The following is a 122,317-nucleotide window of genomic DNA, read 5'->3' as shown; positions in this document are numbered from 1 at the left end:
ATTGAGTATTTGTGAAAATAAAATAATATAATATTTTATTTTAGTGGAAGCATTATCTAAGCTGTGCTGGACCTGCTTTACTAAAAAAGCTCAAGTGGCTCAAGTGTCAAAACTGCTGCATCTATTACTTTCCTAGTTTCTTGGTGGCGCAGATTGGACCAGAACATGCAGATCCACAACTGAAGGTCTGAACAGACTTGGGCTGTAGCTCTGCCGCTAGATGATACTGGCTTGAAACTGGCAATTAGATTAAGCCTAGTAGGCTACTTGCAGTCCATTTTTGTCCTGCTGACAAGAAATACTGTAAACTTTCTGAAAACCACTGCATGTCTTTAACCCTCTGTTTGTGTGTTGCCCAGCAAGCACATATGTGTCCAAGCTGTGTGTCTCTCCCTCTCTTTCTCTCTATTTTTTCCTCATCCTCTCTTTTCACTCAGACTTCTCTGTGCTGGACCATCAGCCATCCTGGGACCTCTCTCTTCCTGGCTGTCAGTGGCTCATTCCAGATGTTTTGGATCTGAATTGTCATCTTTCAGGAGATTCAGCATCTCCTCTTGTCTCTCTCTCACTTGGACTACATAATGGCAAGAGACACTGACACAGGACATATTTTTTACAAACAAGGTTTTTACACACACACACACACACTAAGATTTTAGAACCATAAAAACTATTTCTTATAGACCATGAAAGGGGAAGTTGCCTTGGCAAGATCAGATCTTCTCACTGTATCAATTTGGAAACATATTTAAGGAAAAGGTCTGTATGTGTGACCGGTATCCTTGGGCTTAGCCTGTTGTGTGTTTGTGTAGTCTGTTTTCTTTCCAGGTCTCCAAGGTGGAGGTGTGTGGCTCAGATCCCATCGGTTTGTCTACACCTGGGAGTTGCTTGACTTCCCCTCAGATCCATCGTCAACCGCTTATCCTGCGTACAGGGTCACGGGGGGGCTGGAGCCAATCCCAGCTGACATCGGGTACAGCCTGGACAGGTCGCCAGTCCATCGCAGGGCCACACATAGACAAACAACCACTCATGCTAAGGACTCTTTAGGGTCACCAATCAACCTAGTCCGCATGTCTTCGGATGGAGGAAGCCAGAGCACCCAGAGAGCACCACGGGGAGAACATGCAAACTCCACACAGAAAGGCCGGGGCAACTGGGGTTTGAACCCACGACCTTCTTGCTGTGAGATCCATATTCTTTAAATATGGTTACAATTAATCTGTGTGTCCTCATCAAGGTCATTTGTTGCAATGCAAGAAAGTATGGAGAAAAGACTCATCAGATATTTTTCATCATGTTACTGCTATTGTAGCTTTAGTGAAGGGAATCCTGCTTACAGTATGCACTCTAATACCTTAATCCTCGAGATCTGAGAGAGCATAAGTCACTACATCTAAATCTAAATGAACATAGAAGGAACACATAACGCTGGTTAAACTAAAGCCTATATCTGCCTCTGGAGCACCTTTTTTTATTGTTTTCACCTGGTAATGGCTAAAACAGAACTCATAAGTTGACACTCCTCTGTAATTTCACAGTATCACTCTTCCTCCATCTCACGCCTCTTAAAGGTATTGATTTGAAGACAATCAACAGGAGGTAACAAGAGAGTGGAGACTCTAAATATTAGTCTAATTTATTTGCAATCACATTTGGAGTAAATCGGAAAGACTGCCTTTGTGCAACATAATTGCATGCTGTCCAACCTCAGCACCCCTTTTTCTCATACCATAAAACAGAGCATCTGTCGACATCCCTGAGGCCTGGCCATAATATACTTCAACAATGAAGGGTGCAAAATTCAACGTCAGGCCAACTCAGATCATCAGACGAGACATGGCCAGTAATGCAACCCCTTTTATAACCCAAGAGGAGGCAAATCAAATCACAGCCAATTTGTATGAAAGGAGTCATGTGCAGCAGAGGGCGTGAGCACAGAGTCTGCTCATAAGTGTCAGATATGACCAGACTAATTAGAGCCAAAGCAACATCTTTACATCATGGAGAGTCTTGATTATATACATATATATGTATTTGTATTGTTATCTTTCAAATAAATACTGCAAACAATGGGGGAATTCTCTCTGGTAAATAGCAACACCCATGTGACACACAGTGGATTACTGTAAACGGTATGTAATCATCTAATGTGTTTTGTCAGAGGGCGGGACAGTCAGTAGAAGTTAAGGGTCTTATTCAAGCATGCTGGTGTTTCTACATGGATATTTTGACAGACCTTGGTGGTGATATGTGGCTTAATCTGCAGCCAAAACACAGCCTCTTTAATCGCATTTAGTTCTATGATTGAGAATGACTTACAGACATGTGAGAACTGTTGGAGCTCAGCTACTACTTAAGGATGGGCAGAACAGTGAGAGGGAGAAGTGAATGAAGTCAGTGAAGGTGTGATGTGACAAAAGTGAAAAGGTATGAAAGAATGGAATGCTTGCTGGTAGACTGAGACAATAATTGTCCAGGAGGAGACGATGGCTGGAGAGAATCCATGCCCCACTCTTTTCCTCACTCACTCTCACTACCCTCCCTCCTTTCCCTCACGATCTCTCGGGGTAATGTATTATGCATTCTCAGAAATAATTTAGCAAAAGTTCTGCTTTTAAAAGCCTCCCTGCCTGTCCCTGCTGTCTTTCTTTAATGTGAGAAAGGCCTCTGACGACCAGTCTCCAAACATCAGCTGATTTGATTGATTTAAAATGAAGGTGCATCAGAGTAGTTCACATGAATCCATAAGCTGTTAAAGGGCCCTGTCATTGATCCACCCACAAATACTGTATGTTCAGTGTGCTATAAAGCACTACATTATTCAGTGAAGACATCAGGGCCTCAGATCAGGAATGATGGAATGAGCAAAACATACTTTTTGTTCATCTGAGGGTAAAGAACTAAAATAAAACTGCAAGTGAGAGAGAACGTGAAATACACAGTAGGCTGTATCAGCACTTTTAAACACCGAAATGGCAGTGCTGTTCTAAAACAACACCCATGTTGTTTTCCATTGAGGTTTGCTATAGTTTCCTGTGGCAGGATGTCAGCCATGGGTATGTGCAGTAAGGCACGGCTCCCTCCTGCTGCAGTAGCTGTCAGGTTCCGACCAATGGATCTCCATTGCCATACCCGGAGGCCTCTAACGGTTCCCTCCTCCCTCTGGGGCCCATAAACAGAGGCAAGGTCATCGTTTTGATACAGCTTGCCATTGATCAAGTTTCCTAATCCCGCCTGGCTGTATAGCGGAAAAGAAGAGAGGGTCACCCAGTCAAACGTTCAGGATTTATTATCACACAAGACTTTTGCAGAAAGCCATTTTTTCTTAGTGATTTGTCGCCTTACACCTTCATTTCTCATTTGCAGTTTCTACAGCATCTGTTATAGTAATAATAACTTCAAAGAAAGATACTGAGACAAAAATTAAACCACAATAACAAGAATTTATTCACAGATTCATGTGTGTGAATTGTACATTTGAATGATGATATCTAAACAGGAAGTTCCTGCTGCTCACAGCCGGGGAGCAGAGGGCGTATCTTCCTGAGCTTTGCCACCGCACTTCCTGTCCCAACCCATGTGATCATCAGTCCGACAGGAACAGAAACCATGTATATAATCCTTCCCACAATGGTTTTTAACGTGTTTTTTTTTAGTTTAATTCTGCATGTGTAGTTGCACTTTAAAGGCTAAACTGAAATGAAAACACAAGATTAGAATGTGCTATCAAAATTGTCTGACAAGTCTTTTACATAATACAGTAACTAGCACTTGGCACAAAGACACAAAATGTAGATCTCACACATATAATTCAAACATGTCTATTATACATGTGACAAGACCCTAATTTACATAAAAACAGTAATTGATTGATCCTTTAACTCCACTTACTGTAAGCTTGTTTAACTGAAGCGTTTAATTTCTTGTTGATTTGATGGGTTATCTACTCACCACAACACTACTTAATTAGAGTGTAGCAGGTCAAAGGTCAAGCATGTAGATTTCAGGTGGAGAAGTTACAATGACATGTGGCATATACAGTAGGACCTGGAAAGCCATGTTCTGTTGCTGCCTCCTGTTAAAAAATGGTTACACCTGTCGGTTGTCTATTTTATGAATGTCAAGGAATGTCAACGTTTTGATGCTTTTTTTTTTAATTAAAAAGTCACATCTAGAGGTTTAAATGAACTATTAAAACATACATACAAACTGTTGTTTACAAATATACAAAAATATATTTTGATTTAACAAGCAGGATACCATTCTCCTCTGCCTTCTTTGCTATAGTTTGAGAGTGACAACATGCTGTACGTTGAGAATCAAAGTAGTGACCAAGTTAAAAGTTAAAAGACCAACTATCACATTATATTTAAACCTTAAAACTACATGCTGTACATTTAAATTTGTTTGAGCTTTTTGCTCTCAATCAATTACATACCACTTTTTGTGAAATCCTCACTGTGATTTCTCCCCCAAATCTGTCCAGTCAGTAGGCTACATGGCTCTCTGTGCGATCCACTGGACTTTACTGACACCTGGTGGTGACATGGCTTGGATGAACTAGAATAAAGAACCAAATACTTGCTAGGGAGATTCAGCCAGTTACTTTCAGTTCTCAAACTGTACTGTCTCAAAATTTTGTGATTAGTGCAATACATATATTATATATTGGGCTGGCCATATCTTCGTGTGTGGTAGAATTATTCTACGGCTTGGTGGAAGATGTCCACGACTCCCAAACAGATTGTCAAAGCCTTCATTTGACCAGAAAATAGTAATTATTAATGTCATTATTTAGATTATATTCAGTGAGTAAGGCTGTTAGATGTTTGTATTTAAAGGACTACATACCATGAGATACAATTCAGGCCCTAAAACCAAGGAGAACTGGTGAGCCTTATTCTATCTTGAATAAAATATGAAATTCAGCGACATGACCAAAAATGTATTATTCTTATTCTTAGTGATGGATATTCCCCAGATATCCAAAGTAAAGAGACTGGAAGTCCTCTCATCCAACTGATCATGAGATTCTTCGCCTAAATTATACAGTCTTAGCACAGCTTTCAGATAAAGTGGATCAACCAAATGATATATATTTGTGATTAACTGGGCACTATGAGCATCCAGAAACTGAGACATATACAGAAAAGACCTGTAGACCTAAGCCTAGACTCGTCAACACAGACAAGAGCAACACTTTTGCCAACACTGCAATCTGTATAAAGATATGTGTATAAATCTATTTAACAAAATAAAACTCAAACACCTAGAATTTAACATCTTAAAAGCAAAAGAAATCCTGTATTTAAAAGATAAAGAGCTTGTCACAGCCTTAGGGAACAACACAAACTGTGCTGAGCTCATGCCAGAAGTGTCTCTTTCATTTTCATTTAATATCTATTCTTAACTTTTTCTCACAATTATAATTACACATTGTGAAAATACATCTATATATCTTATATTCTTTCTATAATTTGTTATCAAGTATTTAATGTGGTTTTATTCATTATAGTATTCTATATATTTGCTTTATGTGCAAACAATCTGTCATCCTTTAATCTAAATGATTATATTTACATTTTAAACCCTGGCTTGTACAACCTGCTTTTGGTTTACAATAGTAATACTAATATGTCAAATTTTAATATGAAATGATGTTGTCATTTTAATATAAACATACACTGATTAATTCAGTCTATAGAGTACATTAATTTTAGGCCCACTGCTGCAGGGACACCTTCCTGAGTCTCTTATCACTTCAGATGCAAACCCTGCTCGTGCTATACCTCCTGTTTTAAAGCACTTTTAAAGAATGCAGGTTTAGTATCCAAGCAACACTGACCTCCAGGAGCCATTTCCACTAGATTACAATCTCTGACATGTGTTTGATGTAACAACCTGTAGATAATGTATAACATTAGGTACATTGGAAACGACTAGCATGAAGCACATCCCAATCAACCATAATGACTCGTTTTTATTTTAAGGAAGAAGCAGCTATGGAATCTTAAGGTAACGTGATAATGAAAACTATTTTACAATAATTGGTCACATTTGAATGAATTCCATGCAATTTAAATTGTCTAATTCTACCTTTCCCTGCAGTAACTGGCTAAAGCTCAAAAACAAACAAGCAACATGTTCTTATATCCACCAGATGGCAACAATGAGCTTCAGAATTCAGAACATTTGCGATCAAGACATAAATGCTACTATTGTGGGTCGTCAGAAACTATTGCTGCCAAAGGGCAGTGCAGACAATGTGGTAAAAATAAAAAAAGGGGTATGCACATACACAAATTATTATAATGTATTATTAATTTTCAGCTTGGCTTCCCGTATTTATCTTCTTCTATGCTCAGATTTTAGAGCTGCCACATTTGACAATCACATTTTTCATGTTAAACTCATACATACCAAGTTTAATATTGCCAACATTTGCCAAATATACCATGCTATTTTTGATTTATTTTTACATCCTTTGTTAGCACCATCCTGGCACAACAATTACTTTACATTCAGTTTAGTGCAATTTGAAAATCAAATTGAATCCTCCATGTCCCAGTTTGTGAATGTTACATTGGCTTTGTGTGTTAATACAGCAGAGAGCATAGACTGTTTACATTCAAAAGCTTTACAGAGAGGGATGGTGCATTCATGCACTCTTGTATAGATGCAAACAAACCTCCCAAATGAATGTGAAGTCTCAAATGTCAGGTTTCCAGCTGCATTTGAAAACATAATACCCAGAAATAATCAAGTACCTTTGGCTAAGACATAACTTTATATAATATTAATTTAGTAGGATCTATCACTTACAGCACCTATTCCATATTGTGAACTGCTGTCTGCAAGTTGATATTTGTTGTACAAAAATGGTAGGAAAGAAGTGACTGACTGCACTTAAAAGGTCTGATGGTATGTTCCTTTAAGGTAAACCTTTTAAAATATTAATTTCCTGTCAAATATCATTTGGGAATGTCTTCAGGGGATGGGATAAAGGGGTTCTCTGCAAAATGAGTGACTTTCTCTCTAAATTCTCTAAAAGATATTTCCTTCAAACCAAAAGCCATAGGTTTTCATCATACTGAAAGTCTAGTGGAGTATATTGATCTTGAATATACTGTGGTGCAAGTTTGTAACATGTTAACATAATGTATAACATAAAACCCTTGAAAAAATCTGTCAAGGCTTTTCCTTGACTGCAGAGGAACTCATTTCATATGTTGCAGTGTATTAATAATGCAGCAGTGTGCAGATCTTTCACAGTTGTACTAAAAATATGTATGACTAATTGTCATGTTTCCCTCATAATCACTATATGATGTAGTTCCACACAACTCTTTTACTCTGCACATTCCTGCTGAATCCAGGTGACCTTCTGGAGTGCTGCTTCTCTGGCCTTGCTGCTTGGGGATTAAATTGATGGTGTTGACTGCACACATAAAAAAATAGCATTTATTTTGTAGTGACATCAAAATCTTTCATACATCTACAGGTTGAGTTAAAATTAATTATAAAACTTTATTTTCTTCTTTTCAACTCAACAGCTGTTTCTCTTGGAAAACCTCCAAGTGATAAACCCAAACCACAAACATGGTACATACATCGAACAGCACACAGCGTCATCTACATCATCATCAAAAAAAAAAAGAAAAAAAAGAACAGAAATACACATTCTACACTGGAACAAAGCTTAAAAATTATGAGTATAATGGTAATTAAGGAGTATATCACAAGACTGCCCATGTACCATGAAATGTCAAAAACAGGAAAGAAAGTGAGATACAAAAAAAAATGTTTGATGAAGAAATTAAAAGATAGACGTGGGAATATTTTTAATACTGTAATATCCATCAGACAAACACAAAAGTACATTATAAATTCTTCTCTGACTTCCAGTTGCTCTGTGTCCTTTTTCAACTGGTACTTCTGGTGACATGAGACTTGAAACTTCTGCTCAGACTGATGAGCTCTTTGTACGTGAATCCTCAACAGGGTCATGCAAAGGGGTTACATTCAATAGGGGAGTGCCAGAGAAACAATAATAAAATAGAATTATGATAGAGAAAATAAATTCATTTATTCTGTATACATAGTATTTTTTATTTGGCTTATACATCAGCTAAGCAAAGCATTTCATTCCTGAGGTGCAAGGCTGTTGTCAACTAAATTTTTTCTATTCAGCGTTGCATGTATGTGTGTGTGTGAGTGTCAGTGGAGGGAGTAGGGTAATAGTCTCAACCTTTTCTATTAGGCTAATGTTTCTGTTATAATTTATGTGTAGCAAATAGGGGAGGCACAAGGAAAACTAATCTTGAACAAAAACAAAAGCCACAAAATGCTTGAGCTCAAATATGTGACCGAGCATCTGGTGAGCCTGTGCAAGAATTCAAAAGCCTGCACCTATCCTTCTATGCCTTGCAACTTCAGCTGCTGATGCGGTCATAGTCACACAGAGACTTGCACTCGCTGGTTTTGCCACAGTGTCATGACACAGCTACAGGGATGAATGGACGGATAAGAAGAAAAGTCAGAAGGGAGCAGCACAGCAGAATGTTCAGGCATACCGACCAGACATGTGACAATTCATGCCTCTAGACTTCATCAGATGAGTGGTTTCAAGCATAAAACAGCCAACAGAGATGGCCGCCAGGCAGCAAAGGATCTTCTTCACACATGTTAACACAAATTACAAAAACAAAACCCATGGAGCGTACCTACTGGTGAGAATATGGTGCAGCAACAACAACATACCAATAGCAACAACAACTGTCAGTAGAGTAATGCGAGGTAGCATTGATGAGGGGAACAGAGGGACCTGAGAGGACAAGCAGGCAGCGCTGGGTAAATGCTTAGATTTGCATTTCTGTGTACAAAGAGAAGACAAATAGCCCTGTGAGAGTGAGGGAGGTACATAAACCCCCTCTACTGGGTTTCAGCTGGTGAACAAATCAGAACAAATACATCTTACACTTGTGCATGTGTACCGTGTGCTGATGTGTGTGCTGTCAGTTGCAGAGAGCAAAGAGAGTCACTCTGCCTTTATGTTAGTGTATATGGATTTGAAACTGATCGTAACTGCAGAGCAATGAATCAGATAATGTTGTTAAGAGCAGAAGCAAACCTCTTCATTAAAGTTTCTTTTTTTTGTCAAAGGGCAAGTTCAACATCACTATCAAAATACTGATAACCCATTTACAAAGAAGAAAATATAACAAAGTAAAAACATTCAGCTGTTAAAATGACTTCATACAGTAGCATATTTTTTAAGATCTCTTCAAAATCAATTGGAAATGCATGCACAATGTGAATGAACATTACCTTTTCTTTTCTTTTTCACAATACTGTAACATTGTAGGTTTTGCATTATACCTAGTCTGTTTTACAAACACTTAATGGACACAAATAAAACTAAGATAAGTCACTGACATGCATGCTGTCATGCTGAAAAGAAAAAAAACAATCACAATCCATTATTAACATTTCACATTAAAGCTATCTGACAAAAAAGAAAAATGAATGGAATTAAACCATGAGAAAAGTCAATGCGAGTGGGGCAAGTTGGGAGGCAGGGTTTGTTTGGTGTTGTCACGCGTTAAAAGGTCAAGGGTCAGGACTGTTGGCCGCCCCACTGGCTCTCAACAGGCCGCCGGAGGAGCTCCTCTACATGCCTCGCCACGTCCATGGTGTCGTCCAGGTCGAAGTCTCCGTCCGCATCCAACATAGAGTCACTCCTGCCACAGGACACAGAGTGGAGCCAAACCACACTCAGACAAGCTGGCAGCACATCACCAAAAAAACCAGCAGGAGCAACAAGACACTCTTTACTCACAAACTACGTGCACTCACACAGAGCAGCTCATATGTTCAAAGGACTTGTTGACTCACATAGGTGGGTATATGCTGTAGGTGTGAGGGTGATTGACAGGTGCTGGGGAGGCGCCGTGATCCATATAGGTTGGGTTCCCACTTGCTGGGTCTGGATTGGCTGTAGCAAACCTGTACACACACACACATAAACCTGAGATAAAAGCCTATGAATATATGTTCGGCAGTTGCCTAAGCAACTACCTCAGCATGTTCTCCAGGCCTCGCTGCATCATTACGGCCATTCTCTGTACTGAAGGTGAGCCAACAGTGGAGACAGGCAGGGAGGAGGGCTTGCTAACTAACAAGCCTAACTCTAATGATGAGTGGAAGACAAGCTCGCTCAGGAACCCTGGCCATCCTTAATTGGCCTCCTCCAACTGTAACAGCTAACTAATAGCTGATCTGAATTCAGGGTCCAATATTTAGTGATTAACTCTAAATGTTGCCACAGAGGGACAACTGGTGGGTGGATGGCAGGGAAGACAGAAAGGAGAGACAGAGCAGGAATGGAAGAACAGGAGAAAAGGTGGACAGGAAGCTTGATACTTACTCGGGCACCACTTGTTTGATTTGCGGTTTCACGTAGCCATCCACTGCTTTGGCTTTAAAACAAGCACAGGGAGAGAGAATGAAATCAATCAAGTGTTCTGTCCAATAAGGCTTTACAGCTGTGATATTAAAATTTGAATGTCACAGCAGCATGTGCAAGCAGAGGGTTGCTTACAGAGTGGTGGGGTATAATATTTGGAGAAAACTTCATCCTTGGGTCTGTCGGGGTAGAGGAACAGGAGGTGATTGAGATCGCTGATGCGGTCAGCCAGAGAGCGAATTGAGAAGTCTTTGGTTGTGTAGGGCATGAGGTTCCATACCATCCTCTCACCTTGAAACACATGACCCACAACACTATATCAGCACAGCAATAATAGTTATATAATCAGATTCTCACCTTGCCATCCCATATAATGTTGTCCCTTACACACTAAGCTACTGTAGTTGACAGATAGTAGTAGTTGCAATTATATTATGAAAGTGCCTAACTAACTAATCTGAAGCTTCAACTAGTTGCTTTAAACGTGCACTAATGCATGTTATTGGACTCTTACAGGAAGTGGCAAGGAGAAGTGAACACAATATTTACATGTCAACTGCTGTAACAGAACACAACACTATGAAAGGTGAGAGTGAACCAAAACAGTAAAGTTGCAGGACGAACAGCTAAACAAGGAGCTCTGCAGATTTTGTTTTACAATGACAACTTGTCATTTGATACATTGTTAATTTTCTGTAATAATCTGTTACAGCTACGGTTGAGTCTAGCAGCTTACAAGTATGGCTGGCAAAATAACATCTAGCAAGCCAATTTATATTTTTTTCACACCTAAAGCAGCGTTTAAGTTGAGCAATTATTACAGTTATATTTATTAGGTGCACAACAGTTGAATGGGATGCGCATTTTGCTCTGTGTCCTCTATGTCTGGGTAAATTTGCTAACATAATGACAGCTTACATCAACATCTGCTGCTGCAGTAGTCTTTAATAGCTTTAATTTAGCAAAAAGATAACAGGAGTCTTAAAATGTATCTGTTTTTTTGTTTTTTTTTAGAAATTATGCAAATATGGGGATGGTCACTGGTTATTATTTGTCATTTTTGATTGGTTGACTATCTTCAAGAAGGCAGGTATTGCTTGTCTGAAGGCAGACGCCTGGGAGAGAAGAGTAGAGATATTGACGCATAAAAATGGCTCGCTGCAGATAAATGCATAGAGCAAAGTATTTTGGTTTAGTTTCAATCTACATCTATTTGTTAACCTCAGTATACTGAAACCAACACCAAGCTCAGTGCGTGGTTACTAAGACATGGACGGCGGGACCCAGTTTGATTAGAGATATTGCGGGGGAAATGAGTGAAGTGACCAGGGAAAATAATTAATCATACAGGCATTCATGCATTCTTGATGTTGGCAATCAAGGCATTCAGCATATGTAGTGGCTGGTTAGTATCTGTTACACCATGTGGCTTAGCATTAATGAAATCTCCCAAACCTAATAACAAAACTTCTTATTGGTAATATCTGTGTCGTGAAGGTAGCACACATTTACATGTCATACCTGCTTTGTTAGGATTTTCTGCCACCCAGGCAATTGTAATTCCTCCAATCTCAGAGTCACTAAAGCGCAGAAGAAAAGTACCGTTGGGTTTGGACATCAGCATGTCCTGAGCCTGCTGCTTGTTCACAAAGCCCAATATGGCTCTAAAAAAGAGGGTGAGAGATATATAGAAAAAGAAAAACATTAAAATAGTCATGTGCATTCCCACAACACCTCTCTCCTTCACTTTGATCCTAGTTTATTGGCGAGAGCAGATATAGCTTCCCAGGTTGCCTTGGAAAACAGTTCAAGTTAACCATTGCCTGAGTTGTCAAGACTGACAAAATATGCTAGCCCAGCTTTCAAGTTGAAAATTTGCTTTTATTTTTATGTTCTGCCACATTTTTCAGCCAAAGGTTGAAATTGACAAAAACGTCTGCTTACCCGTCATTCCAGTGTGGTTTGAGATGCTTTTTTGTGAGTTCCATCACACCATCAAACCATTGCCAAAATGTGAAGTTCCTGCCTGGCAAGCTTTCCTGCAAACAAAAGATTTTTAAAAAGCACACATGATTCAAACAGACATGTACATCTTTTAAAAAGGTTTTCAGATTCCCTCATGTCCACCAAGTCCATAAATACAGAGAACAACATGTCCTCATTCCTGCTGTGTTTATGATTTAACCAAGTGTGTAGCTGTATGTGTATATGTTGTGCATGTGAGAAACAGGAAAAATAGAGAGGGTGAAAGTGTGTGTATGTGTATAGCTTATACATCAGTCTGTGAAGTGGCTGAAACTTCATGTTCCTGTGATCTAATGAGACTGATGGTGTGCAGTGAATGTGAGTGCGTTTTCTGCCATCACCAGCTGCTCTGAGCCAGAAAATGAGGCCTCCAGCCTTTCACTGTGTGGACAAACAGGACCATTAAGATAAAGACCTGGCTACCAATGAAGCGTTCTCACTCAAGTCGACTACAGAATAGGGCTGGAGGGACACTGCAAATGGAGCACGAAATATTTCTATGTATGAATAACCAATAGTAAATCACTCCATGGAGAACGAACAAGTATTCTAAATTGCTTACTGAAACTGGCCTGCGGGCATTTTAAAAATGCAAGGAGGAGAAAACCCGCTCCAAGTATGATAGAAATCCAAACATTAACACTGATGATAACAGATAATCAGTAAGCTCTTTATATAAGCTGTGTGTTTATCTTCATAGAGAAAGGGAGGGAGAAAATCAAAAGGAAAGAGACTGGCGCTGACCCTGTTAAACTGTGACCAAGTCATAGTCATGTTGCGGTAGTCGTCAGGGTTGTTGCTTGAGCTACTGAAGGCCTTTTGAGCCAGGAAGACTAGGTTCTCCTCAGATAGGCCTCGGTTACTCTGCACCTCAGCCTTGTACTTCATGTTGATGGCGTCACACAGCTGAGGCCAAAGCACCTTGTCTGGCACGAGGAAAGGCACCCGTCCCTGCAGATGCAGAGGAGACAGCAGGATTTACATGAGCTTTATCGATGCGAGCAAGGAGGCAGCAGAATGCAAAACACAGTCATAGACCAAATGCGCAAACATGAACACATGAACAAGTGCACAAAAAGAAATTTCCAGCAGTATTTATATATTTCATCTTTTTTCCTCAAGCATTAAGGATATTTTTCTTGGATTGATCCACAAAAGGAAATAAACCAAATGGAGAGACAAAACATATGGTATGCCGAAATGAATCTACTTGTTGATTTCATCTTTTTATTCTACTAAATGAATAAAGGTTATTCATATGCATTGATATTCATATGAAGGGCAGCAACTATTGACAATTTTTACTAGCGTTTAATCTAGTTTTTTTGATTGATTAATGATTCTATAAAATGTCAGAAAAAAAGAGGCTATGTCCATCGAAGGGTCCCTAGACACCATGTTGCCTTTATCCAATTTCTTATATTGTCAAAATGTATCCAACAGAAAAAATCGGCAGACCTGAACAATGGAAAAATATGAACCTATAAATGTTTGTGATTCTTTTTAAAATAATTTACAGTAAGTGCTTTGTCAATTTGCCTCCTTTATTCACAGTTAGGGCTATGCTACAGAAGCTGTGTTTTGGATGTGTCTTTGACTGAAAATGTGATGAACAGAAGGTATATTTGATAAAGAAAACTGCAAAGTTTAGGTAATTTTCTGTAACATTTCAAGACACAGGCCAATTTGAAAGTTTAATCATCTCTAAATAACATTTTGTTCAAACCGACAATCACTCACACACACACACACACACACACACACACACACACACACAAACATTTACTCACCGGCTCTGCAAAAGCGTTGTCCCATAACACAGTTGCTGTGGCATTATTGTCTTGGCTACCGTGAACTATCACTACTACAGGAAGTGATAATGTCTGTTAAGAGAAAGAAGGGCGCTTTTCAGTAAAAGAATGCTGTAACAATAAATGCTCCACATTCTGCAAAACATGACCTTCATTGTATTTCTATGGTTTTAAGAGTAAAGAAGAGAATTTTAAAAGGGAAGAATGATTCCTCATCTATGTGTGTGACTTAGGTTTAAGAATCACCACTATTGTAGGAGTAAGAATGGACAGTCTCTTTGTGTTTCAAGGTTAATGTCATCTTTTCTTACACCTTGTCAGTATGCACCCTCTTACCTTCACTTGAAAAACAAGCTCATTGCCACCAACGCTAAACTGGGACTCGAACAGAATGGTGAACTTCTCTTCTGTGACAGATTCTGCTCCTCGCCTGTCAGATCGCTTGATCCTCTTCAAAGACTACATGAAAGATGACGTGTAAGAATGGGGAATGCTAGATATACGGTATATCTTGCCTACGCATGAGGCTGGAAATGCACAGATCATACATACAGTACATGCATGCATAATTCACTAAGGACTACAGGGCCGACATGTAAATAATACATGGAGGTATCTTGCTTGGATGTTTCCAAGAAAATGCATGATGTAGACCAAACCGAAGCTGTGCTAAAGCTGTAGACCGACCCTCTAAGCATGGATTTGTATACTGTCAATTTATTCTAGGAAACCCCACAGTATTGGAACTAGATTAGTTACAAGTGAAGCTACTGTATTACACCCAAAGGGAACATATTTACCGTTATTATAGGAATTTTATTTATTTTATAGAAATATTATGTCAAGCATAGCTATGACCTTTCAACAAAAAGCAACTTTTGCCATGGATTTCCACACTACTGATGGATATGGTGATCAAACAAATTAGTAATTGCTTCACTTAAGAGCTACATTGCTGGACGAGGACATATTTAACTCAGTGTAGTTACTTCACTTCAGGAACACTCACCATGTTCCTGAAGTGGGCGCTGAGAGTTCCTGTAGTCTGGTGGTACTCCATCACACAGTTATTGTTGAGAATTTCCCCACTGCTGTCGCTGAAGAAGAGAGACAATCAAGGAGTGAATACATTAGCTGCGATGTCTGCTGTTACACACTTAAGTGCTGGGAATTATAGTCTTCCCAGAACGAATTAAAACAAAATGATTCTTGTTTGGTCTGCAGGAGCTGAGTGATAAGCATACAGGATGTAAGAATGATGTTTTTGGTTTAACTACCACCATCTCCATCTTCTCTACATGTGAAAACACCAAGCAGATGTCTGTGGGCTACAGATTGGGTGCCATTATACCAACAAATTTAGATAAGAAACAGCAAAATGATGGCTGAGCTGCTGGACTGCTCAGCCATTCTACGGCCTACACTCTTGGAAGGTTTCTATTAGTCAGGAGGAATGTGGAATGAGGCTGTGGAACAGGCTAAATGTGGATTCTGCATCCACACCATAGATTCCTCTGAGCCACTGTTCAAGTTCCAGCCATGTCTCTGTGGTGAGGTCTGGAAACACACTAGGCCAGGGATCCATCCAAGATCCAGTAATCCCTGTAGAAAACCAAGACTCTTTATCTTAATGGCGCCATGGGAGCTAATTGCAGTGTCTCCACTAGACGGGATACTAAAAATGTGTCTACAAAGAAGAGGAAAGCGCAGGATGGCGTGTTGTTGCTACAATGTCACATAAAAGTGCAGTTATCACCAAATAGGATAAGTCTAAACCAGAACAAACCCAAATGTATTTGTTTTTGTATTTGTTTTTAGTGTTTTCTGTTTTAAATCCACGCTGACATGAATGGGGCTCTGGACGTACTTCCTTGTGTTTTCGTTCTTCAGCAGGGCCTTGGCTTGCTGTTCACTAATGATGGTGGCTTTGACCTGCGGAGGGTTCATGTGCACGTTCAATTTCCCACCCACTAAGAGGCGCACTGTAGCGGCAAACTTGGTTTGGGTTTTTAGGACCTGTGGAGGCTGTTTCTCAATGATGAAGGTGCTGTGGAGACAAAAAGAGAGTTAAACTGAATGACAGAACAAATCCCTGCTGATCAATTGGCTCAGTTACTTAAAGTACACATCACGTACATCAGTAGTGGCAACAGGCTAGGTCAAACCAAGCCCTATACTTTTTTCTGCACACAGTCTCCTCCTATATGTAAAATACAATGTTTTCAATAAACAACTAGATTGAAGGTGACCAGACGTGGATCTTCAGAGCAAAGTTTTGTGTGTATGTATTAAAACACCAGAAAGTTCCTTTAAACTCTAGAACCTGCAGCCTTTGAAAACGACCTTAATTGTAACCAAGCGCACTAATGGAAGGTCATGAAAGTAATCACTGTTCAGTCAACCAACAAGTTCAACTGTTACTTTCTTCTGACAATGTTGGTCTCATTTTCTGTCTATCTGGCTTCAGGGGAATATAGAGAGGATGTTGATGAGGAAACATAACCTGTGTTTGTATTGTGCATGATAGCAGTGCATTACTGTCTGAGCGCAGACTTGTCTGTGGCCGATCAGAAATCGCTGTGACAGAGACATGGCTTCTCTATGTCTTAGTGGTCCCTGCAGGGACAATCTTCTAGGAAAGTAGGAGAGGCTGCTGTCAAAAACTTTAGATTACTTCCTGTTCAGAGATACTGCAGGGCTAAAGGACCCTGGCAGATGTGCCTTTGGGCCAGAAATAATGTACTAAAACAAGTTGCATGTGCCCTTGCTTTTCTTTAATCTCTTACACACTGCATGCTCTTTGTCTCTGAAGATCTCTTTAGGTGCATTCAACTTCTATCTTTTGCCTCTGCGTACATTTGAATTCAGTCCTGACTCTCTCTCTGTCATCTCCATCTTCTCCTTCCTCTTGTGAACACAGTCTTCTTCTAACACATCAGGGCTTCTTCTCTCCTCCTGTCCATGTCACATTCTGTACTGATGGGGTTAGATGATGTAATGTGGTAAATGTGATCTCTAGTTGACCTGAACCATCAAAAGGACTTATGCTTTGGCTCAGCATATTTCTCAGACTTTTAACACATGCAAACAGGACATACATTTTAACTTTATATTTTTGAATACATTAATTTCCTAACCATGTAGCCTGTCACCACTACTTAAATCTCTCCTAGACTTGGATAACTCCAAACCCTGAATTTAATCTAACTTTAATTTTCTAATCCTTAAGATGTTCATAAAATCAAACCCCATTTTTGATACTATTTATGATCTGCATTTTATTAAGCCCTTCAATGTTTTTTAAAGTCAGTAATTAACTTTCTATATAGTAGTTTTCATTGTCAGTGCAGGGAATGCCATTCCCGTATGGGATAAAAATTGCCTTCACACGGAATGATGCATGTAATTCAGGGTAATTTTATCTGTTCACTCTTTTTACACTGTATCAGAGCTTTATTAAGTTACTGCTAATGCAAACCTAATATTTCGATCTGCTGCTGCTTCACATTAAAAGCCTTCAACTGGCAAAACACGGGGTCCCACAGGAAAGGCAATGAATTTGCAAGTGATGTTTTGATAGTGCATCAGTTAAAAATATTGCAGGGATTGCAGGGTTATGTATTTTTTTGCATTTGGTTCAATGGTTCAAAAAGTGTGTTATCTGGCCTAATGTGGCAATTACGTCTTAATTTTTAAAAGACGTAATCTAAAGTGAGATGTCCTCAATTTAGCAGATGTTCCTTGCTCATAACGTACTAAAACAAGAGATTACAAACAAACATGCCCACAAATGCACAAACACACATACAGTAGCTTCACTCATGTGGATGAAATAATTAGGTAGGCAAATGGAATGCCTGAGTAATTTAATTTTAGTAATAGAACTCTTTTAGTAATAGAACTCTGTTGACCACGAAAGCAACTACGGTTATGTAAGAAGTACTTGCTTGCATAAAGGCCAACACTGAGTGCAGGAAAGGGCAGTGCCTCAATGTACATAACACACCCACCCACTAGCACACATGCTGGGACTGATATACTTTCATTAACGCTATACTGACCTACATTTACATGCTTTTTTTAAGTCAAGCTTTGGAAGTCAGCCTTTAGAAGTATGAATAAACCTTTTACACGAACACACACACACACACACACACACACACCTGGTGACCAATGCTGAGATGATATCTGTGATAGTACTGTTGAGTTCATTTAGGAGCTCTTCAATGGGTCCGGGGATGGGCAGCTGTTGTCTGAGGTGCTCTGCCCTCCGAATCTGCTGCCTGTTTTGCCAGATAGTTTCTGCCAGCTTTTCACACCTGACACACACACACACACACACACACACACACACAAGTAAGAATTAGACCTAAGCATGTGGTACTAGTGATATGTTTCTACATAATGCTTATAGAAATGTGTACTCCAGAAGGCTTTACAATATCAATATCAATTAAAACCAGATAAATCATAACAACTATTAAGTCTCTAAATGAATAGCTGAGGCTTTTGTCCCTCCAAAAAAGGCATAGAGAAACCAACCAGAAAAATTAATATGTCTCTGTTATTAGCAGCCCATAAACTATGGAAATAAACCCAGCAGTAGTCAATTGAAAGCCTGTAAACCGGTGACCCTTTGCCTTGTGAGGGAGTTTCATGGCTGTGATCTTGGTGGGAGGTGGAAGAGAAATCACCAGGACTGCAGGATGTCCAGGCCTCCCTCCGGCGGGCCCCCGTTGCCTGCCAGCTGTTGCCGTCTCTTCCACTGGATCAGCTCGTCATCCAGAATGATAGTCTGCTGCTTCCTCAACAGCTGCAGTGTTTTTTGGTGCTTCTCTGCCAGGTCCTGTATGTTTACAGAAAAGTCGAGGCTGACTTGCAATCATATTGTGTATGAACAAGATATTGGTTTTTTTCTTTTACATGATCGCATCATACCAGTCTATATTTCTGTAGTGTGTTGGCCTCTCTGGTCAGCCATGCCTCCACAGTGGCTCTCTTGCTGAGAAGGGCAGGCTCCCGTAGCTGTCGGTCAGCAGGGGGAAGCGTGGCCAGGCTGGTGAGCTGAGCTGAGGAAGGGTGAGGTTGTTGCCAAAGGGGTGGGGACGAGTTCGAAAAAAGGGGAGGAAAAGCGAGAGGAGGTATAAATCTCTGACCTGTGCACGTAGAGTGTACATAATCCCCCAAGAGCAATAACAATTTACTCAGGAGAACCTCCTCTAGCATAACGCAGACGTCATTAGAGCTAGGTGTTGTTTTCTGAATGATGCAACATATTTGCAAAGGTTGCTTAGGTTATGGAAGCTCCCGGTGTTTGTTTTCCATTTCTGATCTACAGGATCCAACATGGGTGGTGGTGGCGCATAGATAAGATGCTTGCCTTTGGTGTGGGAGACCTGGGTTCGATTCCCACTGTGAGACATCCACCATTGTGTCCCTGAGCAAGACACTTAACCCCTAGTTGCTCCAGAGGTGTGTGACCTCTGACATGTATAGCAATTGAAAGTTGCTTTGGATAAAAGTGTCAGCTAAATGAATAAATGTAAATATTTCAGACAGCTGTGATATGTATGTAGAGTGATCTTTATAACACACTTTCCTTGATATTTCAAAGCTATGATATTAACTAATCGTGAATTAATTAATCATTGATTTTACAAAATGTCAGAATAATAGTAAAATAGTGAATAGGTTTTGTCCAACTTACAGTGCAAACTTTAAATGTATTCTGTTTGGAATGAAATTAAACAGAAAAACAATACATTGTTCAGCAGGCATGATGAATGACACTGTTGAATAACTGATTATCAAAAATGTTGACAATTTCGTCATGCATTACTTTAGAGCAGCAGTAATGAGATGCAAGTCCTCTGGTCTCACCCTGGATGCGGAGGCTCTCCTGGTACTGGATGATGAAGTACTCCTGGTTGTGCTGGAGCTTGCGCAGGTCATTCTCAGTGTCCTGGGTGAGCAGGCGAAGCTCCTCAAAAGCCTGGTTAATCTGCTGGTATTTCTGAGACATGCTGTCCATCATCCCGCCCACCGGCGAGCTCGACTGTCAATTACAAAGTAAGATTGAGAGACAGGCACAGAGAGACAGTTATCGGTAAGGCTGGTTTTCCATTGGATGATGCATGGCCTGTATATTGTCTGTCATTGGATTGTTTATGATAGTTGTTAAGGGAAATGACTGGACACTGGTGAGTTGAGAGCTGAGCTACCGGGAATATCCGTGGGGGATGGAGCAGAGTTACAAAACCAAGCTGGACTTGATGCATTGACCGAAGTTTGTGGCAGTGGGGCTATTTGACTATAAAATTCCCAGTGACCACAACCCTGATGGAACACTGCAAATAGAGAAGTAAGAAATGCATTTACTTATCATACTCAGACTGTGTGGCCAGTTAAAGGTCTAAACAAGAGCACTATGGTGCCTAAAGGTTCAGACTAAACAGGGTGAAATTCAATCAGTCCAAATATGCATTCCACTAATAGAAAAGTCATGTTGTGACTGGAAATCAATTCACCGCAGGAGTTGCTGAGAGTCACATGTTTTACGCACGGCTGGCTTTATGGTTTTATAACTCAGTCCTTGTTATAAACCGTACAATATTTGACTTCCATTTTTGAGTTCCCTCCATATTGCAGTGTTGCAGTGGAGAAATACAAAAGGCCATATTAGAGCATGAATGCTATGAAGCCACAGGTGTTTGTTCATGCAAGTGTATATGTTAGTGGGGATCTCTGTGTGTAGACAAATGCGCAGAAGCGTGCAGGTGTCAGGCTGCGTATGCACTTTACAGTACACTCAAGCACCCTACTCACATTGGTGGCCTCTCTGACGAGCCTCTGCTCTGTGTAGAGGATGTGTTTGATGCATCGGACCAACTCCAGAGGACAGCGGTCATACGTGCTCTGAAAGACAAGGAGCACATGTGCTGTGTTAAGGCTTGTTAGCCCCTGACGAGCGGAATGGCCGCTGCACACAGGACTCACCAATTTAGTCGTATCAAGGAAGCTCGCTAGGTTCTGGAGCCAATGCCGCAGACACACTAAAACCCATTAGACGAGCCTAATGAGACCCATCTCTGAAGCACGGCACACTTCATATAGAGATATGACTCATTAGTATACATGCACATTGTCACGCACCCACCATTGTGGAGTGGTTTATGTGTTACAGTAACATTTTAGTAACCATTTTTCCACTGATGAGTAGTGTAACAAATTGCAGTTACACTTTCAGTTTTACACTTTTAGTTGGAAGTCAGTTGATAATATTCTTGTTGTTTACTGCTTTCAGTGAGAGAATGAAGTTTCATTAAAAGTTGAATTATTTTAATCTAGCTGAGTATACGAGCAAACACACCACTTTAAGATAAGAAAAATATTTCAGATTGATTCACCTCACTTATTCTGACTTTAAAGAAAAGTAATATACAGTAAGTCACACAGGACACTTTTCACATATCACACTCAACCACATCAGTATATGTACGCTCATAATCTCTTTAGGAAAAAAACTGAGTGGTAGGAATTCAAGATTGCAGTTTGACTTTGCACAGCCAGCCCCTTCCGCCTGTTTCTCTGCCTGGTTTCAGGGAGAAGACAAATAAAAGAACAGTCTTGTGAGCAGAGAGCTCGATCATAAATAGCAGCGCTGGCTGGCTACCAAGGCCCTCACTTGGTCTGTCCACTTGTTTTCCTCATGGTGGATACAACCTGTTCTTAAAACATTTTGTTCTCTGTATGCTCTCTTGTATGGATGGGGGAAGGGAGGAGTTTGAGTTGAACATTTGTACCTTCCAACCACCTGCTTATGATCTTCTCACATTGTAAATAGTTTAATGTAAGTGCTTGCTGAAAACATGGCTACTGTCTGAGCAGTGGAATTCAGAATTTTATGATCGTGTTTCAATTTTCTTATTTGATTGCATGAACAGTAGCCACTTTATGCTAGAGATTTTTTGTTCTTCAGAACTTGTAACTACAGATAAAGCATCAAAAACAATTTGCGGTCCCTTTTACTGACATATCTGACAAATAAATGAAAGACACAGTTATATATATATATATATATGCATAAAAGTATGTAAAGTCTTTGGAATTATCTGGCTTTCTGCATAAATTGGTCATAAAATCTTCATCTAAGTCACAACAATAGACAAACAGTCTGCTTAAACTAATACCAAACAATTATGTTTTCATGTTTTTATTGAACACACTATGTAACCATTCACAGTGCAGGGTGGAAAAAGCATGTGAACCCTTGGATTTAATAACTGGTTGACCCTCCTTGGTAGCGATAACCTCAACCAAATGTTTTCTGTAGTTGCAGATCAGACATGAACAATGGTCAGGAGGAATTTTTGACCATTCCTATTAACAAAACTGTTTCAGTTCAACAATATCCGTAGGATGTCTGGTGTTAATTGCTCTCTTAAGGTCATGCCACATTATCTCAATCGGGTTGAGGTCAGGACTCTGACTGGGCCACTCCAGGAGGTGGGTTTTTCTTCTGCTGATGCCCATCTTCTGCTGAGCTTCAACTGGTGGACAGATGGCCTTACATTCTCCTGCAAAACTTCTTGATAAACATCGGAATTAATTTTTTCCGTCAATGATAGTAACCCTCCCAGGCCTTGAGGCAGTGATAGATAGAGTTTTTCCTTCCACACATAGGGTTGTGTTTTTCTTCCATACAACTCAACTTTGGTTTAATCTATTCACAGAATATTCTGCCAGTAGTGCTGTGGAACATCCAGGTGCTCTTTTGCAAACATCAGACACCATGAACTCTTGTTAAGTGTTTTACATTTCGTAGAGTTGTCAACAGAGATGTTAGCATGTTCCAGAGATTTCTGTAAATCTTCAGCTGACCTTCTAGGATCCTTCTTCACCTCATTGAGCATTCTGCTCATGCTCGTGCAGTCATCTTTGCAGGACATCCACTACTAGGGAGAGTCGCAACAGTGCTGAACTTTTTCCATTTATAGACAGTTTGTCTCACCGTGGACATTCTAGTCAACAATTCTTAATTTTATGTCTTCTGAGAGCTCTTTTGTTCGAGGCATGGTTCACATCAGGCAATGCTTCATGGAAGTAGGAAAATTGAAATTGGTGTGTTTTTATAAGGTAGGGAAGCTCTAACCAACACCTCCAATCTCGTCTCATTGATTGGACTGTAGGTTGGCTGACTCCTGACTCCAATTAGCTTTTGAAGTCATTAGCCTAAGGGGTCACATACTTTTTCCACCATGCACTGTGAATGTTTACACAGTGTATATAATAAAAACATAATTATTTGTGTGTAATCATTTTAATAAGACCGTGTTTGTCCGCTGTTGTGACTTATAAAACAGTCAAATCACATTTTATAACTAATTCATGCAGAAATCCAAGTAATTCCAAATGGTTCACATACTTTTTCCTGCGACTGTACATACTGTACATACTACCTTTGGTCATACTTTGACCCACATGCAATTCCGCATGCAATTTCTTTCTCTCTGCAAACAAAAGCCAAAAAGAGTTACCTTGAGCTGGCTGGCGTAGTGTCCCAGTTTGATTTTGAGTAGAAAGCCATCCTCTCCCACCTGGTGCTCTGCCTTGTTCTGCAGCTCCTGGATCAGACTGTCCAGCAGGCGTTTGGCCTTGAACTCCTCCTGTGGGTTCTCCAGGTCTATGGCATCCCTAACAACGCACACACACACACACACACACACACACACACACACGTATGCAAGAAACATACAAAACACATAGACACATGCATAATTAAACACACTTGGTTAATAAGAAAAAAAGAACTGTCCAAATGTGCTCTGGTGGACAAACATGCAACATTTCTGTTTGTGCTGGGGTGCAACTCACCAGATCTGGCCCTCTATCCACTGGGACAGATAATGTCGCACCTCAATTGGGAAGTGCTGACCATACAGAGACTGCATTTGGTGCAGAGCATCTCCCTGGAGCTGCTGGGCCTGGATCCACACTGCCATCTTCAACACCCTGAAGTTGAAAAGGGGGCTGGTTATTAATTAGAGAGTAGGGAACACAACTTAAAAAAACAGTAAGGTGATGCATTTTCAACTAACTAGATTCTTACCTACAGTATTCCCAAGTTCAAGGAGCTCGGAATTAACTAACTACATTAGTTTGTCAGGTAATGGGTTATGTTTACCACAAGAACGTGCTGCCAGTCCTGGATGCAGAGTTTACGTTAGAAGTTATGTCCTGATCTCTGGAGTTGGGGTAAGTTTATACTCCAGCAACCCACGCCAACGTTTTCAGGTATAAAGTTGCGCTACCTTACACACACCTTACAAACACACTGACGTCCTTACTAGAGTACTATGAGATAATTGCAGATAAATCTGTGTCACAGCCAATAAATGACAATTCAATAAAGAAAAAGAGAGACAGATCCTTCTATCATGTTATGAGTGTTGTTGTTTCATAGTTCATCCACAAGAGGGCACTCTGCAACTGCTGGCAACAAAACCACAAATCCAGGAGAAAACACAGCAATCAGCTGACATAGTCAGCTTTTGTGCAAAGTATTATAAATAACAATATAAAAAGTAAATTTTTAAGCTGCATTATGTCATTATGTTGTTATCTTGGTGAGGTCTCATAATTACACAGAGCAAATGTTAGGGATAATCTTCGTTTACGTTATGTGTTTCTCAAAAGATGGAGAAAAAAAGCATATTGGCTGATATATCAAAATATCAGATTTAAAAATCCTCAAATATCAAAATTGGTATCAGTCTTAAAAATCCCATATTGGTTGGGCTCCCCCGCCCCTCTTCTCTTGTAAAGTTAAAAGTGAACATGCAACCTAACAGAAAAAAGCCTGATCTTGCATTTTTATTTATAGTTTTATAGTAAGACTAACTGGCTCTGCCTGGGACCGGTATAGTCTCAAGTGACACATTTGCCACCAATACCGTTGTGAACAACAGTGCAGTGCAAGAACAGAGAGCTAAACAGTGGAGGGAGCTTAGCAAACAGTCAATTGTATGGCTTTAAGACATGTTCTTTTTTTATGAAAATCCACAGGGTGAATTGACTAAATCCAATCGATTGAACATATTACTACCAGCTCACAGAGTATAGATTTCATTAAATGAAACCTGCAGTATACAGATGTTTCTGATTTCCCTCCATGGCTGCAGCTCCAAGCCATAGTGGTTGAGCCGGTTATGTTGAGGGCTTAAACAGGATCCTCTGTGGAGACAACAGCTCCACACTGAGTGTTAAAGTGTCTTGGCTGAGAGGACTTTGTGTTGGGTCACTGATACTTGTTTCCAGTCAACACACCCACTCACCCTTCTCAAAAGTGGCACAGTCACTGTCAGTAAAAGACTGAGCGATATGAGTACGCGGGAAGTTTGTGGTGTGTGTGTGTGTGTGTGTGTGTGTGTATGTGTGCATGTATGTATGTATTTGTAGGAGCTTGTGGTGTCAGTGGTTCTACTTGACAGTGCGTGCATCTTTTGAATTTCAATGTAATTAAATGGACATTTGACAGCATCTTAACATGCAGAGCAAAAAAGCAAAAGAGAAAGCTGATCTACTATATCTGTCTTTCAATTTCTTGTTTACTTTATCTCTCTATGGCTCATTTCCTCATCATACCTGTAGAGAGAGTTTCCCCTTATTTTTCATACATATTCGACTTTTTTGTCCTCTGTCAGGACAGAAGCTAGTCAGTAACTGAAGTTCCACTGGTTTGGGACTGTGCACATTGTCATGGTTATTGCATAAAAAACAGGAAGCCGTTTCCGTTCACAAAAAGAAAGTGCTTCAAATTTGAGAGGATCCCATGACTTGCAAAACTGACCTTCAGTCATCTGTCTTAATGAGGCCACGAGTCAATTGAATAATAATTAAATTTAAGGAAAAAACTCTAATGCCCTGTCACAAACATCTCCTGTCTTCTGATCACCAGGCAAAGTGTTTGCATGTGTGTATGTTATGGCATAAATCACCCCTCACAGCTGCGCCCATATGCATGCATGTTCACCTACTATATACTTTATGTGTCTAGGTGAGATGAGTTCAGAAAGATAATTCCACTCCTTATGGTATTTGTGTCTAATCCTGGCATCTGCGACAAATCCTTCAGCTTATGTAAATGCTCCTGCACTTATAAAACTCTGAATATGGCAGATGATTTTAAGCGACTTGTAACTGTCACGATTAAAGGTAATTTGTACAAAAAAAAGAACACAAAGAACCAAATTTGTCAGTCAGACCAATCATAAATATTATTTAATTATTTATTAATTTATAATTTCATAAAAAATGCTTAATAACTTCAGAACTTTTAGTTTTAAAGCTGAAATTTAATTAAATTTATTTATTTAAATAAAATTTGGTTATCATATTACATATTTCATATATTTATTATAGTCTGTATAGGTGATCAGGTGTACTGAAGTAAAATAAAACAAGTAAAGTCTAATTTAAACAGTTAATATGTTCCCTATAGTTGCTAGTTAATGACACTTTTGTTACCTAAAAAAATGACATGAAATTTCACAAAAACAACACTAAATGCTCCATAATCTTTGCTGTAGTGCATGCAGATTGTTTTCAGATTGTGTGTATGAAGGCAAATTAAACGCATATTCAGCATATTTTCAAAAGACAAATTTTGCTTTTGAAACGAGTAACGTGCACATGTTTTATCAGTGAGGGCATCAGCAGTAAGCATCAGCGCTCGTATTATCAGCTGATTGGAAGAGGAACCCAACAGGAAGAGCACAAAACCTTTTCTACCACCTCTTTCTGTGACACCTATTGTGAGTGCAGGACTGTCTTTCTGTACCATCCTATATTACACAGACACACAAATAGGCACACGGGGCATGCTGGGAGCTAAGGCTTTAAACTACGTTTGTCGTGCTGCCAAAAGTGGGACAAACTCATGTTTACTAGTCTGTCTGTCTCTTTAAGAGCTCTTTAAGGTGGAGGCTGCAGGTGCTGTGTGCCCACCATTATCACCTCCATTCTCACCTCCAACAGGAGAATGAGATGCTTCTCAGCAGCTGTTTCACTCTGACAAACCGCAACATCCAAATGCCCTTGCATGACCCTGAGGTATACTGTGAAAACAAAGGAGTCTCTCTCTTGTCACTTTCCTCTATTTTTAACAAACTCTAAATGTTGTAACATGCTACACGTTTTACCACCAATTCACTGCAGATTAAAAAAAACAAACAAAATCCACTTTACCTCTTGCCTTCAGCTCTGTGATACCATGTAACAGCAGGAAACTCTAAAGAGGAGCACCACAAACCTGAGACAGACAGACAGAGAGAGAGTGAGACAGAATCAGAGAGAAAGAGAGAGAGAAAGCAAAAGGAGGAAGTGAGTCAACCATGGGTGCTTCTGAGGAAGCTATCTTTTTTCACAAGGACTGGAGCACAAAAAGCATGATAGGTTGAGAGAGAGCTGAAATGGTGAAAGGGAAAGTCCACTGAACAGATTTCACTTAATTCCAGTTGTCCTGGACACGTCAACATAACGTAATATCTTAAACTTGTCAAGCCGAGAAGTACAAGCTCTCTTAGTGATGGTATGTAGTGATCTTTAACTGCTACAGTTTTTTTTTTTGCAAGTTTTTCGAGACAGAACCAATTAAAAAGATATTTGTGGAAAAATGACAGCACAAACATAGACTTTATAAATCAGAAAGCTATTTTAAATGTAATTGCATGAACAGATATTCTTTCTTCAGTCTATATTAGTAATAACAATTAAAGAAAAAAACTACTGTTCACTACAACTTTGGTTTCATTCACCCATATGCTTCATTCCCTCGGCTCTATTGGTTATGATAACATAGTACTCACCAAAGTATTTCTTTAAATCTCAAAACATGGTTTTTCTAAAAAAAAAAAATAGGTCCAATGGGTCAAGAAACATGAGCAGTCAGACAATCAGGTTGACCATCACACAGCCGACAGTATGGCCAGATTAGATACTGCTTTATTTGAAGGTAAAGTTGAAATTGTGGCTTAAAAGCCCACACTCTGAGTGTGCACAACTACAGCAAATACAGTGGGTTCAAAGAGCTTAACAGATGTCTGTAGCCCGCTCCTCATCTTTACTTTAGGCTTTAGGCTTGAGGACAGATTAGCCGCTACAAGCAATGAACTGAGTGCAGTGTTGTCTCAACCCAGAGAACCAAAGGTCATAATATGTAAGTCTCCTTTAAGTCTTGTCTGTTGAAGACAAGCTAAAGCCTTGATTTTGTGTCTTTCTCAGAATTATGGAGCAATAGGAATATCCAGTTAAAAACAGAGATGACTTTATAATCAGGAATAACTCTTATTTTTAGGAGACAGAGATCATTAGGCCTGATCCAGAGAGTGGAAATAGTAATGTTAGCTGCATTAAGCTTTGATCTGCAGCCTGACAGAAGGGCATGGCATCCTGAAGCGCACAGAGCCAGAGATTATGAAGTTGGGGTTAATATTATTGATTCAGCTCATTCCTGGCTGAACCCTATTGAGGCAGAACAGCCGGAACCCACATGCTGTCAAAAGTCTCCAGACAAATATGTATCTTTATTTTACTGCCTGTATCTATCTTCCTTGGCTCAATCCTTCGTAGCTTCTCTGTCATCCTGCTTCTTTGTTCAATTTAACTCGCTCACTACCTAAAACAATCATCTAGTTGAGACTGATCCATCTAAAGTTGTGTCTTGAATTTGTCACGTCCTGCGTGAGTCTCATTGCACAGAAGAAAGGTAGCCCACGTGTCATGTGACTGGTCCTATGACCTCATTAGTAGGTCTACATGCTCTGCTCACAGTGCACACCGATCTACCTGGTAGAAGTCCAGTCTTCTATTTTATGCAAATGGCAAGTGCAAACAACTATATTTGAATATATTTCCAGAACTAATACAATCCATCCAACCATCCATCTTCATCCGCTTATCCGGGATCGGGTCGCGGGACTAATACAATCACAAATGTAAAAAAAAAAAAAAAATGCCTCATCATCTCAGCTCACAACTGACTATCTCGGAATGTTAACGCTGTATCTACTGGCCTTGTGATTTGGATCCACTCCAAAATTGAATGGGTCCTTCCTTGGCTCATGTTACACTCTTCCACCATGTTTCAGTGGTTTTTGCGCAATTGTGCTATCAGACAAACAAAAAAACTGAAAACATAACTCCTTGGTGAAGGTAAATATATAGAATGGACTCATTATAGAAACAAGACTAAGTATATGGCTGGACCATGTATGTGCTCCTGAGGACTTAATTGAAGATTGTAATTGTGTCACTGTAAAGCTTTGTTAATGCTCGATACAGAGTCCCAGGCACCAAAAGTGAAGTCATCATGCCACTTGCGTCGAGCGCAAAGGCTCTGCAAGTCCCTGTTTTTGAGACTAGTGAACACAGAGCTTTTCATTTCAAGACAGACGACTTGAATACCAGTTTAAACAAGCTTCTATTAGCTCATTACAATATGACGGAAAACACGACAAATACAAATACTGACAAAAGCGAATAACTTAGAGGTAAAGTAATTATTGATTTTTTTTTATTTTAAATATTAATATTTTAAAAAGATTTTTTAAAGGCCAATTTGTTTTTAAATGCTTGAAAAACAGGAGAAATCTACATTTGAGTAGGCTAAATAATATTTTGCCAGTAGACTCAAATTGTTTACAGCATATTGAACCGTTATTTAGAATATATTTGATGTTCCAAATACTTGACCTCTTTCTTTACAGGGATTGCATAACGGCAATGAAGTATGTCCATGAATAGATATGAGCTAACTTCATGGCTCAGTCAGGGCCAGACTTTCGCATTTATAGTGCTGGCCCCACAAAAATGGCCACTGAACACTAGGACAAATCCCAATTTGATAGCCTTCCTTGATCAGTGATTGGTAAGCCATGTGTGTTAATACCAACAGTGGCAGTAAATAAATTACCTGAAGCCATGATGAATGCCACTGAACAGCCAAAGAGCCAGAAGTGCAGTTTCATACTCACTGGAGAGGTTTACTGAGGAAATTATCACAGAGGGTTATCAAAGTTCAAAATGGGCCTCATATTAATGCTCTTGATATGTTTCTCTTCCCATAACAGAAATTATGAAGTGCTGTTGGCTCCGTTTTCTGGAAACATAGTAATGCTATTTGAGAAGCCTTCTGACTCCACATAAGAGATTATTATCTCAGCTAGACAACTCACACATCTTCACATTGTCAATACAAGGATGGGCACATTAACAGCACACTACAGTGCAATCAAATACAATAGCCCTGCAATAAACACTGCATTTGTGAAGTGTATAATGTTCAGTGCTTTCTGTCAGAGAGCTGTTGAGTCAACCCTGTAGTCATTTTTAGACCATAGTTTGGGGTTTTATAGTTAGATTGCAACACATTGTAAGGTGTTCCTTGTATTTTGTCCACTCCCTGTATTTATGAGCACACACACACACACACACACACACTAGACTTTTACCTTGACTCATCCTTCAGGATCATCAGTTATCGTTCTCTTTTATCTTTATTGCCATTACTTTCCAACAGAGGGAGAGACTCCATGGCTCTACCTCTAAAGTTGTTCTCAAACTCACACATACTTTTTGTTGTCCAATTTGACTTGATTGGCAAGAGATTTTTTGGTCTCTCTCTTTCTTTCTTTCTCTCTCAGACACACACAAACGCCAAACCAAATCCACACCATGGTAACACCAGACACTCATTTTGGTCAACTGATGAATTGTCGGTTAAATTAATGAATCCACGTTGGCTTCCAGTGTTTTACTCTCTCAGAAACCAAACAACACACAGTTCTACATCAACTTAGAGCAAAATCAGTCTTCTACCTCAGTACCTTCACATAACATTGGCAAGTCCGCAAGGAAGAACTACACAGGTTTTCTTTTTCACCCACTGTGCAGAATTGTGGCATATTTATGAGTTGAGAATGGCTGGATGAGAAATAAGAGGAATTGGTTCCAACTAGCATTATGCAACTGCTAAAAACAAACAAATCAAAAAAGCTGTCCTAACCCAGCTGTACAGGACACTCCATACCAGCCCAGAGAGGGTGAATGTAAAAGTACATTATCTATCTATTCCTTAGTGTGCAGGTTAAAAGTTTACAATACTGGTCAAAGCTATGCTCAGAGGAGTTAAGATGAAGGTGCTTGCTATTTTATTCATTCAACTCTTATATTTTGCCAATTTCAGACACATCCAGTTCACACCAAACTATAAACTCAATACCCTTAATAGCATTACATACAGCCTCAAAAGCATATGTATAACATTTTACAATTTTGCGCAGGTGGGAAGTGATGCAATGAAAGCTCTCGCATTGAAAGTGGAAGCCACAATAAGCGACTCAATTTCCACCTCAAGTGGTAAACTTGCTGTTGTTGTTCTTGAAAACCGCAAAAATTCATATTTCACAATTTTAGAGGGGACTCTAAATCACCATTCGACGCGTGTTCCCTCAAAGACGAGTTATTCTGCAAAGTGTGATTCTATCCTGGACACGTATTTAAAGACGGAGACACAGATTTATAGCAGCTGTCAAAACAGTACATATATCATATGGCGATGCCAATCACAGCATCTGGTAATACTCATAAGTTCCTGCGGAAAATGGAATACAAAAAAGATGAAAACTCCAATCTTTCTCTATGAGTCAGCTCTGAATGGAAAAGAAATAAAAATCCCTCTTACTCTACATAAGGAGAAGTCAACAAAAACAATATTTTTTTTAACCAAGCCATCACTGGTTTGTTCTGCCAAACACACATAGTATTCAATTCACCATGCGCTTCTAAATAGGGAGAGGGTATGGTTGAGTGTGCTTGTTTAAGGAGATCAAACTGATATATTCCAATGATATACACTTGTGAGCCAGTGTGCATTACAACTTCAGCCATCTAGGCAACAAGAACAATACTACAATCCCTCTTGTACTGGCCCTGAATCTTCATCAACATCTTTGTTGTTCTTATTTAGTTTGCAACAATCACACAGCGCAGAATTAGCAGCAGTGTGTTTTAGAGCCCAGTCAAGAGTTTTTTAATTCCCCAGGGTTCAGGATATAGTAGCATGTTCATTTAGCTGACTCTGGCATGAACAGAGTGAAATTAAACATGAACTTGTGTCACCCACTCTTTCCTCTGAGGAGAAACTGCCATTCATCAACGTAAGCACTTCCTGTTAGAAAACTGAAATGCCACCCACCATTCAAAGCAATCTTACCGCTCTCCTTTACACCAAAGCCCTGTAAACGCCAGAATTGAAAGGGCACACACAAATAACATGCCATATGATGCTGCAGCTAGTTTCTAGTTTTCAAGGACAAGACTGATATTTTTGCTTTACATTAGTGATGACTATTTGCACACCATAGACCTTTGGATTGATGGATGTGGGTTTTCTTGTATCTCCAAGCAGTTAATGTTTTCAGTTCATGTCAAAACAGTACGAAAATGTAATTGTAATGATCCAATTAGATTATTCTGAAGTACTGTGGATACCAAATTCACATTATCCTTTTTATACGGTCTCTTTTTTTACTTTAGTTTTACTTGTTAGGGGTTTAATTTTACATTTACACGTTTCATACAGTAGCTTGGGAATAAGAAGGTGTTCGGAAACTGGCCCTCAGATCTTAGCCGTTGGAACTTCCCACCAGCATATGGGTGAACCATCTGGAAGAATCAGTGCTTTTAACTCCACTTCATATGACAAACATGACTCTGAAGTCTGTGCAAGCTGATTTTCATATTGTAGTGACATGAAGTGAAACCAATAGCTGCTTGGAAGACATAATATGAAAACATCCACATTTTACTTAAAGGGTGCAGACTATACTACAACTGTTTGGCTGGTTTTCAATTATTTAGTAGTTAAATCAAGTTATTAGTTTTTGCTGAGACACTACAACTGATTGACCTAGTGGAATGAGTTTATTCTAGTCTGGGCCAGCTGCTGTTGACAGTCAAGAGATAAACTTACACAGTGCGTGTGGTGTTTCACAATTTATCTACTGATTCAGTTGCCTCCTGTCGTTCTCACTAAAATTGTATGACTAGAAATGGGACTATCAACCTCAGCAGTAAGAATCCCTGTCTAAAAACACCAATCAGATGAGAAAATTGTTCAAAAGTTCATTTAACTACAGCTCTGTTTTGCTGTTCAAGCATGTTGGCTGATATAAATTGATGTGTGTGGGGTGTCAAGTCTTCATAGGTGTCAGTTTAGTGATATACTTTGGAAAATGGTCATTAAAAATGTTGAGAATAAATGACATGATAAAATTGGCAATAATATGCTAAACATGGTATGGTCGTATTGTCTCTGGTGACTTATAAATTAAAATAACACAGCGGACATAGTTTGTTTTTTATTTTTAAATAAGGCACGGTTGTAGTTGCAGCTGCATCATCTGATTGGTCCAACAAAAAAAAAAAAATCTATTAACTCTGTACAACTTAATTATGTTGCTGACGGTTGTTTGTTTATCTGGCAGCCAAATAAACCTTGGTGCCTCAAGCTTGAAAGCATTCTGATCCACAATGTTAATGATCAGGTCCTCAGCGGATGAATTTATTCTGAAAAGTAGTTGGAAGGAACACATATTTCACTCTTGATGCTGCCCTCTGAGGAGAGCTAGACAGCAGCAGGGAAAACACATTTAACTAATAATCAGCTAACTTTATTTGTCTATGTATATAAAGGAGGTCTAAATAAACAACTCCCCTCTGCTCGACTTCCCTGCTCCTCTATTCTCCTACCTTCATCTCTCCCACAGTCCAACTGCTCTGTGACAGAGGCTATGTATTACCACACCCACCCTGAGCTACAAGCATTTATAAATAACATCTCAGAGTAAAACTGCCAAGTGCAAAATTAAGCCCATAACTTACTTCCGGTGTTATGTCAAGCACCCATGGTTGCATCTATTTCTACAGAAACTGTGGCCCATTCAGGGACATTTTTAAAAAGAGAAACAAAGCACCTTTAAAGGCTGGTCAAACATGTCATCTGCAGGTACAAAATACACTAACCTTCATGGTAGCAAGGACACGAACAGGACAATGTTTGTGAATAGTTTAAACAAGGGTAAACAGGGATTTATTTATGAAAAGATGGCGGAGGGTGGCGGGGTCAAGGGGCAGGGAAGAAACATGGGTTTTGCAAACAACCAAACCTTGAAATGCACTGGAGTGCAGAGCAGCAATCAGGACGCAACACATTAGCCCAATCAGGTCAAACATCCTCATTACATCACCAGCACAGATCTAGCTGACTGCTCTCCTCCATGCAAACACTACAGGCTGGCCAAAGTACATCTTGTCAACTCTCACCTTTTTCAGAAGACAGCTGGCACAAACACAAATGTTGTCGTGAATTATCTCCAGAATTCCACCTTTCATAGTTAACTTTCACAGAGTTTTAATATTTAAGGAGTTCGCAGCAGATTCTACTTTAATTCCAAATTAGCAGCTGCACCAGCTCAGTGAAAAATGACTACCCTTCAGTCTGACGGTGTCTGCACATCAAGGTTGGGGCCTTTATTGTCTTTCACTTCAGCCTAACCTGTCGACATGGATAACACGCTGGTGCGGACCAGAGGGTGAAGCAAATGTATCAAACTTACGTAAAACTGGCAACGATCATTAAGTGAGGGTCAAACAAATGTGACTGTTGATTCATGTTGAACACACAAAATCAAAGAATGAAAGAAGAAATAGACATGGGAGACTTGTTGTCACAGAGGAGCACATGACGCGTGAATGTGCTAGGAGCTCAAAGGGAGGGACAGACGACTACAAGAAGGTCTTTGTGCAGTCCAACCTGCCTTGAGGTCCTGTTGCTATGCTCCAACCGTCATCCCATCACACTGTCAACATGAGGAAAATCACTCATTAGCTTAGTAATGTGCTTGTGTGTGTGTGTGTGTGTGTGTGTGTGTGTGCATACATGCACATGTGAAGGTGTTGACACATGTATTGTCTTACATTTGAATGTGAAAAAACATAAATATTATGTATAATAGACTAACTGAACTCTAAAAAAGGAACATTTGATGGGCAAATCACATTGCGAGATGAACATCTCTGGCCTGCAGGCCTTTCCTATCAGCCCCAGTGTCAGCTCCTGTTGTTATATTTCCATGCAAACAGGCTAAACAAGGACCAGAGCGAAATATGGCTGTCACAATCACATTCACACATTAGCAAGATGAGCTCATTTTTGAGCTGCTACTGACACGAATACCAAAATGGACCAAGGCTGTGCTGACAACCACCTATACTCAAAATGAGCACCAATCAGAAGCAGTTAGAGGCAAATTGTGCGTTTCCGTGTGTCTGTTTGTGGCCATATTACTTACAGCTTGCAAGCTAATGGAGTTACAGCGCTCTTGATTTTCACATGACAAATGTGACGCAGTTTAAGACCAAGACTGAGCGATTGTTTGAAAAGAAAATCCCCCCATAACACATGAACATTGTTATAAAACAGATATTGGCTCATGAAATACTCTCCAGGGGTTCTTATTTTTAAATGTGAGGATCATAACTGTTATGTGTTACTATACACATTTGTAAAATTAAATCACATTATTTAAAACAAGAAATATACTATCAACTTAGGGTACAGCTGAAAGTAATTATGAGAAATTGAGGAAATCTCTAACTGAAGTAGAGCTTTACAAATCAGATGGAGGGGAAGCTGGTCTAAAAGTAAATTAGAACACATGCATAATCAAGTCCATTTACCATTACAGATTTATAAACGTGAGATGACCTGAGAGTAGATTTTCACTTAAGACCAAAACCGAATGCTCGAGGACAGCTAGAAAAATACACACGCACACATAACAATTCAATTGGAAAACGACCAAGCGGAATAAAGGGCACTGCCAGTGGCGTGGATAAATTAAAATTAACTCCATACAAAGGTACATTTCAAGCAACAGAACATTTGCCTGCAGCAACAGTATAATTTGTTAGAGCGTATTGTCTTATTCTTAATGATGCCTGAATACCAAACAGACAGATGTGTGAAAAATTCATACACGGTACAGAGACTGACGGGGATAGAGGCACATTGACAGAGAGCGTTGTTATGTCAGGACATAAATGGAAAAAACAGAAACAAAAATTGGTGGCAGTCCAACTTGTAAGCAACTGGAATAAACATATATTCAAAATTGCGTTGATTGTGTTCAACACATCATCAATAATTGTTAATAATTTGTTGATGTTTGGAAAATGTTGATCTTTTTTTATAAACAACACAACAATTGAGTAAAAAATAATCACTGATGGATCCATGGATCAGACTGAACAACATACGTCAGTCAGTTTGACGAAACAGATGGCAGAATGGCCCGCTGTCGTCATGTTCAAATACAGCACATCTGTACTAAAGAGCTGAAATTTGACCTTTTGTATTGTGCTCTTAGACACAAAAACACACACAGAAACACTTCAGACCAAATGTAATTGTGTAAAGAGGAAAGAAAAGCCTACACATGCCCCCAGGTAGCCAGTTACCCACAGTGCAGTGCAGCGGAGGCCTGAGGATAGTCTTTGTCTGCTGGCTGCGATGATGAGCCTCTACAAATAAAAGGAGAAGATAGTCTCTGGCAGGCATTAAGTAGCCGCTTTCACATGAGTGATCAATATCCTGTGGGGGGTATTGTGTAGATATTGTCAACACTTTGGCAGACATCAACTAAACATCTGTAAGTCTCAATGCACTGAAAATTTCCTTTCCCCTGAAAGATAATCTCTGTGTGTGATGAGTTTAAAGGGGAAGTTTGGATTTTTTTTACATAAAGCGGTGTGAATTATTTGCTGGTAGTGAAATTGATGCATGGATAATGTCTGATGCTACGACTCCTGCAAATTGGTGATTTTCTAGCGTGCTGGTGGCACAATGGACAAAAGTGAACATTAGCAAACAGGGTCAAGCTACCACAAACACCTCTCTAAAGCAGGGATTTGACAACGCCCCTGCACCTACCCCCTCCTTTTAACTAATAATTCTAAGTGCATTTATGTAGAATGATATATCCTTAAGTAGTGTAAGTCACAGTGAATCTGAAAATGTGTGGATCAAGCCTGTGTGTTTTTGCACGCCTCACCGTTTGAAAACATTTGCTCTAAAGTAACCAGACTGACAAATAGAAGGCGTGGGGTTGGGGTGGAGGATGAAAAATCACACAGGAAAATATGACCATAGACAGCATTATAGCTGCAGTCACAATAATTACACTTTAACGGTTAACACGTAAGCAGATTCTCACTGACTGTGAAAGTACAGAAAAAGTAATCTAGCTAGTAGCCTATTCCGGTGAGAAAATAAAGTTATTATTCATAAGCTTTCAGTGGCTCCCCTGAGGTTGTAGGAGTCATACATTATTATGGTGTGATTGCTAAAACTCTCAGAGTAAGCAGCAGAGAGAAAAGATTAAATCTTGGTTCAATTTATTCTCTTGTATCCAGCAATAAACAGAAACAACGAGAAGGAAAAAGCAAAGCATCTGCAAGTCACTGTAAACTACACAATGCCGGGAATAAACTAATCATTTTGAACAATTATGGAAATCATATTTCTGATATTCATACTTGTGCATTTGCTTTCATGCTTAACAAAAAGTATCTGAGGAGACTCTACAGTGTAACCAAATAAATTGATGATTAAAGTAAAACATCATGGCACTGTATTATGATTATATTATCCATGTATTATTTTTTTTAATGTGCTGCCAAATACTGATTTGACAACACCTTCCATTTAATGTTCTGACTTTTAGAGGATAGTCAAGAGGCCATTGCCATTAGAGTGTATTTGAATGCTGTTATATGGGTGATAATGCTCTTGATCAATTAATATTATGTCTTGTGCTACAATTTATGTTCTTTGCACTTAGGCATGTCTTTCAGTTAGCACAAAATTACATTTATGTATGAACAATTAAGCACCAGACAAGCATGAGGAAAACATGTAAACTAGAGGACTGGGCTGTTGAACTAAAGATACTGAGGTTAAACTGAAAAAACATACAAGAATCACCAGCTGCACCGGACCCACTGCAGAGCCTATGCTTTGCTCCTACCTACCTTCCCTGCCTTCCTGTAAGCCTGAAACAGCAGGCTTCAGCAATATGTTATGTCTGTGTCACTGGCTGGAGCTCTGACTGAGCAGAGCAGCCTGCAGGCTGAATGATGGAGCAGCAGACAGCATGAAGTGGGATCAATCAGGAGGTCATAAGATAATGCAGGTGACAGCACGCGGCCGGACTCTGCTATCCAGCCTGGAAAATAACGATGTGTGTCATTGGCATGCATTGCACTGACTAGCAAACCAGTACATGACTGCCTAGGATATGACTCTACTACTAGGGATGAAACAGTTACCAGTTTAATGATAAACCCCGGTAAAATTCCTGATGGTTACTTTTACTGTCACAGATTTTAACTACCATTACCATGTTTGATTACTGCACTTTCAAAAACTCACGGTAAATACTGTCTAGCAACAGCCTCCCCGATGCAGGTGCATCTGAAATCTGGTCATATACTGTGGCAGACATCAACTAAACATCTGTAAGTCTCAACGCGCTGAAAATGTCCTTTCCCCATAAAACGGTGTGAATTATTTGCTGGTAGTGAAATTGATGCATGGATATTGTCTGATGCTACAACTCCTGCGAATTGGTGATTTTCTTGCATGCTGGTGGCAACAGCCTCCCCGATGCAGGTGCACATGTGTAGCATACAATGTGGGTTTGTTTTGGGTCAATGACAACATGGTGGAAGTCAGTCACAGTGCTCTGGAGAGTTTTCAGCCTAGTCCTCCAAGGACAAAGTCTGAAATCTGGTCGTATTTTGGTTTTTATAGAACTGCAGAGGGAATCTTAAATTGCAGCAAACGGTGGCAATCTTATGAGCCATCTTCGTAACACTTCCACCCACTGCTTTAAAACAAATGCTACGTAAGTTAACTTGTAGCTCAATGCATGATGTGGGGACTTCGGAATGAGGGAACATGCTATGGTTTGTCTGTCTAACTTGCCAATAGCTTGTAAACTGAAGGTGTCAAAGGTGAAGGTGTAAAAACACGTTGTTCTGCTCCTGTGCGTGCTGTGTGTCTGCAGACTATTCGCTCATTGCACATGATAATACGTTAGGTACTCATCCAACATATATTGTTCATTTAAAATCCAGTAGTTGTCGAATTTGTTGTAAAATGTTTCAATGTTTTTTTTTTATTTATGGACATTGTGCATGGGCTTATAACATATTTAATGTTAATGCACATTTGAAATGGTTTTTATATGTTTACATAAGATATTGGCTATTATTTTAATGTTAATACATACAAAACGTGCATTTTGCTGCAAATTGTTTTTGTGGTTTTCAATATAAAACTTGTGTGTATCAGTACATTTTCAGCACATTTTAACAATACCCCCATAATACTGACAGTGGTCTAATTTTGGTCACTATAATAATGACGGTTCACACCATTTCATCTCTATCTACTACATGTAGCAAGTAAAATATTTTAACATTTTTCTTTGTGCATTAGCAGAGCCTTGTTTTTACAACAGAGATGCCTTAGTTTACTAGTGATGACATGTGGCAATTGTGGCCTTTTGCAACCTTGTGAAAGCGGCAGACTATTTAAAGGAGGTGGCCTGGTAAAGAGAGGCTGCAATATCTTTTCATTCTATTGTGATCTTTAGTTTAAGATCCCCAAGTGACTTTTAAAGTCTTACCATGAGTACAGTGAAACTGAAAATGTCCTAACTCAGTTATGAAACCTAACATAACACATAACTTCAATTGTTCAGGAAATATTTTTGAATAAACAGCTTTGTGCACTTACGTTAACCGGTGTCTCATATTTGCTAAAGTAGTTTTGGATAAAACAGTATTCTATAAATAGCAATAGTCACTCACTCACTCATCGTCAACCACTTATCCTGTGTACAGGGTTGCAGGGGGGGCTGGAGCCAATCCCTGCTGACAGCAGGCAAAAGGCGGGGTACATTAATAGGGATAGTCAATTGTATATATACAGTAGTAAGTATTCCTAAGTGAGTTGTACTTCCTCAAATGCCAGATGTCTCATTTTAGAATGAAACTCACAAATGCACAACATAGCTAGATACTCACGCCATGTGGTTTCACTCCGTGGTTCATAGGGAGGGAATGAGTGCCTCTTGCAAATCTCTATTGCTGTACTCTCCCTGGCATTGTGACCTCATTGTGCTCAGCTGGCCTGCTAGCCTCTGAACCTCTGGCTCTAAACCCGTTTCAGCCAGAGCTCGACCAGCCAATGATCTGTTTTGTTCCCCCGGCTCACACTCTCCAACCATCTGGACAGATGTCTAAGAGCAAGTCAGGGTATTTGAGGTGAAATGACTGCAGCTGTTAAAAGGAAAATTTTAAGTACTTTCATGTGTCAGACTGAATCTCTTGTTTGTTGAAGTGCATTTCAACCTTCATATTGTACAGTAAGTTTAAATAGTTTTACCATGGCAAAATAAATTGCACAAAAATATTTAATATCATAATGAAAACTGGCTTCATGGAATGCACAGACAAATGACAACGATAAATGAGATGTTTGATCCAATTGCAAATGTTCATTTCACTTCCATAGCTACAAAGTATGAAGTTTGTTACAGTGCATGATTTTGCACTTTGTATATATTGCAGATAATGATCTGCAAAGGTATTGACGCAAACACTGAGCACACAGACGTTTAACAGCAACCAATCTTTGTGTTTGTTTGTGTTCATTTGTTTATAACGCAAAAGATGAAAATGCAAACAGCTGACACAAGCTAGCAGCTGAGCTTTGGTTGTGTTGTCAAGTCTTTCTCCACTGCACTCACAGTACAATTAACACAAACGCCAAGACAATCTACTGCAGTGTTTCATATCAGGAGCCCCAGGCATGTATTCCCTAAAGGTTTTTATTCTATTGTTTAACCCAAGTAACTATAAATGGCATGTACTTAAAATTATTCTTAAAAAGCATATTATTATTATCATTAAGTGTTAAAGAGGTGGTTTTATGCTTTTTAGCTTTTCCCCTCTCCGTTATTGAGTTATATATCTTTTTTGTGCATTAGGTTTGCTAAGTGAAAAAGCCCAAAGGGAGTTCCCATCTCCCACAGAAAACACTGCTCTGAACTGCCTGAAAACAGCTCGTTTGTAGTCCTTTCATCCGTATAATGACACATGGATGAAAGCAAAATGCGCGTCATATAATGCTCGCCAAGCGGCTAGTCCGACGCCCTCAAAAACACCAGTGGAAAAACACAGTGAGCTGCAGCACACCTCTACTCTCACTTCCAAACACTAGCTACCCTCCAGGCAGTCAATGGACATAAAGTTGTTACTGTGAGCTCAGTTAAAACTTTATGGATGAAAGATATTTTTGTTACAGATTAATAACTCACCACACTGCGCATGTGCAACTCCCAACAAATATGTAGAGGCAAGATGTATCACTCCATATCTAAAACGAAGCATTCAACACACACGATGAAAAGAGCAGCTGCAGCAATGTGCAGTATGTCAAAAAAATTGGTGTTTTTTAATAATTAAACCATGTAAACCTGTTCTGGTGCAACCCCTAAATAAGATGTTGAACCTGAAAACGAGCATAATACCACCTCTTTGAGATATTTTCCTGTCTTCCAGACACCCACCGTCGGCCAATTAAGTTTATGTCATTATTTTTTCCCCAACTGGAGCTACATAAATTGTGTATGTCATTTTCGTCCAATATAATTCAGCCTTAGTATTAGTCAGAGCAAGAAGCAGTAAGACTAAAACTATACATAGATAATAGTGATGTATCAAATTTAAGGCAGTTACTTCTGTATTTGTCTTATCTGTCTCTGCCTTGTGACAACCCACTGAGCTTTGCTTTTCTCTTCTGGATGTTGAATTTGGCCTATATCACATTGCTGCATTTGTGCATGCACGGAGGACAACAGTCCTTGTGTGTTTCTACACGTATGTGTGCATCCATGCATGTTGGTGTCGACTACAGAGAACCAGTGGGTGACGTTATATAATCTGACGCCCAGAGGGAGTGTTAAATGTGGACATGGCCTGTAGCTCAAATCCGCGGCAACAGGAATGCCAGCTTGTTTAGACTGGAGCCACTATTGGAGCAGAACCCTGCAACCAGAAAACTACTGAGCAGAACCAGACAGCAGGAATGACTAGCTAGCCAGTTGTCACTGTCTGCTATAATGAGACATCAGTGCAGGATAGTGTAAAAACAGAAAATAGTTCTAAGCCCGACTGGTTACCCTTTGAGCTGCTAGTATGCTTCATCAGAATGCTTCGGGAATCCCTCCCATCACACCGTTCTGATGTCGGAATCGAGGGGCTTTATCTGACAAGTTCTGTAACTTTTTGAAACCAACAATCTCACACTCACTTCATGTCATGATTGGCCAGCTGTGCAAAGAGCCAGGGTTTTTTCTCTCTAACTCGCTTTTTTTGTTCTTGACTTTTTCAGTCACTTTTCATGTGAACAATTCGGTGCAACCCCGTTTTTATTATCAACTAATCTGCCTGTTATTTTCTCTATGTATTGTTTAGTCTATAAAACATCAGAGCAGTGAAAAATACCCATCTCTGTTTCCTACTGTCCAAGGCAATCCAAAGGCAGAGATCTGTCTTCCTGCTGTTGAGCTCAGTCAATTCTCTGTGAATCTTTTCCAGACTCCAAAATCCTAATACATTAGTATACAGTGTGTTTGCTTCATATTCATGCTATTCAATTGTCAGCTCACAGACTTCAATTAAAAAATTAACTATTGATTTGATTGTTATTCATTGTTATATAACAAATAACCAACCAAGAAAAGCTCTTCTATCTGAATAAAAGACTCTGGAATGACAACATGTATGGAAGGCTTTAGGCTGACTGATAAGAAAGAAAAACCCTTTCCAAAATAATCGCTCAAAAGAAGCTTAACCTACATACAGCATGAACTGGAAACAAAGAACATGCAACAGATCCAGACAAATAAGTTTACTGGTCTATGTGTTAGCTGAAGTCACTTGGGGTAATTGTCATAACTTCCCTTCTTCTTCTCTTCTTAGCACACAACAATGTGCTGGACCGCTAATCTGCTAACACAGACCTTTGGCAACATCATGTTTTTTTTAAACCCCAACTGCTGTGTCATTTCCACATGCATGCAGCATGACTGAATGTTTCTGCCTGCCTTCTGTCTCAAAGGCATGTAAAAACAGTGCTTAGACAATCTATACATTTGCTAATATAATGCCAAATATTACCCATTTATTCATCAGATCACCAAGTCAGTGTTTTCACTCTCTGTGGAATGGATTATCCTGGCTGCTGCATAAAAACAGTCTGCAAATTAATCTGTAATTATCTGTGGGAAGCACTTGCTATCTTTTGGCTTGACATCAGTTGCATCTATACACAATCAAGAGTCACAATTGCTTATCTTTGATTAGACATAAATTACTTTCCTCAGCTAGTGGACCAGAGCAAAAATTAGGACTGAAGCTATTGTTCAGAGCCAGGACCTGCCACAGGGTCCCCCTGACACCAGTATTTTTCTAGGCCTGGAAAGAGGGGCCCCTGAAGAGAAGACAAAGCCAAATTAGTACCTGCATATTCACACACAGTGACAGTTCAGCTCACAGCAAGTGTCCCCACAAGAGCAAAGTAAATACTGAAAAAAAACCTTTCCTTTGCCATAAAATATCACATATTCTCAGATTCATACTGACAACTTACACTTGCTTTCTGTGATTTATTAGCAGGAAAGACCCAGAGAAACCCTTGGATGACATCTATATAAGGGTTCCAAGGCTAATAATTACGTACAATAATAAGTCTCTCAGAAGTTTGCCTTTAATTTGAGACATCAAAACTGCAAGTTATGGTATGTATTGTCTACAATGCACAATAGGTATAATGTACAGATCCACTCTTCTTTCTTCTTCTTTTTTTATTTAGTCTTATTTAGTCTAAAATATTTTTCACAACCTGTCTCAAACCCAGATTTCAAAATTGTTAAATCTAGAAAATGAATAGCTGCAGGAAGCTGTAAAAAGTTACAGCTATCATATTTTATAACTTTATTTTAAAATAAGTAACCATATTTTTTCATCTCATTGGCCCATTTTAATTTAAAAATAGGATATAATAAGTCTACAGTGAGATCAAAAAAAATCTTAAAGTTTGAACAAATATAGAGACTTGACACGTGACATTGCAGAATTGTTTTACGCATCACATCCCTTTATAACAGTTGACCTTTATCCGAACTGGTTAGACCTTGCCCAACAAAAGTGTCCATTTCTGGTAAATCACTCAATCACCAGAGAAACATGTTTTTCATGAGCAGCACCTAGCCTTACAATGCACCACCTCTGCCACACTCTTTGACATTTGTCTGGAGTCAGACAATGACTATAAGGAACATAAATGACCGGCTCACGATCTGCTGCTTCTCAATTGTCAGTTCATACATTGTTTAGTCTTGTCCAACAATAACAAGAGGATTAATATAATCTGACAAACACATCCATTTCATTCCATTACTCTTGCAGTTCAAGAACTGTATTCTGGTATGCTGAATTAAAACATTGAAAGACTACATAAATCTCTGCAAAATTATACTTTTGGTAGTAAAGTTAGGTAATTGGTAGCTGGTAGTTTAAAAAGATGTGTGATAATGATAAAAACAAGTTGTGTTTACCTACAAATAAATACTCAAACCAAAGTCATCTTAAAGTACAGACTATAGATTCATGTACTTTCTTACGGATTACATGACATTTCATTTTATTTTAAAAACAATCTACAGTACCAGACCTTGATCCTCTCCATCAGACTTCCCTGCACACCCCTGTCAGTTGACCCCCTTCCTCAAACCCCAGCCTTGTTGTCTTCCCAAACAGTGTGTTAAATGCCATCTGACAAGTGAACATATCATATGGGCCCTCCACATCTAACTGGGACCAGGGAGCTGTGGATGCCCCAGACAGGACCTGTAGAAGGGGATGTGGGGGGAGGTCAATGAGGAGCTGTGATAAGGCCCCAGATGAGGATGTTGTTTACATATTCCTGTGTTAGGGCAAATGAGGAGACTGTGCTGTAAACCCCCCTGGGCTCACAAAATGCTGAGACTGGATTTTCTGAAGCTATTGTCTGATCCCACGACACAGGAGGAAATGAGACTTTGAGGTAGATCTCAGAAAATTGAAAACAGAATTTTCTTATTACTGGACCAGGCAGTCAGGCTCCTTCATGGGTTGAACAAGGGATTTCCAGTAAAAAATAGTTACAAACAGCATGCATGCACATTAGATGTACATTTTTTATTTGGAAATTGGGAATATGGATGAAGAAGTTTGTGATTACCTATTTCTAATAACAGGCAAAAGCTAATATGCTCCTGCGAGATTAAAGCAACATCACTGTGTCAACTCCTTGCTATTGCAGCTGCTCAAAATGTTACTGCTAAATATCACTGGGGGGGAGAATGAACTTGGTAACAATGACTGTTGTAGTTATATATACAGTATACAGCGTCATGTATATGTGTACATATATATACACACACACACACACACATATATATAGACTAGGTCACTTCCTCCTTTTTCTCTCTCACTCCCCTTGTTAACATGGTTGTGTTCACTCCTCTACTTAAGTTGCTGATTTCTTCCTTGGTGTATTTCCACTGACACACTGCTTATCACATAATTTTTCTTGCAGACCCTTTCTGCTCTGTTGAATAACATTTGTTTCTAACTGTCAGAGAGCCCAACCTGACTAACTGTGAGTATCTTACAGTCATTGTTCCGCATATATATAGTAAGAGGATCTTGTTGCATACCCCTGGCTGGTGTGGACTTAGCTGTCCTGCTGCGTGAGGAGTTGAGAGGAGATGATCATGCTCTGCATGAGCTCCAATCCATAAGGAGGATTCAGGCAGTCAAATCAATGCTTTTCATCAGCTGGAAAAAAGGGTGTGCTGCTAAATTAGTTTACTGGAGCCAACCATTTGACATTTATGTGTGATTACATAAGTTAGCCCAACTCTAACAAAGTTAACCTGAGAAATTCTATTCAAAGTTACACCCAATTCATTTGTCCTAACTCTTTTAACTCTTATCTTAAGAGTTCACGTTTTTGTCCATTTCCTCTTTCAGTCATACAGACTCAATCTTTGAGACCTCTGCTACCTCCAAGAAGCACATCATGCGGTAGGAATCAAAGAGAAGGTGTATGTTCACATATGTCTGTGTGTGTGTATGTGTATGTTCTTATAGACCAGTGGGGACTTTAACCTGAATGTACACAAACTGATGGGGACTTGTGTCACAGTGTCGACAAAAATTGAGGTCCCTTGGGTAAAGATTGCTTTAGGGGGGTTAAGACTTCGTTTTAGTGTTCAGGCTACAATATAGGTTAAGGTTAATGTAAGGGGGCTTAGGAATGCATTACGTCAATGACATGGGCACAGTGGAACAAACAACTGCGTGTGTGTGTGTGTGTGTGTGTGTGTGTGTGGCAAGGGGAGGGACTGTGGTAAGGCAAATATGGGTTATGTATTGTTTCAACATCTTCAAACTGGTCTAACGGCATCAGTGACAGGCAGCACCTGAATGAAAGAGGGTTGAGTTGTTATAAAACGGGAAGAATTTAACTATCAAAAAAGGTTTTTATCGAAAATATAATCTAAGTTTTGTTATCTGCTGTTGCTTTATATTTAATATTACCTTGCCGCTTCTCTAAGTTTAAGTTCCCCTTTCACTTTGGTATTGTCCTTCTCGTATGCCCTCTCTCCTTTCCTCTTTCTTCCACCAACCCTCCTGTAAACACCAATGCAGGCAGCTTTTGAGAGCTCTGCCCTTTGATCTTCCCAGCATGTCATGTGTCAGAGGTCAAATAACTGCAGTTTCTCACACACAGTATCTAACCCAGTCACCAGAGCTCTGGACCCCCCCTCCCACCCTCCCCGCCTCTGCCCGACTGTTGCTCCCCTTACCATGTCTCCCCTCCCTTCATGGCAAGCTCAGTGCTTTCAGTAAAGGTCAACTCCACCTTTACTGCACAGAGGTCTTTGCCCCACAGCAACGACAGCACCAGCAACACTTCATGACAGACAGGGCTGAGTTCAAGCATTAACAGGGCCCATTTTATTTGGTTATAGCAGGTCAATTATTAACTTCAACTTAATGAATTCTTAAAGTTAAGAATATAAAATCATGCATTTTTTTATTCAGTTCATAGACTATTTATTTTGCAATATCGGTGGCTTAAAGAGTTGAAATGAGACCACCCATGATGCTGGTCTCCCACAAGTAAATTTATCAGGCATTTCAGAAAATTAAAAAAAGTGGACTTGACACAGAAGTGTGTTCAAGTGCTTCAAATAAAGAGGTTAAAAAACTATTCTAAATAGAAAATATCATTGGTCTGAATTCCTATTTTAGCTCACTGATTAGCTCCCAAGCACATCACTCAAGCAGTTACTCCTCAAGGCTATCAGGGTTATTACCATGTGATGTAATTTTCATTTATGTCTAAGGAAATACAGAGGCTTTTGGGCGGTAACTTGATTGCTTCGATAAACCAACATGTGTGTCAACATGTTTTGTAGAAAACTTTCTCGATCCTCAGGGCACAGAAATCCTGCATTTACTTATCTTTATCTTTACTTAAAGTTTGACAGTAAACTTAAGTCAGTAAGTAATCTGAAAAGTGGACCCCTTTGATCACGATCTCAATCTAAAATCGTCAGTTTGCCCACCCCTAGAGTCAAGTCCCTAGTAAGCCATTGGAAGCACAGCCTCAAACTAGCTAATGATTGACCTAGGACAGAACTCTCCTGACCAATGGAAGAGCAGAAGATGGGAGCACTTACGTTTGCAAATCAATGCAGGCACTGTAGTTTGATATGGTTATGTGTGAGGATTGAGCTTGAAACAGCGACACTCGTTCCAAAACAGTAGCATACACAATGTAAACTCTGAAGGGAACCTTGGCATATTAACATACTGGAGATGTATACACAATACTATCAACAGGTAGGGAGGACTCTGGTCCCACCCACAGATTGTCTTCCTCCTAATAAATAGGATTTAAAATGCCCGTGTCAACATCATGATCAGAGGCGGACTTCCACCAGTGGAGTCCACAACCCAAAGAGCTTAGTTTGGGCTTGTAGGAGTACGTTAGGAGTACGTTACACATCAAAATACTCACCGCCCCCTGTTTGGTTGTTCCTGAACTGCCAGAACATCTGCCCGTTGATGTAGAAATGTTTCAACACACCGGCTGTTACATGGTAATTCTTTGCTGCTCTCTAAGACCATAAAAAGCCAGGAGGGGCGTAGTGTATGACTACCACTTACTAGAACGCCAGTGAATGTTGGTTACAATTGAGCATTACTGACATTTGTGTTATTTATTTTGTTATTTATTTTTTCTTACTGAAAATATGCCACTATTCGAGTACCTTAACTGTGTCAGTAAAACCTCTTTCACACTGGACAAAAAAAACAATAACAGGCTTTTGTCTTCAGTGGAAAAGGGCAGAATCGGCATTCATTCCCCGTTCAAATAACAGTAGTCACGGGTATTTATCAGCTCCAGCCCCAATCGGCAGTGATGGAAGCATGACAACCGGGCTAGGCTAACAGTCCATCAGCGGTGTGACTATTTACGCACCGTGATGTCTTTCAGAGCACACAAACACACCTGTCACCTGCCCAGCATGGTGCTGTTAAACCAGAAACGCCACAGCTACTAATTATTTTTACAGTTTATAGACCACACACAGCAACCACCATTAACATGGCACAGGCACAGGCCTCAATGGTGCTAAACCTTCTAAACCTGTTTTCCGGAGCGCTCATGACTTCAAATGTGACACATCAGAAAAAAATAGGAAAGGCAAACTCATCTACTGGCAGTGGGAAAGGAGTCAGTCGCCTACTTTTAGCTTTACCCACATATTAAAACCTGCATATACATGCTAATTTGAGTGTAAAAAGGGGATAAGAACTATGGCCAATGAGCCCCTGTTGAATGTTTACATTTTATTTTCAAAAAAACGTTTTTTCCTTGCATTACTGAAAATGTACTGAAATGTGACCCAAACCCGATGTACATATACTGTGAATTTTATGTACTGTTACAGCCCCAAAAAGTCAGTTTTCACTGATGTACACAGTGCTGTACACATTTTACTATTGGAAAGGTTCAGACATTATTAATTCTATAATTCCATAATTCACTAGTTACTGGCAGAGACAAAACAAAGGAGACAGCAGTGGTACTACAACAGCTGAAGGGGGCGATGAGATTTTGCCATAAGAAATCCATCATTTATCATCAGATATTTATTATCACATATTTTAACATAGCCATGGCTGTTTAGTCCTTTCAAAAACCATAATAATATATTGAGACACAAAGCAATCCCTATGTCAGCATAAATTCCTTATGTCAGCATAAGTGAGTTAGTGAGTGTGAGTTAAAGGTACAGACAGACTGCTCCTCACTTATGTCAGCCCCCCCCCCAGATCAGGGTCAGCTTGTTTTTTGGGACTTTCAAAGCAATCCCATGCTGATGAAATTATTATCTTTTTGTATGTAGATAGGTGATATCAGCCTCAAGTTTCTCATGACATTTTCTCAGATGGATATGTTTGTGTGACTATGTCGTGCAAGTTGAGGAGTCTGACATGCCAAAGTCAGATTCTAATAACACCAACGCGGTAGAATTCAATACTGTACACAGGCAAATGTACGTGGCAGGATAACTGTCAATTTTCATACCATGGACAGCAACTTGATTTCATAGCGCCGCTGCAATCTATATGACAGGAGGATCATCCAAACAGAAATACAGAACAGAGCTCTCATCTCTGCCACATTAAACAAGGAAAACAAAGGCATAAACCTTATGGTGCGGTATGTATGGTGGCATCTGAGTGATTATGGTAGTGGCACAGGGATAATCTGGATAAGCTGAGCATGGACACTGAAGTAACACAGAGTGCCACAGCCACGCCCCACACCCTCATTCCCCTGCTTTCCCTGCATGAGATAATTTCCGAATTCGCTGTGTATTCCTCTGAAATCTACGCATTGCTCCAGCAGTTCAAGGTCAGGTAATGTTCCTAAAATTGCCTGCCTCCTCAATGCATCTTTCCTGAATGCATGTACCAATAACAATAATGGTTACCAATAATCTGCCTAAAACAAGATGTGGACAACAAGTATCGTATATAGCTAGATAGCATCTAGTTATCTATTTATAATTCACAATTCTATACACATGCTGCCTCATGGCTTGCTGTGTGCAACACAAAGGTGCAGGGATAGCAGATCATGTGAGAACTGAACCACCATGAGCCCTGGTGATTCTATACTATACACTGTATTTATACAGAATGCACACAATGTCTACCCCCCACCCCCACCCAGTGTATATTTAACAGTGCATGTGATTGACTTACATGGCCAAATGCCTCAATGGGGTAGCAGAGGACAGTTAGGACAGCAACAGATGGAATCCCTAATGTTTCTTTGAATGTATTTATGTATGTATGTAAGTTAAGATCAAATTCTTGTGAGTCATAAACATTACATATTGGCTATTGGCTTACACTGATGTTATGACTGAGGCATCTTTAATAATAGTTACACTTTGAGTTCATCATAGGTACCTCTTTGACCTATTTGTTAACAGTAGCATGCTTTATTGTAAAAACTGAAACTAGATGCTATAAAAAGGCACACATATACTGCATGCAAAAGTGCATAAAACAGCAAAAAATACACTGAATGTGGATTGCTTCAATTTAATTATACAAGTACTTATTCATTTTACATAAAGTAAATAAAACAAGTTTTTGTTGTGGGAGTTGCAGGGTGGCTGGAGATGTCGTGCAGGACTCATCTGAGAGCCTTGTTAGGCAGACGCAGCCGCAGGCACAAATGAGCTCACAGGATCAATACGGGATAACAGCTCCACAAATCCAAACACTGACTTTGCATTATATTGTGCCAGTGCATCTACGCATAAGGACAAGACAGATAAAGAGCATTTGCTACCTTATAGTGTTGGTTTATAAAAGATCATAAGGTGTACATGTGCAAAGGGCAGAAAATGCAGCAAAACTCACACACACACTTCTAAAATAATAAAAAAAATATATATAATACAAAGGGAAGGGAATTGATGTCCATAGATAGCATTTGTGTTTGATCCTTCAGCCCTACTTCTACTATAATTCAGCACACTTTAATCCAATGTACAACAAAATATAAATGGGACATAAGCATAAATAATTTTTTCCCTGGTATGTCATCATAATCATTTTTTAATCAAATGCTTCTTACAGTAATCTTACACAGATGTTAGCTTGTTCCCCAGACACAAGGGAGCATCCATGACCTAAATCTAGTTGAACAAAACACATACATTTCACATACACACACATTCATTCAAGGACCATGAATAATGGCAACACAAACAACTGAACTAAATTGTTTATCTTGTCCCTCCCATGGGCATTCATGGGCTATGTCTGTGTCGCCAGTGTAGATACATTAGGTGACATTATTTCATTTGCTGACAGCATGATTTCTGTTTTTAAAATCTCACCCCGTTTTCATCCACTATCTCTATTTATTTTGTCTGTGAGCTTTCCATTGGTTTTCCAATCTGTCTCATTTGCTGTAAGCCTGTAATAGGCTTGAACATAGCAGCTACCTCTCATCCTGTTCAGTTAAGACAAAAGTGTCTCTAACAGATCTAGTGTTTCAAAAAAAAAAGCTATCACTGAACTTATATCTACATTCAGTATGTTAAAGCTTCAGTATGTCTTTCTGACATTAAACATATCATAATAATCATGTTTAGTTTGTGTATCTATGTCTTGTTTGAAATTGCCACAGTGAGCCTGAGCATCATCGCCATTTTTTTCTTCTTGAGCCTCACACTCAAGCAATCCTCCAAATGATGCAAAGAAATTTAAGCAAAATAAGGTTGCATTGGAGGAAATTAAAACTTAATTGACAAAAGCACAGCCAATATTATTTGCCGACTTAGTAGCTTATCACTGATATAGTCTGTGTGTATATCCCAGCCAAAGAATCTGCAGTACGAAAATGCCAAAGATGCTTTTGAGGTAAATGAGAAACAGTGTCAGCATTGTCAGCCAGGGAGGACTAGTTTATTTTTATTTTCCAACAATAAAATGTCCTGTACAGCACATATCTTGGTCACAATTCTTCAATTACAAACTTTAAGAGGTGATTACGCGTTTAAATTTATGTAAAAAAAAAATCAGCTGATATATCGTTATCAGCCTTTTTAAGAACTTTCAAAAATCATTATCAGTATCTGCCTCAGAAGTCCAGTGATTGTTGGACTCGAAACTAGACTAGAAACATAATTTAATGCTGTTGTATTTGGCATTTGATGTCAGGTGGTCATCAGTTACTGTTGAATACAGTATATTACTTAATCTGGACCAATGAGAAGCCACTGCATAGAAATAATGGTAGCCTAGCCAGGCGTAAACCCCACTGTTCGGCCTTGTATGTAGCTTTTATATGCTGTAAATCACAGCACATTACAGAAAAATAGAAATCATATTGTTATATTGACTATTAACTTGGAACATTTTTCCAGTTGTCTGTTATTTGTCTATACATAAATATCACAGCTCAAACTGTAAACCGTTTAGTTAGTTAGCACCATTTACTTGCCTGTGTAGTACTGGTATTTAATTATTTGTTGGCTATTTAAGGGGATTGTCCTGCAGAAGAACATCTAAATATTTGACATCATGAGATTGCGATGAAAGCGCCATTAGTTTAGCCTGACCTTCAGGTCCTCCAAAGAACACACCTGCACACTAGGCATCGTTTGTGAGTTTTCCTCCTCTGATAACCTGACTGCCTTTGTGATGTGTCGCCTGCCTGCACACCGGGTCCTCATTAGCTATTCAGTTTTCCACTTTATTGACAGGTTGTCTATGCCGTCTGGGCATTTGAGCCATTCCCTTTGGCTGTCAGTTACATCTTTTCCTGCTCTAATAACCCGTCTCTTTAATTCTACCTGCCTGTGTGGTGTCTGAACACTGACCTAGTGAGTTATCTGAACTGTTATAGAAACTGGCCAGTGATGAGCTGAGTTGCTGTCTGCTTCCCCTATACCTGCTGGCAGATGCAGTTACCTCAGCCTCAGGTTACACTGCGTATCAGGATGAACACCTCATTAAAGTGGTGGGCTGTGAAAATGGCCGACTAAAGATTAGGAGGGCAGGATCACGCTACACTTTTTGCCTCAAAGTAATTTTTTTTATATCGCAGCTTTGAAATGGGGTACAACTCAAGTGAAATGGTGATCAGAAGAATCAAACAGCTAGAGAATAAATCATTGGGTTCTCTTGTCTCCCAGCTGCTGCTTTATCTGTATCTGGGGCGTCAAGACACAATGTCTCAGCCAATTCATGCTGGGTCAACCCCAACAGCCACCAAAACCAGCCTTTTTTCACAAACATCTGAGAGACCCCCCTACCTATGTACCATGCATACCACCAATGCCAATAGGGCAAAACACAAAGATACACTGATCATTATTTATTGTTGATTGCTTCTAGACTGACTCTAAGTTTTATAATTGAGTCACACTCTCAACAACATGTACAGAAAGTGTCTGGCTTCTTCCTTTACACCTGTGGTGGCAGATGCAGTTACCTCAGCCTCAGGTTCCATTGTGTATCAGGACTGGCTGCCTCATTAAAGTGGGGGGCAAGTGTTGGGATTTGAACATGACCAAATGAGACTGAGGAGGGCAGGATGAGGCTACTCCATACTGTAAGTGAGGTAATTTATACTTACACCAAGTTCAAATGACCTGATTAGTCAGCATAAGATTTGAAAGATGAACCATCACACTGATGGAGTTGATGTCATCGTGACAAAGGTGACTAGTATCAGATGATGGCAAAGCTTGTGAGGATTGAAAAATCTATGAAACCTTAAAACAATGCAAAGGAGGAGACCTAAAGATGCCCTTTTCAAATCTAGAGCACTAATAAACGTCAACACTAAACACCTACAGAGCTGTAAGATAAATCATTTTCCTCTAGGGTGACATTTATTAACAAGGTCCAGTAAAATCATAGCAATATATAACCAGTTCCATAGTTTGAACTGTACATATTATGTATGTGGTGTATGCAAAGTAATGCTAGTTAACAGAAAAGTAAACAGTATCACATTCCTTACTCCATTTCAAGAGTATGTATTTAAGGACAGGTGAATTGTGTTTTTTACTTTTTTTCTTAGTTGCTGTGAATGACATGGTCATATAAGATATTTTAAATTTGGTTAATTTCATAGTGTCACTGTTACAGTAGATGCCCCTCTCTAACTAGTACATACTGTCCAATGGCACTTCGCTTAACTCAGCTTCCTGGTCACTCCATTGGGGATAAACTACACTCCCTTCAGAAGTAGGCCAGCAGGTCAGGCTATATAAGTTCAAGAACACTAGTGTGAACAGTGTGAAAAGAAAAAAATAAACTACAAGCAGAGATTCAGTGATAACTTTAGTGCCACAAAGAGCTGCATCAAGTATACTGGATTTGTGCAAAACCATCTGTCTACAGGCACTTTTTTATTCTACACCAACTTGTCTGAACTAATCTAAAGTTGTTCTTTCCATTTAGTATACTTACTTACTATCTTATTAAACAGTTTTACAGTGTAGCATATTGATTCTTTCTTTGTAAATAACGCTAAAAAACAACTTCAACTATCATGATACAAGATGCTGAAGTACTTTACTAACACTAATTTGACTACTACTATCACCGACCATATGTCCTGCACGTGTTCTGTACTTAACAAACAAAACGTCTTTCCCTCTTTTTAAGACTTCACATGACACAATTTCCTTTAGGGCATAGATAAAACCATTCGTTCACATAATTCATGCATGAGAGATCAAGCATGACTCAGGGCCCAAGGCATTAATAAAACACAAAATAGGTTGTGCAGTATAACTTTCCTACACCACTATGAAAAAGTCAGAGATCAATAACTTACTAAATGACAAATCCAAGATTCTACAGTAAACCATCCTTTTATTAAACTCTCATTTAATGCAACAATTTAACTCAGGGCATATATGCAGCCACAGCCTGCGAAGATTTAGCATTTTGATGACATTCCTATTCCAGAGCTTCAAAATACAGTCATAGTTGTGTGATGCTGGTCATCACACAACTGGTGAGCAACTCTTGGTCTAATTCTTGGGGTTAAGATTCTTGCTGAAAAAGCACACTGATGCTAGTTCTGGAGAGAGAAAGAAAACTATTTCACTTTTTTCACTTAGATTCCCCAACTGCACTAGGGAATCCAAAGAAAGAAACAACTTGCCAGTCGCTCACAAGCTGGCTTTTGCTATCCTTGAAGCTCTGACCCTCAGCTGGGTGTGTGTCCCTACTTAAGCAACAACTTGGATCAAGCCACAGGATGAGAGATATTAAGACTTGCAACATAATTTGACACAATCTAAATAACAAAGTCAGCTGATCGATCAGAGGTAATCTCAACAAGATGATGATATGCAGCTTATTCACATCACTGAACCTTAGTCGGCATTTTATTCATGGATGCTTTTGATTTCAAAGTAGCCTCTAGACATGAAATAAAGTATGGTATTGAGACGTTTATGACCTGGTAGCCTACTGTGGTGCCAAAGCAGCAAGTTGCAACAGTATTTTGTTCCCGTGTGTTTAGGCTTGCAGGGGGGCATTGTGTAAGCATGAGAAAATGATTACTCCAGACCACGTATATCCATTCTAAGTCTATTCTGGGCTGACCTCTGTCCGAAGTCTCCTTACACAATATAAAATCACAGCCAAAAAAAAGGGGAGTACCCTTAGTGAAATTCATGGGAATTCAAGCGTGCACTTTTGGTGGGACCACAGGGGCTTCACAGATGAATTCATTAATTTGTGCGACCTACTCTCCTGATTTGTGACTTCCTTCATATGGCTTAGTGCAAACTTGCCTTCTAATGTTCTGCCTATTCTCGTTGTGTCACTGAGATAATAACCCAAGGCCTTATCATGTTTCTCAGTGTCTGGAAGGGTTGACTGTCATCCTCCTCCCACTTACTCTCTTAATCATACTACACAGAAGAGAAGTGAGTAAGGTAAAGAGAGGAATTCAATGAAAGTTAGACAGAAGGATGATACAGGATAATGGGAAAGATGCTGACACAGAGAGGAAACTGAAACTGCTGCAGAAGTAACTATGGTGGTAGTAACTGATAGCAATCAAATTTGAGTCTTGTGTGGAGCAGGCAGTGATCATGAGACAGGAATACACACTGTGGATGCCAACAATCAGCAATGCTATTCGACAGATGGATCAGAGCGCTCCTGGCCTAGACCAGGCTAAAAGCTCATGGTCACGTGATCAGTGGATTAGCCTTAGCCCAACTGAAAGGGGGAGGAGGTTAGAGTGCATGTCACCACATGCTTCCTTCCTTATCACTTCCATTTAAACATGTTTCCCTTTCTCAGACAAAGACAAATAGGGGGATGAGGGGAGATTCAACTCATATTTTGTTCATAATTTATTTTACATTATTCACTTTGATCATTTTCACCACCAACCAGAAGCCCAATGTTAAAGACAATCATTAATGCATAAGTGACTCGGACACCTTTGACTTACGCTCAGTCAGATCAAAACCACTGCTCTAAACAGCTCACTTCCAGCTACTCATGATGTCAATGCTGAGAATATGTCTCCTGTGCTGTCCTTCCCAAATAACGCCCCCTACTTACAGTGTTCACATTTTCTCTCATCGGCCTTTCCAGCCTTGCTGAACTCTACACTTGTCTGGCAGCAGGGAGAGAAAAAGTGAGAAGCACATACGAGTTTAAGGACATGCCATGCTGTGAGCACATGGCAGAGTGGGCTTGTAGGATAAAACACTGGGTTCCCCTGTCTCTCCTGCTGCTTCTCCTACATCTGGGTCTTTCTGACAGGGACACTGTGTGCCAGCCAATCCATGCCTAGCCAGCACGCAATGTTCCTGCGCAAACCCAAAACACCCTTGCTTTGTCAAACCTGGGAAAACCCTCCCTGCAGTGACAGAGGGAGCAGGCAGGGTAACATGGTGCTTGCCAACAGGGGTAAATGCTAAAAGGCATTGACCGTTACTTCCTGTAGATTACGTCTTCACAGAAATGTTTTATTGATTGAAAGAGCACACATGCAGACACTACCAACAAAATGGAAGATACAAGGAGAACTGACAAGGAAAAAGACTCTTCAGCTGTGCACTTAGAAGCTGTAAAATCAGTCTATAAAATATTTTATAAAAACAACAGGTCGCAGCTTCCCATAGCCCAAGGTGATGTCTTGAAATATTAGCATCTAAAACCAAAAGGTATTTAATTTCCCAAGATATAAAACAGATATTGCAAAATCCTTAAGTCCTGAAGTGACAAAATGATGAATCCATTATGAAAATTATTGTTTTTAATTTATTGACTTATTTCAAAAAGTACTAAAAACCCATCCCAAAGCCAGACAGGAAGGTGCAAACTAACCATTCATTTTGCTTGCAGCCTCAAAGGAGGAACATTATCACAGAGGGCATTATCACAACATGTAACTCTCAATTACTCGGAGCCACAAGGGAAAAAGTCAACACCAGCTTCACTGTAGGACTCCAGAAGAAATGTTGCAGGTTTGTCCAAAGGAAAACACACAAAGTCTTATCAGAGCAACTTAGCATTCAGGGTGCAACAAATGAGAGAGGCTGCGTATCAGAAGGTGCAATCAAAGCCGGTAGCAGCAGATTTCTCTTCAGTACCATCAACAGTCTGGTAAACCCTGCCCGAGCTGCTGTTTATGCCACCTCTGTAGAGGTCTGTGAGATGTTCTTTAAGTATTTTGTAAAAAAGAAAAAGAAAAAAAAAGAAAGAACCTATAACCACATTAGCTTTGGTTTCAAAAATTGTTGAAAAGGTGGTTGCTAAGCAACTTTTAGAAAAAATGGATAGCAAATATATATTTGATAAATTTCAATCTGGCTTTAGAAAGAAACCACAATAACAGAAACAGCCCTACTCAAGCATAACAAATGACATTCTAATACTAATGAATTCATTCAGCAGACTCACACCAACTGGGCTGGCCTTGGTGACATTATCTTATCTGGTTTTCATCATACATATCAAACAGAGTATTCAAAAGTCATTGTTGACAACTTCAGTTCTTCAACTGCTCTCATGTCATGTAGGGTCCCGCCTGTACAGAATGATATTTATATAATATTTTTAAAATGTCAAATAGTTTATTGTTGTTCTTTTATATTTTCTTTTATCTCTCTATGTTTGACCAGTTCTTGAACTTCTTAAGCTGTTTTTATTGCATTTTCTGTTTATGAAAATGTATTTATTTGATTTGCTTGTATGGTATTGTATTGCATTTTGTGAAGCACCTTGTAACTCTGGTTTTAAAAGGTGCTAGAGAAATAAAGTTTATTATTATTATTACACACACACACCCAACACACCATATTCTTGGAAATGACACAGAGACATCAAAGCACCTGTGACATTTCAGTTCTGTTTGTAAGCAAGCACAAACACCAGTGTCTTGAATCAAAAGTTGATCATTACAGCTTTGACAGTAAGCTTTGTAATGACCTTTATGAACCATCCTTTCATGCTTTTCCAGACCACATATCAACACGTCAATGTAAAGAAACAATGAATCCTGTGTTGCAGTAATGCACAATAAGAACAGCTAAAATGAATGGCACAGACCTGACTGGAATGACCAAAGATACTCATGCTCTATCAACATTCAACTCAACTTTCAAATCTATGATTCAGCTTTGGGGAGAATATGACAAAGGGCACATGAACAGAGCTGGCAGAAAAACATATTTCTTCTTCTTCCCAAGCCATATCGAGTGTTAAATGACTATAGTATAAAGGCTTACTGTGTGTCTTTTTGAAGCTCTAGAGATTATAGTGACCTTTTGGTGAGTGTTTTGGAAATCTCACATATTGCCATTAGGACGGCAACTGTATTTATGTTATTCAGTACTATTATTGTACTTAATGGTTGTTTTTAGTTTAATCTGTATGACGTCACTCCCATGTTCTTCTTATAGTATAGATTTTTCTAAGAAATCTGTATATCATCTTCCTAAAATGTATCATATCATTATTATTATTATTATTATTATTATTATTATTGTTGTTGTTGTTGTGATTAAGACAGTAACTATATGTAATATTTTTAACTAATCAATAGAGTACATTTTTTAATTTTACTTGAATAAACCTAAATTGGTACTGGCCAAAACTGAAAAAGTATCAACCATAAAATGTACTTAAACTACCAAAAGTTAAAGTACCCGTTCTGAACAATGTTTAATTCTAGATATGTTGACATTTATGTTACAGCTGGTCCAGTACAAAGTAAAAGATTTATCTCTGAAATGTGAAGAAAAAGCATTTCCTCAAATAAAGTGGCTCAGAACTGCACGTGAATACAGCAGGACATAAGCGTTGAGCATGTTGCCAGTGCTAAAGTGTGACAAAGACAGTCACTGAACATATTTAAGCTCTCAGCCAGGCTTTCACCTGTCAAACGTCTGAAGCATGCCAATTACACCATTTTTAGACTCCTGAACGCGGAATAACGCTTATTAGAGCCAAAGTGTGTGTGTGTGTGTGTGTGTGTGTGTGTGTGTGTGTGTGTGTGTGTGTGTGTGTGTGTGTGTGTGTGTGTGTGTGTGTGTGTGTGTGTCGTTGCCGCAGGTTATCGTTTTGTTCACCTCGGCTGAGACTTAACGCCTCATGTAGGTTACATTAGAGTGACGCGAGTATGGAGGGAGGGTTGCCCCTACTGAAAACATGTAGGTTTTAGAAAGACACCACTATGACAGCGAGTAAATTATTAGTTAGTAGTAATTATTAGTGAGTAGTGCTACAGCAGTGAGAATACAATAAGGCATAAGTCACAGGCAAGTCTCATGCGAAAAGGTGACTGTAAACTGAATGGCACCACAGACACCCTTTTAGTCCGTTAACATTATCATACAGGGATTCCTCCGTCTGCGCGCGGAGAACTGCCTGTTGATTCAAACCCGGTCCGTTGGGTCCCAAATTCCGTTGATAAAACAACAGAGAAGGGAAAGTAAAGAAGTAACACAGAAACAAAATCCAACAGGAATGTCATGTCATGCATCCAAACGGGTTTCTATGTGCAGAATGTACAGACGGAGGAGCGATGCCGCACTCGCAGTTTGTTTACAAAGCGCTGTCAGAATTTCTTTCGCAACGCGGACCGTCAGTTGGACGAGACGAGGACGTTCACCTCCTCAGACAAGACACATTCAAAGTCACAGATATTAAACTGTCACACTTACCTCTGAGGAGCGACTCAAGCTGCTGTCCTTTTTCATAAAATGCGGAGAGAGGCTGCAGCGACGTGAGAAACCTACAACAGGAATCTCTCAGTCAGTCGTCTAGTTTCCAACACTTCGCTGCAGTTTCTCTCTCTCTCTCTCTGACACACCGCCCACTTCCGGTGGTTCTTGACTATCTGTTAGAGCTAACAGTTTCTCTTCATTTCTGTCCTGGAGATTCAGACTAATGCTGGATTCAGGCTGAAGGAGGCGGTAATGTCAACTGACACAGTAGATCTGTTATCATTTAATTAGGTCTATTCTCAGTGAATCTGCAGAAACTTCATATAGGCTACGATTATTATTATTATTATTATTATTATTATTATTATATAGGCTATAGCCTATTTTTTTTTATTTGACATTTATTTATTACATTTTCACATCACACATCACATTGTCTGATATGTCATCTGCACAATGTTTTTTGATTTTGAATGCTTTTTAAACTTTATTTTGTGTAGTCCTAACTAAAAATTAATCAACATCCACAGAAAAAATCAATAATTTTAAAATAAATAATAAAATTTAAATAATTTAAAATTAAGAATAACTCGAAAGCACTATAATAATAATAATAATAATACATGCGTTAATGAACTGCTCATATACAAATTGAGAGAGAGAGCCTCATTGCTGCAGGTCATTAACTCGGCCTCACTTTTCTCTGACTCGCTGTGATCAAAGCTGTTTTCTGATGCACATTGTTAGAAGCAGACCGGTAGACTGGATTAACTCTTATCTGTACAGTAAATCTATCCAACTCAGTGCATCGCTCCCAAATCTGGAGAATAGCGACGCCTTCTGGTACAAAACTGTGTTAAATGTTACAAAAATCACATTGAATCCAGTATGGACAGAGGGGAAATTTTGAAAAAAGTTGAAAAGTTTGTTTGTTTCATAGTTGGGTTTATCATTTGTAGCTGTAAACTTGTTTTAGATACATTAATTCACACAAATGTCGCAGACATACACAGATGTGGTAACAGGGACCAAAGGTAAGCCTGCCAAAATCATTTAGATTTCGAGGACAAGTGCTGCCATTGCTGCAAATAACAGAAACAGCCACTATGTGGACACTTGTTGATAGCTGAAGAAAATATGCATGTCACTTCTGTTTTATATATATATTACCTTATAGTTCAAATGAAACTACAAAGAGGGATCAAAACCCTCATCCACCCTCATCCACAGTTAATCCTTGACTTGGGTGAAACAATGTGAAATACTCCATTACAAGGTAAAGTCCTGCAATCAATATTTTGTTTAAAAAATAGGAGTAAAATGTACTTAAGTACAAGTCCTTAAATAAACAATTTATTAAATATTGTTATATATAAATTAACATATGTTGATAAACTAATGTGTAAACAGTGTTTTATTACATTAACTCTGCCAGATCTAGCTAATTCTAAAAATGCTTTATCATATTTGGTAGCTTAAATTGTAACATACTGGCATCTGAGTTTATCAAATAAGTAAGTAAGCAAGTACCTCAAAATTGTAAACAAGTACATTCCTTGTAGAAATTTGCTTTGTTACAGTATCTCACCAGAAATGAAATGTAAAATTCCAGATTTAGTTTTGACTGTAATTAATCTGAAGTCTCCTGCCATGCTGCAGGAATGAATGACCTCATTTTCCAATATCCATGTCAAAAAGTCATAATTTAAATTAGCAGTCCCTCTTTCTTTCAAACACTCACGCACACACAATCAACCATCACCACACTGCACCCTGTTGAAGCTTCATTGATTCTTCAGATTGATTGGCTGCAAGCAAGAACTGAAGGGTGACAGTTGCTTCCTCAGACAGCTGAGTCAGCAGATGCTGACGGTAAAAGCTGCACTTCTCCACACCCCCACATCTCCTCAAACCAGTCTGTGTTCATTTCCTATCACCGAGACAAACAAGACACACATGACCCAGAGAGTGAGAGAGTAGTGTCGAGCAAGGCAGAGGCTCAGTAATGCAGAAACTACTTCCTTACTGTCTGTGTTTATTTAGCTGCTTTATCAAAGCTGTCACATACTCCCCAAAGGACTTTCGGGAATCCCAGCAGTCAAACTCGTGCTGATCACATCAGTGCCACGTTATAGCCAAAATGTAGTCGAGCTGCACACATGCAATACGTGGTTTCCAATAAAGAAAGTCCAGAGACCCTGTGTTGAAAGATTTGTCATCAGGGGCAGAGAAAGACTCTGCTTGTTGGATTCAAATTGAAAATAGAAAGTGCAATGGCAGGTCATCTCTTATGTATATTTATATAACATTCACATCCCAGCAACTGCAAAAGAAATTGTTAAAACCACTGGTAAAGTAATTATTTTAAATCATAGCAGCAATAACAGGCCCCTGTGTGTTTCATCTCTAAGGGCCGAAACCTGTAACAACAGTTTGTCACAAATAACAACAGTTATTTCTCACTCTTTATCATCACACTCATTGTCACATCTAAAACAAGCTTTCACGTATTTCCCCTCCAGTAGGCAGTGCCAGACCAACTGGGGCTCCGAGTTCCTCATCGAGATAACACCTTTATTGCTTGCATATTCTTTATCACATATTGCTTTATTGCTTGTCTTAAATCTTTGGAGTTCCTTTTTGTAAATGGTCTGTTGTAATGGATTTCCCCATCTACAATGGTGCATTTCAGTCTTTCCTGATGCTGATCTTCAGCCAGTCCTAAGAACATTGTACAGGCAATATTATCTGCCCTTGCTTCATCTTCAGAATGAATCCACTGCCATGAAACTCATTTTAGACTTCCTCTGACTAGATTAGAAAACTACTATGTCTGTTTGTTCATCTGTGAGAGTTGAGCTCAAAAGTGTCAGCTTGTCACATCTTGTCCAGTTTGGCAGCATAACAGTGTCCAGAATCTGAATCAAAAACAGTGATGTCTTCATCCAGCATTGTTTGATTGAAAAAGGACAGTTGTTAATAACATTGGCTCTATTCAAGTGTCTTTGAGCCGTGACTGTGCGATTGTGAGTCAGCATGCACAAAATACTAGAAACCAAAAACTGAAGCAGCAGAATGGAACTCAGCCAACAGTCATATTATTTACACCTGTGCATGTCCTTCTGTGACGTGTCAAAATGCCTTTAGTGAAAAGGCCTCTTTGAAAGAGCGTTTAAGTTGAAAAGGGTAGTGGTGTACTCAGTGGATAAATCTTAAGATGCTGGTGCTCTACATACTCTTGGTCCAGTGTGCTCTTTTACATAAAACTTTGACAACATTATTTCTCAAAATAATTAGAATAACTCTAAAATTAAAAAGTTGAACCACTCATTGCAATGACAAACTAAACAAACATTGAGCTGAGTAATTTTTGACCCAGGTTACACATCAAGGAGTCTTTTCTGCTTCACTTGCTTTGCTTTCTTCCATCATGTTAAATCTTAATTTGTCATGAACATAAAGTCCAGCCAAGGCTGCTGTTTCTAACTGGCTGTTTAATAAGTTATTCATTTTTGGTCTTTGTGGATGCTGCCGGCCTACTGTACTGTACTTTTCTGTTTGTACGAGTTCACCAATAGTTTGCAAATTACGTCTTACTGTTTAAGAGGTGACATGGTAATATAATGTTGTATACAATGAGGACATCAATCATTTCAATCTGCTAAACAGTGCCGATTCCTATTGGTCAGTTACGGTTAAACAATTTGAATTCGCGATTTTTGAGCACATTTGACATGTTTCTATAATTTACTTGCAAGTCAATAATTACGCCAATAGATTACTAGACTACTATTAGTGCTAACTTGTTTTTATTGCCTTCTTTCAAATAATGAATAGTACAACATATTTCACAGAAAACCTCTTGAATTTCATGGCATGACAGACAAACATGTGACCTGCATTAAACTCTGACAGGGTTTACTCAACTGTATGAAAGGTTAAAAGTCAACCGCTACACACCTTACTGTGTACACTCTGTTAGAGTGAAATATCTTTCTTAAACATCCATGGTTATTCTGATAACAAGTTTGTCCTACAATAAACAGCTCATAAAATGATTTACATTACATATCTGATCATTTCAGGTGAATTCAGGCACAACAAAAATAAAAAAATAAATGCTAATTTCAAAAGCAAGTGCAATTCACAAGATCACAAATTATAGTATTTAAATGGGAGTAACAAATAAAATGTTTTCAGAGCACCACTTCTACGTGTTATGCTATGTAATTTCTAGCTCGGGGAAAACTAGCTCACCGGAAAATAATCTCAGAAGTGTCTTAAATTCCTTGTCTTTTCTTCTCACTACAGTTTTTAATGATTCAAACTGCTCTGAAAAAATATAGGAAATATTCCATTTGGAGAAAAAAACACAAACAGAGACCCATTTAAAATAAAATCAAGGTATCGGGGAACAACTGTGACATTCCATTTGGCAGGACCTAAAAATGCGACAAAACATATTGAAAAAGACCAATAAATGCATAAAAATAGGTCAAAGTACAATTCCAAAGCGCCATAGCTTATACAACAATTAAACCCATTACATTTTCTTAGTCGAAGAAAAGAACACATGAATTCATAACCATTTAAAAAGTCAACAACGCAAAAATACACTGTTCTCAAAAAATACAATCCCAGACATTTATGAAGATGGGTAAGAACTGAACGGGAGCAGGATGCTGCTTAAAATACAACCAGTCTAAGCTTTTTTAAAAGAATATCTTTCAAAATCATTCAATTTTCTATGGTGTGAAAGTGATTCATTTTTACATAGTAACAAGAAACACACTGTACAGACAGGCTGTGTGCACAGAAGGAAGAAGAAAACATCAAATCCTCTGTCACAACACAATATCAAATCCCAACAAAGAAAGGAAGAGAATGAAGAAACTGGGCAAATCTCTTTACATAGGTGAAGCTACATCCATGTCCAAAGTGAGTGAATCTGTGGAAGAAATCAAAATAACAGCTATTATTATTATTATTCCTATTATTATTATTATTATTATGTATTTATCAAGTTGTACAGTGTATTTGTGTGTACTTAAATTTTTATCTTAATGAAATATTTTGGTTTAGGGGTTACAGTATTAGGAAATCATTGTGTCTATGTATATCATATAAAGTGCAAATATCTGTGTGTATGTACACAATGTGTGTACGGACTCACCCAAATGTCCTGGATTAACTTCACTTTCATTGTGCATCAGGGAGTCAAGGGTGCGGGGCGACATGGGGAACAGGTCACTGGTGTTGCCAGAGTTTGTGCTGTCGAAAAAAAAAAAAGAAAACAGAAAGGACAAAGTTAAAACCATTTTCCCACTTTCCCACAAGTGGTAAGCTAACAGCCACCTACTAATTTGTGTTCGTCTCCATCACACTGACTGCAGGGTTACCATAAGTAAAAGGGCTGTGATTCTGCTGCATTGTTTAATTCATACTGTATATCAGTGGTTAATAAGTGGAAAGGTCACACCAACATAGAAAGATAATTCAGCATTCGTGTCAGTACGTGAAGTCATGCCCAAAAAAAATAAAAAATAAAATAAAGAGTAGATGGAAATGGGATGGCTCTGTGGTAAAATATTTATATATGTATTTAAATATAAATCCCAAAATACATTACAAATGAAACCAGGAAAGGCTGGGCAGACGTTACATACTGGTTCCTGCCTCTATTTTGGTGAGTGATTTTATGTTTAAGAATGATGATGTCAATGTCACTACAGTTGTGGGTTAGCAGAGTGTATTAAGTGGATTGAACAGACCGTTATTCAGGCTTACGAAAGTAAAATGTCCTTTTTTTTGTTTCCGTCTTTGTTTAAATAGACATGGCTTTTGCTTGTTTTCTTATGGAATTACGAATTATTTTGGAATTCTTTTCATTAATAACACTACTACTATCCGAAATCACTTTTAAGTTTTCATCAAACAATCATAGCGAAAATACTTTGGACTGTTGAATCCAAACAAATGGATTTGGTCAAAGAAATTATGACACAAATGCATGGAAACAGAGTGTGACCTCAATCAAATGAAAAATTGACGAAGGCAGGGAGATGCTCCTCTATTAGGACCAAGAAAAGTGGCAATGAGTTGGAAACACAAACAGGAAGTATGTAGGTAGGGGTACTGCATCAGTGTCCCTGAAAACCACCCCTCAAACACACAAACAAAGTGACAAGATGCACACACAGCCCTACATGCCACCACCCCCCAAGCGCCTACCCTGGGAATCCGTTCCCAAGCAGCTCACTGTCCGGCAAGTCCATGAACACGGAGGGACACCTAGGGAGACAGGTCAGGATCTCACTAAGCAAACCTCACAACGGCATCAACCCCACTACCAGCCAAAGCAGTCATGGCTGACTGGCCTGTGCACACACTCCTCTGATCTCAGCTGACCTCACACTATCACTCTTTTTTTTGTATATCTCAGATATCCAATACCAATACAACTTATGCGCTACAGATATATTTGGTGTTAAGAAAGGCAACATGAACTCCATGTTTAATCTGACCATTTTCACTATTTTAAGATTTTAATAAATATTAGTTTGCCTAGAATTTTAGTTTAGGTTACTGTTTTCTAGATTCTTTTGTGTGAATTCCCACTAGTGTAGACACAACCTGATCCCAGGTGTGAACTGCAATCTGTCGAAACTGAATCTATACATAATCTGCACGTATCTGGAGTCAAAATACTTGGTCTGAACAGGGTGATGGCTCCTCCAATGACAGAAATGACTCACAGTGAAAGTGAAAATCATTTTTGTTCTCTTTTCTTTTAACATTTTGCAACACTTGCCACAAAAAAAAATGTTAAAAAGGAAGTGCAGTTTTTGAGAGGAAACATTCAGGGAGAATCTCGTTATATAATCAAACATCAACAGCTAGTAATAAGAGCTAAGATCCCTGGGTGGCATAAGAAACAAATCCCATAAATTCTTATGACTTAAAGGTAAGGGAGGAGTGACTTACGGGGTAACGCAGATGAACTTTGTCTTCAAGTATGGCTGGATAGCTGTGAGGGGGGAAGAAATGTTAGCACACACACAAAAATAGTGACTACAATAAAAATGTATACACAGAAGTATGTGTTGTAAAGAACAAGGCAGTGACTTACTGCCCGTAGAGTCTCCTCCCATCTCAGGTTCAGGAGCTGCTTCTGGCCTGCAGTATTTCCCAAAAGCTTCCTCTTTGGGAATTTCAGGATACAGATACACCAGAGGTGAAACCAGGATGTTGGTAGCATCCATAATCTTGTAGCCCATGATTATGTCGGCAAAAGACATGCTGTTGAGCTGCTGTTTGGTGTACGGCTCCACTGATTGGATTTGGGTCTTTCCTATAAACATTCAAGGAAGCTCAGTGTCACAATAGAAAATAAAGTAAATTCCGGAAATATTATAAGTAAAAAAAAAGAGATATATACAAATACACACCACTGATGTCTTTCTCTACCCATGTAAATGTTATGCCCCCCTCCTTGCTGCTTTCACTGAAGCGCAGCAGAAAAGTGCCGGGAGGTTTTGGACTGAGAAGGGCCCTCTCCCTTTCCTTACTGATAAAGCCCATGATATACCTGTAAAATACATGTCAAAACACTTTATATAATACAAAAGGCAGCCAACAAGCAATTCTGCTCAGGGACTTTACTTTAGACAAAGGACAACCTCTTACCCTTCATTCCACAGTGCCAGGATATACTTCTTAACCAAGTCAATAATGTTGTCCAGCCACACCCAGAAGGAAAAGCCTTTGCCAGCCATGTTTTCCTGTGAAGAAGAAGGATAAAAATAACTCACATTGAAGCAAAACAATGGTAAGTTGGCAGATTGAACCATATGGCCATATGTGGTTGGTAGGTGAAGTACCTTACAGAACTTGGCCCAAGTGATCTGACAGCCAGAGTAGTTAACACAAGGCCCTGGATGGACATTTACAGAACAACATCACATATTAATATATGACACAGTGCAATGTTTAACGTTTTTGGAGACTTTTAGGCATGACACCTTACCTAGTAATTTCTCAGCCAGTGTGGTGAGCTGTTCAATGGTCAAGCCTCTCTTGGTAGTGGAGGAAAACTGCCAGCTTAGCACCTCAGCCACTTGGTCCCACGTCCCCACTGGAGGCTTGGTGAAGAAGTTCACGTTCTGTACAGAGACACCCAAGCCAACATAGTTTTAACAACATAGACAGACAACTGTAATGTGTAAGCACTCTACCCCAGCAGAGTTCAGTCCCTTTCCACCAGAGGGTGCTGTCTTACCTTTGGGTGGTTAGTGAGCATGTTGTACCACAGGATCGAAGCCCAGGCGTTGGGCATCTGGCAGATGTTCGAAATGACAACCACAGGCAGGGAATGAGTCTGCACAAATGGAGGGAAATGTATTTCAGTATGATTATAGTGCGTTCTTCTTTTTTTAAAAAGCTTGTTTATTCCTTGCCGACATTTACTCTAGCACAATGATGAGACATTGGACAGTTTCTGCTTCAAGAAGTTTCATTGTCTAGTAATGACACTTCTTCATCGTAACTTCACACTAACATTATTTACACCTAGACAGTATGCTGCTGTTCTTAGCACAAGATATTTTGATGTTCTGATGTTTTGATGAGGGTCGTCCTTTATCCAGCTCGCAGAGTATGACGGGTTGCTCATATAAATATGGTATGATAATTATATGATGCACTGAAATGAAATAAGTAAATCATAGTGTGTAAAATTCGTTATGTGAAGGCCAAGAAGATTTAGTGTGCAAAAAATTTGATGTGGCCGAAGGTTTAAAGTTTAAGTTCTTGCTTTGCGTCTTACATCTTGCTTATATGAAACAAGAATAATACGAGATTAACTAGTTATTAGATTAATCTCTCTATAGATAATGCACAGAGGCAGCATTGCATTGTCTGACTCATAATGCAAGCAAACTTGTCTCATCGTCTTGTCTTCACAACAAACACATATCTGTCAGAGGAGAGACCTTTGTTTTGCCATGAAAACAAAAATTGTTTTATAGATATTTTGGATGTTACTATTGAGACGGACACAGTGTTTTGACTCAGCGTCTCACACAACTGTGGATGGAAGCTCTAAGGTGCATTGGAGTTTAGAAGAAATACGTAATGAATGATACAATTACATATGAAAGTTCACTTTGTCATAACATGCTACTAAAATACCAGTGTCTGGGTCCTGCATATTCAACAACAACATTTTTCTCACCCACAGAGGATAAGGGGAAATCAAACTATTAATTAACAACTACTACTAATTAAAAACTCACAAGTTTGATGACTTACTTTCTACAGGGTCTCAAATACCAACATAGTTTTGTTGACTTCTGGTGTTACATGAACGTTAAACTGAGAATACAGCAATGTCTCATGGAGACATGATACCGACCTCCAGATCGATCTTCAGACCTTGGTGATAGACTTCTGTCTCAAAAGTGATAAGATGGAGTTCCTCTGTCACAATCAGAGAGGCCTAGAGAAAGCACATTATTCAAACCTCTGCAAAAACTGCATGGACTATTGATGTGTCTCACAGGGCATCCTTATACATAGAATACTGATATCAAACAATGTGCGCATTAAATTACATTATCCCATCAAGACTTAGTACTTACATCGCTATTGGTCCGGCCACCATTACCACACCTCTGTTCTCTAAGGGTCTGTAACAAACAGGAAGTTAGTGTTCCATAGCAGGATTTTATCACTGTCAACCACCAAGTGGTTTGCCTTTATAACTCACCAAGTGTTTAAACTCTGCTGACAGGCTGCCATTGTTGGATTCCTCCATGTTCATAACTTTTGTGTTGGTGCCGAGGATGTTAAACTTTCTTGATCTAAGAAAATCAAGTACAAGCACAAAGTGAAACTCTTTTCTAAAACAATAAACAGTAAATTCTTAGGTTTGAAAAAAAGTGTTCTTAAAGTTGTACCCTCGAATTGCAGCCACATCCCCAGATTCCCTAAAAAATACACAGTTGAATCAGTACAGAAATAATTTCTCCTCAATTAAATAAATCTTACTAATCAAAACTTAATATAAATGTTAGAATCCAAAGTTTTAAAAAAAACCTCACTTGTCAATGCAAACTTTAATTTTCAGCTGGTAATTGAGTTCAGGAAACTTTACCAGTAACCTGGAAAAATTAGACAAAAAATACTGTGAACATTCATTAGGTGTCATATGGGACCAATAAAACATTGCCATTAAAATGTATAAAGTGTTGCAAGCCTGCATCTTACCTGACTTTATTTGTGAACTGCACTCCTGTTTTTATAACCAGAGGTCTGTCTGGGTGCATGGGCATACATGGCTGTCTTTCCACCACAAAAGCACTAGAAGACAGAGCAGATCATGTTTCAGAGAAGTATTCCAGCAAACATTGTAACAACTTACAGTGAAGAGAAAGATCAAAGGGCCCTTTCCTATTAAATCTTAGTTTTCCTTCATAGAATGGAAATGGCTCAGATGTGATCACATTTGCTCAATGAAGACTGTGAGATGCATCTGAAAGCTCCTTATCATTAGTAAGTAGAATTCTGAGCTCAGAATCTCTCCACCATAGACTGTTCCTAAAGGTTTGATTTGACTTTATCATTAGATTATTTTTGATTTGACTTTATCATTAGATTATTTTTCTGAAAAGTGTCTCCGTCCCAAGACACTCACAGTTTCACATACATACCAACATTTAACTTAACAACAAAACAAATACTACAAACATATATATCTTCAGATATTACGAATAAGTAGCTGCAGCGTATTCAATTAAATCATACACTGAGGCCTACCCACACTCTGATTTACACATGCAGTACCTCTTCATCAGGTTTCTGAACAAGTCCACAATCTTCTCTTCCAGGGCTGGCCGGTGCTGGATGATGGGGTCTCCTTTGTAGGACACCTTCTGTTGAAGCTCCTCCAGCTTCTTGATCTGCTGACGAATCTGGAGTTGGGACTCAGCCAGGGATGTTATCCTAATTAGAAAATTATACCCAGTTTAGGTTAAATGTCTTGATGAAACATGCCACTAGTTAATACTGAACAAATACAGCAGAAATATTTTAGCTGATCTCTGTATAGATAAACGGAGATCACCAAAAAGGATAAGAACAGACCAAAGTCTGTGTTGACAAAATAATCTATTCACGGTATGAAAGACAACCACATGCACTTGTTAGATGCTATAATCACAACTATACTTCTTATTATGACTCTTTGTAGCAACATCTTGAACATTTGTGGTCAAAAGATATTTTTAAGTGAAGCATTCAATGTAACCCATAGACCTACAGTCATCAAAATAAACATTTAAACAAATTAACTTGCGCAGAAGAAGGAAATACTTGTGCCGAAGGGAAGGAAAAGAAAGAAATTGTGGAAATATTTCTCTTGCAGTAAGTGATGGACAGATAGGAATGGAGCAACAATGTGGATTGCTTAACATTTGCATCCCTGGTTACCATGTTTCGAGGCGGTCCAGGCAGATGTTAGGTGGACCTCCAATACAGGCAATTTGCTGCCTTCTCTTCCAGTCTGCTAGTTCTTCATCTGTCAGGTTCTTCTGGACATAATCCATGGCGGTCAGCAAGCCTCCCATCTCTGTCACAATTTGCTACAAGATAACAAGCACAGTGCATCCGTTACACATGGGCATAATCAGTTATCACCTATATATGGTATAGACTTTCCATTGTTATTTCAATGATTAAAGGATTCATACAATGACTGTGCTAATATTCAGGTGTTTTGTTAAGAAGTCAGAACAACCTACAACTGAGGTTTTCAAAGTGTGAGGCGGGCCTCCCCAGGGGGACTCCTATCAAAAGGAGATCACATGGAATAGCCTACGTGTGTGACCTGGTTAATGAGAGAGTTCAGAGATACAGTAGGTGAACTGTTTTTCCCACATTATCAGAAACTAATCAATGCCTTACGACAGACCTTTTTTTAATATATTTTGTGTAGTCTGAAGTTATGTCAAACAGCAATAGTAGGCTATTTTGCCTCAACTTGTCTATGAGATCAAATAACATAATCATGATCCCACAGGCATCCAGGAATTGAGCGAAACTAAACAAGAAAACTGGGGGGGGGGGGGGGCACCTTTTTCCAAGCTTTGTCTGAGGGGCCCACAGTCTCAGACTTTGAAAACTCCTGACCTACAACATTTAAAAAGGGGCTCCAATTTATATTATTTAAATTTGTTGGTATAATTACTATCAATAAAGTCACCTTGGTCGACGTGACTGGTAGCTTTACCTCTGTACCGTATCTTAGTGTTCCTCAAACTCTAAAGCATTATTTTCCATGAACCCAACTAATAAAACAACATAATTACTCTTAAAATATTCATCTACCATGTGTCATGCCAAAACACTTCCTCCAGTTTTAAGAAATCAAGAAAATTAGTGTTAAAAAGACAATAGTGGTGGCCTAGCATGTAGCATGGTATTTTTGATTTAATATGAAAAAGCATAGAAACCCACCCGCCTGAGTTGGTCCAAGGCGCTAAGCATTTGCTCGAGCTGAGCCATCTTCTGTCTGGTAGCAGCTGCTTGGCTATTCCCATTTAGGTCCTGGGACAACTCTGGATAGAGGGTGGACATGTCATAGGTCAGCAAACAAACCTGATTCAGTTAATCTATACCAAACAATAAATGTTCGTCTGAGACTAAATTAAATGCTTTCCAACATATTAATACCACTGCTAAAGTTAAGAAAATATTAATTAGAATATACCTCCTTGGCTTTTCAACGTCTTGTAATTGAAGTCAAAGTCATCCTGCAAGTTCTCGAGCATTTTCATCTTCTGTTCCATATCCTGACGAAAAACAGATTTTTATATTTATGGCAAGATAGACTCATTTTGTCCAAGTTAGACAGTGTTCAGGATTCTTTCTACTGCGCATTCAAACCCTTAATCTGATTGAGACTAACCTGAACTCGCTTCCTAATGTCTTGAAGGTTGTGCTCCAGGATCTGCTGCTTCTCGGTTACTACTGTCCCAGTGGGATGGGCTGCCTGACCATCCTGAAAGAGAATAAAACATGTAGAGCTACTGTTTCGACCCATTTATGACTTGATTTCTAAGTGAATTGTGATTTGGTTTAAAAAGGTATACTATATCACTGCTGTACCAACTAAACTTCATGAGCTGAAGCTCTTTGATGTAATATGATGGCTACAGTTAGATAAATGCATATTTTCTTTACCTGTGCAGCAGAGGTGGCAGTCTGTAGCAGTCTTTGCTCCTCCCATAGACAGCGGGCAACAATGCGGGCAATGTCCATCGGCTTCTCCAAGTACTTGCTCTGCAGATGTTGTTTAATCCTGCGCAGGTTATGCTGGTAGAGTACATTGTTCTCCTGCAGGAAACGGCTGTACTGCTGGTCTATTTCTCCCAAGAGGTTGTGGAACACCAGTGTGGCGTGTGACTCCTTATTGGCAGCATAAGCCCTTGTAAAGGAGAAGATAACAGGATATGATTGCTTCTAGTTCTTTCTAAGATCTGGTAAAAGGTCACAACTGCTTTCTGGATCAAAACATCCTGTATACCACTGGAGGGACATTACAAGGAGAAAATCTTTTGTTTGACAATTCATGTATCTGAATCCAGGTCTACATCAAAATTCACAGTGATAAGACAACCTGTGAAAGCTGACTAGGTGATGGTGGCAATGATCTTTGGAGAAAGACCAAATGCTGGATGCCAGACACTGTTATCTTAATATTACAGAATTGTTCAAGTGCCCTGTGTTACATAATATGCAATGGATCCCTGTAATGGTGTCATGAGGAAAGTAAAAGGCATGAGAAGGAGGAGGGTAACAATGAATGTTAAAACACAAAAGCTTTCTGTGTGGCGAGTCATTGTGAGCGGCCAACTGCCAGACTGGAGGGAGTGGAGGATAAAAGCAATTTAATGGCACATGTTAGCAAACAGGGGAAACAAAATGTGCCATTTCATAACAGAGAATTCAATTATTTCTCACCAGTCTTGACTCTCAATCCAGGGGGCAAGGAACTGCCGTAGTTCCATGGGGAAACTGTCACTGTACAAGTGGTAAAGTTGCTCCAGATACCTGGTCTCCAACTGCTGTAACTGGTTCCATTGGGCCATCCTGACATACACGTCCTCAAACCTACATAAAAATGGCAGGGGTAACAATATCAATTAAGCAGAAGAATATCCATAGCACATTTCTAGGAAGGCACATGCTGCTAAATATTAAAAAATAACAGTGTTAATGCATTAACAGAACAACTTTGACATTGACCAGAGAGAAACAGCTAAATGTCAGGTTTTCACTGAAAATGATGAGAGGCCCTCGGGAGGCTTCCTATTCAGCAGAGTAACTTCCTGTTCAGCGAAACACTACGCCTCCACCAAGAAATACAGGCTGACATGAACAGCTGTCAAGATGCTTAGCAAATAGTAATTAATGATCTTTGGCTGAGGTTTTGCCCCAATTGCCTTCACTAGAAACAATGAAAACCACACTTCCTTTTCTTGGATGTTGAAAAGCTATTGAAGGAATGGATTTGAAACCAGAGAAACATATTCTTCGACATATATATAAGACTAGTTTTTTTTATCATTTCCTCCATATTAATTTTCTGAGGGGCACAATGCAACTTGAACAAGGTACTCTCATCTTGGTTCCGCTATCCTTCTCATCTTACCAACAGCAGGCTGCACCATTCCCCTGAGGGCTCTATACTGTACACTAACAATAACCAGACATGCAGTAAAGCCAACAGAAAGTTGTCTCCCAGCATTCATATTAAATGAACAGCTGAAGCCTTTGTTTAGACTCTTTTACATAACTTTGAGATACTGTCATCATCAAAAGTCAGTAGTCACTACTTGTTGTACACCAACTTTGCACAATACTGTTTTAGGAAGAATTTAGATAATGAACAGAAGATCCTAGGTAACGCAGATATGGCACAGATATCACAGACAGCGCTGTTAACATTTTGAAAAAGTTAAAACGAGAACCTAAATTTGCATTCTACATTTGTCCATGTTTCTGCCTCACTCATGCTGCATTTGAGAATCTCCTTCATTAATTAGTCAGTACTCCTCACAATATAATGAAATCCTAACCAAAACCTTAACAATTACTATAAAATTAATCAACCTTTACCTTACACAGTGTCTGAACGTGTATACTTTATTGCAAGATAATAGTTTAACTTCTTTTCCCACCACAGAGACATTCGGAAATATTGTAGCATAAAAAGCACAGGTGTAACTAATAACATTAATGATAGCCTCACAGCTAAAATGAATGAAGCCATTACCAGTGTTATTAAGTACACCTGTGTCTGACAACTCAAAATGCTCAGTGTGTAAATGTATTATCTATTGTAACGGACTTCGATAATATTGTTCAAGTATACCTAATAAACTGCTAACTCAGTGTAAGATTCTATCTCATATGTTTTGAATAATGGCAACTTCAAACAAAAACACACTTGTGTTAAGTTTCACCTAAATCAAATGTCAATTTCCCAAATAAACCAGAAGAATTTAGTTAAATCAATTATTTTCACTGACATTTTGTGGGTAAGGTTTTTTTAAGCATGTAAAGCACAAAACAGTAATTGTCCATCCAACTCGACAGTTTCCACGTGACCCACGTTCCTCTTTCTCTGATATATGAAAAAGGTGCATCTACATGGTGTGAATTCCTGGCCATGTGAAAACCCTGAGAGGATGCAGAGTCATCTTCAATAATGTGAGGATTCCTTTCATTTTAGCATAACCTCAATTAGTACGGCCTACTTATATTACTTATTATTGCTGCATTAATTCTCTGATACATTAAGAAGCCAGACTTGCCAAGTAAATAGGAGACCAAGAGGCTCCTTAAGTTAAATTTACAAACCTCTTGGCATAGTGTGACTTTTACTGTATAATCTAATTTCCACTACGTTCTCTCTTTTAACATTGCTTTTAATTAAATATTTAAGATTTTTCTTTTTATTGATAACTTACACTGCACTGTTACTTTTACTGTCCTGTTTTCTTTTTCTTTGTTTTTAGCTTTTTATCATTGCTTTTAATTAAATATTTCCATTTAACTCTTTTAACCCTGATTGTAACACTGTAACTTTTATTATATTTTATGTTGCTTTTAAACTTTTTTATATTTCCCTGTTGCTTTTATGTTTTATGTAAAGCACTTTGAATTACCTTGTTGTTAAAATGTGCTATACAAATAAACTTGCCTTGCCTTACGTTCATCATGACTTTTTAATTATTCCATTGAATTACAAAGTTATCAATAAACTACCCACAAAAATCAAGTGGCTGGACTGCTCTGACATATGGTAGAGTCCCTCTGTGAGTTCTCAAGAGTATCAATTAACCAGTGCGTACAGTTACAGAAGTGTCACATTACTCTTTTATTATTAAGTAATAATTATTTTAAAACAATGTTTGGCATTGAGTTAAAGCCACATACCCACTGGCTTCTAGCTAACAGCTAACTAGTTTATAGTTTACAGATAAAAGGGAAATGTTAATTTGGAAGGCAAGTTCATACATTCAATGTGTCCACCAAATCTGAACATATTGGCTGGTGGTCAAATTACATTAGACATTTTGTCTCAATGATAGCCTTGGGGATCTTTTGAAAGATGCTAATTTTTCACATATATTGATCCGAACTCCACATCTTTAACATTTTTGTCTTTGTTTGAACTTTGAAACTCAATCTCATTGTAATAAAGCAGCCATTGCCAGAAAATTGCCAGGCCAGCCAGATATGTGGTGTTAGTTTGCAATGCTCTATAGTAATGTGGCATCAACAGTAAAGCATCTGATAAAAAATCTGATTCCTTAAAACATGTCACTGATATTCCAGGAAGTACTTCCTTGATCAAAGAAAACAGTACCCATGCTAACTTTATTGTCTCTGTATACACAGGTGACAAAAGAGTAATATTATAAATGTAATTAGGTCATAACCTTCTCTACTTCATGCCAGTCATGCTATGACTCTAAAACATTTCATTTGTCACAGTCAACAGTGTAGTAGTCTGTTTCACTATGACTTCACAGCTATACTATCAGCACTAAGGATGCTATTTTGAAAAATCAAACTCTTCTATTCACCTCAAAATTAGGATTTTGTCAAGGTCTGGACTTTTAATCCCTAAAAGTCAAATTTGTGGAATGGAAGAATTTAATTATCCCACTGTGAGGTAGGGTGTCAACATGCTGGCCTGCAGATAGGATGGAGATGGGCGTGACAATTTAAGGCAAACACAAAACAAAACTCTATTTCACTCGGTCCAAATATGCATCTCTGTAAAGTTTGAGCCTTTTTCACTCCGGTTTCACAACTGACGCATTTATGACCATTATTAAAACAGGCGATCTAGATATCACATGAGCAAACTAGAAAACATACATTCACAAGACCCAGAGCCTTGGTTATGACATTATCAGCCCCATACGGAGCAAGAACAGTTGAGTTAGCTAATGTTACATGTAAAAACGTAGTAACTAATAACACTTTCATAACTTATGTAACACCGTGGACACAGAATGTTTTCTCCTGCATGAATAACTTATAAGTTAACCCAGTCATAGTACTGCAAATGTATTTCAGAAGCGTTATGGATAGAAGAGCTCACCATGCATAACGTTAAATGTTAATATAGGCCAAAAGCAGAAGTCGTTGTAATGTTAGTCGCTTACCAAACTCGTTGTCACTTCTTTGGAAAGTTTCTCAGTAAAAAGACTCTGCTAAAAAACAGTGACACAAACTATCAGAAACGACTTTCGTAAAATGTGACTACTGAAAAGCGAGGGAGAACACACGGAAAAAGATCGTAACCGTGTTTCTTTTCTTGCCAGCACACTTCTCCGATGCGTGCACAGCCCTTCACACCAAACACTACATTGCAGTCTTTCCGGCCAGACAAACCTGACAAACTGCTTCAATGACAACTCAAACAACCAATACGAGTCGTCAACTCTGCTGTAGCCAATCATAATGCAGCTTGTGAACAAAAGAGGCGGGACTTTAGTCGGGTTCGATTGAGAGCGTCGTGTTTACTGCTGTCGCAATTGCGCTGTTCCACGTAGCAGCCCCTCCCTGCGGGTGGCCCACAGAGAAGCACCGTGCGCTTGTTGGCTGCAGAGGGAGGACGAACACTTCGACGGAACAGCCAGCCTGGAAGTCATCTGAGTTACTGGCAGTGGCGACGTCATCAAGAGTTTAATAACACCAGAGCTGTTCATTATTGACCTCTCCTACCCAAGCCTCTTCCCACAGTAGATAAACTGATAAAGTAAAATATATAAGCTGAAACACAAATAGTGGACTTAGGTATATATAAGTAAATATATAAGTAAAGTAAACAAAAATAATAGGCAGTATTATTCAGTAAGCTTTTATTTATATTGTAAGTGTTCAGGCAGAAGAGACCTTCAACACAAAAGACAAGGCAAGCTTCATTATCTCAGTATGAATCAATAACACCAAGAGCAATTATGTGTCATGGTTGTGTTGCAGCAGCGTGACTGATCTTTTTTTTTTTTCAAAATATCTCTGTATAAGCTGTGACCTATAGTATATAAGTTCTGGCCTAGCTCGCGTTTATGGCAGCTTGGTTCAGTTTTTTAACCTACTATCTCAAAACAAGGCAAATATACATGGTGGCAAAAACACATGTTTGTTTTCTAAAAGGGTCCAATATCTTACAAGTGTTTCAATGTTTGATGTGCGAGATAATACTGCAATATATGATTTCACAGGCCTGGATTTCCATTTGATGTGGACATAAACTTGGAGCTTCACCAAAATGTCAGTGTGGGAATATGGTATACACAGTCACACACAGAGAGACAGATACACGTCCTTTCCGTTGTTCTATATCCTACTCAGTGCTCAGAGGGAGCACTCTCCTTAATTGAATTCCCCACTCCATTGATTATTATAGTAGTGTTCCATGCTTCACAGTGGGCTTCTGCATGCCTACACCACATCAAGATCACACGCAGTCTCTGGGGAGAAAAATGGAAGCCATACAATCACCTTCTTCCTGTCCGGAGCCCTGTTTGCTTGCTGTTCATGATCAAAAGAAAACATTGCCATTGCCAGTCTACATCAGGCACAGATGAATAAAAATCCAATTATCATAGCTTTCTCTTGGCCTGCACGATTGTCCTCTCACTTACGTAAACCTAATTTTATGAATAATGATCAGACAAGTGTGGACATTTCTTTTATAATTCATAGGAACTATGCAAGATTGTACCTGGCCTTTTGTGGGCTGGATCATGCTGTTCTGGAGTTCTGACCTTGATTTCATTTTATTTTTTTAGATAATTATTTTTGGCATTTCTGCTGTATTTAGATAGTGGAGCTGGAGAGGTTCTGACATTTATTAAAGCGCCACGGCATTCATAAAACTTGGCAGTGTGCTATCTCACTTCGACTGCATTTAGGATGACATTTGTATCTCCACATGTTATGTAGTCAGTCATTAAACTGTCATCTTGCTCTTCAGACCATCATTTTCTGGCGTGCAATTACCCAGGGAAAATTTAAGAGGGACGTGCAAATGTACTGTGATGAGCTGTGACCATGGTGACAGTCGATTTTCTTCCTCTGTGCAGAAGTCTTCTATGTGGAATTTGGTGAGTACAGTATATCCAGATGAAATAAATATAGCATGGTGAATATACAGTACATCAAAGCATTACAGTAAATGATGATTAAACCATGTTTTCAAGCATGCATTGTAAAGATGTGCCACAGCAAAGGTTACATATAAAATTTCCTTATAGCTGAAAGTTTGAATGAGCAACACATAAAAAATAGAGTAGAGAGAGATAGTTTCCCACATTATACATTATAACTTAAAACTCAGTGGTGGACTACTGATTCTGTTCAGGTTTCATGACCCTTTATCACTATCTTTTCAGATAAGATCAAAAAAAGTGTTCATACAGGATACTGGCATGCAGCCTTGTCTTTAGAAAGGTAAAACATTAGGTCTTAAAATGATCGTGTCAAGGCCACAACAGTAACTTCAGCTGTTTAGTGTATCGGTGTCTGTAAGTGTTATGTAAATATACAATATTCTGATAGTTGAAGTTATTTCCTGCGTTCCTGATAAAAACAGATGAGAATCATTATATTGTAGCATTTGGCACAATGCCAGAGTGACTGGCAGTACAAAAGCTTTATGTCTAATGCTTTTTGCATATCAGGGGTAATGTTTTTGTAAACACTTTGCTCCAGGAAAAAATTTTTTAAGTCTAATCCCACTCATCTCCATGCCTCCTCAGTTCTTCTGTAGTCCTAAAGCTTGCCTACTTGTTCACTTTTGTGTTTCACATGTGTACATTACATCACTAAAACCATCCATTAAAACATTAATCTTGCCAACAACTTCCTCTTATCATACCTATTAATGTGCATATCACACATGGCAAATTTTATATTACACATTACATCTCAATAACAAAGACTATTTATACCATTCTTTCTTATAGCCACTCATTTTATCAAACCAACAACAGCAAGTACCTACAAACATACAAGTCTAGGATAATCATTCAGCCTGCAGCATGTTTCAAAAGCTAGCCTTGTTTTTGTTTTCTCATTTGTATGCTAAAGAGGAGCGAATATGAAAGTCATCCCTGTTGGGTGCAGTAAAAAGAGAGAAAACAAATGAGATGTCATAGATTGTGATCATGTCTAGAAAGTCCCTATACAACTAATATTATGTCCTTGTGATTAGACTCATTCTTCAAGACTCTGTTCCCCTCTTCATCCTTGTATCTCTCCCTTCACAGCCCTGCAGAGCTGGGATGCTCTACTCGCTTTGGGCCTTCTTTAGGTGGTCTGGCTCCACCCTGACCAGCTGAGAGTCTTCAGTCACCTCCAACAGAGCCTCCATCTCTGGGCTGTCTACACTCACCAGCTCCCCTTCCTCCACCTCCACATGTTCACCCAGCCCATTCTCCTCTCCTCCTGGCTGGCCCTCGGCCTCGGTTACTTCCACCATCTCCGTGTTCTGCACCACTTCCTCCTCACCTTCTCGGATCTTCTTAACATGGAAGGTGAAGGGGGGCACGCGGTACACAGTGGTCTTGGAGCGAGCGTAGATCGTGTGGTCAGGGGTGAGGGATTTCTTCACCTTGTCTTTGGAGCTCTTCATTTTCACCCTGCGCTCCTGGTTGGGTGTCAGGCGGGACCCGAGCTTGCCCATCTTCTTCTCCAGGCTGTGCTTGGTTTTCTCCAGGTTGTCACGGGTTCTCTGTCTCGTCTTCTCCAGGTTCTCTCGGGTTCTCTGCTTGGTCTTCTCCAGGTTCTCCTTGGTCTTTAGCTTGGTCTTCTCCATTTTCTCTTTGGAGAAGGCTTTCTTTATGTTGTCCACTTGCTGCTTGGTGCTGCGTTGGAGACGCTTGGTACGAGACTCCTCGACAATCTCCTCAATCTCCACCTCCTCATCTGAATTGAGCTTGTCTGGGAGTCCCTCCTCAGGTATCTGCTCAAGGCCCTCCACTGCTTCACCTTCAGCTACTGCTGTCTTGGGTTTGGATGTCTTTGGTGGCTTCACTTGGTCCTGAGGGAGCATAATAGGAAAAATAAGAACAACAGACTACTATTAAACCACAGCAGCATAATAGTAAGTGATGACAATTTGTGATTTGACATTTTCATTTTCAATATGACATTCAGTACAATGTTAGCAGACATGGTGCTTCACTGATTGTATTGTATGATTAATGTAAATTATGGAATTTAATTTAATATGTCCTGTGAAAATTATCAGCCAGAGAAAGGAAATTGAAAATATGAGCATGATACTTTACAGATTCATGCATCATCTACCCATACAACATTTCAATGCTTGGAGCTAGTGTAGAGTGCCATCTAGTGGTTTTATTATATGCCAACAATCAACGGACATCTTGGCTACACCCAGTTATTTTATGCTTAAAGTCTTAGAAATATGGACACAGGCTGGTGTGGTCACATGTATTGCATACCACATCTCTTAAGTAATAATAAAGCTGTGGGGCTTAAAAGAAAACCTATATTATCTGCAGCCTCACAGTCATATTGAAACTAAAGCCAACAGGCTGTTACATCTAACCACAAGTACAATTTCCTGCCATTTAGCTAACGTTTCTCTGTAAAGAAACACATACACTTTTGTTGTTGTGACTTAAAGGCATAATTTTCAATCAAATCTTACATTAAACAGAGTAGACCTTGGGGGGATTTTATGCTACTTTCACTTCATTGGAAATACTATGGTTCGTGCAGTTTCAATTTAACCATATAATGCACAGTACAGCAGTTCAGCAATTTCTCACCTGCTCAAAGAATATCTATATCTATGCACAAATACCAAACTATACAGCTGAAATGCTGACAGCTGGCAATTAATTAGTACTGCAGCAACCATATTTACATATTGTTTCACAGTACTGTGGTACCAGAAATTCAGATTGTAGATCCACATTATAAAATAAAATATATATTTTAATAGAATTATGAGATTAAGTCACCTGTGCCATTATATGAGGGTTACCAGTGAGGGTTAGTAGATATTTTATATAACCTCAAATATAAAAAAAAAAAAACAAAGACAAAATGTAAGCATCTTGTGATTGATGTCTGTGTCTTCATCATATTTTAGTATATCACGTTGTCTGCAAATTGGGTCATAGTGTAGATGGCTTTATATGTTAACAGCATAAGGTACAAAACCTGAATTTCATCCTAAAGATAAAAGCAAAAAATTTTTTTTATTGTCACCTAGTCCTAGTTTTGTCCAATATTGACTGAGTGGAGTGATAAGGTCACGAAATGTGTTTGTTGACACACAGACTGAATCTCCCACAGAAACAGTTGAAACTGCTGATAGCAGATGTCTGTTTATCTAACACATACTTATTGAGAGTATTGTGAAAATAAACTGTTTAATAAGGCCGCAATAACTGGTCAAATGAATGACCATCACAATGTGATTAAACGTATGCATCACTTCTGACACAAGTGAGCTTTTCTCCAAGCTGTCACTTCAGATTGAATCATTGCTGGTTCTACGCTCTATGGTTGTATTTTTTGTAACACGAGCAACAAGGACTACATCCCCTGTAGCCTGCATGTTTTGCATTCTAATGAATAACATAGTCCTTGAAATGTGGCCACCCACTTCACAGAGAAGTGTCTTGCATCTCAGCATCTTGACATGCAGGACATCGGAGGCGATTGTATACACATTACTTATTAAACATAGTAGAGTAGAGCGCGGGAAAAGAGAGCATTAAAAAAAAAATTGTTTCCAATGTAGCTTCACCTGTTTTTTTCTTGAAAAAGGACTGAGACAAGTCTTGGATTGCCACTGTCAATGTCAAATAGCATAAAGCTTTAAACTGATGTTTGTGAAGGTGGGTTTTGTAGTGTTACGCAATTAGTAACTTGTAATATTAATCATATTATTAAATGTATTTCAATAATGATATCAACTTCTTAAAGAAAAAAAAAGCATCTGCTTAGATCATGTGATCAGCACCTCTGCCAAGGCAGTTTAAATATTGCCACACGATCCTATCATAAAATGGACATTGCCTCCTTATCTGGTGCCGTGTGTGGTGTGGGCCTGGCCGATCCACTCTGTATGGGTTTATTTTGGGCTGGCCTTTCCCTCTCTCCAGATTCCATCTACCGTTCTCTGGCTACCAGCCACTGCAGCTTTCAGTCCTACAGATACCCACCTCACCACACAACACCCTCTTCTCCCCGCACAGCAACAGATAAACACAGCGCTCTGTCACCATGGTAACCACCTGCTCATGTTGTCTCTGGTGGGTGGGCAAGTTTAGATGGATAAACAGCTGACATTTCTACGACAACAATATACCAACATGAGGTTCTCAGTTGTGAGAGTATTACAATTAAACGGAAATAAATACTGCACCTGCTTTGCACACATGCACACAAAATTAGGCTGAGCTGCTATAATAACGTTAATGAGGGATATTTTTGAATGCATGAGAACATTTTTCCATTGATTACATTGATTTTGTCAGAATGATGTAATAGTGGCATACAGTACATAAAAACCTCATAGTATATGTCCCTGGCAAAAGCAGTGTATTAATCTCAAATTTTACAATGTATATTCGTGTTCCTGGAGAAAACAGCAGTGCACAGCATCCTGGTACCAGATGAGGTCATACAAAAAGGGAAATTACAACATGGTCCAGGATCATATCAGCTCTATACGTCACTAAAGCATGTACTATTGAATCAAGATCAATCATCTCTGCCCAACTTACTAATGGTGTTTCTGTGAACAGCAAAACTCTTTTGACTTAAACCTTAAAATTATGAAAAGCATACTGTAGTACTTACTCTTGGCTTTATGGATTGGCTTTATGGATCCACAAAATGTTGGTCAAGTTTGAACATTATGCTTGTTGTAACCTTGTGGTCCTTTAATTTATTGTAAAAGCCACTGTTATATCAGTGCATTAACATTTCTCATGATGTAAAGTAATAATGATAGAGAATAGGCCTATAACCTGACAAAAATACATTTAATCACAGATACCTTAGATTTGTTTGTTATTTTGTTTTAATTTTGACCAGTGTACATACTGACAGAATTTTACTGTCTAAAAATCTTCCTGTCAGGGCTCTCTGCTGGACAAACTATGTAATTACCTATATTCCTGCAATTTCTTGTTACTTATCGGCTGATATGTACACTGACAGATAAATAAGTGTAAATCTGCAATAAGCTAATATTAGCCAATATATCAATAGCCACTTTATCGGCCTATGATGAATTTGGGTGTTTTTTAGTCACATTTTTAAAATGTTTCAATCTTTTATTAGACTTTCAAGGATTACAAGAACCCTTATAAATAATCAGAGACAATGTTGGAACATTTTGTTGTTTTACATTCTTAAAACTTGACTCAGCCCACTGTTCTGTGGAAATTATGATAATATCAGCAAACCCTGTTTGGGTTTCCCTGCCTGATTACAAAGCAAGAGACTGGAAGCTTGGGGAAAAAGATGGTAAGTTCATTAGTGCCCCTGTGTTACCTTCCTCTCTCCTCCCACTTACTGGCAACGGAGAAGTCTACACTTGTATGTGTGTGTGTGTGTGTTTACTGACAGGTGCCAGAGGAATGGTGACTGAGTATGTGTGCTCTCCTCAATGAGAAGGAGGTCTGTTGCTAACATTTCTTTCCTCCAAGAGTAGCGTGAATCATACCTCATGGAAAAGTTGGCTAGAAAGAAGGAACTTTCTTTCTGGATGTGTGTGTGTGTGTGTGTGTGTGTGTGTGAGAGACTGATTTGCTCGGACAAGCCAACAACTGTCTGAGGAGTCTCTCAGAGGGAGGCACAACACAGAAGATGCAATTAAGAAGTCCCAGCAGACAGAGGGTAAAGATTTTGGTCAACAGCTAAGACCTACCGAGGAAAAGCAAGTGAGACAGGAATGTTAAAACAGGCAGGAAGCAGGTCAAGAGTGTCTTCTGCTTTGGCAAATTATTATTAGTATTATTAAAGATTACACAAGAATATTCTTGACCTATGGTGAAATTGATGTAATTCTAAAAATAATCCTTGAATTTAAGGTGCTCACATAACAACCGCAGGGCTTTTTCATTGTCTAAATATTATCAGAGGCAAAATGTTCTCTGTCTGACTCATACAAGGTCTCAAGGGATATTTGAATCACTGTTACTATGGACAACAGAGCAAACAGTGTTCTGCATCAGCACTCTACAGAGACCACAGCAGCCACTGCTGTCTATCTTCTCTGTCTCTGCTGTTACAACTCACTAATTCTCCTGGTCAAACGTTGATTGACATTACAAAGAGTACGGTCTAGACCTGCTCTATATGAAAAATGCAATGATAGAACGTCTGTTATGAACTTGTGCTGTAAAAATTTAATTAAATTGAATTAAATCAATAAATTTAAGTGAATATTCTTGCTTAATTATTTAAATTTGCTATCACTGACACTGATGTCATCAATTAGCAAAAAAATGTAATGTCTGTGTCGAATATGAAAGATTATTAGATGCCAGATTGCCGGCTAAGAAATGACCACGTTGTCTTTGACATTAATTGTGAGGAGTTCAGTTTGTGTTCAATTGGAACCTATTAAAGTGATAACATCTGTCTTGGTCAAATTGATCACTATAAGTGGAAAATTATTACAAGTGATTTATTTCTTTATTTCTCATGCAGATTACATCTAATTGTATGTTTATTACCTGAATATAAAGGAAAAATGGACAGCTTTGCAAACAAATCCAAACAAGGTGGATAAAAAGTCTATATATATATTATAATATATGTCTTTACAAATATTTCAATTTATCAATACATGAGTGGTTAGGAAGAAGAGCAAGGTTGACTTTTGTTTGGATAACAAATACATGCACATTAAAATACACGGTCCTGATCCGCCTACATGCATGCAGACACTTAGCAACTCGCTTGCTTGTACATAAACACGCACACGCACACACACACACACACACACACACACAAGGACAGACACACGCCATTCCTTTTAAGGTAGTGTGATGACAGGCCTCTCAGTGAGTCACAGGAGCAGCTGTCTGATCCGGTCTACTCCTTGCAGCTGTGCACTTAGCTTTCCACAATGAGTGATATCACTGACCCATGTACCCCTCCAGGATGGGAGCAAGCCAAACGAGAGATTGACATGAAAGAGGTGGAGGTCCGCATGTAAGAGCCCTGCAGAGGCCTGAATGGCGATGCTTTGAGCTCTGAGGCTAAAATAAGAACACTAATGGGCTCTGGTCATTAATATTGAATCCTCCCACACTCTCCTGAATAAGGCTAAAACAATTCACAGATGATTGGTACAGCTGCCTACTACCTCAGTTATTTTGGGGTAACTCTTATGGCTGAGGGAAGAATGCAAATTTTGTTTCATGAAGCTTTCTTATCCCTTTTAAAACAACCCACTCTGATGGTGCAATGTTTAAGTGTCCTGTGGGTAATGGAAATAGCAACCAATCCCGGCCTTTCTATAGACAGATTCATTCCAAGAGCGGGGCTCTGTGTACCACAAAGACAACATGGTAATGTCATGTTACAGGGCACACCACAGGAAGGGAGTTCCTTGGATTTTCTGCCTCAGTGATTTGTGATTTCACACATAGGGACCTGAAGGGGGAAGCCATTTTCCACAGCTGAGCCTTCCCACATCCATGACTCTAAAACCACTGGAATCCCATTATTTGTCTAATGCAAAGATAGGAAATGTACATCTGTCCCTTTCTCTCTAATAGTGCAATCCACATCAACGCTAAAGGGGTACAGCAAGTACAGTTTCAGCCAAAGTTAACAACTCTCAGTTCACATTTTCCACTTGTGAAAGATTGGAACTAGTTTAGGCATAATAATGAATTTGCACGCCGCACTGCTGTGAGCATGAAGATTTAGTGAAACAGTGTGTTGCAATTATTCATAGTGTCAATAGTGTTCTTGTTTCTGTGCGAAACACAAATTACCACTTTACAGAATGTGTGGATCAAGTGAGGGCATAAATAAGGTCCCAACATGAATACAGTACTGGGCCCACCTTTAGGAAACTTCTGAAGGGCCAATATAATGATAAATGAGCAATAACTCCTGCCTCACAACACTTGGGGTTACAAGAGGGAAGGCAACCAGCCAATCACCCACACTGCTTTGTTTTGTTCTGAATTGACAACATAGTCCCCATTATCTCTATAAAGTTCTTTTTAAATATAGCAAATTGTTTTACCTTTAAAGTTTGCCTCTTACAATGCCAATACACTTTAAGTATGATTTCTATTATTTACACATTAATCATCCCAAACATCCATGTGCATGCAAAGTCTAATCCCGAGGGCACCCAAAATCTGGCACCCACTCTTTGACAGCCTATAACACACATACCAGTCACAAGAACAGCAAGCTGCCATCGCAGCAATGTGAAATATACCACCAGTGTAACCTGACTTTTGCACTTCAGACTGAGGGTTTGCACACATCAGACTTTACCTTCACACGCAACCTCTTAAGTTACAGCGAAAACACTTAACTTATATTAGTGAGTGTATGGTGCTGCTTTCACAGCTACTTTTTGTATTAAAACAGTCATAGGAAAAAGAATGTGAACCCTTTGGAATTTCCTGGATTTTTGCATAAATTGGTCATAAATGTGATGTGATGTTTCATCTAAGTCACAACAGTAGACAGACACACTTTGCTTAAACTAACTCCACACAAACAACTATATCTTTCCATGATTTTGTTGAACACACTGTGAATTCATAGTGCAGGGTGGAAAAAGTATGTGAACCCCTTGGCTACTGACTTCTCCAAAAACTACTTGGAGTTAGAAGTCAGCCAACCTGAAGTCCAATCAATGAGATGAGATTGGAGGTGTTGGTTAGAGCTGCTCTGTCCTATAAAAAACACATCAATTTTACTCTTGCTATTCCCATGAAGCATTGCCTGATGTGAACCATGCCTCTCAGAGGACCTAAGATTAAGAATTGTTGACTAGAATGAAGCTGGAAAGGGTTACAGAGGTATCTCTAAAGCCTTGATGTCCATCAGTCCACAGTAAGACAAACAGTCTATATATGGAAAAAGTTCAGCACTGCTACTCTCTCTAGGAGTCGCCGTCCTGCAAAGATGACTGCATGAGCACGGAGCAAAATGCTCAATGAGGTGAAGGATCCTAGAGTGTCAGCTGAAGACTTACAGAAATATGTGGAACATGCTAACATCTCTTTTGACGACTGTACGATACATAAAACACAAGAACGGAGTCCATTGGAGGACAGAGGAAGCCACTGCTGTCCAAAAAAACACTGCTGCATGTCTGAAGTTTGCAAAAGAGCGCCTGGATGTTCCACAGCACTACTAGCAAAATATTCTGTGAATAGATGAAACCAAAGTTCAGTGGTATGGAAGGAACACACAAACCTATGTGTGGAGGAAAAAGGCCCAGCACACCAACATCAAAAACTCATCCCAACTGTGAGGTACGGTAGAGGGAGCATCATGATTTGGGGCTGCTTTGCTGTCTCAGGGCCTGGAAGGGTTGCTATCATCAAATTTTGCATCAAAATTTATTCCAAAGTTTATCAAGACATTTTGCAAGAGAATGTAAGGCCATCTGTCCGTCTGTTGAAGCTCAACAGGAGATGGGTGATGCAACAGGACAACGACCCAAAGAACAGAAGAATGGCAACAGAACGGCATCAGCAGAAGAATATACACCTTCTGGAGTGTCATAGTCAGAGACTATGGTAATTCAAAAGGGTACACATACTTTTTTCTGTGATTGTATAATCAGGCAATGCTGTGGTACCTAGATTCACAGATAGTATTAGTTTTATTTGCAAAAGTTTATCCCCCACAAGTATTGGTATTTAACATGTTACATTGGGAAATCTTTATTTAAATAATAAAAAAAACATACAAAGTACAGTATGAACCCAACAACTGCTGCTACATAGTCAAACACATTTGTCTGGAAATAAGCCCAGAAAACACACATATAATGCATTTAATCAATCAATTGTTACCGCCTACAACTAAATTCAGATGCACTCAATGAAACAGGACACAATTCCATTGCATTGGAGCTGGTATATTTATTATTAAAAGCAACATAACGGTTTCCTTTAATATACCAACTCAGATAATTTGGCCAACTTTTTATTTTGGCTGTGGCTGCGTAGATGAAGGGTGTGCCTACAAATCTTGGAATAAACAGCATGGAGGGTATACACAGCTTCCACCGAGTTGTGATGTGGTATGAGGACACATTTCTGTTGGTCAGCCAAGACGCTGGATGACAACTACAACTGTTGAAACTGAGGGGTGACCTGATCGGTTTCCCAGCTGGTAAATCCTGTCTGCCTCTGTGTGATGGGGATGTTTGGTGAGACAGGAAGGCAGCTAGGGCCAGAAATCAGGCATCGGGACACATAAAATGTAGTTATTTCAGTAGGAGCAACTGGAGCAATTGGAGTGTCCTCTTGTGCCTCACAAACAACTGCACTGTATTATACTGTAAGGTGCTGCACACATGTACACACAATAACACAACTAGTTTTTGGTAGGATAAGCTGATGTGCAACAAAAACTAATACATTTGTGTCCCAAAATGACTCAACAACTGAACTCATAGTTCCTCTTCAACACACAACACATGAAAGTGTCAACAACATAAGTGCTGTAGACTTTATATAATGAATGGACTGTTAATATTTAGCAGTCCATTCATTATACAACCATGACTCAAAGAACTATATTAGACTCATAGATCTAACTATAGGCGATAGTAATAACAGATAACCATGTGTTTCCAAGTGATGGAAGTGCAGGGATCCCTTTTCTGCTGTGCAAACTGTATATCCTGATGACAGTAGCACAGGACAGACTACAGTACCACTATCAGCAAATCCACCTCCAATATCTACAGACACACACACCACAGTGCTGTGCGCTCAATCTGAAATAGCAGAGCAGAGAGCAAATGTACTGTGTGTGAGTATATGAAATTACACCAGTCCAATTATGCCACATCAGCCCTCTGTTGTGATTCTTGAGTGTTCAAAATGGTCCATCTCTTCATATATTTTTACATTATTTGATCATACAGAATATACTGTTAATACTCCTTGCTATTATTTAAGCCTTACTACTGTTTAACTATTGAACTATTACTCCCACTACTTTAAAAAATACTTATGATTGATTACTATTACTATTATTATCATTACTTTTGTTGCTGCTATTATGAAGTATAGATTTAGATATGGGTTGCACTACAAACTGCCAGCCACACCGTGTTCACTCCACTTTCCAATAATACATCTATTCTTGTCTAGTGTCAGTTACTGTGTTGTGTTGGTGTCTTGTCTTGTAAGTTGATTATTGTGATCTTGCTTTTAGCACTTTGGACTGTGAGAAACGGCATTTCGTTCATTTGTACACTCTGTATGTGGATGAATGACCATAAACAAATTTGAAACTTGAAATACCATGTCAGCATAAAAAACTCTTTTTCCTCCAAAGAAAACATAAAACAAGGTGAACAATTTATCCGAAGCCGAATATAATGAAAAAATTTGCCAAATACCGAACAAGTACATTCACATTTTTTGCGCCTTTTTTTTTTTTTACCATTGCATGAATTAAATAGTCTCCCACAAGATTTGGAAGGACTATTGTGGGTGGGTCAGAGGAGAGGGTCTGGTAAAGTAAATTACATGTGTCCATTTACTTTTAATGGCACTGTATAGACACCTTATTTTGAAAACCGGATGTTGTCACATGTGTGTCCTCCAACTAAATTCGTTAAGTCCAACCCAATTTGATAAATAATGTTGTATGTGGTTCTCGTATCGCGTAATATGAAGACTTCATAGCCTCTCTTCAGGTAGGACTCTCATACTGTAACACTTGGCTTTGTAAAGAAAGAAAATGACAGGATAAAGTCGCTAACCTGCCTGTCAGCTCGTACTGGTCCGTTTCAGTGGATTTACCATAAAGGCTTTAATACATGGGCACTCCAAATTCAGGTGCGACTAGCTTCATCGCCGTCTCTTAAACGAGTGACAGAAACACTCAAAGCGTTTTTTTGCCTTTTCTAAGAAGTCAGCCACAGATGGTGTGGAAGTGCTGGGATTCAGCTAAGCAGAACAGTGTCTGCAAACGGTGACAATTTTGAGAAGATGTGGGGTGGGTCAGGGTTAGGGTTAGCTCTCCAGAATTGGACTCACACTGAGACTATACTGTTTCTCATTAGTGTTCTCTTTCTTCAGGAATGATTATCTATAAAGTTTTTTCTTTTTATAATAGAACATGTCTTGTTTGACAACTTTTTGCATGCAGAGGCTCACACTCCATCGAATACTGGAACTCGGCGCTGGCTTGACATAGTAGCTGACATGCAACAGTGAAATGTGGAGCCTGCCAGATATCTTTCCACTAGCAAAGAGAAGAGGAGTGCAGCAGGAGAAAAAGGACAGAGAGGAGAGACTGGAAGAGAACAACATAGTGTACATGTACTGTAGCAAATACTGAATGAGCTGTGCCCTTGGGTTCTACATTAGACGTCTGAGTTGGAACGGGCTAAATCGATAGCGGGAGTGGTAGGGGAGAGAAACTGAGAAGAAGGGAGGAGAACAAGTGGGCATGTTGGCAGGAGAGTCAGACAGATGCCAGCAGGATGAATCACAACACTAAGTTGGTGCTGCTGGTCGAGTGCTTTTTAGTTGGGTTGGTTGTTCACCCATGCAAGGGGCTAAGTGCTTCCTAACTACCCTCTTTGTAATGAGGCCGAGATCTGATTTATGCCTGGAAACAAAGATTCAGTAAGCTGAAGTGACCGACAGCCATGACTGGATTACTATGTCTAGAGTAAGTGGAATTGAGGTATTAAATAGTCCCGGCAGGGTTAAAAGCTATTAAAGAAAATAGGGCTGGGGCTTGTTGGCTGCGATCTGAGCTCTGGAAGGCCTTTGAGGTTGGCGTGGAATAAGTAGACTGTAACTGAGAAGTCTTACATCTCCCTGATAGAGTTGACCACATGGGTATCACAGTCCTTGAGCTGCAGCCAAACACACCCAGAATTCAGACACACAGCAATACTGTCTCACACTCTAATGGACAACACTATCACATTGCATAAAGTAGATCAATCCACATAATTAAAGAGATAATGCACATTATGAAACACACAAATGATCCCCAGTTCCCACTGGCTGAGTCACAGTTTAAAGTCCTTGATAAAAGCACAGTTCCCCTTATAAAACTAAAAGGAGCACTCACACCACTACTTCACACAAAAACCGTCTTCACACATCTTGGGAAGTACAACTGCATATGAGGTAGCTGGGTAAAATCTGATTAACTGCTTCAAGTGATGTCACTTCAGTCAGTGTCAGTTTGGGTTGAAGAATACAAGATTGAGAATAAAAAAATCTGGGGGTGTGGAGTTATAAAGTGAGATCACCAGACGTCATCTCTGCTTGAGGCTAGCTAATTACATTAGCTATTACTAGCATAACACACCCGAATCTCCCATGTAGCCGTTGGGGTGAAGTTCCATTCTGGGAATTGTAGGAGGTAGGTTCAATTCCAGCCTGTGGCTCTTAATCATCTCCCCCCTCTCTCCCCCCCATATTTCCTATCTCTTTCTTTAGCTGTTCTATCAAATAATGGCAAAACATTATCTAAAACAAATAGTTGAATAATCATTTTAGTAATTTTCCAAGCGAAAGATTTAAGTATAGCTGTTACAAAAAGACAAGCGCTGCTTCCTTATTGATTGAATGTGGAGTTGCTACAGAAACAGAAAGCCTCTAGAGCAACATTTACAACATTTATCATCATTATATTAAATCCATCATGAGGCTTCAATGAGATGAGAGAATGAGCCACAATATTTTTTATAAATCGTTTTATCACAATGTTGCTGTTGTTAAGTGTACTTCCTGACAGTAAGTGCTTTTAGGAAACACTACAAAAGGAAATTAGGTGTGCGAGGCTGAAATAAAATATTCTAATGCCTGGCAATATGAGACTTATGGGAAATATGGAAATAAACCTAGACTCATTTAGAATGATTATGTTTCTTCTGGAAAGACAATTGGTCTATAAAAGGCAGCAATATTAGATGCAATATGGTCAGAGCAGAGAAACTCTGGGGAGGTGTGAAGGCAGGGCTCCATTGGATCACTGACCATTTGTGGGCCTTTTAGCCCTGATGACAGGCTGATTGTGCAGCAGGAAGAACCTCAGCTGCTGCAAGGTCACTTACAGTAAGGAGTTTGTTATTCTAAAAGTCCAGCCCTGCAACTCCAGAAAGACACTGTAACGGAAATGTTCCACAGATGCCCCTCTCTAACATATATTTCAAGTTCTAAACTCCCAAAATATAAATGCAATCCTTTAACTAAAGTACAGTTGCACAATCATGGTTCTGATGAGGATTTTATTTGTTCAAGAGGGACCATAGTGAGGCTGGCTCATGTTTCAGTCTCATGAGGAACCACAGGAACACCGTTGTTTTGGGATTAGATCTTGACAGATCTGTTATCACAAAATATTGTGATGCATATCTGAGATACAATGGTGGAATTTAACAACTTTACTCAAATACTGTACAATTTTGAGTTAGTTAGCTTAAGTATTTCCTTTTTATTCTTCTTTGTACTTCTACTCACCACATTTTGGGGGAAAATACTATACTTTTCACTCTGCTACATATATTTGACCGCTTTAGTCACTTGTTACTTTGCCGATTCAGATTATTGATAAAATAAATTGCGGTTTAAAATGCATTGTGTTAAATTAAGCATAATATAAAGTAGTTAAAATCCGCTCCACCTACCAGCTGCAACATTAGAGATGCTTAGAAATTGATGCATCAATAATCCAACAATATTGTATATACCGTGAAAATGGCTTTGCATGATAAGTACTTTTACTTTTGGTACTTTAAACCACTTTATATTTTCATACTTCAGTACTTTTACTCACATAAAATGTTGAATGCAAGACTTGTCATGGAGTACTTCTACACTGTGATACTGATATGTAATGTACATTTGGTAAACATGTCTTCATCGCCCCACCCTGCTGTTGCCAAGGGATCCTGCGTGCAACCATCGTTGAAGGTTTAATTATAAAACATAACTGTCAAGTCCTCCGTTGCTAGAAACTCTGATGTATGTGGCTATTCTCAGAGTGCACGGACAGAGTGACAGGAGAGAAAAATACGGAATCTACAGATAAAGCTGGTATCAGAGGAATGGACGAACACACACACACACACACACACACACACACACGTGTTGGTAATTCATCACCTAACCTTAACTATAACCTCTACAAACCCTAACCTCAACCCTTAACCTAATTCTAAACTTAACCTACTCTAACACATTAACACACAAACAGACAGTGGAAAGGGGTGAAACATGGCTGAGAGCCAGTGCAGATTTGCAATGCTGCCAATTTCGGGCCAGCCTAAGTTAAACTGGACACCCGTACAGTCATTCTCTGGCAATAAATAGATTGTGGGAGCAAGAAGCAGCTACTGCAACATAGAAGCTCCTACAACCACTTGGAAAACGTGACAGGGACCATGTTAAGACAGTGACAACAGTTTTACATTGCTTACAGCACAGGAAATTATTTGGAATGATTTAAATCTGCTGATGACATCTGCTGAAAAACAATCAAAACTTAGGGTAAGAGTAAAATCGGTAAAATCCTAAGCTTTATAAATTAGTGCTTTATGAACACTTTCTTGTACTACTTTTGTGTCCTAAACTGACAATTGCTCACAGACATGCAGTTAAAAACGCTTGCAGTAGGGAGGGGAGACACCTGCTTTACAGAGTAATTTATTAAGGCCTAACATCTATGATTGGATTTCTGCTAGATGCCAATAGTGTAACCCGCTCCGACGGTGGACATCCCAGGAGCGGGGTGTGAAAATATTTGCCTGCTAATACAGATCCTGAAGTAAGCTCTACTCACGAGAGTCTTGCAACTCTCACATTCACTGTTACTAATGTTTTTCAAAGAAAATATTCTCTCTTTTCTAGCTAGCATATTGCAGAGGTTATGATACGCATAAGGTAACGACCACTGACCATTTCTTGTCATTTGATTTGTAGTCTAATAACTAAATTCCAGATCGAAGGGCACGAGAGCCCTTTGCACAAAAAATAAACTTAGAGTAAAGTGCTGCATGCATGATGTAAGCAGCGAGTTTACCAGCCAGACATGACAGCATGTTTATCTAAAAAATAAAAAAAAGGAGTTCAAATGCAAAATGGTAGTTAGACCGATCAGTGCTCCACTGAAACACTTGGGGGTTATGGAATAGTGGATAAGACACATGCCTTTGTTGTGAGAGACCTGGGTTTGAATCCACTGTGAAACACCAATGTGTCCCTGAGCAAGACACTTAACCCCTAGTTGCTCCAGGAGTGTGCAACCTCTGACATCTATAGCTATTGTAAGTTGCTTTGGATCAAAGTGTCAGCTAAATGAATAAATGTAATGGAAATATATTTAAAATGATCATGGTCCCGATTGTTTCTCTGAGGAGAAGCTGCTATGCTTCCTAAAATAAAATTGCCCCAACCCCAATTCCCACACTTCTTATGTCCTCACATATTCAAGTGCAAGTTTGTGCACCATGAATGCATGAATGCAGCCAGTGTCCTACTTCTGAGAAATCTTAATAACAAAAACTATATCTTCATCTTACATGGCAGCAGCCTGCCAACTATCCTTCCTCTGAGCAATCAGAGGTGGGGCGTTGGTTCTGTCTCAAGTAGCCCTTCATTCCTGTGTTTATAGGCCTTATATTTTTATTTACACCCACTAGTCTTTAAATAGTTTCATTGGGTAATCATGAAGTCCTGTGTTATGTGGGAGGGGTCACTATCTGCCTTCATTTTTCCATGGAAGCTACTGGTATTCCCTTCATTAAAGAGAGGAAGAATCCACCTCTCACTGAGCGCGACTGCAAATTATACAACAGCTTCTAAATACTGGACCACAGTGTCTGATTCTTCGTAAACATTACAGCCTCATTTAAGTCATGGAAAGTCAGTCATGGAAACCACAGAGCCGAAACTATTGCCAGCATCCTGTATCCTGAGAAACTATTCATTTTCACTAACAAGGGTCAACTCATACCATAGTGTTACATTAAGTCGCTGGTGAGATGATGGCTCTGATGGTTTCATAGCTTTTCAGGTGCTTTTCACACTCTCTGCCAACTCTGAGGTGGGGAATGTAACCCAACCCTTTTCAGGACTAACTTGTACTCTGTGTGCAACAAGTATCCCCACCACATTCTCAAACAAAGACTATTTGTTATTACTTAGTCCACCCTGTGATGAAAATAATAAAAGAACAAGCTCATAAACATACAGCAGCCCTCAGTATCCCCCCATTTCACCTGGTAGATAAGGACTTTGAAGTTACGTCTCTTGAGCAGCTCGTTCTCGTTGCTCTCCAGCTTCTTGATCTGGCCCGCCTGCTTCTCCAGGTTGCTGCGCACCGTCTTGACGTTGACGCTGACCTTGCGTACCTTTTCCAGCATTTTGTTGACAGTGTTGGCTGTGCCAATGTGGTTCTTGGACAACTTAGCCAGCTCCCCTTGGATGGTTGACACTGACTTCTCCATAGTCTCCTGCCGGGCCTCAAGCCCATTCTGGGTCTGCTGGATCTGGTCTACCACCCCAATGATCTTGTCTAGCAGAGACAGAACCATGACCCCGTTCATCTGTGCTTCGCTCTTGCCTCCAGAACCCATTGCCAGCACCAGGTCCACCTCCTCTGCAGGGTCATCGTCATCTACTGCCGGCTCGGTGGCAGCACTCACCAGAGCGACCTCGTCATCATCATAAGGCACTTCTTTTAGGACTGCATGCTCCTTCTTGACACCTGTATCCGCCATGGCTGTCAACTCCAAATACAAACCGTCTGCACACTCACTACAGTTAAAAATACACTACTGAAAATCAACCTGCAGGAGCCACACTGCACTCAACTTAGTCCCTAATCTTTCTCTTTAATTTCAGATAACTTTCTTGACCACTTGTTTGCCTCTTCCTAGTCTACTTTACTCTTAAACTTTCTCTTCACCCTCGTTCTCACACACTATGTCTCTCTCTGCTCTGCTCTGGGATGCCAGCCAGCCAAGGGGAGTAGGGCCTCTCACAGCTGAGGCATGTGTGCCCTGACTCAAATGCCTCTCCTCCCTGTGAAACCACTCAGTCAAACTTTTTCTTTCCTACACCCGGACCCTGACTCCCCCTGCTGCTGGGGCTCCACCCCATTCTGTCCCCACGGGGCAGCAGATATCCAGACTCCGCCTCTTATGGAGACGTGACTGACTCCTATCAAACACAGAAAGGTGAGGGCTACTAGAGGCGAGATCCAATACCACCATCAGTTCAGACCAGTGAAATATGATAATTAAAAGTTCAGTGTGTAATATTTAGGAGGATCTATTGACAAGAATGTAATACAATATACATACAATGAGTCATTTCTATCTACATACACCGCAGTTCCTACCTACTGTAAAAACATGGCGGCACAGTTCACAGTTTTCAAAGCCTTTTTTTTCTTGAATTTAGAAATGAAATTGATATAATGTACAACCCTATTGGAGAAAAAGTATAAAGTTAGTTTTTTACTGCTGAATTTACAATTGCCATTAGAATTAAGACATTTATTATAAAGTACTTATTTTGTCGGACGAGCAAGTGAATGCACAGGGGGCCATTTGTTGCAATTTGCAACCCTCGCCACTGGATGTCACTATAATGTACACACTGAACCTTTAGTTCACAATCTCTGAAACTGTGGTTATGTCATATCGCTAGAGTCACATGTTAAATTTAAAGGAAAGAAACACATTAAAAATTAATCAGAAGCAGCAAAGTTTAACATGTAAAAGAGAATATAAGACATGTTGATCTTCCATGTGTTGTGTGTGGAAGGTGGCAAGTTTAACAGTTCATTTACTAGAAATTAAACTATATTAAAGCAATAACTTTTAAACACACAAACACAGCAACCTCTACATGTAATTCGTCAAATCAGCGTCAACGCAGAGATGCTAGCTTACAACTTCTGGTAATATTATATTCGGTATATACATATATCACTACTATTATTTAACATCTGTAAATACTTTCAAAACACAGTGACCTGTAAATACTTTCAAAACACAGTGACCAAATTGAAGAAATCAAGAACGAGCTACTGTACATTAATGATTCGCATTGCCGTCATATAGTATGTATAGTATAATATATTGAGCAATGTTAAGTTCGACGCTAACTAGTAAGTTACTCATTCAGTGACAAACACAATCAGATCATTACACTGACTGAACGTAATCATTTAGATGTCTTTAATGGAGGGAATCCTCCTCTTAAAGTTTTTATTAGTGTCAGAGAATTAGCCTAGGCTAATTAGCCTCACCTTCAAGATCCAACCCCACATTGTTCAATGGACAATAAAGACATCAAGATGTCTCATACAGTCATGTTAGCAGTAGCCTAGCTGTATTTAAAATATGAACATATTGTAATCAAGCAATATGAAGCCTGGCCCATGTTATTGGTGCATTTCAGCTCATTAATCCAGCAACAACCCATCACAAAAGGATAAACTAACTGGTAACTTGCTAGCTACTTTTTACTTCAGACACCAGAGCTTGAGTTATCTTGCCCTCTAGTGGTGAAAATCAGTAACTACAACTGTGCTCAAGCAGGTTCAAAGCCTTTTTGTATACAGTCTTGTTCAAGGCAGACACAATAGTGTAGCATAATTTCCGGTTACAATTCAAAATTAAACTTACAATAAGCATGTAATTACACACGGTGACCATTAGAAGGCAGTGTATACTCGTGTGCACATGCTCAAACAGCAACTTCTAGTTTTCCTCACCGCCCTGGTTTTTCTCTTTTCATTTGTTGCTGTTGTCTTTTCTTGTATTTTATTTTTATGTACATGTAACTCGTTGCTGTATGTGTTTTAAAGCACTATGAGTTTACCTGTAAATAAATGTGCAGTATATAAAATTGCCATGTCCTGCCCTACCAAACCTTGTTTCTTACTTAATTTGGATTAAACTGGTATACTATGTGTTATTGGTGAATGTGCACTGTGCTATTCTGTTAGTATTTTTATGTTGTGTATATGAATGTTAAAAAATGTTGTTAATTTCTATTTTCTGATTGCCTTTTTTTTTTATCTGACCAGAGACAGACCTTCTAGGCTAACTCTGACTCATTAACAGTAAAATGAGCATTGTTCCTGTCAAAAAAATGAATAACATAAATAAATATAAATATAAAACAGTAAGACTTTTACAGCATACAAAGATGTAGTGTAGACATAAAAAGAGCAGCAATACTTCCTTACAGAATAGAAATAATATTCTATGGTGCAGGAATTTAATGGGCATAACACATGATGGGAGTGTGAGAAAACAGATAATAATCAGGTAATGGAAGATTTGTTAGATGAAAATAATTTTGTGTGCTTAAATTATGGAAATACATTTAGCTGACACTTTTATCCAAAGCGACTTTATATGTCAGAGGTCACACGCCTCTGGAGCAACTAGGGGTTAAGTGTCTTGCTCAGGGACACATTGGTGTTTCACAGTGGATTTGAACCTGGGTTTCTCACATCAAAGGCATGTGTCTTATCCACTGCCCCATCACCTCCCATAAATCAATGAAAGATGTTTGTAACAGAAAGGAATCTATGCTAGACTTACGCTGGTTTCCAGTAATATTGGCACCAATATGTGATTAAAGGGTGTACCAGGAAGGAACCCCAGAGAGTGACAATCATCTGGTCAATAAATATGTCTATATCACTTAACACAGTGAGAAATGGGTATTTGAGAATGCTAATTGGGAGAAATTTTAGAAAGAAAGTGTCAGACTGATACTAATATTTACACAGAAACATTTGATAAAAAAAAGAAGGTAATATCAGCTGCATTAGTGTCCATCGTTAAAGGTAACGAGGAAGCAGTGCCATGGTGGGATGATAAATGTAAAGTAGCAGTGGGAAATAGAACGCATACTTAACTAAATACCAAACATATCCTACCCAAACAGATGGAACAGGGTCCACAGTTTTGATTCCCAGTTACCTGGTGAAAATTTAAGAAAGAACATGAGATTATTTGAATATATATACTGTTCTGTTGCGATGCTGATGTTGTGACACAAAAATACTCATTAGTAGTGACTCTGTCTCAACAGCACTCAAATGCATTAAGACAGTTACAGCCAGTAATCATCAAAATCTACAAATGAATTCTTCTTTGCCAATTCAAGAATAGTTAGTCAAGGGGGAAATATCGAATGCATGTGGGTCCTAGCACATTCAGGTGTCCCTGCAAACAAATTTGTAAAAGATGCTGAAATAAATTGGTGAAATGATTGTATTGGGCTTGTGCAACAAAAGAACAAAATCAACACTCAATCAAAAGTCAAGTAGGTATGGTAAGAAGTACAGGAGCTAACAGGACAAAAAGCAGACAAAGAATTTGACACAGTAGTGACAACTTTCATCAGGGAAAACATCTAACAGGTCATTGTGATCAGTGTCGTGAAAAAGAGACATTAGCATTATTCTAGTCACACGCAGAAAATATACAGAATCGAGACAAGTGATGATCACACAAGTGTGGAAAACAGGACAAGTCAGTAGTAGTAAGTATATTAGACTATGGAGACAGACTAGAAGGCGTAACATGACTAATTGATTTTATGTTATTAATTGTACAGCCACTGGACTGATTACCCGACCTAACCAGAAGGTGGCAGTAATGCAAACTGCCGTAAAACGTGAAAACAGCAGCAGAAGAAAAAGAAGCTGTCTGCTGTTTCAAACCTGCTTCACACCGACCATCGAGCAGTCCACAACAAACGGAGAGAGGAAACCAAGAAGGAAGCAAAGAGGAGAGAGAGAGACACGATATCCACTTAAACAGTAAGGACATGATGTTTAAAAACTATTGCTTACTTGTCAATGAAAGTACGATAGCTTTGATGTTATTATTGAACACAGGTGCGCTATATTAGCGTTAGCTATCTTGTTAGCCCCACACCCTCTTTATAGGTTAACGTTATCTAACACTAAGTTAGCTGACCAGCAACCTGATGTCAGATGAAGTTAATATTAATCTCTGTACAACGTCATCTTGTTCCTAATATTAAAGTTACTCTTTAACCAACACTGGCTAATCGGACCAGCACCGGTCAACTAAATTAAAATCATTTTGCTAACGTTAAATAACGTAAAAGCTAGGTTAGCTAACGTTAATTAGCTTAAGTGATGTCTTACGTATTGTATTTTGCGATGTTAATAGTTTTGGTGCATCGATTGACATGTTAATTTGGTTTGTTAATAGCATTAGCTGTTTGATATCCGCTTTGACAGGTGAAGCTGCTGTAAGTTAGTCAGGGAAGCTTGCTAACGTTAAGCTAATTACAGGAACGATCGCTATACCCGACTAGATGAACATTAAAATTGTCAAGTTTTGTGGTGTTATGCAAAACCTGTATGCTGTGTTCATTCAGATAATGTGCACTTTGTGTTGACAGTGGAGGCTTACTAGTGCTACAGGTCACATGCTACTCTGTAATCCACAGATTAACGTTACAGGAACCCTGTGTGGTCGTTTTACAGTTGGGAGTTTATGCTGCTTCGCTGCAAGATATCCTGAGGAAATCCTCACATTTAGTATTACATGACAAGCAATACAGAAACTGCATTATAGTGACATTGACTATTAACCAGTACTTTGCTCCCTTAATAGAAATTATAGCCACTTCAAAGTCCCCTATATTGTAATGGTACAGAAAAAAATCCTTTTCAGTGTAACTACATTCCTGCACTGATCATGAGATTAGCATGGGAGCAAGCTGCCATATTTATTTCTTTTCTGTTTTTGTCACATGCCGGCTTCTCACCCTTGTACTAAACTAACACACAACTGATATAAGCCTCCCTCATTAGTGATTTGACACTTACGTGCGATGTAGAGAAACATGTTGAATATAGAACTACTCAGATATTTCATATTTTGCTAGCGGTTGTCTCACTTCACTTCATCTGAAAATCAAGTTTGCTAGTATTTGAGTGTCACTAATGGACAATATCAATATTCGGCCTCTAGAGTTTCTGGTGGATTTTAAGAGTGCTGAGCACTCACATCCTTCAGCAACATGGGAGAACTCTTCAGAAGTGAAGAGATGACGCTGGCTCAACTCTTCCTTCAGTCAGAAGCTGCCTACTGTTGTGTCAGTGAACTAGGAGAGATCGGGATGGTGCAGTTTCGTGACGTAAGTCCACTGTTGTCCTCCTGAATTATGATGGCTTTGTTTATCTACAAATTGTGCTTTGGTTTGCCCTTCTTCCCAAAACTGGTACCTGTTGTTTTGTTGGGGGGGGGGCTAGCATGCTTAAGTCATCAAGTGTTACCTGTCATGGTGACTTAAAAATTACCACATCACTGACATTGTTCAGAAAGTGCGTGCCTTCTGCATCATGGTCATCATGTGCTCACAGCTGACCCCTCATTCCACACATGAAAAAGCCCATTCCTGACAAGCCCTGAGGGAAGCTTTGTGCTAGAATATAACAGAGTAGGTCTGTGCATCAACCGTGGTATCTTAATCCATTTTACCAAACTATCCTCTGACATATTCCACCAGTTTAAAAAAATTTTATTGTAACAATTTGTAAATGATTATATAGAAAATCAGCTTTTGTACACTTCTTAAATGTATTTATGTATAATTGTGGGGCTTGAAGGAGACAAGGAAACAGATCTATGTTCAAATAAATAAAAACGAACGTAAGGACTAACAGAAGGTCTATCTCAAAGACGGTGAAACCCAAAACAGCTTCCTAAAACAGGAAACGATAAGGTGAATTGGTGAGGGGAACTAAGGCAATGTAAACACAGACAAAAGGTAGCGTTAGCAGGATTAAGCACAGTCACATGGTGCAAACAAAGGCTAAATCTCCACACTATAGATACACTCAACTACTGGACTCCACTGAAGTCCCTGTGGGGTTTCTCTCTGCCATCTGGTCTTCACGGTCTCCTCAGCTCTCAGGTCCCCTGACTCTGACAGCAGCTTCTTCGCCAGCTCTTGTGCTCTTGACTGACTAGGCAAGTGGAATCAGCTGTGTTTCTCAGCCTGCTGGCTCTAGCATTGGAGGCAGGGCAGCCTCTGCTAAGACAGAGAAGAAACGGCACACAGAACATAGGGTCCGAGGGTCGTAAGTTACGTAAGGTATTTTCTATCTGTTACGACTCGTAACAGATAGAAAATACCTTATTAATGGTTAATGATGGATAGAATGAGTAGCCAGTGAACATTTATACAGTATCTGGCAGTCCATTGATATTAGCATAAGTTGCTGATGTAGTTTGTGTGCTGGAACCCATTCTCAATTTGTTACTGATGCACAATTTATATCTTTTTAAAGTCATATCTTTTTAAACATGACATTATGTTTTGTTGCTTGACCCTCACTTTTGTTATTTTTATTTATTTTTTCTTGCAGCTGAATCCTGATGTGAATGTGTTCCAACGAAAGTTTGTCAATGAAGTACGACGATGTGAGGAGATGGATCGCAAGCTGAGTAAGTGAGCTCCCTCTGCCTTTAGTTTACTGGGTGGATGTTAACATGGCTGCCACTCAGTCTCCTGAAACACACCTTTTATTTATTTATTTTTTTAAATTTGATTTCCACCCTTTAAATGGCCCTACAAAGAGAAGTGGGGCCCTTAGCTTAGTGCTCACTATGTGGAGTGGTGGTTTATTTATTTATTTATTTATTTAAAATGGTCAGTGCACACTAATAAACAATCCAGCTTTGCATCAGTTTTAATACGGTATGCCAAATTTAGCCAGAATGCTAATTTTGATCTGTTTACCTTGTTACTTTTATTTTGCAGGATTTGTAGAGAAAGAAATAAAGAAGGACAATATCCCAATAGTTGACACAGGAGAGAACCCTGAGGTCCCCTTCCCAAGGGACATGATCGACCTGGAGGTAACGGCTCTCTCTCTTTCTTAATCATAAACTGTAATATTTATCATCTACTGCATCCCTCTGCTGAACCCTCTGTATATCCTCCCACAGGCCACATTTGAGAAGCTTGAAAATGAGCTAAAGGAAATAAACACCAACCAAGAAGCCCTAAAAAAGAACTTCCTGGAACTGACTGAGCTCAAGCACATCCTGCGTCGCACACAACAGTTTTTTGATGAGGTCAGCTAAACTGTGGATGTAGGCCTTGAAAAACAATGTGCTGAGGTCTTTTATTTTCCCAACATTGTAGCTGCTTGAAAGAAGAGTTTGATTTTACTTAACTTTATAATTGTTTATTGCCATGGTTGCAACATCTAAAACTACTAAATACAGCTTGAGAAACTATTTTAAAGATACTGATATTGTTACTTTTATTTTAAAACCATACCTTTTTGATATGTTCAATGTGGCTAAACAATGTTTTAGTAAACTCAGCAATTTCTGGTTTGCCTGGGTATAATACAGATTGTTCTGATAAGCTGTCTGCACTGATCACATACACACAAAGGAGCATTTATTGCTGCTTGATCTGGCAAAAGGTGTTTCACTCGTGATCGTTTATAGTAGCTCACATGGCCTTGGCCCATTTACACCGGCTATTCACATTAGTTATATTTCACTTCATTGCCTTCACAGGCAAAACTATGTGAGCTTTAATTAAGGTGAATCATTTAGCATTTAAACACGTTGCTGTTCAGCCATTTACTAGCCCTTGTATCTTTCTCCTGTCCAAATCTCAACATACATAAAAAATGTCTGAGAAGTATGTATATATGGTAATGCAGTTCCTGATGATTTGTTAACTGACTCTCGTGTAGATGGAGGATCCCAGTTTACTGGAGGAGACATCAGCCCCCCTGGACCCTAATGAGGCTAACCGAGGAGCTGCCCTCAGACTGGGGTCAGTCTGTTTTGTGTGGTCTGTCCTTATTCAGAAGGATTCAGCTTTTCTCTGCGATTTCCATTTCCATTGTGTGAACTTCCGCTGAAATCAGTGTCTGAGACCAGAGTGTTAGCCAGTCACCTCCCACACACCAGCTCAGGCAGCTTAGTCAGGCAACAAAGGTCACCGAAAGTGGACATTAATTCAGAATTCACATTTCACGGTCTTTTCCCTAAGACAGAACCAAAGAATAGACAGGCAATACGCTGCCAAATTCTCCTTAATTGTGGGGGAAACTGAATGACTACAGGAATATAGTCTTTTTTTTTTGTCTCATTTCACTGAAAGGAATTTGATATCTTGTTGAGCAAGAATTAAAGTTGCTAACCATTTACATAAGGAATATTCCAGCTATTCAAGCATGACCCAGACTTTAAAACTGTGTATTACTAATTGTGTTGCTGAGGCTATGAAATTGGAGACATATAACTTTAACTATTAATAAAGGGCCTAGCTGAGTGTTAAGTTTTTAAGTTTGTGCCAAAAGTGACAAAATGTTTCTGTCTGTTATAGATTTGTGGCTGGAGTCATTGGCAGGGAACGTATTCCCACATTTGAGAGGATGCTGTGGAGAGTTTGTCGAGGAAATGTGTTCCTCAGGCAGGCAGACATTGAAGATCCACTGGAGGACCCGACTTCGGTTAGTACTGTTAAATAAAATCACGTTCAGTAGTCTCTAAATTTCCTCTAAAGTTAGTCAGATGTAGTGACCGTTTCAGTCTTTTTTGATGTCCTGACTGTATGATGTTTCTACAGGGCGACCAGGTCCACAAGTCTGTCTTCATCATCTTCTTCCAGGGAGACCAGCTTAAGAATAGAGTCAAGAAGATCTGTGAGGGGTAAATGGCTGGCCAACATTTGTATAATTTTATGAAGTGTTCTTGGCCAACAGTTCCTTTATATGTGCTTATTTATCTGTCTTCAGGTTCAGAGCGACCTTGTACCCGTGTCCAGAAACACCCCAGGAGAGGAAAGAGATGCTTGCAGGGGTGAACGCACGCATTGAGGACCTGCAAATGGTAAATACACTATCAGGGGAAACACCTACGCAATGTTGAGTCACTGAATGCCACAAAAACACACTTAAACTGTTTAGTTCTCCTTTTTTTTGGGTTTCTGCTTTGTCAGGAAGAGATTCTTCAGAAATCTACGGTTAATTTCGTAAGGCATGATGACAGTTAAGACAGTAACACATAGTTCATTCTCAGCTTCCTGTCTAGTCTCTAAGCCATATATTTTATACCCAATAAATTGATTTGATTTCGGTTGCACAAATGACAGCAGAAAACAAGAGCAACATAAGGAAGGTTTAGGTTTGGCTCGCTGGCCATTTAATGTTCGCTGTCTGGGTGCCTTTTGTTGTTCAACATGTTCAACATTTCACAGAGACTTTCAACAGACCAATCACAGCCTGGAGGGGTTAAAAAAAAGCTTAACGTGCTACAGCAAACTTTCAAATGTTGAACAGCATTAACAAATTAGAGACCAGTGTAGAGCATTTTGCTTGCACAATGATTAAATAAAAACAACCCACAGAAATGAAATGGCTGTAACTGGATTTAATATTGAACTAGTGGTAAAATGTTTACTATATGAAATTATGATGAATATAGTGTGTGTGTGTGTGTGTGTGTGTATGTATATATGTGTGTATATATATATGTGTGTGTATGTATGTGTGTATATATATATATATATATATATAAAAATTTATTTCTGTGGGTTGTTTTTGTCATGTATACTAGTTCCTCCCCCAGGTTGTGGATAGTGTCTCTGCAGTGGTCAGATGTAGATTTAGCCAGAGCCAGGATGCCATGTGTCAATATGTGCTGCTTCAGGCCGCCTCCTCTGTAGAGCAACATGCTCCCCTTGTTCTTTTCATCTGTTTTACTAGTTATTGTTATTAATATTGTATATCGTTTAACTTTGTTCAAGTTGAGAAATACACATTTCAAAGCATGCATTTTCCTTGATAATCAAGCAAGTAGACTCACAAACACTGGTATGGCATGGCTTTGGAAATCATCACATCCTCCATGACACAATTGTTTTCATATGCTCTGGGTGGGGTCTCGTTTCTCTCTGCTTTCTGTGGTTGTATGTGCGTTGAGTTTGCATGAATTTCCTCCCCAGGAACCTGTTATCTACTGTGAGTTAGAGCCCCTTCTTTTAACTTTGCAAATAAGAAACTTTTATTTTTGTCAGATGAAGATACAGCCACTGTTATGGGTGTTATACATCATGTCATGTCACACAGACTCTCATATCACAGAGCACACATTTGTTGTACTCGCTGCAGCCTGGGCTATAGTGTTTTAGTCTCTTTAGTTACTTCACTGCCACAGCCACAGAAACGGCTAGCGCGAGACAGATACTTGATATTTGGCATGTGTCCTGTTTGACAAATCAATCAACATCCTATCACCGCTTTGTATACGGGGAACTGTGAATCTTGGTGCGCGTGGATGCAGTGTTACGCTTGTTGTTATGTGGGCATGAGAGCTGAATGACCGAATGGCATGGATGAGGAAGAATGTTGAGCTATTTGGACGGCAATCAGCTATGTGTGGGCCATTAAGCCTCTCTACAGCAGGCGAGTCTGTAGCCAGACTGCACAGAGCTTAAATATCTTGCTATTTGCTGATCATGGGACTCTGTTTTAAATGTAAGTCATACAGCAGCATACCTGGGAATATCCTTTATCGCTTTCTGGAAAACCTAATGATTTAGACAGCCCGTTGCTCTCTAACATGACTTACTGCTTAGTAATCACATAAGTATCAAGATTCTTTTATTTAATGATTGTAATATATTTTTTAAAATTTTCTGAATCATAATGGGAATTACCATTAACACAGAATTTGCATTGTGATAATATTATTTAAACCAAAAAAAAAGCAAACAGAATTCCTAATATCGAATCGCATTACTTGTCGAATACGAATCACAGTACATATTGAATCGACACCCAAAGTATTGTGACAATATCAAATCGGGAGGTAAACATATCGTCCCAGCCCTCCTAGTCATGCCACTAAATGCAAACCCTTTCTATGAAATATCAAGGAATGTATGATTCATTGCTGCTATGTTTTGTTTTCTTATTATGAAAGATTATTCCGACTGTAGTGGACATTACAATTCACATAGCTGTGGCTTTAAGTAGATATACTTCTAGATGGTAAATGTCATTGAGCATTTATGATAATTAGAACATCCTGCTTTCCCTCTTAAATAGCATGTTGGTTAATAATTGAACTCTGGTCACTGTAACGAAGAGTTTGTCATTTCTGATTAAGAGAAAAATGACCTGTCTCATCCTCTTGTAGATCCTAAAAAAGCACAGGGTGAACAAAAATGGAAGGAATAGGTGTTGGCTCCCACAGTGGACATTTATAAAATATTCTACACAGAATTATACAGAAATGTAATTAAAAGTTCGCTTCTGAAACAGTCATGGAGAGAAAAAAAAGGATTTAATTCTGACCACAACCACCTCTACTCCTGTCTGCCCCCAAAGGTGCTGAACCAGACTGAGGAACACAGGCAGAGGGTCCTGCAGGCTGCAGCCAAGACGGTCAGAGTGTGGTTCATCAAGGTGAGGAAGATGAAGGCCATCTACCACACCCTCAACCTCTGCAACATTGATGTCACTCAGAAGTGTCTGATCGCTGAGGTGTGGTGTTCTGTCTCTGACCTGGACTCCATCCAGTTTGCCCTTCGCAGGGGGACGGTGAGTAACTGAGCCCTAAGCCGTTTATGTTAGTAGGTGTAGTTCATGTGTTACAGACAAGGCACCCTTTTCATTCTTAGAAAGGAGACTCTGGTTCAAGTTTAAATGTCAATGTCTTGAATGTTGCAGAACCCGTTTTGAAGACAACCAGTAGGTGCTAACAGGGTGTTTATTCGGCACTGTAGTCCAATATCAGTATATGTATCACCAACTGGAGGAGCCTTGTACAAATGTTTTTTTTTAATAAACCACAATTAGGTTGACTGCAACAAAATCCCATCATGGGGACAAGTTGCTTTGCTGTAAGCCATGGCATTGTCTCTACCCTGAATTTGGCTCTCGCTCTCATTCTCTCTCACACGCTCGCGTTCGCGCTCAGCTTTAGTCTGCTTATCTTGAAACATCAGGCCATGATGTACTGTATCAGGATCTTATCTGTAGCACTTCTTCCACCTTTCCACAAAGTTGTCCGGCCAGGCTGTTTGAACTAAGCTAATAATATTTTCAGAATATTTGATCAGTTTAATAAAATCTAATTTTAAAGAAGGCCGTGGTGTCAGTTCAGAATGATGGGAAATGAGACCCTAAATCATATAAATTGAGAAAATATCAGGTTACCCCCCCTTAACCCTCGTGTACAGTTAGCTTTCAGCGTTCTCAGCACATGATCTTGTTCTTAGAAAGATTAGTAGGATTGTTTAAATGTCTCTAGGACACTTCCAAATTCCTGAATGGCCTGTTTGCCTGCGCAGTAGGCAAACAGGCAGTTTGTTCTACTAGAATGTTCTAGTAGCGCAGGTCTGTGTAAGAAAACTAATGTGTATCATAATCTTGTGTTGCATGACATTGTGTTCTGCACTTTAGGAAAAGAGTGGCTCCACTGTGCCTTCCATCCTCAATAGAATGCAAACCAAGCAGACCCCACCCACCTTTAACAAGACCAACAAGTTCACCTCAGGCTTCCAAAACATTGTGGATGCCTATGGAATTGGCAGCTACCGTGAGATCAACCCAGGTGAACATCAGTTGCATCTTTTATCTGTGTATCCCTAAAACTTGGACCTCTGGCTCACTGTCTAGACAATCAGTGTTATCATATATATATTTTAAGGCAGTTGTTTAAAAATCTGTTTACCCTGCTGCCTGTAGTATTGAACTATACTGAAAGGCTGCCTCATCACCCATTGTCACCCTGTTGGGACATGTTGTGTATCATGACACATGTCTGCCACACCACCCTCCCCTCATGTGATGCCTGCCTCCTTACCTCCTTGTCTCCAGCACCATACACCATCATCACCTTCCCCTTCCTCTTTGCGGTTATGTTTGGGGACCTGGGCCACGGGGTGCTCATGACCTGTGCTGCCCTGTACCTTGTATTAAGAGAGAGCAGGCTGATGGCCCAGAAGAACGATAATGAGGTATGGATCCCATCATGGCCATCTCATCAGCCTTACACCGTTCTTACTGGTGATACACCAGCCCTGGACCTGTACTTGATGCTTCTGTGGATTTATTTATCATAAATGCAGAGATGCAGCTTCAACTTGTCTCTCTGGTTTGTTTTTTTTCTGGCAGATGTTCGGCATGGTGTTTGCTGGGCGCTACATCATCCTGCTAATGGGAATCTTCTCAATCTACACTGGGATCATTTACAATGACTGCTTCTCCAAGTCCCTCAATGTATTTGGCTCTGGCTGGAGTGTCAGGCCCATGTTCGACGCTCGAGTAGGAGGCAACTGGACGTAAGTGTCATTGGTAATCACTGGATGAAGGACTGGAGCTTTAATCCGGTGTACAGTAGTTCAAGTTACAAAACTAATTGGAGTTCTCATCGTGGTCAGGTTTGACACACTGGAAGGAAATAAAATTTTGCAGTTGGACCCAGCTGTAGATGGAGTGTTCACAGGGCCGTACCCCATTGGCATCGATCCGGTGAGTATTTTTCTTTGTAATCTGTATTCTCTTTATTCTGCTGTGCAAACTAGTTTAAGTGTTTGTCATTACCTGCTTTCAAGCTGTGTCTTTGTAAATTATTATATGACAATTAAAAATAAACCATTAATAATAGCTTGTTGCTGAAATCTAACAGTTAATGGTAATGCTGAGATAAACTTGCTTACAATTAGGGTTTGTTGTAATTGAATATTGTTTAAAGATGAAGCCCACTCTCAATGAAAAGATATTGAACAGTTCAACACTATCTTTGACCATTTTGTCTCCCAGATATGGAACATTGCCACCAACAAGCTGACATTCCTGAACTCGTTTAAGATGAAGATGTCTGTTGTCCTGGGAGTCATCCACATGCTGTTTGGAGTTTCTCTCAGTCTCTTCAACCACCTGTGAGCTTTTAATCCCCATTTATACTTGCATTTCTTGTATCTTGTATTTCTTTCTCTTTGCATGTGTGAATACTTGCTATGGTGACGAAGTGATGTTTTATTCTCTGCAGGTATTTCAAGAAGCCACTGAATATCTACTTGGGATTCATCCCAGAAATTGTCTTCATGTCCTGCCTCTTTGGCTACCTAGCCATTCTGATCTTCTATAAGTGGGTCGCATACGATGCACGCACCTCCAGGGATGCTCCCAGTCTCCTCATCGCCTTTATTAACATGTTTCTCTTCAACTACAACGACCCCAGTAACAAACCTCTGTACAGAGGACAGGTCAGATACACTTGGTATTTACCTACAGATATCCTTTGTCTTGAAATTAACCACAACAAGCTAGTTGTCTGTCTTTAATGTTTTGTTTTTTTCTTTCTTCTCCCCTGAATATGTAGATGGGAATACAATCACTCTTGGTGGTAATCGCCTTGGCTTGTGTTCCCTGTATGTTAATAGTGAAAACTCTAGTTCTGCGGAGACAGTATTTATGGCGGAAAAACCTGGTAAGATCAAGCAGAGCTGCTAGTCCTATCACTTAAAATAACCCATTGTAGCTCAGTTATAACACAATAAGTGGTTATTTATCACATTTTAATTTAGTTTTTTTACCCATCATCTATGTCAGGGTACGGCGAACTTTGGAGGGATCAGGGTGGGCAATGGGCCCACTGAGGATCAGGCTGAAATCATCCAGCATGACCAGCTCTCACAGCACTCTGAGGAGGAGCCTGAGGTAAAAGAGACATTTCCTCATCACTAACTGCATTTTCATCCTCAAGCTGGAGTAAGGGCAGGCCTGCACTTTGGTGAGGGAGGTGGGAAGAACACAGGTTTAACACCTGTGTTCTTCCCACCTCCCTGATCCACTGAAATCTTTGAATAATTCAGTCACTCAGCCACAGTTGGAAACAGAAACCGATACCTCATGTTTCGTCTTCCACTGTTACAATGACAAACATCAATTATAGATGAAAGTCCAGTTTGGCCAAAGGGTTTAACAAGCTCCGTACTGCCAGTGTTATAGTAAATGCTATTGAGCGATTAAATTAAGAAATGTCACTTACTTTGTTGTTTACTTTTTGGAGTAAATCTGTGTTTCTTATTTTGCCGTGTGTGTGTGTGTGTGTGTGTGTGTGTGTGTGCAGTTGCTTGTAAATATAAAGACAATGCAGGCTGATTTAACTTCTTGTGAAAGTTGTTTATCCTGAAGAGCTTTAACACTACAGGAAACAGCTGAATTGGGATTTGTTTTATGTGGACCTTTTTTTTAAAAAAAAATCAATTGATACATTCCCCTAATTTAATTCTAAAATGCCCTGACTGCACATGTGAGCAGAGTATTGTCATCCTGTAATGTTATCACCCCTTTTTCCTTTTTTAACTGAGTAACTGATTTCTCTCATTACTTTTTCTGTTTACTGGTGTCTTGTCTATGTCTGTCAATCTGTGTGTGTGTTGTAAATAACCAAGTACTGCCTTTTGTCACCTGCTGTCAAGGCCCACGAGGAGGAAGAGGTAGGACAGGAGCTCATGCTGCACCTCCACCCTGCAACCTATCCCCTCCTGTCAAAGTGCATGTCTAGCAATTCTATCACTTTCTGTACCTCGCTTTGTTGTCTATGTATGCTGTCAACCATTGCCTTCTGCTCTCTTAGGGTTGTGTGTGTGTGTGTGTGTGTGTGTGTGTGTGTGTCTAGGGGTGTGTGTGTGTGTGTGTGTGTGTGTGTAAATGTAAATGTAAATGTTAGTCGCTGTGTATTCAGTGTGTTCCAGGAAGTCACTTGTTGAAACATGGGTTGCAGGGATTCCTCAAGCAGTGGGCGCCAGTCGGCCAGCTGATTCTTTGGGTTCACAGGGTCCTAAGACGATGATGCCTCTGTTAATTTGGGGGCTAATGGCTTTCCTATCAATTACCTAAATGATTATGCACACACAATGAACCAGACTTTCTCCTATGTGGACCTCAGGACCTGTTGTAGAGAGGTTGTTTTCTAAAAGTTCACGTTGATATGCATATGATATACGTTTTGATGTTGTATCTCTGACCAACAGTTTAACTTTGCGGATGTGGCAGTGCATCAGGCGATCCACACCATAGAGTACTGCCTGGGCTGTATCTCCAATACTGCCTCCTATCTTAGGCTTTGGGCCCTCAGTCTGGCTCATGCACGTAAGTCACACATTTCCTCCCTTTATCATCAATGTTGGACTATAAATTAACACTGCAGTACGCTCACCTTTTTATGAAGAGAAGTGGACTTCTACACTCACAAGAAATGCATGCGACACAAATTCATCACAGCACTGAAATCTGTGTCTTCTTTGTCTCCTGCACAGAGTTGTCAGAAGTTCTGTGGTCCATGGTGATGCACATTGGCCTTTCTACCAGCAACCTCGGGGGCTTCTTGCTTCTGGTCATAGTCTTTTACTTCTTTGCTGTTCTCACAGTTGTCATTCTTCTCATTATGGAAGGCCTGTCAGCCTTCTTGCATGCGCTGCGACTGCACTGGTGAGTTGAGTAATTGTGTTTTATGTGTTGCATTTGTTTTTGGGCCTGTATTTTGTTTACTTTCTTAGTTTTTTTCCTCTGCTTAATAACTTTGATCTGAGTTTTATCTGTGGAGCCCATTATGTTAAGTTTTTAATTGTTTTAAAGGGGTGTTGACTCAACTATAACTATTTTTGATGCTATGGTTGATGTTTGTGTTTTAATTGCTTTGTTATTATAATTCCAAACCTAATTTCCTGTACACTGGATTTGCTATTTTAAGAGGGCTTTGCTAATGCTACATGACTGTTGGCACTGTAAACTACAGACCTATAGCTCCATCTGCTGGCTAGGTTTTACTCTACTGTTTCTCATAGTGTTGTAGTCAAGAAACTGAGACCAAGTCAATACCAAGACCAGAGTTTATTAGACTGAGATAAGACCAAGACTTTTTTTGGCTGAGACCAAGTTTAGACCAAGACGGAGAGAGGGCGAGATTGAGTCAAAACCAAGACCAGTTCCCCACATTACGTGACACACACAATGTGGAACCAGATCATACATACTGCTCAAATTGATATGAAAGATCCACATTCCCATTAAAACACCCACATACAAACACGAAGAGCTGAAATCAACGTAAGCATCTTTTTTTCAGCACTCCTTTTTCATGGTTACAATCGCGGGAGGGGTGACAGTCCCAATGGTAACAACGCCTTTTTAATTAGGGTTATTGGTTGCATTTGAAGCAATACAATGCAAAAGCAATTTATTGATATTACCAAAGTCCTGGTCTTGAAATAAAATCCCGAGTCCTCAATGTCCGAGACTGAGACTGAGTACAAATTCGGTCGAGACAGAGACCATCAAAAAGAGGTCATAAGACCGGTCTCAAGACAAAGACTGGTCTCAAGTACTACAACAATAGTTTCTCAGAATAGTTTCTGATCCCCATGGTGCACAGAAACTGTTGTATAGATGAGTTGGTACTGCAGCTGCTTGTAAGTGACTTTTACACAATAGGTCTATGCCCACCTTCTTTCAACTAAAGGAACCAGGACCAGCTTCTTCGCATTTAAAAATAAATGAGTTCAAGATGTCACAGTTGAGGGGTAAATTCAGATGTGAGGTGAGAACCATTTATTTAGAAAAAAGTAAAACAATAAAAGTCCAACATGGGTCAGTTGAACACAGAATTGGTTTATATTAACTAACATGACATCAGACATTATCACTGTATTTGGGAAAGGACCTACTACACTGAAAATATTAAGCTGATCATCTCTTAACAAAACACCAGATTCAGAGCATCCTGTTTACTTTAAATAGACACAGTTGAGAGTTCACAACAAATTATGTAACAAAGCATTTACAATGCCCAGGTGTGTCTCCTAGTCAACAAGGGTGTGTGCCAGTTAGAAACTGTGGTTTCCCATCACCAGCTCTCTTTCCTGGCCTGTGGCCTGGAACATGTCTGGTTCTAGTCTGAGTTGTGCTTTCCATTTTTCCTGTGCCTGTGTGAACAGTCTATGATTGCTTGCTATGACCGGGATGATCCTTTGTTGGCCCCTCATTAATGTCTCTGTCTAGCTTTGCTGAATGTCATTGTGGTTATTTAATCCACTGGCACATTTACATTTCTATAATTATGCTTAACACAGGAATGCTGGGTGACTCAGCTTTCACTAAATGGCCTCCTGGGACAATCAAGTGCAGTGAAGAGAATATAAAACACCAATCATAATATTGATTTGTGTCAGGGCATGATGTGACTACTGAATGTAACATGTATGACACGAAAGTAAGTCTGTTTGCCAAAGTAGAGGTGGACAACAGTTTAGTTGGCCTCCCTACGTGTGTGGGTGGGGTGTGTGTGGTTACGGAGATACCTTAACCATTAAACACTAATATCCTGTCTTAATGTAGAGTATATGCAGAGAAATGACAACATCAGTTAGCTAAAAAAATTGTAATAGTGTTATTTAAAAAGACTACAAATATATCTACAGGATTATAAACAAATGTGCCCTGTGAATTAGGGGTGATTTAGTAAAGATAACCAGAAATCTTCAGGTCTTAATATCTTTATATCCTCTTGGGATTGTTTAAGACACTAATGGGCAAAAAGCACTGATGTGAATTATTTATGAGCACTTTTACAAGCAGACAGACTATGGGACGGCAGGTATTCGTGGCTCCTCAGTTAAAAGGTTATGTGGCCAACACTAACACCATTCACCTTTTAAAAATAGAACCTGATCATTTTCAGGGAAGAGGTGTCTGGCCCCACGACCGGGTCCAAGAGCAGGGATGTACACGCGAGTGGGTGCAGACTGTTACTAGTGAAGAGCAGGTCTCATCGGCCACAACTGCTCTGCTCAGCATTACCTAACCTGGCAGCCATCACCACTATTTGCCTGTTTGTCATGGACAGTATATTACTGGACAAAGCCACCCTGCTGGTTTGAATGGAGAGCAGTGAAGCCAGTTTTGGACCAATAAAATACTACTACAGGGCTACTTCCTATCAGCACCATCTATTGCACATGATCGCGCAGCATAACCGTGGTTTAATGACGTAATGGCTCAGTGTGTTTGTCTAACTCGTGTCTGTTTAATCAGCCCCCTCAACAAGGCTCACCTGCCAAACACCAACGTAGCATCACTGATGGACGAACATATTTTTATTGTAAGATTGCCAAGAGTTTATAATCTAAGCAATACGGTTATGTCTCATGTGCGACGGGCTGTCACAGGGTTTTGACATCATTTTTGGGCCTATATGGAATCCTCCATGCAGGCTTTGGTCGGCTTCACTGTTCGAGCTCTGGCTTACCCCCTTGGTTATTGGATCCTAGTCATTGTTTTTCTGATTAATTTGATTTTCTTTTACAGGGTGGAGTTTCAAAACAAGTTTTACACAGGCCAGGGCTTCAAGTTCCTCCCATTCACCTTTGAAAGCATCCTGGAGGGGAGGTTTGAGGACTGAGACCTGACGACTCCTTTTCTTCTGTTAATGTCACTGATCTCGTGAGAATCTGTGTGGTGGTGAATAGTGATATTTGTGTGTGATGCAGTTTCTGACATCCCAGGTGTTAAATCATCTTACAAGACTTTCATTTGTTTTAAATATTTCATCACTTTTTAGAATCAGAATCTAAATCTGCAACATCTATAGAAATTAATATTCATTTATTCTATAAAAAAATAGCATTATCTGTTGTGTCTTGTCTTAGTGAAGTTATTTTGTTTTACCTGTGTTTTATTTAGTTTATATTATTTATGCAAATCTTTCCTCTTGTAAAACCTGCATTTATTTTTTTTTCCTATGTGGCCGTGTTGCACTACCAGTCATAAATGAGCTCTGTTGCAAATGTCTTCTGTTTTCCACAAACACTGAAGTTTATCAAGGTGTATTCAGCGTGACAGAAGTGTTGCATCTTTCCTGTGTGTCTTCTCCACATTGTTGTATCCAATTTGTTCCTTTCTTCTGTATTGGCAATAATCAACATCCTGTGCATAGAGCATCTCATCTGTTTGATTTCAAAAACACACAGCACTTTGCACATGCAGATGCCTCTACTACACTGCATACTGACCTCACACGCAGAGCTATAAAGGTCCAAAGGGAATACAGTTTTACACCAGGATGTCAGTCAGTGCTTATAAGATATAGAAGAACTGACTGTTTAATCCTCTAACATTGCCATAAATGCCCTTGTGTTTAGTGATCTCTTCTCTGTTGATCTAGAATACTCCAAAAGAATGAAGGGTAATAAGCACAAAATAGATGGATGTTCTGTAACAATTCAACAAGCTAAAATGATTTAACAGTGTCAGTTGCAATTCCTTATGCTGATTTAAAGTGTATGTTAACATTTAAAATGTCGTTCTCACAGAGGAGGGACTAAGAACAGCATGCAGCAGACATGTTCGAATAAAAGTCATTTCTCAGAAAACATCTTTGTCAAAGTGGAAAGTGCTGGATAAAGTTTTGGTTTTGAGTTTTTGTCTTATGTGCTTTCTCTGTTTAATTTGCAGCAATTGTGGAATAAGTATTCACAGCCTTTACTAATGTAAAGGTAGCAATACCACACTTAAGTAAAAATACAGAAGTCTAAGCAAGGTCTCTTGCAAAATACATTTTGATCTTCATGAGACTACCTGATTAAAAGGGGTTTTTAACAGAAATCGGTTGCTCAATCCAATAGGCTTTTGCCACCATGTAAGCACACAGAGGCAGTTGCCAAACTAAAAAACACAGCATATCGATCAGTGCTTCTAATGTCCCCATAAGATAAATAATTGAGTCTGAATTAAACAAGGAACTGCTTTTTCCAGTGGCTGTGTAGGCAGAGTTTAACCTCTGAGAGCCTGAACTGATTACTTTATTAGTGACACAGATACGATCCAAAACATAACACCTGAGAATCTGTCCGGCCCATGACTCCAAACATGTTTTTCTGACTTCCTGTGTGTATTTCGGCCTGTCTGTTCAGTGGCTGCTTGCTACTCATCTAAGCTTAGAAGTCTGTGACTTGGTGCACCATGCGTGCGTAAAAACATCTGCGGATTGTTCAGATTTGTAGATTTTTTTTGTACCGTAAAACCTTTAGCCCATAAATAAGTGCCATGCTGTAGGCCTATGTATTTTGTGGTATTTTCTATTGTGTGCAAGACCACCACCAATCCACTAGATGGCGGTGTTGCAAAAGAACTACGGTCTTAGAACTGCAGTGACTGCAGGGAACCTGAACCTGTGGCCTCCGTTACTGAAGCTATATAATATTGGATTGAACAGGCTTTTTTGATTAATCCATTAAACATTTAGTCTATATAATGTCAGAAGCCCAAGGTGATACCTTCACATCCCAGCAAGCAATAGCCGTCTAGGTTTACTATAGACCTGATTTAGTCTGGCTATGAGTAAACCACTTCTAGCACAATAACCTTACATTTGGTTACATGGCGTTTTTGTAATACTTAGCGATGGCAAGCCAAATTTTAATGTATAATTCAAACGCCCTGTGTATGCTTCATAACCGCTACTTAATCTAGAGTGTATAGCTCTAATGGCCTCACTCAGGTCATCTAGAATAACTGGCCAATACATGTTCAGTTGGTGCTCTCCCCACCTTATGGCTTTCCACGTAGGCACGCGGAACGGCGGTGTGGTGTTTTGGGGGTTCTTTACTCTCTGCTTCGGGCTTTCCATGTATGCATATGTATGGGCAGGGAGGTGCTCTCCCTTCCTTATGGCTTTTCCACATAGGCACGTGGAAGGGCGGGGAGAGCAGCTTGCCTCATTGCTTTCCATGTAGGCGCGTGGATGTGCAGGGAGATCCCAGAACAGAGCCATACCGCCAAATATAACTTTTAAATATTAGTCTTTGATGAAAGTTGTCCTGACAAAACTGAATTTGTTGCACTGTAGAGCCCGGTAAAGTGTGGACCATAAAACCTAAAACAGTGAGCTGAAAGACATACAATGCTCAAAAAAATAAAGGGGACACTTAAACAACACAATGTAACTCCAAGTCAATCACACTCCTGTGAAATCAAACTTCCACTTAGAAGCAACACTGACTGACAATCAATTTCACATGCTGTTGTGCAAATGGAATAGACAACAGGTGGAAATTATAGGCAATTAGCAAGACACCCCCAATAAAGGAGTGGTTCTGCAGGTGGTGACCACAGACCACTTCTCAGTTCCTATGCTTCCTGGCTGATGTTTTGGTTACTTTTGAATGCTGGCGGTGCTTTCGGTAGCATGAGACGGAGTCTACAACCCACACAAGTGGCTCAGGTAGTGCAGCTCATCCAGGATGGCACATCAATGCGAGCTGTGGCAAGAAGGTTTGCTGTGTCTGTCAACGTAGTGTCCAGCATTTCTTGGGGAACGCACAGCCCTCTATGTGCTCGCCAGAGGTAGCCTGACTGCCATTAGGCACCGAGATGAGATCCTCAGACCCCTTGTGAGACCATATGCTGGTGCGGTTGGCCCTGGGTTCCTCCTAATGCAACACAATGCTAGACCTCATGTGGCTGGAGTGTGTCAGCAGTTCCTGCAAGAGGAAGGCATTGATGCTATGGACCGGCCCGCCCGTTCCCCAGACCTGAATCCAATTGAGCACATCTGAGACATCATGTCTTGCTCCTCCACCAAAGACTGTCCAGGAGTTGGCAAATGCTTTAGTCCAGGTCTGGGAGGAGATCCCTCAGGAGACCATCCGCCACCTCATCAGGAGCATGTCCAGGCGTTGTAGGGAGGTCATACAGGCACGTGGAGGCGACACACACTACTGAGCCTCATTTGACTGTTTTAAAGACATAGTTGGATCGGCCTGTAGTGTAGGTTTTCCACTTTGATTTGATGAGTGTGACTTCAAATCCAGACCTCCATGGGTTGATAAATTTGATTCCATAATATTTTTTGTGTGATTTTGTTGTTGTGTTGAGATTATTTCATTCATTCAGATCTAGGATGTGTTATTTTAGTGTTCCCTATTTTTTTGAGCAGTGTAGAAATGCTCTGTAGACCTGAGGGGAACTGCAGAATGGTGTGATAATTCTTTAGGTTTATCACTTTGAGCGACTCCTTTCACATGCATGTAGCCATGTGATACATTGTTGATATAAACATTTTGATTAGAGCAGCTCTGAATGTTTTGTTTGTTACATCGGTCTCTCTTCTACAGTTGCAATCAAAAGTATTCAACCCCCACTGCAAATCAGGTTTGATTATTAGACTTTACAGGATAATCATAAGTTTAGCATTTTCAGCTGTATTTGGGGAAACCACTTGAAGCATTTGTTGAGTTAAACTATTTTGTTTGTTGACTTTGTTCTTTGCAAACAGCTGAAAGTCTGTAAGTTAAACAATAAAATGACAAGCATAAAAATGTTGATAAATACCTCAGGCATAATGTTACATGTTTCTATTTTAGTAAATGGCAATTATTTATTTCATCCATATATTTCTAAAGTGTAGGAGCTTAACACATCTTGTCACTGAAAACCATGTCCTCTGGTGTGACACCATATCTTAATTTTAATCGGGCAATTCAACAGACAACCTTATCTAGTTGAAAGACCCCATTAGAGTTAATGGTACTGAAGCCCCCTGTGAAGATCAGAAT

At 39.4% G+C, this 122,317-nt stretch overlaps 4 protein-coding genes across 8 annotated transcripts; 1 reads left to right on the top strand and 3 right to left on the bottom strand.

The window, feature by feature from the left end:
• Positions 1-7,505: 7,505 nt before the first annotated feature.
• On the bottom strand, positions 7,506-61,030 carry stat5a (signal transducer and activator of transcription 5a). 2 transcript variants are annotated; one of them, XM_038704510.1, is made up of 20 exons: positions 60,867-61,030; positions 27,550-27,613; positions 24,178-24,315; positions 23,841-23,997; positions 21,130-21,219; positions 20,185-20,359; positions 19,243-19,373; positions 18,999-19,150; positions 18,468-18,623; positions 16,172-16,351; positions 15,314-15,401; positions 14,641-14,763; positions 14,284-14,376; positions 13,238-13,444; positions 12,413-12,507; positions 11,990-12,132; positions 10,604-10,759; positions 10,430-10,481; positions 9,898-10,008; positions 7,506-9,743 (listed from the first exon to the last, which is right to left on the bottom strand). In XM_038704510.1, the coding sequence occupies exons 3-20, from the start codon at positions 24,303-24,305 to the stop codon at positions 9,620-9,622; spliced, it is 2,361 nt and encodes a 786-aa protein (XP_038560438.1). In that variant the 5' UTR covers positions 24,306-24,315; positions 27,550-27,613; positions 60,867-61,030; the 3' UTR covers positions 7,506-9,619. The 2 variants fall into 2 exon arrangements, with proteins under 2 accessions (XP_038560438.1, XP_038560446.1); XM_038704518.1 differs by lacking the exon at positions 27,550-27,613.
• A 3,619-nt stretch (positions 61,031-64,649) lies between these two features.
• Positions 64,650-78,821, bottom strand: stat3 (signal transducer and activator of transcription 3 (acute-phase response factor)). Of its 2 annotated transcripts, XM_038704527.1 has the most exons (24): positions 78,611-78,821; positions 74,889-75,038; positions 74,109-74,352; positions 73,834-73,926; positions 73,636-73,717; positions 73,383-73,483; positions 72,357-72,508; positions 71,712-71,870; positions 71,136-71,228; positions 70,970-71,029; positions 70,826-70,855; positions 70,636-70,729; positions 70,508-70,555; positions 70,282-70,365; positions 69,148-69,246; positions 68,896-69,031; positions 68,750-68,802; positions 68,556-68,650; positions 68,318-68,457; positions 67,999-68,220; positions 67,854-67,896; positions 67,101-67,160; positions 66,043-66,140; positions 64,650-65,817 (listed from the first exon to the last, which is right to left on the bottom strand). In XM_038704527.1, the coding sequence occupies exons 2-24, from the start codon at positions 75,014-75,016 to the stop codon at positions 65,777-65,779; spliced, it is 2,355 nt and encodes a 784-aa protein (XP_038560455.1). In that variant the 5' UTR covers positions 75,017-75,038; positions 78,611-78,821; the 3' UTR covers positions 64,650-65,776. The 2 variants fall into 2 exon arrangements, with proteins under 2 accessions (XP_038560455.1, XP_038560461.1); XM_038704533.1 differs by lacking the exon at positions 67,101-67,160 and having other exon boundaries at positions 78,611-78,820.
• A 471-nt stretch (positions 78,822-79,292) lies between these two features.
• cavin1a (caveolae associated protein 1a) lies at positions 79,293-98,739 on the bottom strand. The gene is made up of 2 exons (XM_038704499.1): positions 97,924-98,739; positions 79,293-82,494 (listed from the first exon to the last, which is right to left on the bottom strand). Exons 1-2 carry the CDS (start codon positions 98,422-98,424, stop codon positions 81,742-81,744), a joined length of 1,254 nt encoding a protein of 417 aa, XP_038560427.1. The 5' UTR covers positions 98,425-98,739; the 3' UTR covers positions 79,293-81,741.
• Positions 98,740-102,341: 3,602 nt separating this feature from the next.
• Positions 102,342-118,549, top strand: atp6v0a1a (ATPase H+ transporting V0 subunit a1a). 3 transcript variants are annotated; one of them, XM_038704480.1, is made up of 22 exons: positions 102,342-102,497; positions 103,687-103,852; positions 105,087-105,165; positions 105,482-105,579; positions 105,670-105,798; positions 106,437-106,519; positions 107,075-107,201; positions 107,318-107,400; positions 107,487-107,580; positions 110,082-110,294; positions 111,159-111,309; positions 111,576-111,715; positions 111,873-112,039; positions 112,139-112,229; positions 112,521-112,639; positions 112,750-112,966; positions 113,083-113,190; positions 113,313-113,420; positions 114,185-114,202; positions 114,740-114,857; positions 115,025-115,196; positions 118,071-118,549. In XM_038704480.1, exons 2-22 carry the CDS (start codon positions 103,736-103,738, stop codon positions 118,162-118,164), a joined length of 2,526 nt encoding a protein of 841 aa, XP_038560408.1. In that variant the 5' UTR covers positions 102,342-102,497; positions 103,687-103,735; the 3' UTR covers positions 118,165-118,549. The 3 variants fall into 3 exon arrangements, with proteins under 3 accessions (XP_038560408.1, XP_038560398.1, XP_038560416.1); XM_038704470.1 differs by having other exon boundaries at positions 114,158-114,202; XM_038704488.1 differs by lacking the exon at positions 114,185-114,202.
• The last annotated feature ends 3,768 nt before the right edge of the window (positions 118,550-122,317 follow it).

This window comes from Micropterus salmoides, unplaced genomic scaffold (assembly GCF_014851395.1).
Source record: "Micropterus salmoides isolate LMB-PRFRI ecotype aquatic unplaced genomic scaffold, ASM1485139v1 Ms_hic_scaffold_10, whole genome shotgun sequence".
Taxonomy (NCBI): Eukaryota; Metazoa; Chordata; class Actinopteri; order Centrarchiformes; family Centrarchidae; genus Micropterus; species Micropterus salmoides.
Note: the sequence above shows the minus strand (reverse complement) of the source record. Positions and strands in the feature narration are given on the sequence as shown.

Excerpts from the sequence above, each read along its gene's own strand:
- atp6v0a1a (XM_038704470.1), top strand. The coding sequence starts at position 103,736 with ATGGGAGAACTCTTCAGAAGTGAAGAGATGACGCTGGCTCAACTCTTC. Across the intron at positions 112,640-112,749 it reads CTCAGTCTCTTCAACCACCT|GTATTTCAAGAAGCCACTGA; the intron begins GTGAGCTTTTAA and ends TATTCTCTGCAG. Across the intron at positions 113,191-113,312 it reads ATTTATGGCGGAAAAACCTG|GGTACGGCGAACTTTGGAGG; the intron begins GTAAGATCAAGC and ends CATCTATGTCAG.
- cavin1a (XM_038704499.1), bottom strand. The coding sequence starts at position 98,424 with ATGGCGGATACAGGTGTCAAGAAGGAGCATGCAGTCCTAAAAGAAGTG. Across the intron at positions 82,495-97,923 it reads TCAAAGTCCTTATCTACCAG|GACCAAGTGAAGCCACCAAA; the intron begins GTGAAATGGGGG and ends ATGCTCCCTCAG.
- stat3 (XM_038704527.1), bottom strand. The coding sequence starts at position 75,016 with ATGGCCCAATGGAACCAGTTACAGCAGTTGGAGACCAGGTATCTGGAG. Across the intron at positions 69,247-70,281 it reads GTCTGAAGATCGATCTGGAG|ACTCATTCCCTGCCTGTGGT; the intron begins GTCGGTATCATG and ends CCATTTGTGCAG. Across the intron at positions 68,458-68,555 it reads CTGGCACTGTGGAATGAAGG|GTATATCATGGGCTTTATCA; the intron begins GTAAGAGGTTGT and ends TGTATTTTACAG.
- stat5a (XM_038704510.1), bottom strand. The coding sequence starts at position 24,305 with ATGGCAGTGTGGATCCAGGCCCAGCAGCTCCAGGGAGATGCTCTGCAC. Across the intron at positions 21,220-23,840 it reads ACTACGCCAGCCAGCTCAAG|AGCACGTATGACCGCTGTCC; the intron begins GTAACTCTTTTT and ends CTTGTCTTTCAG. Across the intron at positions 16,352-18,467 it reads ATCTCAGCATTGGTCACCAG|CACCTTCATCATTGAGAAAC; the intron begins GTGTGTGTGTGT and ends TTGTCTCCACAG.